Source organism: Astatotilapia calliptera, chromosome 16, assembly GCF_900246225.1.
Source record: "Astatotilapia calliptera chromosome 16, fAstCal1.2, whole genome shotgun sequence".
NCBI classification, from domain to species: Eukaryota; Metazoa; Chordata; class Actinopteri; order Cichliformes; family Cichlidae; genus Astatotilapia; species Astatotilapia calliptera.
In genome coordinates this window covers 16063452-16191444 of record NC_039317.1, presented here as the reverse complement: position 1 = coordinate 16191444, position 127993 = coordinate 16063452, and the positions used below count along the sequence as shown (strand labels likewise).

Here is a 127993-nt window from a genome sequence, read left to right as displayed (position 1 = left end):
TTCAGCTAAGAACAGAAAACTGAGGCTACAGTTTACACAGGCTTATCAAAAATGGACTGGAAAAACACATCTGCCCTGACGTCTCAAGTTCTGCTGCTGTGTTCGGACTGTAGGGTTAAAAAATTTTGTGAACAACTTAAAAGCGTGGATCCCTCCTGCGTTGTATCAACAGTTCAGGTTGTTGGTGGTGTAAAGTTTTCAGGGATATTTTCTTTGCGAACTGGTTTTTTGAACATGACAATGAAGTCACTGTAGCTAATTGGCCTCCGCAGTCACCAGATGTGTAATGCTGTCATGTCAATCAAGTCTCCAGCACTTCAGCCTGTGCCACAAAGAATTAGGTCAACTCTGAAGAACAAACCATGACCAGCCTGATACTTTCACAACATATCTGTTAAAGTGTTTAGTGAGTGTCTTTTTGTGTATATTACAAAACCAGCATGGCAAAACTCATATGATCATATAGATTCACACAGATTTATGTTTACATATTAAGAGTCTGAAACCTTGCTAATGGTTCAATGATGCACTGGCTTAAAATAAATGTGTTTGAAAAAAGAATATCTTTATTACAACATGATGCACAGAGATAACAGAAGCATCAACAGTGAATCACAAAGTCTATAGTAAATAAAAGTAAACAAATGTGGAGGTATTCTGTGCCAGGTAAATCCAAGGATTTCAGTTAGAGTGCCAGTTTCAAGTTCAACCCAAACCCATTAAAAGTTGCCCTTTAATGATGATCTGAAGGCAATAGCTGAAAATCGCTTTGGATGTTCTTAGTTCTTGAAAGAAAAATAGTAAAAAACTGTGTCCTTTTGCTTAATCTGAATCAAATGGAACAACTGCCGGGTACTGTACACAGAAATCTTGAAGAACAAAACTCTCAACTCTCAAAGTCACATAATGAAAAAAGTTCTCCTTAGTGCAAAGAGAAGACTCGAGTCTGCCATCACAAATTAAGGTGGACAAAGAACTGACAAAATAAAAAGTTCCTCCCTTGGGGCGTGTTTATTTAATCCATTAGATCAAAAGTGATCAACAAAACTTCAGGACAGTCCAGATGTTTGCAGTGCAGATCAGCCTCACAGAGAATCTGTTTTTCTGTGTGTGGCCAGAGGGGGGCAGTGTTTGTCTTTATATGCCATCAGAAACGCTCATGTCAAGCATTTTTCATTCATCACGGTTTACAATAAATGAACATTAAGGCACCAAAAGCACAAAACTAGACCAACAACAAAATTCTACATTTAAAAAGCAGCTTTTTCGGAGTCACAACACTGACAACACTCGTTCACTCCCTCTCACTTATATATTTTTGTCCTGTCAATATTTAAGACAATTCAATTCCATTCAATTTTATTTATATAATCACAACAAAAATCGCCTCGAGGCACTTTATATTGTACAGTAGATCGCACAATAATAGATACGGAGAAAAACCCAACAATCATATGACCCCCTATGAGCAAGCACTTTGGCGACAGTGGGAAGGAAAAACTCCCTTTTAACAGGAAGAAACCTCCGGCAGAACCAGGCTCAGGGAGGGCCGGCCATCTGCTGCGACCGGTTGGGGTGAGACAGGAAGACAGGATAAAATATGATTCGATGCAGAGAGGTCTGTTAACCAGAGATGGGCAGTTACTATAATCTGATTACTTTTTTCAAGTAATGAGTAAAGTAAGGGATTACTATTGCAAAATCGGTAATTAGATTACCGTTACTTTCCCGTAGGAACGCTGCGTTACTGCGTTACTAAAACCGTGATTTTTTGCGAGAATGTCTCACGACAGTGACGTAAGCGAGTGCGCCGTTAGTGACAACAGCTGTGTGCAGATCAACAATGGATCACATATCGACTGCGGGAGAGAGTATGAGCGTGCAGCGTTTAAAGCGTGGAAGTACTGACCTTACTTTGAGTTTGATTCCATAAAAAGTGACAAAAATATTAGCGTCCATCGTGCGTGGGAAGAAAACTTTTTACAGCGAAAAAAACCCCCTAAACTTCCAAGCAAGCACCGAGTGCGCTATGACGTAATGGGAAACTCACAGAGAAACTCGCGGATTCTTCAACTGACCGCGGCACACCTGCACCAGGGTAAACCTCCGCCTACCCCCAGTCCTGCTTTACAGGTGAAAATAGAGCAACAGGACCGCTGAGTCTTTGACTTTATTTATTTTCTGCTGTGTTTTACTTGCATCTATTTGAAAGAGTGAGTGTAAAAACAAAAAATATTTTATTTTATGTGCTGGAATGTGCAGATAATAGGTTTAAATGTTAAACTAATTTATTCAAATCAGAGAATGTTGCATATAATTAAATCTTTGCTTGATGCATAAAGTTAAAAGATTAAAACTGATAAAACAAGTTAAAAAAAAGAGACTTTTCCATTTGATTACATTTTGTATGATGGATTATGTAGAAAAAGTAGAATTGGGCTGAAAGATCTATCGCTTTATCACCTACTCAGGTTGTAAATCGTGTTTTTAAAAAGTAACTAAGTAATTAATTACTTTTGAAAATAAGTAATCAGTAAAGTAACGGGATTACTTTTTTGGGGAAGTAATCAGTAATTAGTTACTGATTACTTTTTTCAAGTAACTTGACCAACACTGCTGTTAACACATAGTGAGTGAGAAAGGTGACTGGAAAGGAAAAACTCAATGCATCATGGGAATCCCCCGGCAGCCTACGTCTATTGCAGCATAATTAAGGGAGGATTCAGGGTCACCTGGTCCAGCCCTAACTATATGCTTTAGCAAAAAGGAAAGTTTTAAGCCTAATCTTAAAAGTAGAGATAGTGTCTGTCTCCCGAGTCCAGTCTTCACTCTTTCGACACATGTAAAATAACAATAGGATACTTTCATTTAAGCGTCCCCATTAACAGTGCTTGTGCTGCTCATGTACAGCACACTCTTCATAAGTCATTACAGGAGCCTTTACTGACCATCTCCATTATGAGAGGACTGATGGTGTCAGGCTGGATGTCCTGGATCTGTAGAATCTGTTTGCTGTATTCCTCAGTCATTGTTCTCATCTCTGTAAAGCAGGCTATCACTTTGGGATACAGCAGGCTGAAATACAATAGAAAAGTCAATAACTGCAGTATGTAAAAACATTTCACACTGACTGGAAAGGGGCGAGAATTTGACATTTCACTCACTGTTTCTCTGGACCTGTTCTCCTGCAGTCAATCCAGGTTTTTAGCGTCAGCGCCAAGTTTTCATGAACTTTGTCAATCAAGCTGTGCTGCTGCACGCCTGGACGGTCTGGCAAATCAAGTAAAAAACAAATTTCTTTTAATTTGAAGCCACTTCGCCCTGAGGAAAATCTGAGAATGCATTTTTATTTTGGGCTGGGTACAAATGCACACTGTTTGTAGGGTTTAAATATTTACAGGGTTGGTTAATTATTGATTTGGTCCTAGCAAGGACTGGGATGAACTGCTGAAGAACGACCATCACCTGGAGAAAACAGAGACATGGCTTGCATGAGAACGTATTCTTCCTCCTGTAGGCCCAGTGTGCGCAGGGTGTGGTGAAATCTGAACAGAGGCTCCAGCAGACATGGCTGAAATCCCGCTGGAAAACACAGGAAAACGGGTCAGGAGCAGGACAGATACGGAAGGACAGTCTGAGGGCCACTGAGGTCTGATCTGTTCCCACTTTTCTCCACACTCCAAGAAACGGATTCAAATGGATATGTTTAGTTCCCACTTTCGAGTGAGCTACCATCAAGGTGATTCTGGCAGGGATTTATGTGTGAAAATGTGCAACACATGTACAGGCAAACCACAATCTAAAAGCTCATTCATGCAGAATTATCCACAATTAGGAAGGAAAAAAAAATCAGGGAGAACGATGAGCTCAAAACTACCAGCTACACAGTAAATATTCACCAAATACACAAAACACGTATGCCAGTCAGATATGCGCTCCAAGAACATGCTGCAGGATTTTCCAGACATTCTTGCAAAACTATTTTTGCACAAGTTCTAAAAAAAGCAGGGGTGGTGATTTGCCACAACTTCCCTACAGTTTTTCCAACACACAAGGCTTATAAATGTAACTGACATGCTGTTAGCCTAGGAGCACTGAAACGGTGAAAGGAATTTGCACCAATAAAGACAACTAAAAGCCAGCGGAATAGTCGGGATATCCTTGGTGTGTTGACTGGAATCAGTCAGACATCATTTTATACTGATTTCTGTTGTTGTGGATGAAATAAAGGTACAGTTATTCCACTTGGCTTTGCCAGACAGATTGCACCAGTCCCAAAAAAATAATATCTAACAGATTATAAACAAAATACAAAGTATTTATAAAAGCATTTATACCAAAGACCCCTGTAGTTCAAATGTCATTTATGGTTTATGTGTATTTTCATTCCTTTAAAAAAAAAAAAACAAGGAAGTGCTATTTTTAGTGTTTGTTCTCTGTGTGACCTACTTATAGGTCAGTCTGAGCAGTTAACTCGCAAGTAAAGTAGCATGAAGAGCAAACACCTTTGTGATGGATATTTGTAGCTGCACACCTTATCCAGTGTGAAAACTGCAGGTCAGCACCTTGAAAATTAAACAGAGCTATATTCCCTGTAATCTCAACTTTCACCTAGTGCTCAGTGTGAATTCCTTATTCCTAAGAGCTGTTTGTCTAATAGTAAAAGGAAACCTTCAAACAGCGCGTTTGTGAAGCACTTTGGATCGAAAGAAGTAAAAACCAGTTTGACAGCATTGCAGTGAGTGTTTCTTAAGGAGTCATATTACACCACCGTGTGAGAACATGTGACAAGAGTGATAACAGACTGGACATGTTACTGACTGACTGTTGTCTGACTGCTTCAAAAATAAAAGTGCAACATGTGCATGCATGTGCATGCATGTTAGGAGCGTCAAATTTCTCTTTGTTCATTTTACTCCTGTTTAATAACAGTTTGCAACGTTACATATAGTTTAAAAGCAAAAAACTAGCGAGATCAGAGAATAACGACTCAACGTGTTCATCAAGTGAAAAAACATTTTGCGGGGGCAAAGGTCATTCAGTACACGTTACATGTTATTTAATCAGGTGTACAGAATTTGTGATCAGGGACGTTACTTTGAGTCCTCAGACAACACACACCTCAGAGTTACTCCAATTCAATCAACAACAGACCATAATTGTCTCCATTACTGAATGCATTTTGTATTTTTGTATATTGACTTGGTTATAAGCACTAAGTCCATCTTTATGAACAGTGAAACACAGTGAGAACTCAAAGAATTTGCACCTACATTTGCAGTTTCTCACACTCTTTGGAGTACGTCAGCATTTTAAACTGCACAGCCACTCATTGTCACACTTTTTTCAGCAAAAGCTTTCATACACCGCTGCAGTCTTTGCCAGCACCAAAAAGCACCTCGAGATTGCTAACACAGCAGATGATTAGGGAGCTAATTAGGCCTAATCCTCCACTATCCTCTGGTAAGCAGCGTCAAATGTAGAGACAAATGAAGAAAACAAGTGTCAAAAACTAAACTGCAGTTCCTCTAATGACCACTTGAGGCTTCATTCATTCATCATGCTTATCCAACTCAGGCTCACCCCGGGGCTGCAGCCTATTCCAGGTGCCAATGAAATAGTGGACGGTTACACCAAACATCGCAAGGCTAACAGACAGAGAGCAACAACCATTCACACCTATTTAGATTCAGCAATAAGCCTAACATTGGATTTTCCTGAGTGTGTAGAGTCAGTTGCTCATTTTAGGCCATATTGTATAAAACATGAAGTTCAACTTTTCTAATTTACATGTCAGAAAGGAGGATTATCCAGGACATGCTCTTCTCTTCTGGGATGGTTTGAAACACACAGCAAGCCATAATAATTGTCAGATAAACTATTAAAAATGCTCCAGATGATACAACATCACAATTAGCTACTGCAAGTAGTATCAAGCCTACCAGACACCTATCACTGCCAGGACAGGTATCAATCAACTCAACAAACTCAACTATTAAGGTGAGTGAGTGGTTAAAACCTCTCACCTCAGAACACATGAAGCAGGAAACTATCCACAGAAGCCAAAACTTTTTTTTTGTACCAGGTTGTAAACTTGCTAAACTGGTTGGCAGTTTTAACGTGGGAGTCTGGGAACTGACTTGCTTTTTGAGCCAGCCTCAAGTGGCACCTAGAGGAACTGCAGTTTTTGCCACTTGTGCATAGGTCTCATTTTTCAGGTCTGGAGGTCAAGTCCCACTGACTGACTTTGTTCAGAATTTTTTTTTAAATCTCTCTTTAAATGATGCTTTGTCACAAGTGTTCAGGAAAGTGGCCACTCTAAGTGACAGTCTGACTTCACCTAATCTAATCTAATCTAATCTAATCTAATCCATCCAACTGTAAGAAGTCTTACCTCGTACAGCGTCATCTATGCAGTATGTAATATGGCCACATTCCCATGTGCTCGTTTTTGAGTTGAACACCATGTTGAAGCGGATCTGCATTATTTCAAACGTGGCTCCCTTCAGCAGAGATATTTGGTCTCCCATGGTAAGAGACCTGTAAGACACCAGTTTGACATCAAGTGTCGAAAACGTGCCGACTGAATATAAATATCCGTTGATGTACACATTTACCGGAAGTCTTGGAGACTTTTGGAAAAGCTAATGACGTTCTGGATCATGTAAGTCGTGAGGTCGGCCACATGCGGAAGAGCAGTGAAAACACATCTGTTTTCGACGTCATTCCGTATGTGGTGTTCTTGTTTTTTAATGGAACTGTGGAAACAGGAGGAGGATGAAGAGCATGAGGTGGCAGATGGCGATGATGTGGGCTCGGTGGTAGATTTACTCGCAGTGCTGCAGCCGTTTCTAGGGCACTCGGTCAGAGGGTTAAAGAGCTTGCTTGCCGTCTGCTTGTGCGTATTCACAGGAAGGATGTTTCGGTCCATAGGCTGAAAAAAATCAAAGATCAATTACACAAGTTAAAACAAAGATGATGATTGGGCGTACCCCCACCCAGGATGGGTGGGGGTACGCTTCAGAGTTTGGTAGGAGACTATATCTCTGGTCTGCTGCCTGCTCTCGAGTTCGCGTTTAAAGTTGCCTCGAGCCTGGTACACCACTGAAGACTAGGGTAGGAAAAGTAAGGGTTTTGTTGTTTTTAGTGTTTTAGGCTGGGAGTTGCACATAGTAAATCAGTGGCACCAAACTTGGTAGGAGGTTTGAGACCATTCTTGATTATGGTCTGTAGCTGAGGCAGGTAGGCTGTTTTTAAGTTGGCATTGTGTGCACACCCTGTGTGTGCATATGTCAGAGTGGATGGATGCTAATGAGATCCTTGTGAGGTGAGTGTTTTGTGCTGTGACCTTTAGTGTTGTGGGGAATATGGCTATTTTGTTGGATCACTTGTGAGTGTTGTTGGCCAGGTGATGGCAATAACACTGTGGGGTGCTGAGCCACCCTTGATGTGATCATTGTGTGGCCATAGCTCTCCAGTTTGTGGTTGGTCACTAGTACGCTTGATTTACTGAACTTTTTGGATTAAAGTAACTTGTTGTGGTATAGGGCCACTTGTATGTGACTGTTTGTGTGGTGGAGACAACAGATCACTTAGTTGTGATTATTTGTTGCTACTTTTGGTTTTGTGTTGTAGCAGATCAGGTAATCATTTTGGGTTTGTGACTGTTGTGCTCCTTTGTGTTGGTCACATGTTACTTTTTGTCTGTTCAGTGTGGCAACTTCAAATCCTCATGCCCATCCATGCTTAGAGATGCCAACTATAACGTGAACACTGTGCTTCTGTTAGCTTTAACTTTTATTTATTTAATTATAAGGAACTGAAGGCTTCAGAGGGGCTTTTAATAAATTTAAGGGTCCTAGAGGAACCCTTTTAAGGGAGGAGGTGTTACGTCCCTCTGCAGCTTCTAATCGTCTCAGTGTTTTCAGCTGGTGCTAATTGGCCACACCTAGTCAGGTGTGGATAAAAGCATACCTGAGGCAAGCTTTCCGGCAGTGCACTAGTCTTTGCCTTGGTGGCACCAGCCATTTTAGCCAACCTGGTTTTCCATTTTAGGATGAAACCTCTTCTCACCCACACTCTGTTATTCGTCTCCTTTTTTTATGTTGCGGCTTTTGAGCCGGGTCGTAACAATGATGAAGAGCTGAAACTGCATGCATTCACTCACACACCCTGAAGCTGCTGAAGCGGGAAAATGCTGAGTCGAATGTGCTGCGGTGACCAAAGAGCAGTTCCTGAATACGTTTTTCTTGTTGGAATGAAAGCTCCACTGGGGAGTTAAGCATCTTATTCTTCTTGATTTGGACCCTCCTCTCCTGCACCTTTTCATCAGACATGACCACTGAACAAGCACAAAAATACAAGCATTTACTATGTCAAGCATGTCAGCATAAAACAACCTGATCTGATTCATAATTTCTTCTCAAGGCATGAAAATTATGTGTATCAATTTATTGTATGACATGATGTAAGCATGCAAAATGATAACAAGCATTCTAGAAACTGATGGGTGCACCTTTTATAATACCACACACTTCCTACAGTGACTTAAACATTAAGTATAAAAGCCTTTAGATGTTACTTACTGTCTTTGCACATGCCAATGGCCTGACATTTGCGCATGCGGCAGGCTTGACAAGACCGGCGGCTGTTTTTCGTTATAACACATTTATTCAGGAATGGACAACGGAGCTGGTTTGACCTCTTTATGTTACGTCTGAAATGAAAAACATCCACTCACAAAATAACAGCTTCATGCCTTAGGTTTAACTGCTTGTTAATGCAAATATCTAATGAGTCACAATTTGCACAAGTTTACTGAAATTGCACAACAAATGTGCAGTCTCAAGTTCTGCCGCAACATTTGTTTGATAGGGTCAGAATTTGGTGTAAACAACATGAATGCATGGATCTCCACTCCATTTAGGCTGGTAGTGGTGGTGTAATGGGGTGGAAGATATATTCTTGGTACACTTTGGGGCCCTTAGTACCAACTGAGCATCATTTAAACATGACAGCCTACCTGAGTAATGTGCCTGACCATGTCCACAGTGCACCCATCTTCTGATGGCTGCTTCCAACAGGACAATGCACCATATCATAAAACTCAAATCATCTCAACCTGGTTTCCTAAACATGACAACAAGTTCCCTGTAATCAAATGCCCTCAATAAAAAGCTCTCAGTAAAATAGAGCACCTTTGGGATGAGGTGGTCTGGGAGATCATGGATGTGCAGTAACTGTGTGATGCTATCATGTCAAAATTGACCAAAATCTCTGGGGAATGTTTCCGGCACCTTGTTAAATCTATACCACCAAGAAATAAATCAGTTCTGAAGGCAAAAGGAGACCACCCTGGTACTAGCAACCTGTACCTAATGAACTGTCTGTACTGTGTGCACTGTGTGGATTTAATTTGTGAAGGTGTTGAAATTAGAGAAGGTCAAATTAAGAACCAAAGTAGATGAGAATATCACACTGACACCACCTTTTATGCCAGAAATTGAATGTTATCTGACCACTCAGCTCACCGACAGCAGCCCATCTGAATAACAGGGACAGAGAGAGCTTTGGTGGCAGCAAAGTGAGGTTTATATAAAGAATACTTTGGCCTAAAGAAGTCAAATAATAAACAAAACTGAGCACACTTCTAAATGAGACAGTTCAGAGAGCATATATGGTGAACAGTATAATAATGTTCAATTAAAAATCAAAATAAAAGCCATTAAAATAAATGGTTAACTTCAATACTACAAAACTCTAGTATTTGGGCTCCCAGTGATTGATGATGATGATAACACATTGATGACACACAGCTTCCTATCTGACAGACATCTTGAGCTTCTCGTTGTATAAACTCTTTAAACAAAAGGTCAGATAATTTTAAACGTTTTACAGCTGAATGTGAGGAAAACTGAAAATGTGATTAGTGTTAAAGTTAATATATCTGTTACGTAGTTACAACACATTTCAAACATAACAAGCTTCTGACTCAGAGTAAATCATGTTTTCATTTATCACGAGCAGACTAGACCACTGTCATTTCCTGTTTGTGAGCCGTCCTAGTAAAAGAGTTCAACTTATTCAGAACACAACTACACCAGTCCTAACTAGGTCAACAAGTCACAATCTAGTCTTCTGAAACCTGCATGTGCCACAGAAAGAATACAATTCAACATCCTACAACCTCCTACAACTTCATGGTTACTCAGGTCACAGTGAACTGAGGTGGCCTTCAGATTGCAGAGCAGACGGTGTCGAGCTTATTTCACATTTTGAGCCTATGAAAGCAAGCTAGTCACTGTATCTATGTATATATCTATGTATATAGATACTATGCAAGATGCAAGTATATGTATAAATGTAGTATAGAGAATGTGCTTGTGTGTATGTGTGTATATCCGGTCCTCACGATCGCGTGTCTGTTTATTTGGTTGACAGGGTGCTAAAAGTACAGAGGTGCTGAATTCAGGTGAACTGAATTCAAATTAACTTATAAATACTACTTAAAAAGTACTTTTTGGGCATGAAAAAAAAAGATCCGAAATGTGGTTTCACTTTATATGATATTAAAAATTTACAATATAAGCAGCCAATTAAATGCCATGAACATCCCCCACCCCACCAAAAAAAAAAAAAGTATTAATGACTGCCTGTACTCTTTATTACATTACAGTGTGTTTGGCATCACTGTGTTGAAAAATGAAGCGGATGCCAATCAGATGCTTTCCAGATGGTAAAAGCAATCTGATGGTATTTTTCTGTGTTCATAATTATATTAATTTTGACAAGATTCCCAACACCACTGGATGTTTTACTAATGACTGTGGTATGAAGCTAAATATGTTGCACTTGCTGTGTACCTCTCTCCTGACCTATTAACAGAGATTTGAGCCACAAATTTCAAGACCAGTTGCCACTGATGTTTAGTCCAGTTCTTGTGTAATTTGGAATACCTCCACCTTTTCTGCATGTTTTCTTCCCTTAAGAGCAGATGGATGAACTGAAGGGCCAGATGCATCTCTCTGTGTCTCTCTGTGTCAGGTCTTTGCTGGATTTTTTCCTCTTTCTCAAGGACATGACTTTTAGAAACTGTTCATCTGCTGGAGATGATGGAGTTTTTCTAACCCTGCCACTTCTTCTTTTGTCTTCTACTTCTACTGAAAATTCTTAAGGACACACTGCTGAGATATGCCAAATTTTCATCTAATATTTCTTATTAGATGAACTAAGTTATTAGTTATGTATGGACAAAACACTGGTTTGAGTTCAACCAGGAGCCTTTTATGCTCATCAGGTACAAAAACTGAGTGAGTGAAAATGACTGAGAAAGCAGCAAATGTCAAAAGAAAATTTTTGGAAGACCTTCTGGAAGACTGGAGAACTATTGCTCAAGACCACTTTAAAAGATTACAAGAAAGTCTGGCTCCTCGGAAGGAAGATCACTAATTTGTCATTTCACATTCACAAGGGATTCTTTTCATGACAAAAATTTTTTCTAAATATAATTAAAAACATGAGAGAAACTCTAGATACAGCAAACATAAAAGCTGGACTATTTGTTTTCTAAAAGCCCTTAAACAGCCATTTATTGCTTGATTCATGATGTTATTAAATGTTGAAGAGCTTTACCTGAAGAAGCCCTTGCAGCCTTCACAGGTCAAGGCATTGAAGTGGTAACCATTAGCCAGATCTCCACAGACACCACACACTCTGGACTCCTCATCATCTGTCAGCTTCTCCTCCTCATCCTCTTTATTCAGCCTTGCGAGCACTTCACTGATGATCTGCACTCCAGCGGCCTTCTCGCTCATTCTCACCCGAGAGATAATCAGATTAGTCTGGCGTCACTGCCTTCACATCTGTTCTGGGCAAGATTGATTCAGTAAGAAATGGAAAGGTTCCCTGTGAGATCAGGCTTAGGTTTAACTACTATCAGCACTACTACGTCACAGTTAATGTACAGGATACACACTGTATATCCTACGTTATTGTGCTATGATACTCTTAAATGAAAGGATATGACCATAATACTGTGGCTGAACCATTTGCTTCCAGCAGTGACGCATACCTGGATATGACTAAAGGCTCCTTGTGGAGTCATTTACGTCTATTACAACCCCCCTATTCATTGTGGCTAAATGGTCACAGTAGGAGATCACCTTGATTTTCATCAAAGAGCAAGAGCAATTTTCTGAAGTGCACAGAACAGCTCACAATGTTCAAGTGCAAAGAACAATGTGGACTCTTCAATTTTTTTTTTTTTTTTTAATACTTTCCAGTGGAAAAACGGTAAGTTGCACAAAAAACAAGCACAGGCTACTGTTGATTAATGATTTAGCAACATACATTTCAGGTATTTTCTGCCAGTAAACAATGCTTAATGCAACCTTTTTAATTTTAACACTCAAATCCCTCCGAATTACTGACACACTGAAATCACAACTTTAACGTAAGTCGTTGTGTTTCTTTAAAGCATACACAACTCCACACACTCCACTGAAGCAGCGTGTAAAACATGCTTGTTTGGGAGTGCTCCTACTTTACTCCCACCCTGCAGGCAGGCAGGTTTGTAACTGAAGCCTGACCTGTCTAACAGGTGTGCACAGGTCCACACAGGTTGTCATAAAGTAAACTCTTTTCCTTCCTTTACCTGGTTAAATGTCTGGCTTAGGTCATTCAAATCACTCACCTGATGATTCCAGATGTCAAAACAGCTGTACGTGGTCCACAGGTGCCCGCCTCACTTCGCTTAATCAGGGGGAATTTTGAGCATGACCAACAGGGGAGAGAATCGTTAACAGGTCGTCGTGCAAGCTTTCGACCAGCTTAATGTTTAATACTGGCAGTTTGCCACAACTACAACCGGCTGCAGCCGAAGAAACTGTGTAAAATCCAGCACCGCCTACTGATGTCGTACTTCGTAGACGCGGATCACGGACGCAGGGGCGTTTCCAGGATGGAGCGACACAGGACGAATCCAAATATTTAATCGGAAATGGAATCAGCACAGAAAAAAAGGACACGATTTTCTTGCAAAAGTGATGAAACATAATTTTTCGTTGAATAATTGTGGAAACGTGAAAAAAAAAGAACTTTTAATGTAAGTTATAATCCTGTTTAAGAGTCTTCATGCTGCACGTTGTAAAATCAAAATATATAATAAGTACCAAAAGTCATTATGGAAAATGGCACCATTTAATGTTGAGCTGCGATTATTTTAATTGCTTGTGTGTTGCTGGGTATCTGTAATAATCCAATCAATCAAAAACAAACAAAAAACAAACACTGGATTATCACGTTTGAATTAGTTTTTGAGGCTTCATCATCATCAGAGTGATTTTCCCCTCAAAAACTGAAATAAATTGCACAATGCATTTTAAAGAAATACATAGCTAAATATAAATAAATTTAAAAAACAGATGTAGCAAATATGACATAAATTAAAACACCTACAATAATAAAGATTTTTTCTAAATTCATCACAAGGTTCAATAATCCCCTTTTTCAAAATAAATAAATAAAATATATAATTTCTGGCAATTAATTCATGCCTATGCTTCAAAGGGTTCAAATACATCATCTACCGCATAAAACACAACATTTGTTCCCAAAACGTGGTGGAGTAAAAGCAGAAAGACTTCTTCAAACATTTCATGTCAAATTAAATTAAATTAATTACTGCTTAGAGTAAAAAAAAAACAACAACCCAGAATGATTATTAAACCATCACTTTAATAATATCACAACAACTTTTAGACATTATAGATTGCAATGCAGAACACTTTTAATATTCTAGTCCTCTCTTTTACTCAGTTTGAGCATCGTGCTGCTCTGCTTCCTTCCCCTGCAGCGGCTGGCTCATTGTCTCTTCCAGGACTTGACAGGACGCTTTTATACCAGGACAGGTAAATTTTGACGCTTCCAGAGTACTGTTCAGGAGCTCAGGAGCATTTGAAGTCCCTTGAATGATGTTCCGAGCTGCCTGTAAGTGTCTATGCTGCTTCTGGTGCACTGAAAATGCAAGGTCAGAAAAAATTAGGAAAGGATTTACCTTTAACTTAATCACTCCATCAACACTCCAATAAGTCATTTTAATTTCTATTTTAAAAACAAGGGGCATTTATCTTTTACTAGTAAGTCATTTAATGCATTTTCGTGTGTTTCTAATTCTTGCTACAAACCTCTTTCCCTGACACCGATCTTCTTTACCTCCGGGATAAGGAAGCTGTACACCAGCTCAGACACAATCTCCTCCGACTGAAGATTATCCCGGCTACTCGCACACAAAAGTGATGTTTGTTAGTGTTACAATTCCTTAACACCAAGCAGCGACAGATATTCGAAGGTGCTTGTTACCTTTCCTCAATGGCATATGCGATGTCGTTGACCTCCTTTGCTCTCTTGTGGATCTCCTCCCGCGCCTGCTGGTCGGCTATGTGCTCAATGGTCCCCAAGATGATGTCTTCTAAATACATGTCCACAGTCTCCTGATGTACCTGTACCACCTGTGACAAGAAGTGAAGGGAACCCACAAACTCACACACCTTAAAATGGTAATAATAAGTACAATAATTGACAAAAAAAATAGAAAAATAAGTACGTTTTAATAAGCGATTTAGAGCTCAGTGACTCAGCTTGTTCCAAAGAGTTGGTGCTCTGACTGCAAATGCTTTGTTACCTCATTGTTACTGATCTCTGTTACCCTTTTACAACAGAACAATGACATGTGCACATACTTCTCTGAAGATCTCGTCTTCCTCTTTGCGTCTTCGCTCCTCTACCTGCCTCCTTCCGCTCTCCTCGGCCTCTTGCATCCGACGGTCTCTCTCAGCCAGCAGTGTAAAGGCGTGGATCCTTCGCTCATCCTGGAGACGAATCAGCTCCTTGGACAATGTGTCAAACACTTGTTCTAGTTCCGCTCCTACTACTCCGGCTTGATGCGCTTCCTGTTGAAAAATCTGAAAAGATGGAGAGAACGGGTATAAAGGTTGTTTGGATTTAGTACATTTTTGTCCACGTGGTCAGGTCCGTGTGTTTCACCTCAAGTCTGCGTTTGTCTCTTTGTTTATTCAGCATCATGACGTGCTCTTTGTCTGCCTTCTGTAGCTCCTGCTCTTCCCTCTTCAGGGCATGGACAGTCCTCAGTTCCTGGATGAGATCCTGATGTTTCTCCTTGCCCTTAAACATCTTTAGAACAGCAGAGATAAAAGTAAAAAGATAAGTGCTCAAAAACTGAGCAAGACTGAAACATTTATGTAGGAATGAAACACAGGTGGACCTCATACTGGATCCTTCGTCCTCGCAATAGTTTCTGCAAGAAGATTACAGCAAGTTCTTTCTCTTCTTCCCCCTAAAAAATAGAGAAATATTAATACAATAAATGTAATATTTACAAAGGAAGTCTCAGTAACAGTCAGAATAATTAACTGACCTCAGGTGGTGTTTCCACTGTGGGAGTGACAGGATGAGGAACAGGCGTCTCCTTTCTGAGAAGAAAACGTAAAGTCCTCAAAGATGCGTGGTCATCCTGCTTCTGCTTCAGATTCTGTGGAGCCAGAAGTGCCAGTATGTATGTATCTAAAACTTCAAAGATATACTTCAAGTGGATCTTGCATCAAACAAAATGGCTAAAATGTCAAATAATGACGTTGCTGTATATACATGAGCCAAAAGCTCAGGCTTCAGATTCCTGCCTGGTCTCTCACAATTTCTTCTGCTCTTGGCTCTGCCTGATGTTAATGAGAGCAGAGATCTTTACTGTGGTCATAACAGGTGCACAGAAGTACCATTGACCTGCAGTTCAAACCTTGTGTCTCCATGAGATAGCCAATCAGAAGTGTTGACTTCAGCTTGTTTCAGTGGGTGAATCGCCAGAGCCCAGCTTATGATAAGTAAGAGTTATTTTAAACTGTCAATTATTCAAAACTACTCCAGTAGTAATAAATATTGCATTGGACCTGAGCAACGTAGATCCACTTTAATGAACATCTATATTTTCTGTTCTGCCTTACCTTGTATTTCTTCAGCAACTGCACAGCTCTGCTCTCAGGAGGCTTCATCACATCCTCGGAGACTTTGGGTTTTGTTCTTTCTCTCTTTGACTTCAGTACTGAAGCACTGAGTTGCGCCTCTAGTTCTTCTAAACCTAACAAAGAATTAAAAATGATCTTAACAATGAATTTATGAAATTATCTGTGTGTGTTATACTGGAAATTACATACAAAATTTTTACTTCTGCAACAGCATTCAGATTCAAACCTTCATATGTGTCTAAGTAGCGTCTTGTTGACAGCATGCTGTTGATGTTCCTGTTGGGAAAAATGCCAATGCGGATCCTGGGGACATACGTCTGAGAGGCTATGACGCACCGTTCTAGCTTCCCCTCCACATTTTTCCTCTTAGCTTCTAATTTTCTCAGTGCTGCAGACAAAAATAAGAAAAGAAAAACAGAGGCAGTTGCCAAGGAGTGAGACTAGATATTAAATAATATACTTAACATTAGAGGGCTGGACGTCTTACACCTGTTGTAGTCAGCGTGTATTTTGTTTAGCTTGGTCTCCCTGTCTTCCTGGTGCTTAGAATATATCTGGTTCAGTCTGTCATTTGTGACATCTTTCTGAGCCTCATCTCTCTGCCTCAGAAGGTCCTTTAGCACCTCTAAACGAGCCTCTTGCAACCTAGCAGAGAAAATGTACGATAAAAACACAAAACACAACTGCTCCTTATCAGAGTGACAGGAGTGAACTGAAACAATGAAGGTGTGAAGCAATCAATACATGATGAAGTTTAAATCTGTGCCAAACAGTGCATCACCATCACTTTAAGCAGTAGGTTGCATCCCTATTAGTGTGTTTTCCAGTTAGATTAGCATTTCAGGTGCACTATCACTCACTTCTTGATTTCGCCTTCTCTGAAAGCCCACTCTTTGGCCTCCATCTCTTCCATTAAACGCCTCCTCTTGTCGAGCTGGCTCAGGTCACTCAGTGGAGGAAGACTGGCCTCCCAAGCTCGCTTGGCACGGGCACGCTGTATCATTTCCACTTCTGCAAGGCCTGCAGGCAGACCGTGACCTGAGGAATTTTCATTCAGAAAAAAAACTAATTACCGTATGCAACCCTGTCACAAAAAAGCAACACAGCTTAAAATGTAAATATATACAGATTGCAATCATAGCCCATATTTGCCTAAAAATAAACTTGACGCAAAAGTAAGGAAAATTTGCATTTTTTGTAACAAAGAAGAATCTTCTCCAAGCATGACATCCCAGTGAACTGCAAACCCAGACACACCCTCAGACAAAAACTGGTTCATCCCAAGGACAAAACTCGTAAACACAAGCTAAGCAATAAAGTGTATGCTGTGCAATGCAGTGAGGAACAGGTGGACCTCTAGTCTCCTGAGACCCACCCTATTCATTTATGTTCTCTGTCACGACATTTGTTTGTGGTCTGTGTCTTTTGACTAATTTGGGGCGATCGTGGCTCAAGAGTTGGGAGTTCGCCTTGTAATCGGAAGGTTGCCGGTTCGAGCCCCAGCTTGGACAGCCTCGGTCGTTGTGTCCTTGGGCAAGACACTTCACCCGTTGCCTACTGGTGGTGGTCAGAGGGCCTGGTGGCGCCAGTGTCCGGCAGCCTCGCCTCTGTCAGTGCGCCCCAGGGTGGCTGTGGCTACAATGTAGCTTACCATCACCAGTGTGTGAATGTGTGCGTGAATGGGTGGATGACTGGATATGTAAAGCGCTTTGGGGTCCTTAGGGACTAGAAAAGCGCTATATAAATACAGGCCATTTACCATTTAATTTGAGCTACCCTACGAAGTCCTCATGTGCTCAGTAGAGGACATCCTGGTCTTTCCAATGATATCTCATGATATCTCATGTGTTTGGGCGGCTTCTTCTAGTGCCAAAGATGCAGGAAATGACAAAAAAAAGTTAAAGCTGTTCTTAGGAAGCTACTCAATAAATAAAAGCAAGAAACAACATAGAAGAGCCACCTCGAAAGGACAACACTGGGCTGTACATCTGCACCTAAAAGGTAAAGGTCACTCTTTCAAGGATGCCAATATTAACATTTTGGACTGAGAACATAGATTGTTTGAAAGAGGAGTAAAAGAGGCCATCTACTGTGAACAACCATCATTGAACAGAGGGAGTGGCTTCCCAGACGCCTCAACCCCCACTCATATATTGCGTCAGCTGACCTCAATAGGTCACATGATAGGGTGAGACAAGTTCTTACGGTGTTTTCATCAGAAACCTCTGGGGGTAACATCACATGCCTTTTATCACACCTCGGGCTCATGTGATGACACACATTATGCTCTTAAGGGACAATCCCCACTAGGCTTTCAGTACCTGTGACCAGGGGCACCTCAAGAATTTTTTCATAAGGGTGGCCATACGGGGGCCATTAAAAACAGAACAGTGCAGGGGTGCAGCGAAGGGGAGGGGGTAATGATGGGAAATTGTGAGGAACGTACAAAGTGACACAATACGAAACCTTTTAGTTTTAGAATTGAAGAAGCCTCTTGGATGAGAGGTGAAACGTCTTCATGAAAGATGTCTAGTCGCTTTCCTTTCAAGCTCCTTGGAGTACCATGACCTGAGAGCCCACACAGACACATTTTCTCATGTGCTACTGAGTCAGTAGCAGAATAAGCTGCTCGCCATAGGCAGAGTCAATTTGGAAAGTTTTTCAAGCGAGCAACCCACATAGTCAAATCTGCTACTTAACCTAGAAATCCATTTTCCTTACAAACGTGGCAACATTTAAGGGAAATAAACAGGCTTTAACTGTGTAAGAGGTATTGCCATGAAGCACTGCCACAACTAAGAAATAATCAACCAAACTACTTGTACTATTTGTGCTAAGTGTAGTAAAAGATAAAATATCAAGCATTGACACTGAGACACTTCATACTTAAAAAAGTATCTTACTTTATAACTTGATACTAGAAAAACATTTTAAAATAGCTGGGACAACTAACACACTTAAAAAAGATTTAAATTATTTAAAAAATCCCTTTAGTACCATCACACAACTGAGCTAATCAGTAACGTGACAGGTTATATAAACAGTCCGAGCAACAATTTAAGAATAAGAGGAGTCAGAGAGTGCAACGTCCCCAACATGGCAAGGGCTATACCAGGGGTCAGCAACCTTTTACACCCAAAGACCTACTTGGACCCGGTTTCCACGCAAAAGAAAACACTGGGAGCCGCAAATACTTTTTGAAATCTAAAATGAAGATAACACTGTATATATTGCTCCCTCTTTACCGTCGTGGTGAAGAGGGAGCTGAGTGTAAAAGCGAAGCTCTCAATTTACCGGTCGATCTACGTCCCTACCCTCACCTATGGCCACGAGCTGTGGGTAGTGACCGAAAGAACGAGATCGCGGATACAAGCGGCAGAAATGAGCTTCCTCCGAAGGGTGGCTGGCCTCTCCCTTAGAGATAGGGTGAGAAGTTCGGCCATCCGGGAGGGGCTCAGAGTAGAGCAGCTGCTGCTCCACATCGAAAGGAGCCAGCTGAGGTGGTTCGGGCATCTGACAAGGATGCCCCCTGGGCGCCTCCTGGGTGAGGTGTTCCAGGCATGTCCCACCGGGAGGAGGCCCCGGGGCAGACCCAGGACACGCTGGAGAGATTATATCTCTCGGCTGGCCTGGGAACGCCTTGGTATTCCCCCGGATAAGCTGGAGGAGGTGGCTGGGGAGAGGGAGGTCTGGGCCTCTTTGCTTAGGCTGCTGCCCCCGCGACCCGGCCTTGGATAAAGCGGATGAAGATGGATGGATGGATGGATGGATATTGTTTTTTTTACCTTTATGCTTTGTGTGAACAACTAAAGTAAGTAAGTAAAGTTTATTTATTAAGCGCTTTTCACAGACAGGCAGTCACAAAGTGCTGTACACAAATATTAAAATAAACAATACAATCAATAGACATTATACACAATGTAAAAGATCAAATGTAAAGAATGTAAAGAATATAAAATACGTAGATCAACAAAAGGCTTGTTTGAACAGAAAAGTTTTTAACTGCTTTTTAAAAGAATCCACAGAACAACTAAGGTGTGTTGCTTATGAAATCCATGAAGTGCTACAGAGAAAATTACATTTTATTTATGTAATTAACACATTTTGAACTCTTAAAGAAATATAACAAAAGGAAAAACACCCAACTGAACTAAAATGATCCATGTAGCAAACAAAAACTGTTGTGATCCGCCACCCTTATATCACCTTTGGGCTTTTGAAGCCTTGGCCTGACTTTTAAAAAGTAATTGGAAAAAAAGCACTATGCTGCTAAAAAAAAAAAAAAAAGATATTTGCAAAATTCTGCCTAAATATGTATTTTATCAGGTTAATGCGTGTGGCGGGGCGTGGTGCGCAGCGCACCTGCAGGGGAGTCGGACACACCTGAGCGGCACCCGCAATCACGCCTCGCCGCCTTAACGTCTGTGCTCTCTCTGCTGTTGTGTTGTCGGGCTGTGAGCTGAAAAGCTACAGCCGGCTGTATGCGTACAGCAACCGTGTGTGAAAAGTGGTCAATAAAGAGATGCTGAAAAGCGTGTTCATGGAAACATCGTCGGGTCTGCCGTGATATGTTTACAATAAGACTTATGGTCCCGAACCTCTGCGCACAGCGTCTGCAAATCGGGGCTTTCATCTTTACGCAGGACTGTAAGCTTTCATCTGTGAGGCGTGAGCGGTGTTTGTTTTTAACATAGTTCACGGTGGAGAACAGCTGCCGACATAATGTGGATCCGAAGATCCATAATTGGCCTACCTGGGTTTGAAAGTCTCGATAAATGCACGGCGTTTCGGCGGGTATACCGGCTTCCGCGAGTGTGACGCTTATTTTGAGCGATGAAAAAATAATAAGATATAATTTTATTTTCATATTTCAAAATCACAATAATCTTCCAATTTAGAACTACAAGTTAAAAAAAGAACTAAACACAAATAAAATGCACTTCAGCTAAATACTTCTAATTTATTTTCCCAAACCACCCGGAGCCGCAGTATAAGGACAAAAGAGCCGCATGCGGCTCCGGAGCCACAGGTTGCCGACCCCTGGGCTATACTAACACTGATACTTTATGCTGATGTCAATATTGTTAATATGGAAATCTAGTGTAGGACGTTCATCTTTTTGTGACATTGGGAAGTCATATAATGTAATGAAAAAATAATGTTTTAAAGAGCATGTTTATGACCCAATTTATGTGACCCTGACCTTTGACCTTGAAGCATTATATGCAAAACTTGTGTATTTTATTATCTTTACCCATATGATTGTAGCAGAAATGTCTTAAGATTTAAGATATATTCATGCAGTGTGAGATCTTGTGAAACTAGTTGTGATGTCGTAGGCCATCGTATTGAAAAATGAAGAAGTGCATTGTACAGTTCTCTCCAAACCCTTTTACATGATATATTACTAGATACGGCTTCTTTAATTTTTTTCCAAGCTCAGCTTTGACCTTGGGCACTAGCAGTGATGAACTGTGGATGCTTGATAACAAACATTTACAGCAGACAGACAAACAAACTGCACCAATTACATTTGTCGGGGGAATTTGTGGGGATAAGGCACTCTGGACCCAAGGCACAAACTTGAGAACTGAGACAATAAAAATTTCTCAGTTTAAAAATATGATATAGTCACTTATAGGCATATTGATCAATTGTGCAGTGACAAATGTTAGCAGTGTTATGGTAAAGCAGACAGACTGCAAAAGGTTCCACGAATATGTTTAAGGCATGGTTCTATCTTGTGAAGCAAAGCTCAACTTTATTTATGCATTTGCCTTATGATAGGGGTGTCAAATATAAGGCCCGGGGGCCGATATTGGCCTGGCAAAGATCCAATCCAGCCCGCTTTGGAAAATATGAAGGCGTGCATCAATTTTGGGACTTTTAAGGGTATTTTCATTCATGTACACCTAAGTAATCAAGTAACCAAGTAATCTATCAAATTAACAATTAAATGACAGAAATGTTTCTTTTTTTACTGTCCACTATATAAATTTTAGTTTAAAAATAGATTTTAATCAATGAACAAAATCTTTATCTTGTTTTATAAATACAGGGCAGTGTGGGAAGTGAGCTTCCAGAATTTTTCTTTCTGTAATTTCCACATTTATCATTTAGAAAAACTGAGACATGCTGTTGAAATTGAACTTCTTCATCTTATATTAAGATATTTCAGTGATCTAATGTGCAGTTAAACGTCTTTACACTAATAGAAAGTGGAGTTTCAGTTATCCCTCCCACTCAAGATCAGCGTGGGTTGTATGTATTTTACTTGTACTTTCTTCCTACTAACTGTGACTTGTGGATGATGAACCTGTTGATGTTAACTATTTGTTTTTGCAACAATTTGTTTCTCAGTGAGTTTCTTATGCACAGGTTAGCCAGCACAGATGCATTATAAATTATGTTTAGTAAGTAAAAAAAAAAAAAAAAAAAATAGGATGGAGAGAAGAGAGCAAGATAATTATACTGCCAAGATCTAATAAAGTTGCTTATGAGTGTACCATCACGGTTCATATAACAGATAAAGAACACAATAAACATGCCTATACCCCAAGTCAAAGCTGCCATCTGCAGGAGCTCTGAGGGAGTAGTCCCGGGCTGAATCACATACTCGGGGCTGTATGGGTCTGTCTGTGTTTCACTTTCCCTGTAGTCTGTCTGGACCCCAACAGTGAAGTGGGTGGGTTTTTGCTCAGCATCAGACGTTATAAAGTCTTCTCTAAGGTGACACAAAAAACAGACATACTTCCAGAAAAAATAGCACAGCAGAAACAGCTGCACAACAAAGTAATGCAAAGAACCTCACCTCGGCAAAGCATAAATCACACTAGGAGGTATCTGCTGCCCAAAGGGAATGAGAGGGCTAAAGGGAACAAAGTGAAATACTATGTCATAGACTATACTGACATCTACATAAGTGGGGCAGTATGGCAGTTATCTTTAGTTTGTTGTGTTAGGAAAAACAGAACAAACAATCAGATTCTCAACTGGCTAGTCAAACCGTTTAAAGTATTTGCAGAAATCTGCTCCGGTTACACGGCACTCCTTGGTTTTCAGCCATGTTTGAGTGTTTGGAGAAATCCTGTCAAGAAGATAATCAAGATGTAATATATACATATTTTATCATTTATAATATATAATAGAGACATTAAAACATTACTTTATTTATTTTATTTATTTTGTCTGTAATGAGAGAAAGACTACATCTTAAAATGAAGCAATTTAGTAACTAAGGCTTCATGTGCATGTTGTGTTACCCAGCCAGCTGCTGCAGGGCCTCTTTGCGCTGTTCTGTGTGGCCTCGCCACTGAAGATCAGTAAAGGCCGGCTGCGGGACTGCAGGGTCTACTTTAACAGTATAGCGTGGGTTGTCACTAAACATGGATGCAAACTCTGGTATTCTCCTCTGAGCGAAGAAGACGGAAACAATGTTAAAGAGTGCATTTCACATTTAATTTTTAGTTAAACAAAAGAGACAAAAAAAGCCCCTCTATATTATATTCAAAAGGTGGAAGAAAATATACATTATTACAATACAAGATAAATGCTCTGTATACTACAGGTTTAAATTAAAATAAAAATAAACTATAATATAATATAATAATGACAGCATTTTAAATCAACTTATCTTTTATTTAAAATGTAATAAATTTGAAATAAAGTATAGATACGACTTACTATTCGAGACCTGGACGCAAAGGCCTTGAAACTGGCCTTGGTGTGGTCTGCCTCCGATGACACTGTGTGAACCGGATCTGTGGAGGAACAGTTCAGGTGATGGCAACCGAAGCAGCTAAGTTCAGCTATTAGCCGTGCTCATTGGTGTGTTCGTTAGCTGTGCTAGTTAGTTCAAAGCTTACTCACCGTACAAGTAGTCATAAGCCCGTTCATGCAAAACAGCTGTACCAGCATCATTCTGCTTGGTAAACGTGTTAGTCACAGATGCGCACATTTTCTGTATTTAGTAAAACAATTGAGTATTTTTACAGCTAATTTTACATGCGGACGGCCCCTTCAACGACGTCGTTTTGACACTGTAGTCATGGAGACAATAAACTGACCGTCCGGAAGTGGGAGGATTAATCTCGAGCTTTCTGTTTACTCTCACCGGGTGAAAGTTGGAAGTAATTCTTGGACAGCATACTTTGGGTTTTTATCAAAATTTGTTAGTGTAATATTAATTTAACTCCACATGTCATCATTTAAGATTTAAAGGACGTTTCTTCCTTCGTGATTTCATCTAGGAGAGGATTCAGGGTCTACTTTTCCACCGGTGATCGTTTTTTTATGTCTCTTCTTTTTCATCCCTAGTAATAATAAATAATGAAGGGTTATATTATTAATTTTAATTAGCAGGATAGTTGAATAACTTTCAAAATTGCTACAATGAATTTTTGTACTTTTTACCAGCCTACAGTACCACAAACGTCACAACCTACATATAAACTACCTACATACAAAATCTGCTGTATCTGCTAAAAATGATTATGCCTTAGGCCGTGGGCACATCGAAGAAGTTAAACTCCTTAAGTAGGTCAGGATTTTTTTTCCTAGTATCAGTTCATATAAGACAGCAAAGACTTTAAGACTTTAAGAATCAACTTTATCAACAAATTCAAGTAAGTGTGCACATTAATAATTGTATTTTATTTTTTTAAAAAGAAAGAAACAAAGTAAAAAAAATGCTACAAAATGCAGTAATATAATCAAAATATACAATAAAGCAAAAATACATATACACAAACAGTACATCAATATACAAACAATGCAGGATATAAAAGGTTACGAATGTGACCTCTTTTTATTAAAAAAAAAAAAAACCTAAGTAAGACAGCAACAACTGTAAAATTTAGGACAGCAGTCTTTAAGAATTAGTAGAAGGAAGGAGTGAAAACGTAGTTCCTAAAAATGTAACTACCACAAAAGCCTAGTAATCTAATCAAAATATATCTACGATATAGAGAAAAATATATATGTATGGCGCCAGAGTTACATCAATGTGAAAGGAATATAGAATATAACTGGTCATGAAATGTAACTGGTTTTATTCCATAACGGCAAAAATGCAAGAATTCAAAAGTAACGTGTCAGCTTGTTACTTAGGACATTTTAACATCTACATGCACAAACGACCTCACGTATGAGTCAGAGATGATAAAAGTTTCCATTTAGACTAGGGTGGAGTTGTCTGACAGTGTGAAGACTGAAAAAGGTGACCCTACAAGAAGTGGAAATAATATAGCTAAAATAAACCCAAAGAAAAACACCCTCTATGTTCTGTCAGATAAACAACATAGTTAATACTTAGCTGATTTAATAGCTGTGTTTGTAGCAAGAAGTAGTAGCACACAAGAAAATGAAAAACAAGAGTGATCTGATCCCCATCTACATATACCGGATGACCAGAAAATTATTTCCATGCTGATGAAAATTCTCTGTATGACTACACAGTCACAGCAAATCGAAAAAGCTCTATGATACCACATGTACTGTATCAGCGATCAAGAGGATTCACTTCATGTAAAAAGAAGAAAAAAACAATTAAAAAATGCTGGAATTTGAAGCATGTTGCCTTTCTTTTTAAATATGAACGAGGCACTGGCACACTGACCTTCACCCAGGATTTTACTGGACCATTCAGTGAACACAGAGGTATCAGCAGCATGCCGTACTCTTCTATTAAATTTAATGTTTCAAATCTCTTTACTTTGTGTCATACTGAACTGAAAAATGTAATAAAAGCAACCAGCAGCTTTTCAGCTGACCAAACTAAAGGCAGGGGGACTTCACAACAAGCAAGTGGCACATGTTACTGCACTAAGGTTTCGTTATTAGGGTAGATACAAGGCTTCAGGCTCTCAGGGATGACACAGCATGGCATTGTATATAAAATTATTTTTTTCTGAACCCCTAAACTTTCCAGGCAATTTTGCTAATACTGACGTAAACTTCTTAAACTGAAAACTCAGAAAAATAACTGAAGAAGAAGAAAAAAACAAAACAAAAAGAATTACGTGGAGCAGACCAAAATTGTCTGACAACTTCTGTTTTTTTTTCTTACCCTCCGAGTTATATTTTTGGGTAGCCAAAAAGCATGATTTTGACATCAACAGGAAGTCACTTATCAAAGGGAAGCAGTGTATGCACGCATGCATAGACACATGCACAGTCTGTGCTTCTTATCGTTAAAGCCCAAAACATAAGCTCTTGTTGTTTTTTTCGCTCCTTTTTTGGGATATGTGTGCAATACTGCTGACTGAAGCAACAATAGTTCACAGATGAAGAAATTGCTATTTTTTGGAAGAACTAGTTCCTTGTCCCATGTGAGCCAACTCATAGTCAGCTGAATTTCTGTCTATACATGAAATAAACATGGTCTAATATTAGATCCAAGAAAAAGGAGAACGGCAGTTATTCATTTAAATACCCCTCTTTTTTCAAGGTCCCAGCCCAAGACGAAATTAGGAAAGGATGAATCAAACTCTGGCTGGTTAAGGTATGTGATGTATGAGTTTATACTAGGACATTTTTTTCACCGTTTTTGCCTTTTGTTTCAGCTTTCACAGTTGGTCACACTTAGAATACCCACAAGAGAAGGATAAGCCGAGCTATCGTTGCTCATCTGCCCTATCTGAACTTATATGGGACAGCTAATATCAAGATTTCTCATTGCAAGATGTATTTGTGAACCACAAACTCTGCATACGGCTTGGAGACCTTAACCGAATACAAGCAGAATGATTGCACCATTTGTTTTCAGTTAATGTGTGCAATGTGCAAACTGGAGATGGAGTCAGTAATAACACCTGCACCCACATTAATGCTGCATGTAGGCAAGCATGCATAGCACGAGTCTTATACAGCAAAATGTTCTTACACCAGCAAATATGAGACCACAGCAAGACTAACATTTGTCCTACTCAGCAGAAATCATTTCTCTCATCAAATCTTTCGAAATACTGATTAAACTAAGCTGAACTAAGCAGAAATACATAGAATGCTTCATTTATGTCACAAGAAAGGATAAATGTGAGTGTACCATACAAAGTACCAGTAAGCTCGTGATGAATCATCACCTGTGATTACGAACGTGGAGACGAACGTTGAAAGAATTTCATAACGTTGCTCTATTTTTTATGTGTGTGTTCACGCACACTGCTTTACTACATACTACTTTAGAGAGCACAGCTATGTGTCTGGCAAGTGAGGAAATGGGTGTCTTGACTTATCAAACGTCATCCTGTGTGGGAGAAAAAGGCAAGATGTCTCAGTGGAAAGCGGTTTGGAGAGCGGGGATGAGAAAGAAGAAGGGAGGGATTTGTTAGTCACACGATGTATATATTACTGTGTCACAAAAGACTTCAGGTTTGTCTGAAGTCTTTGTTGGAGGACATGCTTCACTTAAATCCAGAGCTTGTTGGGAATAGTAAGGAAATGAAATGGCAAGATAACGGAGGAGAAAGAAAATGCATCTTGGTTTGATGTTACTTTAGAGAGTCTAGCACTGACGGTTTATGTCAGGCCATACTTGAGGTTTTACGGTGTGAGCAGCAAGTTTACAGAGGAGCACTCGAAGACACGCAACGATGAGAGAGACTATGTGGATTTATGTCGTGATCCTGTTCTTGTCTGAAACACAGAGCGTGGAATCAGGTTTGACATGTTCACTCATTTTTCTTGCATTTGTTTTTCAGCTTTCACTACTTACATTTTCTTAAGAGTGAGCAACCTTCACAAACGTAATACATAATGACAAACTCCATGCGGATTCATGTGGTTTACGACACAAGTGAGACATTTTTAAACCTTGAAAATGTTTTTTTTTTTTACCTTTTTTGTGTCATTATACTCTGCGAATGTATTTTAGTGTCAAATATGTGTAGCATGCATAATAACAGAGGTAATTAGTGTTAGATTTGTGGCTCATTTCTATGAAGTGGGTGAGTTGTAAACTGTAAGTGGTTGTGGGCCTCCTGAGATTTCAGTGAAATGGTTGTATTCTGATTCACAGCGTAGACAGTGTGTGGAAAGACTATGCATGACAGTGGGCCAGAGCAGAAACTGGCAGGGGGAAAAGGTGTTCCATAACAGAAGTCAGCCCCGTCTTTTCTGAATGATCAAACTGCCTGGTACTACCCTGGAAATCTTGATTTCACATCTGGGTAAAACTATGATGCAGCTCTTTCTGCATTGTAAGGGGGTCTCTGTTTTAGAGTTGTGGTTTTGTTCACTCACTTTCTGCGTGGTCTTGGTTTTACACCTGTCAGATGTAAACAACTCACTGAACACATCCACCTTGAATTTTCCGTTTCACTTATATGAAATACCGACTGTGTCTCTGGCTTCTGGGTAACGTGGAAGATTGTGATTAACCTTTGTCGGCTTTATAAGGAGCTGAACTTTAACTGTGACATTTTATCGCCCCACATTCGGTGACTGTCATGTTTGTTTGTTTTTTTCAAAAGCTTAAAAAAGTGCAGTTTGTCTCACAGCTCTTTGTTGTTTAACTCTCCTGCATGGCCATTCAATTCATGTTACATCTTAACCGATTAAACTTCAACTAACAGACGACCATCGCTGCTGCTCTGCTGACTGAGCACTTCAAAATGAATATTTTGTTGCTACTTTAATTACTGAAACATTCTACTAACTTTTTCCTTAATTCACCTTCGTCTCTCTCAGGAACTACTGAAAGGGCCCCTGTGAACACCACTTTTCCTCCTATCACTGGTAACAGTCTTTCCCCGTGTTTCTATACTGCTACTGTTCACTATGAGTAAAATATGAAGTGAGAAAGTGTGACTAGCAAAATGTGAAAATGTCAGTACATTATGTTTAATTCCTTTTCTACTGCTTATTGTGTTTCAACCATTGCACAACCTTCTTTACTTAAAATGTATTAAAGCGAAAGAAAAAGTGCTTTAAAGCACTTCAATACTTGTTGAATAAGAAAGGTGCTATTTATTAGTCTTTGTCTGATTCATTACCGCTTTTCGTTCTTTTTCCCCTCTTCCTTTTTTATTTTCCTTTTTAAAAAAAAAATTTTTTTGTAATATATAAAACATTTTTTTGTAGTGCTAATTAGACAAATCTTAAAAATTATTACAAAAAAATAAACAATGTTATGATTTATTTTCTATCTGTGTTTGATGCTGCAGCTTTATTCTTTAAGTAAATATATTTAACATATGCATAACATAAACAAATACTTTCTATTTTTTCTTTGCTTGTCTGCCTTTTTTGTATATACTAGCAAATCTATTATTCACACTTCCTTTTTTTTTCCAGAACGCAGAAATGAACTTTTCAGTAATGGGAGTGATGCTAATCTGACATGCACCGATAAGATGTGGAATGAGACATTTTATGTTATCTGGAAAATTAAATTGATTAACAAAACCCGTTGTGAGATCAACTTTGACAGTCATGGTCGAAACTCAGACACCTGCAATGATGGAAAGTCACTCCGAAACACATCCAATTCTCAGCCATATCTACACATCCCAAAGTTCTCAGAAGATGATGTGGGAATCTACACGTGTGAGTTTGCTTACAGAGGAGGAGCTACCAATTGTGAAATCCACGTGAATATCACAGGTAGGACTTCTGTTATAACATTAGTCACACACCTTGGTACCTCTATTGATATATAAGAATACAGATAGTTGAAATATCAGCCTTCTACCATTCAGCTTATACCTCATAAAGGAGTAAAATGGATATGCATTTATGTTGCTCTGCAAAGTCTTTTCGGTGGCACATTTTTAAAAAGTGATCTTCAGTTTGCCTTTTTTGGACACAAACACATTGTCCTCTAGAGCTGGGATGTGGAACTCATTTAACATCGCGGGCCACATGCAGCACTTTGATCTGAAGTCCTCTGAATCAGGAAAATGCCTCTCTCTGTGAGCGTAAAGAATTTTAACTGCACATTTAATCTAAGAAACAGAAGTGCGGTTTCAGCAGCATGTCATGAAACATTCAAATGCTGCTGCAGCAGATAAAAGACATCTGAAATTTATATAATAGATCGTGAAAAACAGGCTTTTCCTCCAATTTAATTGTTATTGTTTACCTGTTACTTAATTATGTTGGTGTAGTATGAAATACAATAGGGGAGGTCCCTTATCACTTGGAAAAAATCTAAACCTTGAATGAATATACACTTATTTTCATTCAATTATCCAATGGGAGCGATTGGCCAATTCTGGCTCCCGGGCCTCATTTTTGACAACTCTGCTCTCAATGGATCACTGACTTCATTGTTAACATTCTTCATTTAGCACATTTAGATATTTGATCTGAAAATGAAAAACAAAGAAAAATGAAAATAGAGCACACCATGCCATGCAAATCCTATTTTGTGGTGTGGTTAAACTTCTAATATAGGAAGCTTAAACGATTTGTTTTTGTCGTTGTTTCTTTTTTTTGTCTGTTTTGATTTAGTGACTCCTGAAATAAAAGCCTGGATAGAGTACAAAAACAACACAATGGTAGCAGTATGTAGAGCTGAAAATGGAAATCCTGCAGCCAACATCAGCTGGAATCATGCACGAAATTCTTCTGTGCAACAACTGCCTGGGATAAATGGACTTTTTACAGTAGAAAGTCGTTTGGAGCTTCCTGAAGGCATAGATCCAGAAAACCTGAGCTGCACCATCAGTCACCAGAACCTGAACAAGATTGTATTTTTGGAATATCAAAAAGTTAAAGGTCAGGCTTCTACAAACGGAGGCACAAAAGTTACACAACCATGTGCATTTAAGGTATTAACAAACATTTCATTTGTCTCCCTACAGTTTATTCTCTCTGGCTGTATGCACTCATAGCTGGGATAATAATTGCATTTTTAGCGGGACTCTTATTTTTTTTGGTCATGAAGCTGAGGTAACAGGTTTAATTTAACAGAAATTGAATCAAAATAATAACTTGTGTTCTGAGAGTGTCCAGGTTACTGAACATGTTTGTGTAACTTTTGCCAGGCAACACCAACAGTCAGATACCTCCTCCTCCAAATCCCCACCGGTAGGTAAAACTGCCTGTATTTTATAGTTCTGGTTGTTGACTGCACTTTGTCATGTTTTGTTAAAGACACCTCCCTCTGTTCTATCTCTTTTGTCTTCTCTTTTTTTTTCTTTTTTTTGTAGATAGAGGATGTGGAGGAAGTGGAGCCCTATGCTAGCTATGTTCAACGTGTGAACTCTATCTATAACTGATCTGCAGATATGTTCACAATGACAAAAGAAAAAGAAAAAAGAGCGTGCACATGCATCACAGCCTAAATGCAACAAGTCTTTGTGAGAAACTGAGGGCTGTGAAACTGAGAAAGGGTGAAATAGTAAAGAGAGGGAAGGATCAAAGATTTTCTCTGAAAGAGGAAAGTTTCTCGCTTTAAATGTATCCTAATAAACACTTAACTAATGGAACGGGGGATGTACCTGATGTCTGCCCACCACTTTGTGTGGGTCTCAAGGAGAACATTAACTAAAAAATGCACTGAACTGCTGAAATGAGGAGGCTCTTGAGCCACATGCAGCATGTAAGACTACAGAACTACAGACTTTTGATAATGCTGATGAAATATATTAGCTACAATTATGTACAAATACACTTATTTAAACATTAACAGTTAAATAGATGATCATTTCTTACATAGAATCATGCTGGAGTGGCTACAGTAAAAGCACCAAGCAACGAAAACATGCATTTTAATCACATAGCTGTCTCAAGGTAATGTGGACAATGCCATGTGAAGTATTTATGTTATGTATGAATGTGAGATGATATGATTCTTTGTATTAAAGTGCATGTATAAATGCTGACTTCATTTTAGCTACATTCTTCAGACTTAGGAACAACATTAGTAACGCTGCATCAGAGCAACTCAGCAAGATACACCAAAAAGAGTCAAAACAGTTGTTCTCAACATTTTAACAGTGATATCTGCCAAGGTGACTTTTTCATTGTTTGAGGGCATGCACTAAAAATACAATCAATACTAATTGTCACTTTTTTCATAGTGAATGTGTAAAGACTCACCTCAGTACAGTAACAGTGACTAATGCAGTTCCGAGAAAAGAAACTAGAAAAAGGAACTATTCTGCCCTCTACTGGTGAATAATAGAATTTATGTTGCTACAGGATTAAATGATGCAAGGCGTCTGAATAATTTCACTGATAGAAGTCAATCTATTCCTCCGAGTTTGAAAGCCATTATTTGGTCTTTGGGAATAGTTCTCCGGACTTCTTGAAGGACATTGAAAGCCCTTATTTGGATGTTGGCTGCCTGTTCTCTTTCAAGATGATCCCACACTGTATCAATATTGTTGAGGTCCAGGCTCTGGCGAGGCCAAGCCACGACTGTTTTCCATTGGCAGTGTGTTTGGGATCATTGTCATTCTGAAAAATGAAGCTGTTCCAGCTTCAGCTTCATTCCAAATGCTTTTGCATGGCGGTTGAAAAGCTGATGGCACATTTCTGCATTCATTCATCAATTCTGACATGATCACCAACACTATACTCATTAACAATGATCTAAACCAAAAGTCAAAGTTTCTCTCTCTCCATATACATAAATATATATATACACACATGTATGTCAGTGGCTTCACACTTGTTCTTTTCAGTAGCTTTAGTAAGTGATAGAGGGTAGATCAGAGGCAAGAGCTGCAGTGACTATAATTGTATTTCCATTATAATGAGAGAACTAAAAATTTGCCTCACAAATATATCCCTATTTTCACAGCCTGACTATTTGAACTCTTACAGTGACTTAGCACATTAACATGATTTCCTCTTAAAAGCAGAAGCAAATAGCAAAACTGGTTTTCGTTTTAAATTGAAAAGATTTTTTTCTTCTTCTTTCAGTTTTTCAGACATGCAGTTTATTCATACAGCAGAATAAGAACAGATGGGGTAAATAACAGTACTCTGCCATGAAGTTAAATGTATAAATAATTCTGTTGATTAGACAGATTCAAACTAAAAGGCACAAAAAACCATCTCTCAAAGAAAAAACAAACAAACAACTTCTCAACCTTTCAGTGTGTTTGTAGTATATTGGGGCCTGTGGAGTGCTTCTTACATGCTGTGAAATGCTTCTGACTATGTGTGGTCTGGACTATCGTTTTATAATGTGGCAATAGATCAAATTACACAAACTGTTTTCGTATTTGGTTGCACATTTGGATTGCATTTTAGGTTTGGGCAGTATTAAGTTTGAAAACGCTTTCTGAGGGAACTCAATATGGGGCGTTGTGAAACTGATTAATGGTGGAGCAAAGAGTTGGCATTGTTTCAGCACCAACCACCAGCAACAGACTCTAGATAATGATCAAACCTTCCTGAGCAGCACCTTACAGCAGATGCATTCATATCAACAAATTTGTCTCTCAAAAACCCCCAAACAGTTCTGCCATTATTGTTGCACATGCACGCTATGAAACCACAAAATACCAGTTCTAGACTTTCCTATGCAAACAAAATGTTAGGTATGTCTGAGAATGTGGTGGACATTCTCAGACTTTCAGTTGTGGTGTGGCAACAGTCTCAAAAAGGTCAAACAGGTCAAAAAGTCTGAGTTTCTTCAGGGAAACTTCTCTTTAAAGAGGAGCAAGTTTTGAATTTGTGCTGTGATGTTTTAGGAACTTGGGGCCAAAACATAAATCACATAACCTAACCTAAAGCTAAAGAAACACAACAAAATATAACTTCTATTTCAAACATTTTCAAATTCACATTAAAATGTCACACATGGTGGCTTTAAGACTTCATCGATTCACTTGTAAGTAGTAATTGCATGCCACAAACTTCTGTATTTCCTGATTTGGATGCATTGCCCTTCTCAGAGAGGTCCAGAATTGATGAAAGCTTGTTGGCTTTCTTCTGATTTTTCAAATCTTTTAGTAAAGTCCCGATGTCTCGAGAATCGTGTCATCTCTCGCAGGTTCGTCTGCAATGCGAGTTAGTCTTCTTGAGGAAGAAACACCACCACCATGTTCTGGTTAAAACGTTTCTTCAATTGTGGAGAGAAACTTCTTTCTGGTTACTGTACATACTTCCGCAATCAGCTGCTGTTGGCTGTTAATCTTCTCATTTTGGCAGTTTCTTTGATAATCAAGATCTGCTCTTGATTAAGCTAAGAATATAAAAAATAAAGTGACAATTCAAGTGCAAACAAGTTCTTGCATGCCTTTACCTGGCATCAGATATTTTCTGCAACTCACTTGACCGAACAAATGCTTCCACTTCCGTTTGTTTACCCCATAAGTACATAATCATCTGGACATTCGTCTTTAGATGAGCACTCAGATTCAGACTGAGGCTGAAGTGCTGCAGGAATATTAACTGTAGCATAGTCGCAGTCGTCGTCGGTGATCTGGTTTGTCGGTGGTCTGTTATGTCTTGCTCCTTTGGCTTTGTCGTGGTTAATAGAAGCATACGTTACATCTTCGTTGGGTTGCTGGAAGAGAGAGAGTGAGATGGGTGATCATCTACCCGTATTGTGCCCATCAAATAATTTATTCTACTTTTTACACTGTGTTTCTGCAGCTGGCATATTTTGAAATGTGTCTACATGCCGCGGGTTCCTGTGTAGTTTGTTTTACGGCAGAAGCCTCATGTTAATCTTCTCCAAGTATGTAAATCCAAAGTGGAACACACCCATGTCTTATGAAAATCATGAGCTGATAACGGTGAAGATTTATGGTCAACAGAAATAGAACCAAAATTAATGCGGGGATGTCTACCTTGTCATTCGCGGTCTTATCATCTGGTTCAGAATCCCCTGAAAGAGGAAATATGGAAAAATCATAAAATTATAATAGTTTTTTCTTTTGTTTATGATATTTATCACATTTATACTGGGGAAAGTAACACAAAAGCAATAAGAAATTAGTAATACAAAATAGCTTTTACCTTTCTCTTTCTTCTTTCTGAAAATAAAGCAAATTGAAACGATAAGCTACCAAGGACCACAATGTTAGCACACACAGAAGAATAACGCCTTTGGATAATACTGCTTATTGAGTCATATGTCTTTCACCTCAATAAATCATATAAAATATTATCTGTGGCAGCAGGTGTGGGCTTTAGCCTACAGCAGTGTTTCCTTGACAGCTTTAACAATTAAGCGCTTGTGCTGCAACAGGAAACACTTTACATAGACCTACAATCAACACCTGTTTATAACCAACTGAATATGGCAGTGAATAACCAACGAGGGCATCACGCTTTGCATATTTCTAGACTTGCCATTTTAGACGGTAATATATTGAATATGTAACGCAACAGCAAAATATGTTCTTTGTATTTGACTTAGTTCTTGTAAGAAGACAACCAGAACCCAGGGCTATTTTTATCTCGTAACCACGGTTTCCTTGCTAGAGGAAATGTAGAAACTTCTTGTAAAAAACTGCACAATCATTTCATTTAAACTTTTTTTTTTTTTATAAATATTTTCGCTGTAGTTAATTCACAAATACCTTAAATATATTTTCTGCATTTACAGCAGTTAAAGGAGTGTTTTAGAATACATCACATTCTGATGAATAACTTTGTAATATATGAAAGTCCCCACTTATAGGAATGTGTGAATGAATGTATGAGCGTGTATGATGACTTACCCTGAAGCACAGTTTCCCATGACGATCCCACAGAGTGCCTGGTTGCTGGAGAAGGGCCCCTCGGCCTGACGCTGTAGTAGATATGAGCTGATCGCTTCCTTGCATCAAACTGCATATAGGCCACAGTAGTGAGGAAGTGGTAGAAAAGAGAGGCAGAGTGAGAATGAGGGAGAGAGAGAGAGAGAGAGCAAGTGAGAGAGAGAGAAGCAAATGTGCTATCACACCAATAGGAAAATAACAGTACTGATGTAGAGGAAAACGGTCAGTACTAACAAACAGCATACAAAATATAATGTGACACATTGATATTAATACGGAAATGCTGTAACACTTTGCTGACACAAAATACTAAATTTTTTGAGCGCTCTATTCATATAAAATTGTGTATATCTATATGGATGTACTTGTATGTATGTGGATATATTGGTTTGTTGGGGGTTTTTTTTATGTCAGAAATAAAAGGTCATCATCATCGTCACCTACTGTATTTGCTGTAGTTTAAAATATTTGCCATTGAGCAAACATGAAATATCTGCATCGTGAGATAACACAGAAGTGAGTAGTTACTGTAATGTATTTTGTTGTCAGTGTATGGTGTCATTTGCATGTCTGTGTAAATATTTTTGATGTGCAACAACAGGAAGTCAGTGATCTTTGCTACATGGAAAGTCCAGGTTTGGTTCACAAACTATTTATTGTCAGCAGGAAAAAGAACCACACCTTCATATTCATTCAGAGAAATGTCTGGATATGCACCACCTAGTAACACTCTGTACAGGAAAGGCTCAAAGAATGAGCTCAGAGTGGACAAACTGAAGACTTATCACATCATTTTCTTTTCTCTAATGATGAAATAAATTATCAGATAATCACACCAGATAATCATCTTTACTGATATGTTTTCAAATATAATAAAAACATTGCAAATTTTGTGTTTGATTGACTTTACTTTTGCTCGAAATATATTTAGTGACAGTACGATAGTTAGAACTGTTGTTATACACTGAAAAGATCCTGGGTTTGAATCCAGTCTGGGGCCTGGATGATGTTTGCATGTTCTGTCTGTGCCTGCATGGATCCACTGCTTCAGCTTTTTCCCACAGTTCAAATATATTTATGGGTTTATCAGGGGTGTCAAACTCAAATACACAGTGGGCCAAAATTCAAAATGGAACAAAGTCGCAGGCTAACATTAATATTTATTGAAAAAAAAATCTTCCTCCAGATATAAGAATGAATCTTTTCTTATGGACTCAAACAAGTTTAGCTAAAAAACTGAATATGGAACAACAAAGCTTAATACTAAACAATATATATATTAGCTGTATAATACCAGTAGGCCAGCTCTAATAGTAATTTGGTATGGCTTCGCGGGCCAAATGTAACTAGGCTGCGGGCCAAATCTGGCCCGCGGGCCAGAGTTTGACACCTATGGTTTAGATTAATTGATTATTCTAAACTGACTTTAACTGTGAATCTGAGTGTGAATGCTCTATGTGTCAGCCTTATAATACACTGGCAACCAGTCCAGGCTGTACCCTTTTGCCCTGTGACAGCTGGAACAGGCTCTAGCCCCCCTCCGTAGATTGTAAACAAGGATAAGAAATCCTTCTTCGTGGCTCAAGAGTTGGGAGTTCACCTTATAATCCGAAGGTTTCTGGTTCGAGTCCTGGCTTGGACAGTCTTGGTTGTTGTGTCCTTGAGCAAGACCCAGTTGCCTACTGGTGGTGGCCAGAGGGCCTGGTGGTGCCAGTGTCAGTGCGCCCCAGGGTGGCTGTGGCTACAATTTAGCTTGCCATCACCAGTGTGTGAATGGGTGGATGACTGGATGTGTAAAGCGCTTTGGGGTCCTTAGGGACTAGTAAAGCGCTGTACAAATACAGGCCATTTACCATGCTTATATTAAGAAAATCTCTGGTATACTGACGCATCAATATGTTCTTTTTAGGAACAAATCCTATAGTGAGTATTCTTTATCTTTTGTGGTATGATAATGTATTCAGAATTATTATTGAATTACACAATACTGTTTGCTTAAAAGGGGTCATATACCTTATCCATGGGTCGCACTGAACACTAGTTTCCATCAGGTGTGAGGTGGTTTCTCCCTGAACAGACACAGAGAGAGACAGACAACCATTCACATCCACACCTAAAACCAATTTAGCAGAAACAGTGAACCTAACATGTCGTTGGGATGAAGCAGGAGTAGCCGGACAGAATCCATACTGATGGGTTTGAACATTAACTTCTTAGTTTGCAACAACGGTACACTTCACAATGCCAGCCTTATGAACGTTTGTGTATTTAACAAAATACAAGCTAGCTAGCTATAGTTAGCGAGATAGCTAGCTTGATAGCTAGCCAACTACATAGATAGGCAAGGTCAAGACACCCTGTTGAATTTCAAACTAACATCAGACTGAGGAAGATGGTGATTTAAACAACTTTGAACGTGGCCTGAGCATTTTAAAAACTGTCTGCCTCCCCCATATTCATCTCCAGGGTTTGCTGAGAATGAACCGAAAAAGGGAAAACAGCCAGTGAGCAGCAGTTCTCTGGTTGAAAATGTCTTGCTAATTCCAGAAGTCAGAAGAGAATGTTCAGTCTTCTTATGATAATAGTAAAAAAACAAATAGTTCAAAAAACCAATTGTTTGCACGAGTGTATGCTGAAGAGCATCTCTGAATGCACAACACATTGAACCTTGAAGCAGATGGGCTACAGCAACAGAAGAGCACACTGGGTGCCACTCCTGTCATCTCGGAACAAAAAACAGAATCTACAGTTCACATTAGGACACTGGAAAATGTTTCCCGGTCTCAACTTCTGCTGCAAGATTCAAATGGCAAATTCAGAATACAGTGTAAACAAAATAAAAGCAAGGCTCCATCCTACTTTGTATCAGTGATTCACACTACTTCTGTCCGTTGAATGGTGTAGGATATATTTTCATGGCACACTTTGGGTCCTTTAGTAGCATATTTTAAATATCACAGCCTACCTGAATTATGTTGCTGACCATGTCCATCCCATTATGATGACATTTTGAAGGCCATTTTGAACACGATAAGAAAATGTTACAAATCTAAAAAGGATCTGCAGCCAGTTTTTGACCATGACAGTGAGTTTGCTGTACTCAAATGGCCTCCACAGCAGATCTCAACCCAGTAGAGGAGCTTTAGGATGTGGTGGAACATGAGATTTGTATCATGGGTAGTGATGGGCAGATGAAGCTTCAAGAAGCACTGAAGCTTTTCATCCAATTGGTTCACCCCAGTGCAAAGCATCTTGAAGCTTCATTTGCTCTAGTAGGACATCTACTGGACGTAAAAATATTAGTTGGCATGAATTTGAAGAATGTGGCCTTTTGCACACAGCCTGTAAATGTCAACAACAAAAGGAGTGTGTAAAACATGTATATTGTAGTGATGGCAGTATACTGTGTATATTTATACTGGCAGTATGGAAAATGATTATTTGGAAATGCTTAAAATGGAAATGATCATTTACTGTGAGGTGAGGTGTGGTTGGGGTATGGACAGTGGTTGTGCTTTTTTAACGTTGAGGTATGGACAGCTACAGACTGAGGCCTCAGTCCTGCCTGTTCACATTTTATTCAGTAAAAACTAAATTTTCACTGCTTTTATGGCCTTTTTAGTGGGGAGAACATAGGATTTAATGATTTAACAAATCTTTTAAATCCTTTATCCTCCACAATGGCTGGGAGTCAATCACTATGCTAACCAGGTCTTCATCTATTTGAGATTGTTCTCCTGAGGAAAGACAATAAAGACAAAGCACAAATATAAATATCACACACGTAACTTATTGCAGTTGTATAATATTGTTATATCATTTAGTAACATTACAGCAGTGCCTAGATGAGGTGTTGTTGTTATATCCCAGCCCCCTGGCACATAGCAAACACTTCACCTTGTACAAAAGTAAAGACAGCTTAACATAAATTGTATTGCACCATCAGTATTATGAAAATACATCTTCTGTAGAAATTAACATACCTTGTTGGGAGGAATAAGATCAAATTATTATTTTTTTTTAGTTTATAATAGGGTTTATTCGCTCGGTCAGCAGGTGGCGGTATCCTCGTACACTGGGGAGTACACTGCCATTAAACGAACAGAAGAAGAAGAAAACATCTGCACATGCGGGTAGACCCGGCTGCAGCTTTTTTTTTTTTAATTTTTATTATTAACAATTGAAACAATACAGTCACAAACAACATAACACATTCATTACACATTATAGTGCAAATGAACTGGAATAAGATCAAAATGTTCCCACACAGGGGAGGACATCCTCCTCTTCTTAGCTGGCTCCATTCTCTCCTGACTTTCTCTCCTCACTCTCATAAACCTCCAAACGGTCTCCAAACTCTCACTAACCGCAACTCTCCATCAAACACCCACATTTTGAATAAAGTCTGAGGGGTTTATATCGCTGTCATAGCTCGCGGCGAAGTTCAAACCACTTCCTGAACCAGTCACGTGGTACAGCCGGTCAGCGAGGCTTCGGATGTCATCATTTTCAGCTCCTCCCATAAATGAAGCACGCCTCGTTACGCGCATCGCGGAAACGCCACCTCCATTACTCGAAGCCTCGATACAGAACGTCACATCACTAATCATGGGTGTGCAACTGACATATCTGGAAGCTGTGTGATACTCTCATGTCACTGTGGTCCAAAATGTTTATCTATAGATAACTACCAAAAGCTAAAAGAGAAATAAATGATTATATTAATTTTGTACAGAGACACACATAATGGCATATCCACATGAAGTAACACACAATTTTCCACCAGATGATGCTGTTGGAAAAGTATGCTCTGATTCACATGACCCTGAAAAGCATTGTCTACAAACTACATAGAAAGGTGAATGTGAACTTACACCACCTGCTGGCTGCACAGACAGAGCAAAAAAGAGTAAAAACAAAAGTCATTCTTGCTGTATACTTCAGATTTCTAACGCACATGTATGTACACAGGTTGCAGCATAATGAAGGCTGAAGCATGATCGGTATTATAAGTTGTTCATATAAGTATACTGGTAACCCGAGTGTGAAGAAAAGATTATTTTTTTGTGTAATAATTGATCCAATTTTCCTGTTTAAGTCTGAAGAAAACTATCAGAAATTCTTCATTTTCTGGGGCAAAGCTAAAGTGTTCTTTTTTAGATAGTGAATTTGTGCATGTTAACACTTTGACCCTCAGTTAATAAAACAAAATAAAACAAAATAACAGCATGTTTAAGTTTTGTTTAAAAAAACCCTGCTGCATCTTCATTTAAAAAAAAAAAATGCAATGCTCTAGGACTGTATTGTGGAATGTTCTTACAAATTTAATACTACTTTTTAGATCTTTTGGTTTGTTTTTACATACCCATAAAGGAAAACAAATTTTAACATAACTTATTTTCCAAACTGACAAATGACAAAACTACCAAACAAGAAATTAATTAGCAAACAAAAAAAGAATTACACAGAAGTGCTGCTTGCCACGAGGCGTAACAGGCCGCAGGCAAGTGGAGTGCCCTGTGGGCTGAAAAACGTTGAAACTCTTAATCAATGCTTAAAACTTACCATAATAGTAGAAGACACCTGACCTCCCTAAGGGGGCCCAGCCTTCCTCCTCTAACTCCTGTTTAAACAAAGCTATGGACAACAATGAAAGCTACTTCATGAATATAAAAAGGAGCTATTCTCACATTAAATATAATTCACAGTTAATATAATCTTAACTGTGGAGGAGAGACGCCTAATACAAGTATACCAGTCAGACAAGCAGTTGTTTGACTGGTTCCAGATTAATTATGAGATAATGGTGAAGAACGCTGGTTAGAGGGGCCCCGTTGAATTTCTGCACAGGGCCCTAACAGTCTCTACTCTGCACTGGAAAGCTAGCTTTAGTTAAGTGTACAATTTCAAGCAGGTCCAATAGCCACCTTTAGAAACTCAGGGTCCATATAAAGGTGAATGAAACAACTTCTGTAAAATAACTAAACAACTGTGGATAATGCTTCCAGCACTAAGGATCACGATGGGGGTTTTAAAAATAGGGGTTTAATTATAGTTGAGAAGCAATGACAAAACATTTCCTAGTCCCCTAAAGCCCCGCTGATAAATCTCCAGTCATAAACCAAACAAATTCAAATTCAAATTCAAATTTTATTTGTCACACACACACAACCATACACAGTATGACATGGGGGTGAAATGCTTGTAGCTGTACAATGCCCGACCATTAAATGACAGAAGAAAAGTTTTACAATATTTACAATTTACTACAAAAATTTACAAATTAACTTAGGAGAGCATCCAGCACGGCAGCCGACCTCACCAAGCCAAAAAGTTAATGGAACTACTTGAGTCGAAGTACCGAACTACCAGCGAGATACTGGAAAAGTACTTCTTTGATTACATAAAGTCCACTCCTCCTTAACATTGCTGGAAACTTTGTTAAGTAACAGCATACTGAATTACACAAAATGTGCCGAATGGTCGTGGCATGCGTGTGGGATGTCAGGAAGTGGTGAGCCTGTCACATGTGAAAAAAAGCCCCTGACGTACCTACAGTCAACTATTTGAAAACTTTCAGGCTGTGAGCATGTTGAGCCTAAAGGATAAACTGAATTATCTGATAATATTTTGCTGCTGTGTGTTTGTCTCTGTCCATGGAAGCGGCAAAGGTAAACATAGATATTATTTTATTGATGGACTAGCTGTTATAGATGTGCCATGGTTGTTTGAGGGTAGGAACACTTTAGAGCACACTGCTAGAACATAGACTAGAGAGATATAGAGTAATCATTACTGAGGAACAAAGATAGAAGTTTAAAACTATTTATTTAATATTTAACATAATGAGTGTGAAAAAAACACGACAGAGATTAAAATGCTTAATTCAACTTTCTTTAAAGTTGTACCAAAAACAAACAATGTAGCACACTTTATTGTTATTGTTGTATACATGGCGTTGTTGCTGGACTAAATAAAAAGAGTATGTACAGCCATTTAACAATACATACATTTTATAATAGTGACGTACTTCTGGGGCACGCTATGGAGTTTAAAAAAAATAGAGAGATGATATTTTATGTAACGTCAAATCATAAAGGCACACCTAATTAACCAAATAATCAGATGTTGTTCTTGGAAAAATGTGCTGATATGAATTATTTGAACATGGCATGACAAATTTGGGCATATTTATGTGTTACAGCCACTATGATGGAAATTACATGTCAATATTATAGATGATGAGGGAAAATCGTAGAAAATATGTGAATATTTTTATTACCTTTTATTACCAGGGCATATGGGCACTACCTCGAAGTATTATTGGCTTCTTGTCTATCTGTAGATTTGTTACACCTCTCATCATTAATATTAGGTTTCTGAGGTGTCTATTATTTGACTCAGCACTGAATTATGTGTGAGTAAGACTAAAGGGCTTTTGCTTCAGATCAGGAGGTGCATTCTCTCAGTGTAAACCAGAGTAAAGGTAAAATCTGCAACTACATTTCCCTCTGTGGCATGCAGCCTCACGGCACTAAATCTCAACCATGCCACACAAAAGCCACACAATACAATACAGTTCCTTTATACAATGCATATTATCATAAAGTTTATTGTAAAAACATTAATTAAACATTAATTAAATCATGTAAACATTACATCTGTAGCAGATAAGATAAAACTTAAAACAAATCTTTACAAACATGAATCTTAATCTTATCTTGCGCAAGTAAATGGCCAGTAAGTCCTCCAGTTACTGAGGAAACAATACTGATAGAATGAAATACAAACTGTATAAAATAAATTGTCTTATGTATAAATATACATGTGAATATGAAACATGTTGTTTTTAAATACACAGCATCTAATTACCATTATGTCTATATTCTCTCTGTCTTTGAAATGTTAGCACTCCAGAGAGCTCTGGGACATAATTAGACTAATAAAATGACAGATAGATAAATAATTAAGATGGACGACATGTGTGGGATGGGACAATTTATATAGTATTAAGATAAAAAATGTATTTCATTGTTGTGATCACAAAAGAAGAAAATATGCTTTACGTAAACAGGCGTTAATTCTTTTCTGGTAAGAATTACGCATTAATTTAAAAAAAAATAATTGCAGGTCTACATGCTTCGTGTGATGTTGCGATTATGGTCCGAAGAAACAGCACTTGGAAGACTCCTCCACGACAAAGTCTGACAGTCAGCTGTCCGGTTATACACTGTGGAGAAACGCTGGAGGTCACCTGGTGTAAACTCTTTGACTCAGTCAACTGTGAACGGATTCATGAAACAAAAAATGTGAAGATAACACAGAATCCTGATAAGGATAAGCTGATCTCATATTTAAATTTCAAGGAGATTTCCATTCATGACGATGGCATGTACAGATGTGGTTTACTAGGATATAATGGCAGCGTAATCAGCCATTCCATCATCATCTCAGTATCAGGTATGCTTTCAGATATATTTTATTCTTCATCAGCATTAAAATATAAAATAATAAAATATGAAGTGTTAATTCTGTCTACTATGTATCATTCCCTGAAGACATGTACCAGGGAGTTGAAACCCCCGATAATAATGATAAAAATGCAGGTGAGAAGCTTTATTTGTCAGAAAATCACTGCCAACATTTTCGTGGATGCAGTTTAGCACGACTGATCTGGTGATTCTGCTTTTGTAGGAACAACACTGAGCCCTGATCACAATGAAAACTGGAGACCATACTTCTACATTTGTTTTGGCATAGTGCTTCTTATTCTCATACTGACTGCCCTCATCTTCTTGAGTTCTTGTGACTGGAAACGTAAGAGCACTAATTTTTATTTTGGATGGTTGAAACTGATTTCATTGAATTTACCATCTAAAAATGGGTAATTTATTTATTGGCTTTTCTACAGGAGTGCTGACCTTAAACTACGTAAAGGGAGAGGTAATGTTGGTCATATCAAAATATATTTTTGGGATATTTGGGGGGACAAAAAGTATTATTTATGCACTGTTATTTTGTTGTGAAGCACTTTGTTATCCTTGTCTTGAAAGGTGCTATATAAGTAAAATTTTACTTACTCACTTTTGGAGCCAGCGTCTAATGGCACCTTGAAGTAGTATAATTTTTGACTTTTTTTTCAGGGTACTTTTGGTCTAACAACAGGCTTGAAAATAGGAGAACCCGTAGTTTCACTCACTGATGAACAATTTCTTTCTTTTTGTTTCAGTTTGAATGTTTTTATAGGCCATAAAATAAACAAGTAATACAGTATATAACATTTTGTGAGCCTCTGACAACCTGGCAGGCTGATTTTACTTGTTTTCTAAGCTAATTATCTTCCACCTTGCTTAAGATTTATTGTCATGGGAGTGTCGAGAATTTTTTTTTACTAATATATTCTAATATATGTTTAATATATTCTCATTTTGGTGTTTTGTGCCATAGGAAATGCCGACTCTTATGATACCAGACCTCCCTAAATGGAGCCCTCCTTCCACTCCTGTCCCACTGACCAACTTGTCTGTTTTAAATGACATCTATTCATCATACACTCCAGAAAGATCAGTATCACCAGCTTCCCAGCCCGGTTCGAACCAGATTTCAGCTTCAAATCCAGCACTTAAATATCAAGACTGTGAAGTATATGGTATCATCAAACATAGACACGCTACCAAACAGGGTGGAAAATATCACACCATGACTAACCAAGTTAAAAACCCAGAGTCTTCTTTCACTGCTGAAAGACCAGGATCACCAGCTCACGAGCCGCATGAGTACCAGATTTCAGCTTCAAATCCAGCAGTCAGAAATGAAGACTATGCAACGTATGCTGTCATCAACCACGGCAAACCTGCTGGAAAACGGCACACCGAGACTAACCAAGTTAAAAACCCAGAGTATGCTGTCATCAAATTTTCCTGAGTGTTGTTGATTTTAAATGGACACTTGCAGATGAAAAAACTGAAAAATGTTTTGCAAAATGTGGTGGAGTCATGTGATGAAACGTACAGCTGTACAGCCATACTGCAGAACAGATGAATGGAGGAAGCTTGTGGTTCTCTAAGTGAACTGCATGTCTTCTAGAGTTATCGTGACTAAACCGGAAGCAGCAGTGACTTCATTCTCTAGCCCTCAGGTTTGTTCCCAGCAGCAGCACTTCTTTTTCAACTAATAATTTATTGTACTTTGTATTGTGCTTCTGATGTCATCTGATTCCAGTCCTTGTATTGACTTGACTGCAGTAACTGTCGTACTTTCATAAAAAGGTCATAAACAGATTTCTTCTTGACAGACAAATAACACTTAAATGCAGTTTTCTGACTGATTTGTTATAGAAAGATGGCAGTCATTAAAAAAAGACATGTTAATCAGCACTAGAGAGATTTAAGAGATATGAACAGTTTCTCATACCTGTGCCTCATACAGCGCATGTTGTTTTTGTCACCACTACTGTCAGAGACAACACCTTGCCTATTGACCACAGAAGTGTGGTTTAGTTCAAATGTGCAGGAAGTTAAAGATGGAAACATTTCTGACAATGACATTTTGTGAACAGGGGACGCTCAGCTTCAACCACATGTACGCATTGTTAATATTGCACTTTGGGCAATGGCCTTATTATTGGTCCTGTTTTTCACAATAGACTACAGACTCTATAGGTATGATTTTTTTTTAATGTTGCATTCAGTATAAGTTCAAACCATTGATTCTGCCCATATGTTTTTACTGAGGCATATATGGTGGGGGGACCAGGGAAAGTTTTTTCATATCTATACGACCAAACATTTTTTCTTTTTGAAATCACAGAAGTTGCCCCTCGTTCTTAGAAAGAATTCAGATTTAAGGTACTTGTGAACTGCCTTCGCTTTTAATAATTTCGAGCTGTGGCCATCTTTTACTGTATGTGCAGTGTGTGATATCAGCTAACAGGTCAATAAAGCAGTAATGCATGATCATAATTTTCTTGTCAAGTCTCAAAAACAGAAATTGACAGAAAATAACACTCATTTACTACATTATGCTTGTGGAAAGGTTTGCTGTGATTTATAAGCTGGTGAGCAGTGTGCCCAGGCTCATACCATGGAATAATGAGTGCTTTTAATATGTTTATTATTTAATATTTCAAGTTTTTTTTTAACCTTCATTACTTCTGAAATACAATAGCCACATGAAATCTTAAACACAGAAAAACACATTTAAGCTCTTATAAAAACGGCCAATCAAATCTAATTTTCACCTACTCCAGCCAAGATTCTTTCTTTATTTACAATATGCTTTTTTCCCATAACTTTGAGCATCAATATAATGGGATATACATGTCTTTTAGATAGCTATATGCTGCCTATCTGTGTCTGTTACGACTGTGATCGTAATCATGTGTGAATTTGAGTGTCCAGGTGCTCCTCCGGGATTGGTGGATGGCTCACACCAGTTGGCTGAGGACTGCGAGACAGCGGATAAGAAGAGACCGCCTGGGACTGCCAATTCATTCATCCTCGGCCCAACCCAACCGGCAGACCGTTCACTGTGTCACTATATTATGTTAATGTAAGAGCATGTAGGGGTGGACCGCCTTTTTGTTTGATCAGTTTTCTCCTGTTTTTGTTAGGCAGGGAGGAAAGTGATTGCCGTTTGGTTTAGTTCTTTTGAGTAGGTAAGTTGTGTTTATTCCTGAGATAGGTTACTTTTTGTTTGTTGTTTTGGCCTTGGGTTCACCCTGAAGTTATGATATGCTCCCTTCCTTCGTTTAACTGCACTTATTGTAAATAAATCACTGTCACAAAATATTAAGTGACGTGCTGCTTGGGGTTGGACGGGGATGGATCACCCTTTATGTTGTGGTCTGGCCGCGCCTAGACGGGCCATAACAGTGTCTATGGAGGTTTTCAGAGGTAAGAAGAGGTGTATTATGTCTGTTTCTTGGGCCTCTTGAATAGACCTGAAACAACCTGGTGCTAGGGTCCCTGGGTCGTCGACCCAGTGTTTTGTGTTTTTGGTTCTTTGATTTTGTTATTTCATTATATTCTAGCTTTGCTTTATGGGTTTTAGGATTATTCTTAGTTTAGGTTCTCTGGGTGGGGTTTGGTTAAAGTTTTAGTGTTCTGGTTTTCTGTCTGTGTTCCATGTTGCTGTCTCCCCTGTCTGCTGTATCCCTCACGTCCAGTCAGTGTCTGTGTCTGCCCTGGTCCCACGTCTCTGTTCCCTTTGTTATAGTGCCTGCCTGTGAGTCTGTGTAACGTTTCATGTTTTACTTTGAAAGTCCATGTCTGATGTTAATGTGTCTGGTTTTGCTTCCCCTTGTCTCGTTAGGCCTGATTTGCCCCAGCTGTGTTTCCCTCCTGTTACCCATTCCCTGATTGCTCCCTCTGTGTATTTAAGCCCTGTGTTTCTTTGTGTCTGTGTTCTGATCTACTCTCATTTAGGCTGTGTGTTCTGTCTGCCTGGTCATGGAAGTTTATTTGGATTTTTGTTACGTTTTGCCATCCAGCAATAAAAGCTGAGTTTTGAGTTATTTTCCGCCTCCGAGTGTCTGCACTTTGGGTCCTTCTACTTCCACTTCTGCCTGCACACAGCCTTAACCTGACACCTGGCTCCTTTCAGTTTGAAAGAGTGACTCTGCTGTGAGCCCATTTCATGTTCCTCACCATATCTCTAAGGGAGAAATCAGACAACCTTTGGATCAAGCACATTTCCAACACCTGCTTGTCTAATTTCAGTCTTTCAGACATTCTCTGCAGATGCTGCACAGCTCCATGTGTCAGTTTCTTGCTTAGTATGTCCCTCAAGCATGAGCAAAGGGCAGCAGCTCATCCCCAACCTGAAATGGGTACTTTTAACTTTTGCGACTGAGAATCATGGTCATAGACTTGGTGCTAATTGTTGTCCACAGTTGTTTCACACTTGGCCAGTACAACCTGGAGATTATCACTCTGATCACCTTAAACTTACACTACATTATGTAAAAAAAAATCAGAAATGAGATGGTAAGGCCCACAAATCAACTGATTTTGACCTTACACCACCCACCCATCCATAAAAGTTCTGAACAGAAGCTCAGTACTGGTGGAGTCCAGTCCACTTACAATGTGAACCAATCTCTTTCTATAGTTTTACTGGGACTAAATGGCCTGTAACCTTTGGCCATTTAGTCCCAAAATGGCCAAATATTCCTGAGGCAAACCTCCAAAGGACACATCAAGGAAAGCAATGAATGACTCCTTTGTGACTACAGAACATGCTGATTTGTAGGACAGGACAAAAACTATATAGAGCTGGGACAAAGCTTCCCAGAGAGTCCCCTTTTCAAAAACTTACTGAGGACTTTCACCCCAGTTTGCCAATTCAAAATTACTGTTCACTTCCACATGATATTGCAGGTCAACCAAGAAAACCCAGAAGTATCCAGACTTGGAGCAATTCCCATGCCCAAGTGGCCTGGCCATTGGAGAGCATAATTTAAGCTGTTCTAAAAGAGAAGGTTGTGTGAGATTGGACAAAAACTCACACAATCTTTATTATTCTTGAGGCAATAAAGAGTTGATCCACCTGAACCACAACTAGAATGAAAGCTACACTGTTCCTCTTCAATCTGAGGTTTGACTAAAGGGTGGACTGATGACACTAACCTTCCCAGAGAGCTCCCTTGTTAAAGAGGGAAAACACTATCCCAGTTTAATGAAGACAGCCCTACAACAATAAAGACATGGGGAATTTTCATCCACCTCCCAAGGGTGGAACTTTTTTAACCCTGTGACCTCAGCTACAGTAGTGGATGAATTGTCCTACTTCTTCCCTGATGCTGCTCTTTTATTTATTTGTTTTTATAGACAGATTTATGGCATTTTACCTTTATTAGATAGTGGAGCAGTAAAGACAGACAGGAAAGTGGAATATGCTCCACGTGGACTCAGTGTCCACAGTGAAGATATCCCAGACAGGGCCCTCCACCAGACATTCCAGCCCAACCTCACTACATGTGGTGATCTATTAACGGTTCAACATCTCTGTTCACCCGAGTGTCCAAGACATAGAGCCATAGGTCTGATGGCCTTATTAGAAAATCAATCCTAGACTTGGCACTTAAGGAGTCCTGGCGCCTAGTGCGCTCATGAACACCCCTATATTTGAACTAGGTGTCCGTTACATAAGCCTTTCAGAGTTCACTGTCATTGTTCACATGTTGCCCAGCAGGAAGAATGGAGTCTCTGAATAGGGCACTATCTAGCATCCCAGCATGGACTCCACGAAGGACAGGGACTCTCACTCTGGAGCAAGTCTACTGGTTCATTCATGGTTTAAAGGTAAATTTTCCAATACCTTATTAATAATGTTAAGTTGTCTTTACTAATGTGTAAAGTGAAAACCGAAAGGAAAATAAACCCAGCTGAACAAAATGAAGATGAAGACAGACAGGAAATAAAAGCAGAGGCATGACACAAGAGAGACATGACAGTAAAACAAAGTAAAACAAGAAATCACAAAAACAGAGATAAGACCCTAACACTATATAACCTAACACAGAGGCACACAGGTAAAGGCTAAGGAAAATAACACAAGGAACTAAACTCTTCAAACCCTAACCAGACTGCTAATGGAAATAAAAAGGAAGTGGAAATAGCTGCAAAAGGCCCTTGATGCTAAGAAGGAATATAAAAATCAAATATAAACAACAAACAAACCGAGGAGGAAATGGAGTAACTTCATTCTTCCTTAATACTGAAACTAAAAAACTTTATCATGTTACAACATGAAATGCACATGTGTGTGCAGCACACATGCAGGGAGTAAGGAAGTGGTGAGTTTTTCACAAGTACAAGAAGCCTCTGCAGTACCTTCAACAGATTATTTGAAAATTTAAGGTCGTGAGTATGATGAGCCTGATGGACAGATTTAACTCTCTGATGATTTTTTGCTGCTTTGTGTTTGTCTCTGTAGATGGAAGCGGTAAAGGTAAACCTTTATTAATGCTTTTTCTGAAAGCTCTTCTATTAATGATAAGTTATTTAATATAAACTAATTGTAAAAATGGAAGGATGGATGGAAGAACAACTTAAACAAATGAGATATTTGTTTGCTGAGACTGAAAAGTAAAGACTGAGAGCACAAGACTGGAATGTAGAACATAAGAGACATAGATATAATAATTGGGTACACTGAAACATGACACCGTGTCATGATAGTAAAAGTATTGCAATATATTTTAAAAAGCGAAAGCTCTTAAGTAATTTGATTCTTAAGTTTAATCTTTGTATTCCTTCCAAGGAGTGCACAAAATGAGCACTGCCATAGAATGAGTGCTTTCCCATTCCATTTTGGTTCCTATATCTTGTTTTGATCTTTATTTTTTCTTTTATTCTATTGTTTTTTCATGTGTGTTGCTGAATCCTGAACTTAAACATAGCATGTAGAATTGATACAAATTTGATGTGTGATACTGATATTAAATCACAAAATGATATTTTAACCACATAAATTAAGATTTAATCTTCAACATACAAAAGTTGACAATTTTAGTATGAAAATGACAATTTGTGTAATTCCAAAAAAGTTGGGATGCTTAGTAAAATGTAAATGAAAACACAATGCAAGAAATCTGCATATATTATAAAATCATATTTTATTCGCAGTAGAACAAAGAAAACATGTAAAATGCTTGAAATTAGTAATATAATTTATAAATGGTATTAGCTTATTTTCAATTTGATGCCCATAATATATGTTTTGCTATTAGTAGTTACAGCAGTAGTGTAAGACAGGAATAACACTTTGATGCTTAAGCTTGTAAAACAAGCACCATAGTCAAGCTAAGAACTATGAGTAATGTCAAAAAATGCAATAGTTCCTACATACAGTGACTGTTTTAATCAACTCAATAATTTAATTATACAACAATCAGATATAAATAAGATAATGTTCAAAACAATTTAAAAAACAAAGAAAAACAGTTTTAAACTATTATCACCTCTAAATCTCTCTTCTTTACTTATTTTTAGGTTTACATGCATCGTGTGATGTTGCGATTATGGTCCGAAGAAACAGCACTTGGAAGACTCCTCCACGACAAAGTCTGACAGTCAGCTGTCCGGTTATACACTGTGGAGAAACGCTGGAGGTCACCTGGTGTAAACTCTTTGACTCAGTCAACTGTGAACGGATTCATGAAACAAAAAATGTGAAGATAACACAGAATCCTGATAAGGATAAGCTGATCTCATATTTAAATTTCAAGGAGATTTCCATTCATGATGATGGTCAGTACAGATGTGGTTTACTAGGATATAATGGCAGCGTAATCAGCCATTCCATCATCATCTCAGTATCAGGTATGCTTTCAGATATATTTTATTCTTCATCAGCATTAAAATATAAAATAATAAAATATGAAGTGTTAATTCTGTCTACTATGTATCATTCCCTGAAGACATGTACCAGGGGATTGAAACCCCCGATAATAATGATAAAAATGCAGGTGAGAAGCTTTATTTGTCAGAAAATCACTGCCAACATTTTCGTGGATGCAGTTTAGCACGACTGATCTGGTGATTCTGCTTTTGTAGGAACAACACCGAGCCCTGATCACAATGAGGATAAGAACTGGAGGCCATACTTCTACATTTATTTTGGCATAGTGCTTCTGATTCTCATACTGACTGCCCTCATCTTCCAGAGTTTTTATGACTGGAAACGTAAGAGCATTATTTATTTTTTGGGGGATAGTTGAAACTAAATTTATTGAATTTACCATCTAAAAATGGGTAATTTAATTATTGACTTTTTCTACAGGAGCACTGACCTCCCCAGCAGCCCAGCCCTGTTCAAACCAGATTTCAGCTTCAAATCCAGCACTTAAATATCAACAATGTGCACTATATGTTATCATCAAACATAGACACGCTACCAAACAGGGTGGAAAATATCACAACATGAGTAACCAAGTTAAAAACCCAGAGTCTTCTTTCACTGCTGAAAGACCAGAATCACCAACTTGTCAGCCCCATGAGCATCAGATTTCAGCTTCAAATCCAGCACTTAAATATCAACAATGTGCAGTATATGGTATCATCAACCACAGACATACTACTAAACAAGGTTTAGTAGAACAGCACACCATGGCACAATCAAGTTAAAAATCCAGAATATGCTGTCATCAGCATTCCCTCACTTTTTTTCATTTGAAATGGCTACTTGTGGATGAAATTGTGTAAAAGTGTAAATCAGTACAGTCATGTAAAGAAAAAAGTTTGACTATATAATTCTGTGAAAAACTAAGTAAATCTAAGTAGATCTTCACCAAGTTGGCTGATCTAAGATAAGATAAGATAACCTTTATTAGTCCCACGCGTGGGAAATTTGTTTTGTTACAGCAGTGGACAGTGCAAAGTTGCATAGAAAAATTAAAGAAAAACACTGGAATAAGATAACAATAAGATACAGTACACAATAGAATAGAATAAAATAAAATACTATATACAATTGAATAAAATAGAATAAAATAGAGTACAAATGCATACAATATGAGTATAATACAATGATGCCAGAGAGAGTATTGCACTTAGTGTTATTGCAATTTCAATCTAGAGCAACAATCTAGAGCAACAAAACACCATATATTCACTCCAAGGTCTGACAGTGCAATGCTCAGAGGCTAGATTAGGTTATATAGGCCTGTTAAAGTTTGTGACAGAACAATTAAAAAAACATTAGACATTATGGCTTGTTTGGAAGAGTTACCAGGACAAAGACTCCAGGAGAAAAAACCAACAAACAAAGTGTTCTACCATAGTTTAGGTTTGCAAAGTTGCATCTGAAAAAAAACAACAACAAAACTTCTGCAATAATATATTTTAGACAGATGAGATCAAAGTTGAAATGTTCGCAAAAACCAAACAAAGTGTATCAGCACAAACAGCTCAAACCAACTTTCAGTCAAGGTGGTGGAAGGGGGATGCTTTTTGGTTTGTGATGCAGCTGGGGACCTTACAATCATTGAGTCGACCACAAATTCCTCAGTATACCAAAGTATTCTCGAGGTAAAATGTGAGGCCATCTGTCCAATAGCTAAAACTTGGCCAAAACTGGGGCATGCAACACTACAATGATCCCAAGCACAGGTACAATAGCAAATGTATGACAGAATGGCTGAAAGAGAAAAGAATCAGGGTGTTTCCACAACCTAGTCGAAGTACAGACTTCAACCCAGATTTGATAAATGCTGAATCTCAAGACAGCTGTGCAAAAACAAAAGCTTCAAAACTCAAAGGACTGAAAAATTATTGCTACTAGATATGATTCCACAGTCTGATGAATTGATGGGTGTGTGTGAAAACTTTATCTTTCACATGACTGTATGAAGTGGCATAATGTGATGAGAAAGACTGCAAACGAGGTGAATGGAGGAAGCTTGTGGTTGTGTAGATGCACTGTGTGTCCTATTAAGCTATCATGAACAGACCAAAAGCAGCAGCAACTTTATTCTCTCACGCTCAGGTTTAATCCAGACAATGCTTTTATTTTATTTTGAATTTCTTTTTATTTTCTGATATGACTTTGTTCCCCCATTCAAATCCATGTAATTGAGTTGGAATTATAAAAAAATAAAATAAACATATTCAACTCTGATGGCCAAAACTTTGACAATGCCATAAAATTCATTAATGGAATAGATTTGTTCTGTACAGACTTACTGATATTTGTAATGCAGTCTTCTGATTTGTTACAGGATGCCAAACGTGACAGATTTTTATTTTTCTCTTAAATGAGCTCATTATTGTTCCTATATTAAGGAGATTAAACAGATAAAAAATGATCATGTCCACTCATGGCATGTTGCAAAATACAGTAACAACACCAGAGATGCTTGAAGATATGAACAAATATTTGTAAAAGCCCATGATTTCATCTCATACCTTTTTCTGTCCTACAAACAGGCCTCTGTTTTTTTGTCACCACTAGTGTCAGAAATACAACGCCTTGTCTGTTGACCACAGCAGTGGGGTTTAACTTAAATGTGCAGGAAATTAAAGATGGACAGATTTAAGGTTTCAATGAGATCATGTGGCAAGTGGTGCTCCACCTCAACCACATGTTTATATACTTAGTGTTGCAGTTTGGGTGATGACCTTACTGTTGGTGCCACTTTTCAAGTAAGGGTAGCAATGATTAGCTATTTAAAGGTACTAGAAACTACAAGCAAATGAGAATGGAAGAATTAGAGAACGCCAGCTTATGATACAAACAAATACCATTATTTGCCAGCGTAAACTCCATGTTTTATAACTGCTGGAGGTTGAAGTCCTTAACATCATGGACTTCTTTCCCTTGCATCTCAGATTTCTCTGAGTCATTGTATGTGTGGGTCTGAAACTGGAGGCATTCACAAACAAGCAAACAAAGCAAAACAAAGACATTATTTAACCCAATTTTCAGAACAGATACAAGTTTAATTTTTTTAATGGTGCCACATGAAACTTTAAGCAGTGAAAAACACATTTAAGTTCTGTAAACAATTGCAAACAATTGTGTGAAAGTGTCACCCACAGATTAGCCATAATTCAGAGTAGGAACACAGACTGACCAATATCCACCTGCTCTACCAAACAGATGCAGATGCCGCCACTAATCCATCAGCCGCTCTCCTGCTCCACCTTCCCTCACCTTTGAAGAAGAGTTTGAGATAGACAAAAGTATTGGGCCACACCTTTTAATTTTTGAATTCAGGTGTTTTTAGTTCCATTATAGGTCTACAAAATCAAGTACCAACAATGTAGCCTTTAAATAAACATTTATGAAAGAATGGGGCGCTCTAAAGAGCTCACTATAAGCGAAGTCTGTGAAATTTCTTCCCTCCTATTCTCCACAATCAGATATTCCACAGTATTAATGCAAAGTGAAAATGCTTAGAAGCCCCAGCAGTTCAGTCATGAAGTGATAGACCTACCTTTCTATACAGGCAGGAAGTCTGCCTGCATAGAAAGGCAGACAGGAAGTCTGCCTGTCTATACCCTCACTTGAAGTCAGCAGTGCCCCATCCCCAACATATATATTGTGGGCAGGGAAATGCTATCCTCGACTGAGTCTCATGAAAGCTGAACAGAATCCCCTTGAAGCTTCAGCCACAGCCAAAACTGCAATCTGTTTGGCCTGTTGGCCAGTGGTATATCACAAAAACATGATTAATTCCCTTTTCTAAAATACAGGGTGGGCCATTTATATGGATACACTGTAATAAAATGGGAATGGTTGGTGATATTAAAGTCCTGTTTGTGGCACATTAGTATATGCGAGGGGGCAAACTCCTCAAGATGGGTGGTGACCATGGTGGCCATTTAGAAGTCAGTCATCTTGGATACAACTTTTGTTTTTTCAATAGGAAGAGGGCCATGTGACACATCAAACTTATTGATAACTCCCAACTCTTGAGCCACGATCGCCCCAATGAAAACAATATGTTTAAAAATGGCATTTTTCTCAGTATTATACATGTTGTTGTACCTGGAAAACTTACAATGAGATGTAAAGGCTACTAAAAAACCGTACATCTGTTATGAAAGATTGTAAAATATCAGGGCACAGCACATAGTAAAGGAATCTACTGTTAGAAAATGCCTAATGTGAGGATGTGATTATGGTCTGGAGAGGCAAGTCATTGAAAACCACCCAGGCACTATTGAGAATCACTAGATGCCATCTGGTCTAAAATCTTCGACTCAAACAACTGTGAACAGATTAGTAAAACAGAAAATGTGGGTGTGCATTGTGGGTTATTTCAGGCACAAAACAAGGATTCTTAAATATCAAAGAACTCCAAAGCAAAAATTGCCTCTATTGTCACCTGATGCAACCATATTTGAAGGAGAGAGCTCTCAGCCAACATTGGCACTGGATACCAGCTTGGCAATGGCAATCTGTAATTCACTCTGATCATAAATGAGTTGCCAAGTTTTACTAGCAAAAACAAAGAGTATCTTCCCAAGATCACAAAGACACACACAAAAAATTAAATTAAATATTTTAAAATAATTAAGTGGAAAAGAAAAACCCCGGAACGTGCTTTTGTCTCAGAGGTAGAAGAAGCCAGAGAACAAAATCCCATTTGTTGTGTCTGGTTGTATTTATGTTGTAAATCTGGGTATTTTAACACAGGAGCCTGTAGCAGCCATTAAAGAAAGGGAAGCATTTTGCACTTCCATACTGGCTTTATTTTTAGTTGGGTAACAAATATCGTTTAGTATAGAAAAAAGAATTGGAAGGAACTGCATAATCACCAAAGCCACAAGCTTTCCTGCCCTGTGGTAACCAGCCTTCTGCTCCAAACTGAAAAAGAAAGAAACAAACAAAAAAAAAAATCAAGACTGCTGTGAATGACTTCATCAACCATCAAGACTGTAGTAAACCTCCTGGAAAACAGCAGGTTCATTAACCAAGTTAAAAACCCAGCATATGCTGTCAAAATACCATTTCCTAAATGTTTTTAATTTAAAACGCACAAGTTAAATGAAAAAAAGTGCACTGGCGTGTGGCTGTGTTGTGCTGTTGAGCAGATGATAAGCGATCAACCATGCTGCAGAAGAGGTGAACAGAGGAAGCTTGTGGTTGTGTAGGTGTGCTTTCGGACATCTGAAGTTATTCTGAGTAGACCAGAAGCAGCAACTCTCACGCTCAGATTCGTTCCAATGTTGCTTTTTATTATGTTTTAATATTACTTTCTTTATATTCTTCATTTGCAGTGAGCAATACGGAAAACAAACTAAAAACAATGATTTCGCAGAAAATCCAGTGCGTAAATAGATTTGTTCTGCACAGACTCAGTGAAAATGTGTTGTTCAGTCATTGGGTTGATTTGTCAAGGCTAGCAATCATGTGAAAAAGAGAAATCAGCTTTTCACTGTAATCACTGGCTCATCTGTGACTTTGGAACCATTATGTTGTTTGCAACATTAATCAATGCAGTGATTTTATTGCACGTTTTTGCATTCCTCTTACTTGAGCTTATCATTTGACTTACTTACCTGTCCATTCATTACTTGTTGTGAAACAGAACTACCAGACAGACATGGTGTGAGTGTGAAGAGAGATATGAGCAAGCACCTTTACCAGGTCATCTCACATCTGTCCCACACACAGGGCTCATTCTTTTTGTCACTGCCACCGTCAGAAACGGGGCACTTTGTCTGCCAACCGCATCAGTGCGGTTTAGTTTAAGTGTGCAGGAAGTCAAAGATAGAAAGATTTCTGACAATGACACCTCGTGGTAAGAGTTGCTCCACCTCAATATTACATTGTTTACGTAATACAGCAGTTTGGGCATTTGCCTTATAAATTGTGAAATAAAAGTTAGCTATTTAGAGCCTCAAAGAGTTCAAAAATTAGAGGAAACCAACTTAAGATTTAAAGAATGTCAATTATATGTAATAGTAGACTCATCTATTGTGACTCATCTCCTCTTGTTACAGGTTTGGCTTTTCTTAAGACATTAACCGGGAGTAATTCCACATAAGAGGGGTTTTGCCACTTGGGATCATTTTATGAGGGTGTGTGAGGTTGAAGCATTTTACTAAAAAAGGAAAATTCTTAAATAAACCCAAAAAACTATATATCAATTTTTACAGAAATATTTAAAAAAAAAAAAGCCTGCAATAAAATAGTTTCTTTTTTTCTTTCACAGAGGCCTTGCCTTCATATTTTTATTTTCTTAAGCCTGGTTTAGAAGTGTGATATATGAAGCTGTTTTCTTCTATAATTAAAACTTAGGCTATTAACGTGCTAATAAACAAGTCTGCTAAAATTGGTGACATGTGCGGAGACTTCTTCAAAACAAAAACCTACATTTTGGAACACTGATCAAAGTGTGTAACGACACTGTCATTGCTGTCACATTTTACATGGAAAAACAGGTTCTGACCAACAAATCAAGAAGAAAATCCCAATTTGTAGAGCAAGTTTCTCTAAGGTCACCACTTTTCAGTTGAAGGACTGGAAACAGGAAACTGCTTCCCCACCCTTTAAAGCGAATTCACTGCTGTTGCAAAGTGATAACTGTGAAACCTTAAATTACTGATCACTCATGATCTTGCTCAACACACACACATGTCACATGAGAAAAACTCCCAAATTTATGGATTATTATGTTCCTTCTGTTGTAAATCCTGATGCTCTAATCCACCGTTCACTAAAAAATCTCTATTGAAAAATGTGCCCCATTTTTCTTCCATTATTCTCAGTGGAATAACTTGGGGGAGGACCCAGAGAAGTTGAAATATAGCCTACATGTTCTATGCGACTCTTAATCAATATGTGAGATGAGTCAGGAAACTACTTTCTGTCTGTGAATGGAATTTTTCTCTTCTCACCATCGGTGTCTGGCTGTCACAGCCCACACAGGCGCTCTGTGCATGCTCTTTCTCTCTCTCCGTGTATATCTCTCTCTCTCTCTCACACACACACACACATTGGTAATTGTATTTTCCCTCAGTTAGACAAAGCCCTGATTCACGAAGCCCCTGCAAAATGACAGCGCACACGGAGGCAGTGCGAAGGCAGCGCTTGCAACAGGCCAGATTAGAAGGTGCCTCTGAGGTCACAAAGCGAGTTTGTGGACGCTTCTGCATCAAAGCAGCTTTTAAAAAAAACCTCCCACAATGTGTGCAGAAACGCAGAGTGTGTGTCATCTTCCTCCAAAGTGATGAGAGTAACATCTGTGACGTCCGAGCATAACATTTTCTAATACATAATGAATATTAGTGAAGTGAAGAAACACAAGAAGCTTTTACATTATGTTTAAACTTGGAAACTGATCTGGAAAAATGACAAGTGAGACGGGGATTTTCAATTTTAAAAAAAAAAAAAGTATTCTTGAGAGGAATATCACGGCCTTCCCGAGAGGGGGGAGGATACAATAAGTATTTGTTTAATTTTTTTTCAGCAGTATGTGCAGATTTATAATCCTAACCCACTCCATCACCCCACCGTACCACTTCACTACAGCACAACGCGCGTATCACATACTTTACACATACAAACATGCACCTAGACTGCTTAGATTTCACATAAACGAATGACCTGAGAAACACCTTATAAACATTCACATGCAGATTCAAACACATTCTCTCCCACCAAATGCAAATAGACAACTACAGGTTTAGAAACTGTGCGATTTTAATCATTGTCTGGCAGAAGTCTGCAGCTGTGCAACAAACCTTTTGACAGGGTAAAAAAAATGCTAAGAATTGCTAAGGCATGTGGTTTTGCTAAAAATACAGATGTCTCCAAGGGGATTATACGGGAGCAGGGATCAATTAGGAGTGCAAAACTATTACATTTGAATGATTTCACTCTGGTGTTTAAGCATTTTTATTCATTATAGCAAAAGAAATAACATAATCTTTTAGCTTGGTTCTATTTTGATATCTGCTTAATTAAAGCACTGTTTTAGTTACACTTCTCACATAAATCCAGATGCAGTCGGATCTGAATTTATGCTGTCTTTATACAGGTGCTGGGTTAAATACACAAACGTATATCTAACAGAAAGCATAAATAGTAAATGTTATCTTTCAGTTGACATGGCTAGCAGACTCCCTGAGTAAAAGTGTGCACAATATGTGTGTGATTATTTCCTCGGCAATGTCCACCACAACTTGGCTTGGGATTAAAAAAAAAAGCATCTGGCCACCAGGTTTGGCACAGCTGAAAGGAATGTGATGCTTTTCTAAAAATAGTCGGAAATGCACAAAGTTGAGATAAAAGGCTGAAAGGATGACAGTGAGAGTCTGAATGCATTTTTAAACACTTTTATTATTCTGTTTGTTGCATTTATTACATTAACTTTACATATGTAAATAGTCATTCGTGCATCCTTTGATTTTTTTTTCCTGTTGGACGCTACCTTGCATGCCTATTAAAAAAATCTGAACCCACTTTCAGAATTATGATGTGTTTCTGATCACTGTGTATGCTCAAACTCCACATACAGGTAAGTACTACTTAAATGCTTTTGTAGCTTTTGAATGAAGTGCTGATCTTAAACTCTAATAACTTTCATGCTGCTCGTCTGTTTACAAAGAAAATGACTGACAGATGCAAGTCATATGCTTTGAAATGAAATATTATTTCAACAGAGAAATAACATTTTAAAAGCACCGCTTTGCACATACAAACACAGTAATACTCAGAAGCGCCATTGTAATTCATTGCTGATCATATAAGCACGCAGGTACCACTTTGATCCAGAGCAAAAATATTTAGAGGAGTGGAGTCTCTCTTTGGGTGTTTAACGTGAAGTTCTCAAGCAAATTTTTCAAACCACTAACCATGACTGTAGGATGGAGGCATCGAACAAGACACGCATTCCTTTCTGGGGCACCAAAAAAGGTTTTACTGTTGCTCCCTCAGGCAATTGATTCAAGCCATCTGACCGTGGAGTTCAACCTCTAACGAACACACATGGACACACACACACATGCACACACACATCAAACACAAACAGACTTTGAAACGTGTAGAAAAGTTTGTAATAGATATTACATAAACAAGGAATCAGTATGCAGCCCTTTTAGTTCATCTAATACTACCGATGGCCCCACCCAACTATCACAATACACTGAAGCGACAGGGTCTTCAGCTGAGGTACCAGAGGAAGAATAAGTATCAGCTCATAGTGACAGTTAGCTGGTTATTTAAAAGATAGGGATGGCATTTTCTTTCCTACTGTCCAAAAATCACCCAAAATGTTAGTACATCTCTGCAGTGCAGGCGTGGCTGAGCAGCGAAATCTTGGAATATTTAATATAATTTCACTGTTTTAAAATAAAATTATATATATACGTTTTTCAAAACATAAAGCGTTTACTGCCTTTAATTTCAGCATGGATACATACAAATACACATTTGGTTTCTGCTAATGCTGAATATGAAAAATATAAAATAGCAGTGCACTCTTTCTTTAAAGACCAGGTAAAAGACTCAGAGTCTAAAAGAGGAAAGTGTTTTGAGGACAGGCGATGTGCTATCAAACAAGTACTTTAATTTGCCGCACAGAGACGCTGCTGTTGGTTCAGGAATGCATGGGCATCGATTCATTCAATTACAGAGTCACACAGAGAACGACAGCGAGATCTGCTTAAGAGTTTCTCACTGACACCATGTGAGGACAGTCTGGCAGATTATATCAGAAGCAGCAGAGCAGAGTTAAGTGTTGTCCATTTGGTGCTCATAAATAGGATTGTACTGAACATCCTACAGAGGTGTGTCAGAATATCTTCCCTTTGTACCGAGATGATGATGATGATGATGATGATGATGATGATGATGATGAAGACGAAGATAATGCAGGGAAATAATTCTGCAAGGCTGGCTCCCAGCATATCTTCTTGTCAGCCTCTGTTCTCATTTGTTTACGATCAATCAGCTGAAAACAAAAGTACAAGGAGAGAGTAAAGAATATCTAAAAATGCATTATAAAGTATAAAAATAAAGGTTTTTCTAATATTTAACATTTACATTTCAGAAAAAAGTCTGAAACAGTTTAACTGTGGAAAGGTACTACATGCTAAAAAACACAGAGGCACAAAGTCAAAAGACAAAACATGAAATGACTATCACACTGATTTTTTACAGTATATGTAATAATATCTGGATTACAAATTATTAAATTAAATAATATAGTTTTATTGCAATCAGAGTTTTTAAAATCAAGTTCCAGGAAAATTCGTTACCATAAATCATTCCTGTCATAATAAGATGAGGTAAGTGGGAAAACTGCAGAACCTAGTCTCTGTCCAACTCTTCACTTTGTTTAGTGTATGAACTGGTTCCATCAGATCTTTCTTTGTAAAAGTCTTGTCTGTAAAGTTTTCTTTGACTTCTTTGGCTTTGGCTGATTTCCTTATTCAGTCAGAACTGACTGACTTCCTTCTTGCACAGATGGAAAACAGCTCTTAAATTTGTCAGTAAAGTGCAGATGGAGTGCAGGTACAGGACAATGAAGCAGGAATATCATACCATCGATGTTCAGTCCTAACTGTAAATATTAACTAAACTTGGAGGATGTTATGAAACCCATTTCCAGATGGAATCAATATAGAAACTTATAAAAAGTGAAATAATACAAAAAACTGAGAGAACCAGAGACTTTTAGAAGTTTCTCGTCTTGAAATTAAAAAAGTCTTTCACTCTCAGTCTTTATAGTGCATGTCATTCATTTTTGTCTACACTCTCATACTCTTTTGTTGGTTTTGTGCTTTGTGCTGCTCCTTTCACTCTTTTTGCCTCTCCACTGATCGACTGAGGCAGATACCTTCTTCTCTCTGAGCCTGGTCCTGCCAGAAGGCACTTCCAGCTACAGGGGAGTTTTTCCTCTCCACCATCACAAAGTGAATCTGCAGTTACCCCTAGGCCATGCGGTTAATGATAATATTAAATACAACTGGAATCTCAAATACTGAGTGCAGCAGCTTCAGCACCCATTTTCCCATTCATATATTCAATATTGTAAATGTAGCATTTATGTCACAAGTTGACTAAAGACAAGTGAGATACTGTTTAGAAGCAAAAGCTAGTTTCAGAGTTTACAGATTAAAAACTAACTGACAAGACAGATCAGGTAATTTTATAGATATGAATAAAACCAGTTTACAACAACATATAATATAAATTCCTGCTCCTCCAGGCTTCTAAATATTAATGTAAGTTGGTGATAACTGAGAGCCTATCGATGGGGATGTTATTATAATTAAAATGCACATGTTTACAACGCATTACAACCTATGGGTGCATAATAAGATTTGCAAAATGTGCAAGAGAATATCGTAAAAAGTCACTTTGACTTGTGAATGTGTGCAGTAATGTGGAGCTGTGTGCGTAGTAATTTTGCAAATGTGTACACATATCTCCAAATCTGTATTCAGACTGAAAGAGATGATTTTTTTTTATTTTCAAAACATTTACTAATATAATTATACACACAGAAACTCAATACATATTTGCAGATTATAACACACTGACAAATCTTATTGGAATCTCACAATTAAGGTAATTACACAACTCTGGGCACAAATTTGGAACTAAATCAGTAAATATACTTGACAGTGTATGCCACAATATGGACGTGAGTGGATACTGGGAGTCATTTCACAATATCTGACCTGTGGGAAATGACTTTCTGACCATTATTTCAATATTATAACACTATTGTTGAAGAACACCACACCTGGCAACTGCTTCTTCATTGTTTTTGAAGCACCCAGGCAGTTTGCCTAAACCCACAATAAGAGAAGGAGCCCCAAATATTAGATTTCCTTGACCTTCAAATGATCTCTTGGCTTTAAGAGAATTACGATGGAGTGAGTGGAGAAAGTGTAATAACTTTAAAGCAATTCAAGCCAAGAGACTGTCAGTATCAAGAGCACAGTATATTAGTGCACAAGCAGTTCTTTAACATTGAAATAAAAAATACTGTTTTACTTCCAATATTAATTTAGTTTGTTCACTGTTTCAGTCACATGTTTACAAAGGGCGGGAACCATGTGTAGCTCTGCATGTTTGATTTGGCAGACACGGAGCCCAGTTCTGACAAAGGCATTTATGTCTCCTCCCAGAATCAGAAATCAGGGCAAATGTTTTGACAAAAAGTATTTTGAAGCTTTCATTTCTTAATGATACTGCATGTTTTGTAGCATTTATGAACATAAAGCAATCTAGTTAACTTGAGGTGACCAGCTCACACCACTAGTTACATAAAACCTGTGGACAGGTGGCTAAAACGACAGGAGTGTGGACATCAACACAAGATTTTTCATATGTATTCCTGATACAACCCTCAAATAATGACAGTGAGACATTTTTGGAGTTATACAGTGGGCATACTCACCTTCTTTACGCAAAAAACACTTCCAAAGGCAGAAGCAGAGAGACAGAACTAACAGAGCTGCTACTGTAGTGACTGAGATCAGGATGGTGAGCGCCGTCCCGACTGGAAGGGAAAAATACAGAAATCTGATCAGCTGTTTTAATATCTCTATAAATAGATAAACATATAATTCTTCAATTTAATTTTGCTGTTAGTATTTCTGTAACTGTTTGTACCGAAGGGCTGTGCTAAACTGAAAAGTGCCTCTCTGCAGCTATAGACCTGCCCTGATTAAATCTCAGATTTAATTTAGTTACTGTCTGATTCCACTCTTGACCCATTAAACCAAGATAAACCACAGGTCATCAGAAAATGAAATACCTGACAATAGCACACAGTTTACATATGCCAAAGCTTCCAGACCATTAAAAAACACAACAGAGATTTTTTAACCATACTGGTGAAGAATGGGAAAACACTAATTCACTCAGCAACTTTGCTGATTCACTTAAACTGGTGATCACTCCCACTCTCATCCTTATCAGTTAACATGAGGTGCTGAGTAAACTAAGAGGCTCCCTTGACAGCCTGTTAGCTTAGCATAAACACTTGAATAAGGGAGAGTTGCATTGCTGGCATCAACAAATCATCTATGAGCATCTGTAACTTTCTATTTAAGATGCTCTGTCTTCAGTCTGCATGAAAACAGACATGTAGGTAGAGCAAATTATCATTTTATAGGTTGCTTGTGCAATATTGTCTTTAAAAAAAGGCAAAAATCATACCTTAATCCAGCACTTGAAACAGATGGCATGCATTGTGGAGTTTTTGGGGGGTTTGGGGGCTTATACAGCCATTGTTCTACAGTACCCCTGCTCATCATATCTGAGCTTTCACTTCCAAATTTCTTCCTTTGATTGAGACTTTTAAATAGAGAGACAGTAAGGCCATTATGATAATTCTGAACATTTAGTGAATCCTAGATAGGAAGTAAGTTACTGTTTAATGTTATGTATATTTAAATATTTATAGTATCATAATTCAGGCTTCTCTGGAGAAAAATCTATCTCATACTTTACCTCCTTATTTTATGCTTTTCCCTAAATTTAAACCCCCCAACACAGCAGAAGAGATTCAGTAGTCACTGCAAATTTGCACATGGTCAGAACAGGGTGAACAATCCAACCACAGTCCTGGAGGGCTAACAGCACTCCACAATGAGCTATATTTGAATGCATTTTTAATTTTTATGGGCACCTCATATTCATGGCTCTGCTTTAATGAGTTGCAAGGCATCGTGCAGAGACTCCTGTGGTTACTGGAAGCCATGAGAAGGGGGCGGTGCTGGCTAGTGGATCAGGAAGCAGGCCAGCTGTGTTATCAATCGTGGTCAAGCGAGAAAGGGCAGTGGTCTTTATGACTATCTACTAACAAGTTCCACCGCATCAGCCAAGGACACTGCCTCTGTGCTCAGCAGAGCATAATATTAATACACAGGGTCCATGGGTTGAAAATTGAAACACTGCTCAGAAGATCCATGAGGAAGCTTAAAAAAACAATTTTGATTTGACCCTTGAGGTTTCATATTTTAATGCAGTATTGAATTCTTGGATTTTGTGCTAAAGTATGGTATCCAGCTGACTGTAGTTTCATTTTCATGAAGGTAAGAGTGGTATTGAAATGTTCATTTCACCATGTTATGAAGTGAAGATTGCCTTTATGCAAAAAATTGAAAAGGCTAGACAGACCTACATAAGATGAGGATGGGTCTGCAAGTATGGGAACTAGTGCAATGCAGTTTATGGGTGTCTTTTAGAGAACATTTAAAAACTATATCTATCTTTTTCATCCTGGGTTGTAGTATTGCCTGCGGAAAGACATTTTAAGTTTGTAACATAACGTAGCTCAGGGCAAAAAAAGCTCAGCCGCTGAGATCTTCAAAGAAGAAGGATTAGTAACACTAACTTACTCTTAGTGTTCATTGATACAGCAATTGGTGACTCAAGCCCTTTGTGGTGCACCAAGCATTTGACCGACACGTCTTTAAGCAACCCAGACTGGACAGTCAGCGTACTGATCACTAGAGTGGTCCCATCATCTTGCGGTAGCTGCTTTGTCACAGGTGGGTGCATGGTGCGGTTGTCTCTCTCCACATTCCACACAATCTCTGCCGGCGGCCTTGAAACAGAGGTGCAGTTTGCCTCGATCACCCCTGGAGAAGTGGTTTTGTAGCTCACCTGAGGTTTTGGCAGCACTGCGAATAATAAATTTACACAAATCCAAGTTTATTGCAATAAACCTTTCTGTTGCTTCAATAAAAATAAAAGCAGTCAGTGAAATATGAAAAGCATGCTGTGGTAAATCAATCATGTGTCAGATTACTTTAATCTATAAATTGGTCCATTGTTTTAGTTTCCATCATCTAAGTGTGCTAATTTAAATTTCTAAAATCATATCTAATAAAACCATTAAAGCCTTTCGGTTCGTTCAGCTAAGATATGCGAATTCCTGCACTCCTTAGATCCATAAGTAAATATCTGGCTGTTTTCAATTCTCTGTTCTCTGGGCTGAGAAAGGAATGTGATACACTGGAACTCAGAACATTTCTGTTGGCAAGAAAACATTTAGCCACAGATATCTGGCATTCAGAGTTTCAGCAATTTCTGCAAATTCTACGTGATAAACTTCACCCATCAACAGCCTTAGAGGGTGGTTCAAATCTGAGATCAATCTGACAACAATCCAAACCATAATAATGCCTTCGTGTTGCATAGCTTGGAATGACTGTGGCTTTTATTTAAAATGTAATGCTCGTGTGTCCTAAACAGCAAATGTATTACGAGGAAGTACATTTTTGTCCCCGTTCATTACTATGTAGTTACCTATTACAATGGCACAAATATATATACGTAAAAACAATCAAAGTATTGTAATTGCTTTTTCCCTCATGGTGGCGATTACTTTTGAGATTTGTAGTAAGTTAAGAGATTTATATATTACCTAATGTATACTGTGTACAAGCCTGGTGTTACAACTTAAATAAACCACAAACTGTGACATATAAAAGCTGAAAATGTATAATTTCATGCAGAAATTTAATGCAGCCGTGAAGATGTGAACTCAGTGACCGCTTCACTTGTAGTATGAAAAATCTTCTTTAGAGCTTTTAAATCACGTTACACATTTCTCCATTCCATGTTTTTCACACTCTAGTTTAACTAACCCTGCTGGTCTGCTTTCAGGAGGATAACGCACAAAGATTAAATCATTTTTTTTAACATGGCAGTGAGTTCGCTGTACTAAAAAGGCCTCCACAGTCACCAGATTTCAATCCAAAAAAGCAGCACTGAGATTTGGTGGAACAGGAGATTCACATCATGGATGTTCAAATGACGAATCTGCAGCAACTGTGTGATACCGCCATGTCAATATGGACCTTAATCTTAGAGAAATGATTACAGCACCTTGTTAAATATATACCAGGAAGAATTACCATGAAGTCAGATCTAAAGGCAAAGGGAGTCTGGCCTAGTACCATGTTTTTTATTAATGTAATTAAGAATACTTGTAATAGCAAAGATAATGTAAATGTGTCTGCATGGGCTATAATTGCTGTTGAACAGTATTTCTGAAAGTGGGAGAAAAGAAGGCCATATTATGTCACACCCAAAGTGGAATGAAGTTAGAAGCCTGTTGGCAACAATAAGCATTAAGAATAAAACATTAATGCTAATCATGCTTCAGCACCCAGAACGCCTACTGTCCTGTACAGTTCAGTTTCAGACAAAAGCACGTGTGTTTCTTGAGATAATTGTGAGAGCAAGGGAATGGGAGAAAAGTGGAAAAGCAAATGAGCATAAAGAGAGAGAGAGAAACAAAGCACAGAGGGAATCACTGTCTGCCGCAAACACTGACAGAGTCATGCATCAGGACCTCGTTCCCTGCCTCCATCGTTCTTCCGAATGGTCCATTCTTTGCACGGACACACTCCTGTTCTGTTCTGAGTTTGTGTGTTAACAACAGTCTACTCTTGTGATATCATAAAATTGTGCATAGGGCAAAATCTGGGAGAAAAGATGTACATTCCTATCTGAATCCCAGGGGGTACCTGTCTATCCTGCCAAAAATGTCCAAGTTAAATCGTCTCCTAGTTGCACTAAAGCCTGCCTGCTTTATTTTTCTCTCGGCTTTTAGCTCCAACTATTTTCTTCGTTCCATGCGAAAGTGACACTATTTTACAAAAACACAGCCTCAAAAAACTGAAGACTTTTGAAGTATCAGCCGCACTAACAACAAATAAAATCATAGCTCTGTGGGAGGTAGGGAACCTTGATTAGGTCTGCTGGCCCAGAGCAAACTATGTCAATTTGATGTACTGCTTTGGAAATTTGGCGTGAAATTCTGGGCGTAATTTGGTTCAGCGTGCCTCGATTAAGACTCCTAATGACTTTATTGGTCGCCTGACATTTCAACTAGTGCCACCAACAAGCCAAATCTTCCACTTGTCCAGGGCTTAATTTAATCTCAGAACAGCTCAATCACTTCCAGTTAAATTCTAGGGCCAAAGGGTAGGTTTAAGCATTTTACAAAGCAAATATGAGACTGTAATAGTCTGAATTAACTAAATCAAGTGAGTATCTTACCAATCACAGTCGATTTGGTACAGTCTGTTTCCTTGCTGAGTTCGCAGGGGAGGGATCTGCTGACAAGTGGACTTGTCAGGACAAAACACCAGCAGTAAAACTGCACGATTACCACAAAGCAATTTATTATTGCTATGTTAAAGCCTCAGTTTGACTTTGGCCAAACAAGAATTTCGCTTTTTATACTAACATAATTAATGTGAACAGTAAAATGTCATGGGAATACTTTATAACAGTACCCAAACAATTTACCAGATATGGGATAAACTACACTATACTACTTCAAGACAAATATCTTACATTGCACTGTCTGGCATTGTCCATCGACAATGCCAGACAGTGACATAGACTGCCCAGTGTTAACAGCAACAGTTATTCAATTTAAGCGTAGTTATAAGATTTTACTGCTAAGGACAACTGTTCATTGTTACTACTATGACCTCAAAGAAGGTCAAAGAAGGAAGAAGTGCCTCAAACTGTGAACACAGCTTCCAGAAATGCTGATTAGTTTAGCCCCAAAGACACTTATAAATGTTTATTATAACAAAATTAGGTTTGCAGAGTTACATCCAAACAAGCCACAACACTGCTGGATAGATTGACGCTTGGTTAAATGATACTTTAGCGGAGCTGTGATGTACAGTGCCGTGCCTGGAGAGAACCAAACACAGCAAAACAGCACAGACGCCTAATGTAACTGCAGAGCACGGTGGTGCAGGGGTGATGATTTGGGCTGAGCACCTTGTAGTCATTAAGTTGACCACAAACTACTCTGTATGCCAAAGTAATCTTCAATCAAATGTGAGACCATCTGTCTAAAAACTAACGCTTGGTAAGGCTGGACAATGATGTGAGAATCTGATAAATTCATATTATTGCTCGTAAAGATGGCGCTACGAGTTCTTATCAATTAGTTTTGCACAGAATCATGTGAAAATTTTCTTTTTTGCATGACAAAACAATAATGCAAATTCACCAGCAGTGTTTATTACCTTTGTGCAGAAACAGGCTAGATGTTTCTGTTTACATTTTATCTGGTGAGCTAGCTACAAAATTAGCATTTAACTAATTTTGTAAGATAACTTTGCAAATATTACACAGACTTGCTTATTTTTTGCATATTGTTAAAAAATTATGTTTTCAACAGTACAGAGACTGTTCTTTTACTCCCTCTGATTTGTGCTAACTAGGCACTTGGTGTGAGCAGATTACACAATTAATGACTATAGCAATTAGCAATTTTATTTTATTTTCAAAACTTTATTTTAAGAAACTTTTAAACTGTGCTTCATTTCTGATTTATGGTAAGTTTATTGTACATAAGATGTCTCAGGGTTTGTACAAATACTGAGTTCTTGTGTGGATTATCCTTTTACAATACTGAACCACAACAGCATCACCAGTAATAGCCCACTGTGAAAACAGGTGTTTACCGTAGGTGGAGAGACAAACTGTGGAGGTCTTCGGCCCATCAGAACGTGTTTCATAGATGCAAGTGTAACAGCCTTCGTCCTGGATGGCAACAGGCTGGATGGTAAGCTGACTGTCAGACAGGGAGGAAGTGAGCCAGACTCTCCCCTGGTAGGGTGGCTCGATCATGGGGTCGCTCCGTTTTGCAAAGGAGGCTACATCCGTGGATTCTCCTTGAGCAGAAATGTGCCTCCACATTATCTGTTGAACTTTTTCTGGCAAACCATAGGAGCATAAAAGGGAAACCTTTTTGCCGCTAACTGCTGTTTTGTTACCATCAACGGTGACTTGAGCTGGAGATTTAAAAAGAGAAAAAAACACTAGTCAGTGAAAGAATGATGGATGAGAAGATAAGATAAAGAAAAGAAAAAGGCAGATAAAGGGTGCAAACAGGACAATGTTAATATTCAGAAATATGAGACGCCCAAACAGAAACCAGTCACTGGAATCCACACCAGCTGTTTTTGGTTAGAGCCCTCCTCCCACTGCTCCACGGCTCTTTATTAACATGACTGGCTGAGTTTCAACATACTCATCAACTCTTGTTCAGAGGTGAGCAGTGGTTAGGGACATCAGTATTCACATATTTTCAGTGTTAACGGTCGGGTGCAAAGGGCAGGCATCCAAAATCAGTTAAGAAATGGTGCACCACTGAGGACAGAAATGATGGAAACTCCATTCAGCTGACTGGCTTTTATGATTCTCGTGTGGCGTCTCAATTTCAATCTTTGTTATTTCTCAAATATACCAGCAGCTATTGTAGCACATCTCACATTTTCTCATTCAAAAACAGACGACACTGATGATACTAATGGTGTATCAACCAGTTGACAGGCCATTTTACTTCCGCTTCAGAACAATTGAGCTCTTCAGTTTGACCCTGTGAATGACATCTGCCTCCTTCCTTGTGTCAAGGGGATCATTACTCAAACTGGCTTCCAGAGCAGGTCTTCCCAGCTAGTTCGCAGCCATTCTTACTATGCCATAGAAGATTTTCACTGTGGTTTAAATACAAGAGACCTGCATGTTTAGTGTGCTTTTGTTTGAAAAAAAAAAAGACATTTTGAACTTTCACCCATGCAAAGCCTGTAGGTCAGCTTGCATTACAATTCATTCATTTTTTGTTCAGTTATGGCTGTGCAGACTGATACTCACTTTACATTCAGTGCAATAACAGCATCATATAAACTTTTATTTTTAGCCATTTTATGGAGCAGAAGACATTACGTTGATTACAGGAATCTGAGAAGAATGCACTGAAGTCCACCAGAGGTCTCTGAACTGAGCCAGAAACACTGCTGTAAAGGATCAGTACCTTAATCCATACAGGCAAGCTACTCATTCTGTCCTGTAACAGATTGGTACAGCTTCAGAAATGTGTACAAGCACACAGGATTTACCTAAACTATAACATACTGCTGTTGCACCAAGATCATTAATGTTAATCTGTTATCATTAATGGGCTTACTCACAAGTCACTGTGAGACACGTCGATCCCTGCTTTGAACCAGTAGGGTGCAGGTCAAATATGCAAGTGTAGCAGCCTTCATCACGGAAGCCCACCCTGCGAATGATGATAGACGAGGTGTCCTTTGCAGACGACGGGGCGAGTTCCACATGCTGCTGTCCGCTCACACTCTCCCTGTTGCCAGGCTGGTAGGTCAGCAGGGTCTTGTTCTGGACATCTAGCCAACGCACCTGTCTCAGGGATTCACCTCGCTCCTTTGAAAGACTGCAGGTCAGAGTGAAAGGCTTCTCCACCGGTGCTTCCAGATGCTGGGTTGCTGTTACTCTAGCTGGAACAACCACCAGAGAAAATCATAAGCTGATGTACAGAACATCCTCACTTTAGCTTTTTCCTTATGCTATAAGCGTGGTTTGGCACACTCACCTTGTAGGCGTCCTGCCATAAGCAAGAGTGAACACAGCTGCAGACAGGAGGCCTGGATCATCATCTTCTTCACTGCTCATTCAACAGAGAGAAAACGAGAGTTACTGAGATTTAACAAATGATTATAGTCTGCTCCTGTGTGAATATACCCTCTCTTATAATTAAAAAAAAAAGAAGATGATCCAGTGATGCAGAATGAAGGCTGAAAAGGCAAACTCACTTTATCTTACTCAGAAAGCCAGTTAAACTGCTGTATTCAACAATGTACATTTTTTTACAGAGATTTTACTCCATAAAGCATTTAGTGCAGTTCAAAATATTTCTATACATCTATAAATTAAGTGCGCAAAGACTTTCAGATGATACCCTGAGTAAGTCGCAAAGTTATCACAGTAGAGATGATTAAACCGATTCAGGGTTGGATTTAAGCCTAACGGCTCAAACTCCAAATTAAATACAACTGTAGATAATTGCACGTCAAAGAAATTAGTGATTATAAGTGTTGTACTACTTTGCTGAAATCAGATCACCTGTTGTTAACCAAGTGAATGAAACAAAATTCCTTTAAAAGATTAATAAATCAAAAGCCCTATCATATACAAATTATAGACCCATGAGACTAAATCACTCACCTTTGTATGCCAAAAAGCCAAGCAGTTTAAAATCTTCTACCTCTGCAACATCTCGCTCATCCTTATGATTTGTCAGTCTCGGGAAACTTCACTCTAGAAAAGGATAGAGACCGTTTTTACTCATCCAACTCTTTTCCACTGTGCGCACATCAAACTCCGCCGTGAACACCAGCCGGCCAACAACGGACTGCGGTGAGGCGCCCACAACAGGCTGAACCACATAGCTCATGTTTTGCGCTCACAACGCCCTCTGGAGGGACTTTGTGTGCATTTCTGGTTTCACAAAGCCTGCAATCAACCATGGACTGCAGGACGCAGCTGACAAGTGTTTCATTTTGATGTCAAGTACACATTATAATAAATTAGAAGTTTGAGTAAAACATATTAATTTAAGGCTTTCATTGGAACTTTGGGTAAAACCTCATAGGATGACATCAGAAAACATAACAATTTTTCAAACTACTCCAAGGCTGAGACGAGTGAATGTAATACAAATACTAAATACATAAATCTTATTCATTAAACTGCTTCCTTTAGGGGCCTCCAGTGTCCTCCATCTCACCCTATCCCGAAGATCCTCCTGTGTCGCATCCCTCTGCATGTCCTCCTTCAAAACTTCTATTGACTTCGCTGAGATCTTCTTCTTCGTCTCCTGCCTGTCAACTCCATCTACAGTTAGCATACTTTTCCCAGTATTTCCACTATCCCTCCACTGCACACGTCCAACCCAAAACCATCCCAGTCTTGCCTCTCTAAATTTGTCCCCAGGTATTAAAAAGTGAATGAATGATTAAATAAATGATATTTATAAATAATTCGCAATTTATTTAAAAACAATGAAAACAATTTAACGCTATGGTTGAATACATTTTTTATTAACTTTATTGAAGTAAAGAAAAGTAAGAAGTGCGTTTTTGTTGCGCTTATTTTTTTACGTCTACGTTTTTACATATGGAAAAAACAACAATTGTAAAATAAATTACATTTCTGATAAATGTAAATAATATAGCCACGTTCACGGTTTGCTACAAAATGAAAACCATACTTTCTGGCGAAATTTATTTTTTGTTTTTGACGTCATAACTGTGAGACGGAAGTGTATTTGCAGGAGTCATCTCGGTGACGTCCCTTCGCGGGCAGTTGCTTTAAGATAACAGTTTAATAACAGTTGCTCCAAATATGCGCTTCTTAACGACATAACGAATAATTTGCATTCAGATCGGAGAGTTTCTATCATGTCAGCGTGAACGGAAGCTGTGCTCGACCCAGTTACACATGCTCAGTTAGTTTTCGACGCACTAAACTGTCATCATGTCGTTTCTAGTGGACTCAGTCATTATGTTCACCTCACAGGTAATGCTGAGCTGGAAGAGTCGACTGGTAGTAACTCGTGTTTAACTTCGTACACCCGGACATGCAGTGACAGGTCTAAGCTTTGACTCTCAAGTGTATCCTCCCAATATCACACCGAAAACGCATTTTGAAGACTGTTAGCTTGGTGCTAGTTTACAGATGTTACAGACCTTGCTAAATATCGAGTTGTGGTTGTAAATAACTTCATTTAACAGAAGAATAACAACAACTTACAAGTTGTTGTCTTACCTAAGCAAAAGCGCCTTTACTAAAATGTAAGCTTTGAGAGTACAATTTGAGAGAATGTTTACATCCCTTGAGTACTTTAATGTGTACTTTAATACATGGTGATTTTAACAAAAGAACATTCAGGCTGTTTCCTAGTGAATTGCGAGGATAGAAATACAGTAGGTTTGCTGTGCAGGAGAACTTGTGGATTATGTAGTTTCACACTCTACAAGTAGGTTTAGCTGAGTTTCGTCAGCTTCACACTTGTGAATGTTGGATTTGCTTGTTGCAGAATGAATGCTTGTTTTGTAAGGTGGGTGGAAATCCATGACCGATGTTGTGCCAAAAACTGATTTCCAATGTTTCCATGTGTTTTTTAAGTGTAATGTCTTTACTTATATTTGTAAATTGACTTTAGTGAACAGGATTTGTAAAGGGTTTATATAGAAACTTTAAAAATTACCAGTTTTTCAAGTATCTTCATAACTCTGTGTTATTGTACCTACATTATAACCAAGCCAGTCCCTTTTGGACACTTGAAATATGTTTCCTGAACTATTGTTATATATGTTGTAATTTCTGCTGTCCTCTTGGTCAGATTACTCTTTTTTTTAAGTGTTTTTTTTTTCTTACTTGATAAATAAAGGATTTATAAAAGTCACTGCCAAAACCTGATTTTGGCTTGTGACAGGAATGTTGAGGCTCAGGATGACTTGGCATATAAAAACAGTTTTTGGCAGACGATCACTTTTTGGCACAACACCTGATTGCAAATAGGTGATAAGCATTTTTGGTGTAGGGCTGCAAATTGGGAAAGAGAACTTGAACTGCCATTGATCCCAGTGATCCTACAGCTTACTGGACATTTTCATAGCCAGTAAGCTGTGATAATGTGAGAATTAGCTAGTGAACGGGCACCTATACCAGAAACCTGAAGCTGAAGACATGCTTTCGTATTTAACTTAAGCACATATTTATTCGAACAAATCCATCAAACTGTCTCTAGCTCTGATAAGCTGAAATTTGATGGTATGCACATACCTCCCACTTTATTCCACACAGGTTCTGTTCTTTGGTTTCGGCTGGTTGTTCTTTATGCGGCAGCTGTTCAAAGACTATGAGGTACAGTGTCTTTACTTACAAATTATCACCAGGATGGATAATAATAAATCTAATAAGAAAAATGTAAGCGTTTAGGTTGCGTTGTAATTAATTAAATGTTTTTGTTTGTATGCAGGTGCGGCACTATGTTGTCCAGGTGGTTTTCTCTGTCACCTTTGCTTTTTCATGCACGATGTTTGAGCTCATTATCTTTGAGATTCTGGGTGCCTTAAGCAGCAGGTTGGTGTATTTTCTGTGAGATTTTAGTGTGTTTTGTTGCTTACAGTCAATGAAAGACGTGAGCCTTTATGTGTTTGCAACAGTTCCAGGTATTTCCACTGGAAGCTGAATCTCTACGTGATTCTGCTGGTTCTAATCTTTGTGGTGCCTTTCTACATTGGTTATTTTGTTGTCAGCAACATCCGCCTATGTAAGTTCGCCACTTTTGCCCACTAAAAAAAATCAGATTTTATCACTTAAAGTTTTTTAAACTGTTTGACATCTCTCGGAGCAGTGCAGAGACAGCGGCTTCTTTTTGCCTGTATGGTGTGGTTTACCTTCATGTATTTCTTCTGGAAGTTGGGAGATCCATTCCCCATCTTGAGCCCGAAACATGGTGAGTGCACATAGCTCACTTTATTAACCACCAGTCACTTTTATGTTCTCACACTGCATAGAGTATTTCAAACATTATAATTTTTTTTTTAAAATACAGAGGTCCCATCTCTAATATTGTACTTTGGAAAGAGTGTTGAAGGGCAAGCGAAGAGTTGTGATGCTTCAGTCTGATGCTTTGTGGGGGGGGTTGTGTTAGGGATTTTATCCATTGAGCAGCTAATCAGTCGTGTTGGTGTGATCGGAGTCACTCTCATGGCTCTGCTGTCTGGGTTTGGTGCCGTCAACTGTCCCTACACCTACATGTCCTACTTCCTCAGGTAAGCTCCACTGTGAGTGTATTCGGACAACACTTTCAGCTATGCTATGTGAAACAGAAAGTATATTTTTAGCAGGGCTTAAAATGAGGTAAATACAACTTCTGTTAAACAACAGCATATGATGCATTACACAGTGTCATGATTTATTTAACAAAGATGGATGAATCCAGAAGCAGCGTTTGAAAAACTAAGCCCACCCTTACTTCTTCCATAGGAATTAAGAGGGAAAGTAACAGCCAGGTGCTGATAATCAAATGCATTTGATTAAGCGATCATTAGCAGATCAGTTTGCCGGTCTGGAGCATTCGGGTGTGTATTAAAACAGTGCCAAGGAGGAAAGATATCTGCAGTGATCTTACAGTAACAATGGTCACTGCCTGTCAATCTGGGAAGGCTTATATAGCTGTCATTTACAGCAAGAAACATTACTCATAAACGGAAGACATTTAAGACAGCTGCCAATCGTTCCAGAAGTAAACATCCCAACAAAGTCACCTCAAGGTCAGACTGTGCGACGCTCAGAGAAACTAAAAACACCAAGAGCTATATCTCAGATTCTACTGAAGAATTGTGGTTGGTTTGGAGGGTTTTCAGAAAGCCACTTTGCTCTAAAAGGAACGTGGCAGCATGAGTTTGGTTTGTATGTGAAGAAACCACAAGACATCTTTGGAGTGGAGATGTTTGGTCATTGAACAGTGTCATGTGTAGCAGAAACTAAACAGAGCATATTAGCACAAACGCCTCATACTCATACTTAGCATAGGAGACCCACTCCCCGTCTATCAGTCTCACAAACGTGTGGGATTGATAAACTGGGAAACGGTTAACTGAGGTTATTGCTGTTAAAATGGTTTCACAAGCTGTTGCATCATGGTGTATACTTAGTTTTTCACACTGCTTCTATGTTTTTGTCTTAGTTTTGTGAAATAGTGACACAGTGTAACATGTCACATCATGGTTTGTTCTTAAATAATTTTAGAGCCTGCTAGCCAGACGGCTTTATTATTATAATATCCTGATAATTGAAATAGGCTGTACATTCTTTTTACCATGACTGTAATCATGCATTATATTAATCTGAGTCTCACTGATTATCATACTGACTTTTATCTTTTTTTCATGGCAGAACTCAAACAAAGGATGACACTGCCTTTATGCTTTGTGCTTTTGTTGCGTTCATAGAAATGTAACAGACAGTGACATCCTTGCTCTGGAGAGACGGCTGCTTCAGACTATGGACATGATTGTCAGCAAAAAGAAACGGTAAGAAAAGACTTTTTGTTTTTTCTTAAACTACAAAAACATATTTGTGTCGCATTTCATAGATTATTATTTTTTTTTTTTAAACTATTTTTAAAGAATTGCTATGACCCGGAGGCAGATGTACCAGCGTGGGGAAGACCAGAACAAACAGACAGGATTCTGGGGCATGATCAAGAGTGTCACCTCGACACAAACGGGCAGTGAAAGTATCCTTTATGCCTATAATGAATAAAACTTGACACACGGGGTTGCCACAGCAGTTTTACGTGGTGCAACATGACGGGATTTGTAACTTATTTGAAGCCTAATTTCTGTGATTTTTCAGCTGTTACTGAATATCTCCATTTTAAGTGGGCTTAAATATTTGTAGTCATCCTTGACTTCTTTCTCCAGACCTCTCTCTGGTCCAGCAGGAGGTTGACGCTCTTGAGGAGTTGAGTCGGCAGCTTTTTCTTGAGACCGTAGACCTCCAAGCCACTAAGGTAACAAGTGTGCATGTGTGATCACACGCACACTTTGCTGTGGACTTTGGAGACCTTCTCTAATTTATTTTATATATTTTTAAAATTCCTCATCTATAACAAGTTGAACATCCCATCTCAGTTGTGATTTCTGTTCTTTTGATTAGAACCCAACCGATTTATCAGTGGGCCACTAGTATGATCTGATACTAGCTATTTGCTGGTGTATCTGTATTGGCACATGCAACAGCTGATTGACTGACTATACAAGAGAGGAGAAACACCCTTCAATCTTGCTACAACTGTTGATGCTGCATAGTTTGCCCACCAGAGGGCACTCTCCAACCACTCTGGTGGGAGCATGCATATTGGGAACTGATCTGGGCAGAGTTGGGCAAAACTTGAGCAAGTAAATTAATAACTACCCATAACAAATGGAGTCAGTGAGTCTGCCAATGTATTGGAATATCTTATTTTTTACATCAGCAAATATCTGTCTGAAATATTAGCTGGACTCTTGCTGAAACCAGGTCCAGTATTCAGGTCCCTTTTCACTCTTGCTTATTCTTCAGTAAGTATCAAGTAAAGAATTCAGGTCATGTTATGACTTAATAGCTGTTCAGCTTTCATCATCATTACTCTGTTAAGCTTAGTTATTGATCTGTAACATATCAGGGTCCTTACAACATATGCACTAGCATGAGTCCCTAGCATGATGTGAACCATTTACATTGCCTGTCCACCATATAGAGGATTACACCACTACTCCTTGTAAAATGCTGATTCTAAAATGTTAATAACGTGGCAAGTGTGGTTGTTATTTTTGTGATTTAAGCAGGTAAGGTTTAGTCTGAAGCACAAAGCGACATGCATGCCTGTGTTTTCCATAGAAACCATTGTTTAATTGAATGTTTTGATTAAATCCAAGAGGACTCTGACACCATAACAGCACATCCTGCCTTTATAGACACATTTATTTATACACACTACGCCCTTTTCTTGTATGTAGGGTAAATGATTTGCAAATTTTTTTTCCTTTATCTGCAGGAGCGAATTGAGTACTCAAAGACATTCCAGGGAAAATACTTTAACTTCCTTGGCTACTTCTTTTCCATCTACTGTGTGTGGAAAATCTTCATGGTGAGAATATTCACATAATGTACTCTGGCTTTGTTTTTGTTTTTTTCCATTCATAATGACATACATAGTTTTGGTTACATAGTAAGTGTCACTGTGTATCTTTATTGCACTAGATGTAATAAAATGTTATTCTTCTTGTAATCATAGGCCACTATAAACATAGTGTTTGATAGAGTGGGAAAGACGGATCCAGTGACGAGGGGCATTGAAATTACGGTGAACTACCTGGGCATTCAGTTTGATGTGAGACACACACCCATGCACTCACAAACACAAAGCTGTGTTTCGATTAGTTCATAAGACTCGACCCAAACATAAACAATACTTGTCTTACCTTAATGTTTAAAAATGAATTTTTTTTACTGAAATTTCATGTTATGGGGCCTTTTTTTGTTCTCCAGACACGTCTCCATAATTTAGCTGTGTAAATATGTCCCCATAACATGAGTAATACACAAGACCTGCAGCAATGTCATATGTCATGTAGACTTGTTTTCTGCAAGAACTCTGATCATGCTCATTATTTTTTTGAGTTCTCACAGTTCACAATTAAAGATCCTTGGAGTCACTTTTGAATTTAAATGAATAAATGGCTACAAAATAAAATCTTTTATTGGTTTTTGCCTGCACTATTTCTCACGCCACTGTTTTTCTTATTGATTTTTTGTCTTTCTCACTTTTCAGGTCAAGTTTTGGTCCCAACACATTTCTTTCATCTTGGTGGGAATAATCATCGTCACGTCGATACGTGGCTTACTCATCACCCTCACCAAGGTAAAGCTGTCACTTCATAAGGTCTTTTTAGGCAGTTCATCTTGATCCTCATGATCAGTTTAATGAAACATTTTCTGCTGCTTATTTTTAGTTTTTCTACGCAATATCAAGCAGCAAGTCTTCCAATGTCATTGTGCTTGTCCTCGCTCAGATCATGGTGAGTGTGTCTGCCTTACGCCTATGTTTTTAAGAAAACCTGCAGCCTACAAATGACCGTGAATCTGAATCTTTGTTGTCATCGTAGCAATGAAACTGAGGCGCAATTCTCTCTGTGCAAAAAAGAAAAAAATCCACACAGTTCCTCAATAAAATGTAAAAATTAAATTAAAAATATATAGAAAAATATGTCTATAAACATCAAACACAATTGTTTCCATGTTGCACTAGCCTCCACTTGCCGGTGTTGATTTAAATACCAGCAATAACCTGTGGTTGTAAACATGAGACTGAGTTGTAAGATTGTAAACATTGCATAACAAGTTATACTGAATCAAATTGTCTGTAACTGTAATTTGGCAATCAGACGTTTCTGTGCATCTCAATCCAATAGGGGATGTATTTCGTGTCATCTGTGCTGCTGATGCGTATGAGCATGCCATTGGAGTATCGCTCCATTGTGACAGAGGTTCTGGGAGAGCTGCAGTTCAACTTCTATCACCGCTGGTTTGATGTCATCTTCCTGGTCAGCGCTTTGTCCAGCATCCTCTTCCTTTATCTGGCCCACAAGCAGGCACCAGAAAAACACATGGCACTCTGATCTCCTGAAGTACATCACCTCTCTTTGGACTCGTGATGCATGGGCTAACTTTTAAATTTGGAATTTAGAGATATCCAAAATTACATTATTTTATATGTATATGTTGGACATATTTACCTGGACTGCCTTTTCCTGAATCAGGAATGGTGGATTTTGAGGAATAAGTTTTGGGGACCTTTTGGGGCTAAGAGAACAACTTTGAACTTGGACCCTCTTGAAATTAAAGTATTTACAGAACATTATTATTAGGTTTTTTTGATTTTCTATTTGAAAATACAAACACTGTTTCATTTGTTTACTACATTCTTTTCTTTCTTCATTGTCATGATTGGAGCTGACCTGGGGCCTGTTCACCATATGTCAGTCAACGTTTCAGCTGGATGAAATTGTAAATGGTTTGGTTTAAGGCCACATTTTTCACCATCTTGGATTATTTGCCACAGCAGCATACTAAGACCACACCTACTCCTTTTACTTTATTGTAAATTACCATCCATCGATTATGCATATACCATATTCAGGGTCGCTGCAGGCTATGCCAGCTGTCTTAGGTGAGAGGCAGAGTACATGCTGGACAGGCGGCCAGTCTATCACAGGGCTAACGCATAGTGGCAAACAGCCATTTAGAACTATCAGTTAGCTGTCAGTACCTGGAGAAACCCACGCAACCAGGGAAATCATGCACACTCCACTCAGAAAGGCCTCGGCGACCTGGTGGATTTGACCTCGCTGTAAGGGAAAAGTGCTTACCGTTGCACCACCATGCTTTCTGTTAATTATAAATGACATAAAGATTAAATTTCAAACTGCACTGCACAACCCTGGCTGCATGGTACACTGATGATACCAGGAGCATTTAAAGTGGGGAGAATGATGCGTGATTGTCACGATCCTCGAGTGTACTGTGAGTCGTTGCTGTTAGGGAGATACCACTTTAGTTGGGAGGGAATAATAAATATAATGTATTACTACCACATATTTGCAAACCAAGGTGTGATTTCTTCTCCTTGCTTTTAAATAATTATGAAGAAAATATTTTTGAATATGCAATAACAAGAATATCCAGTGAGTTAACTTTACCTTTTAAAAATAAAAAACACTGATAGAACGTGCCAGTTTTTCAAAGAAGGAGAAGGCCACCTGCTATACTCTTGAAAATCAGCTGATAAATATTTTGGTGGACAGGCTGACTTTTCCAGCTGGGTTCAAGTCAGACCCAGCTGATCTTCTCTCGGTTGAATATATATATTTTATTAATTTCCCCCTTTTCACATTTGCTTTGAAAGTAGGTTAGCATTTACCCATTTGAATTTATTGTATTTTCCTTTTTTTGTTTCAGCTCCTTGGTGTGCAGCTTGCTTGATCAGAATATTTGAAAAGCTCATTAATCGGACAATGGACACATATATATTTGACATTTAAATATCTTTACCTTTTGGGTTTCTTTTTTCCTCATGTTTTAGTATGAAAGCATATTTGAAGGATTTTTTCATGACATATAATTTTAGATCCCTCACTTGTTTTTGCTGCTTTTATGCTCATCTACCAGAACCTCTTGCTCCACTGGGGTCAGACTTTGTGGTCTCTCACTCCTCTAAACAGAGTGTGCACAAATCATTTTCTTTTATCGGTATACATCCACATTTAATAACCATGCGAGGCCAAAAGCTTCTCGGATGACACAAGCTGCCTCCGTCCTTGGATCTTTCGTTTTTTTCTTCCAATGAAAAGATCAAAATGCCGCTTGTGATCCACATCCTGAAGTGGCTGTAAGTTTTGACAAATATGCTGTTTTTAGCTGCCAACAAAAAGATATTCATGAAGTTGATCTTTTTTCAGATCACACCTTTGTTTATTCGTGTTTCAAAAACTTTTCATTTATTTATAAATCAGACAGCAAATTAAATTTTAAATATTTCGAACATTTATTAAAAGCAGGAGAAAAAAAGAATACATTAAAGGTCGCAGTGTTTACTGGCAGTATTAATATTGTGTTCATTCTCGGTGCTGTGCTAGTCATAGTAGGAAGGATATTACTCATCTCCGCAAACACACTCATCAAAAGGCAGTTCAAAGGATCGTTGGGCAAACGTTCCTGAAATTTCTCGATATTCACAAAGATGTTTTTCTCAGCCATGTCATACAGTTGAAGCAGCTACTCTGCGATGATTCAGATTTTGACAGTAAGTTTGAAGTCTTCACTTCATGTCCTATTGTTTCTGTCAACTTAAAAAAATCTTTTGATATTAAGTCTTTGTGAGAAGCCAAGCTGACTGGTTAAAATAAACAGAAGAAAAAGAAACAGATCAACATCAAATTAGGCCAAATCAGGAGAGGGGTCCTTCAGGTCGCTCCTCACAATCTCTCATCAATGCTTTCTGTAGACGAAGATGATGACACGGATGAGTTCTAAATAAGAGAAAACACAGACGTTATTAAGGACAATGAGCTTTTTTCCTGTATGTTTTTAGTTCAGAGATGATTGAGAAAAGGTGATGAGAGGTATTTTATCAAGCAAATGAAAATACTATAACCAAGGCCAAAATTCTGCGGTTATAGTACAAGCAGATTTAATGTTTACTATGCTCCTGATCCTAGTTTGGTGTGTTAGCATGCAAACAGCAGCCACAGAGTACAGCTGACGATGATGGGAATGACGTTTTTTAAAGGCATTTGGTCATCATCAGTGTCAGATAAATGTTACAGTTCATTCTTTGTCTTGTCTTCCTTACAGCAGATGGCTGCCATTCTCCGAGCCTGGTTCTGCTAGATGTTTCTTCCTGTTAAAAGGAAGTTCTTTTTTCTTCACATCTTTGCCAAATGCTTGCTCATAGGGGTTTGTTTGATTGTTGGGCTTTTCTCTGCATTGTAGAGTCTTTACCTTACAGTGCCTCGAGGCAACTGTTGTTTAGTGCTATATAAATAAAACTGAATTGAATTCTGAGGAAAAGATGGATGTCTGAACAAGTTTCCTCTCATCCAGTCATCGAATTATTTACACCAAACCTTGTAAACCTCACCGTGGCACTAAAAGGAAACCCAGGGGCTACTCAGAGCCAGTATTTATTCTCTGGGGACTATGAATGTTTTCGAAACAATTAGAAACTACTTCTCACCCTCTGTCTTTCTGGTTCAGTCGGGGTTGTAGGTCTTGCTTCCTCTTCCTCCAGTCTCTCCTTCCTGCTGGCTTCTGGAGTTTTTGCACTGTGGACTTGAGCGTAAGATGTTTCCCCGAGGAGCTGGCGTGTGATAGGCACTCCTTGAGCTTTGAGCTTTTCATAGACGCTCTTTTTAGCCACCAACATTTCCAGATAATTCCCACTGCCTTGGATAATCTTCACCACGTCATCATGATGGCTCTGCTCTACATTCACCCCGTTCACCTCAACCACAATGTCATCATCCTCCATGCCTACCTTGTCAGCTACTCCACCCTTCACCACCTGGAACACAGTGTGTCTTATCACTTATCAGTTGTGCTTAAAGTGTCAATGGTCAAATTGTGGACATTATTTTAAGCCTTACATTTTGAAGGTAATGGCCGCACACTCCCTGGATGCTATTTAGATGAAAGCCAAAGCCATCTGAGGTCTTCTCCAGTTTACACAGTTTAGGCCTGAGTTCCTCTTTCCTCTCTGCAGCAGGCGTGCTTGATCTTGTAGGAATGGGTAAGTTAACAGCTTCTGTGTAACTGGGTGGTGAGTTGGAATCATTCATCTCCTCCAAGAAAAGCAGAGGAGGAACTTTCCCCTGTGAATGATACAACATGATATAATTTAGACCACCTACAGGGATTACTTAACAGACAAGATGTTGGCGCCCTGGCTCACCAGCTTATACACTTGGTCTGTGTCTTTGTCCACTACTAGGAGGCAACATTTGTTGCCACTCTGCTTGATCCTGTCTACCACCTCCTCATGGCGGCAGCTCTCCACATCTCTGCCATCCACAGCCACCAGCCTGTCCATTTCCTTCAGGCGCGCTTTTTCTGCTGAACTGCCTCTCTCTATGTCCCTGATGAAGTGTCCTGCATGGAGTCATGGAGCACATTATTAAAATGCAGCCTTCTTTGGACAGTATAATCTACAAAACATAGTCATTATAATCATGCCTGCTTGATTGGGCTCCTCTCTAAGGGTGAAGCCGTATCCATCAGATCCTTTGGTTATGTTGATGATGCGTGGTTCTTGAGGGAGGTACTTTGTTGTGGCTAACCACGAGCCAATCTTTGCATGAGTCTTCTGATAGAACTTGTCTGTTTCCTCGTCGACCAGTAGGAACATGATATGGCTGCCTGCCCGTTTAATTTTGTCCACTGCTCCTTCGTGTGTGATGTTTTCTACGTTTTCCCCGTTGATCTCCACCAGACGGTCACTGAGTTTGACCCCTGCCCTTTCAGCTGTGCCTCCTGGGGTCACTTCTGTCATGAAAAGTCCACGCTCACCTGGACATGATGATAAAAAAAGGAATTTTTTTTAAACATAATTGAACAGTTTTCTTGATAGCTCTCTACAGACTAAAAAGAAAAAAGTCATCCCTTTTGAAGTTTAACCAAAATCCTAATTTTAATTTGTGATAGTATTTTTTTTGTATCTATTACTACTGAAATACCTTTCAAAGATAAGTGCACAGAAAACACTGCAACAAGTTAGATATAAAGTCCAGGTCTGAAAAGTGAAATCGTTGCAAAGGTCTTTAAATCTTCATGTGGAAGGTGACTCCCAAAGAAAATCACATAAAAGTCTATAATGACTGAGCATGGTTGTCTAACTATTTCTGTGACTGGACTATAACAGACTGTTGTCCGTACCAGGGTGAATCCTCTTGCCTGAGGACAGCAAGGATAGGGTCATGCACAGCCTGAACTGGATAAGTGGAATAAAATAGATAGCTGGACAGAAGTCTGTAATGATACTTAAGCTCCCTTCAACACTATCATGATTAGTTCTGGTTTTAGCCACTGTTTTCAAGCCTTATTGACTACTATACATATGAGGCATTAGGAAATGCTCTATTAGCAAATAAATACGCTTTTAGATGGAACCACTGTAAGTGTCATATAAATGGGTACTTCCAAAGTTAAGTCATTTGAGTTTAGCAAATCTAAACTTCCACTGTCCAGCGTCAAATGGCTTTTATTACTATAAATTGTCCTCCTATGGCCTTTTTTATTCTAACACTTACTCAGAATTGGGAGTCCCTGCATCCTCTCCTTACCTTCAACTGAGCGAATAGAAAACCCAAAGCTTGAGCTGGACTTAACCAAGTAGCAGAGTTTGGGTTTTAGACGATGTTTTTCCACTCCATTGGCAACTGGCTTGCTTCCAGGGTTGGAAAGGTTTACTCCCTGGGCTTTTGCTTGCTTGTAGGAGGATTCATCGAGAATGTGAAATGTGACAGATGTTCCACTGTTTTTCACCAGGTCCACCACCTGTCCAGGAAAAAAAGATGCTTGTCACAGCAGAACTGGTCTAAGAGTTGTTATTGATTTGATTAATGCACTGCAGTATTTCTGCATCCTGCTCACTTCAGAATGCGAACATTCATCGACAAATGTTCCATTGACCCGGAGGATGCGGTCTCCGTCTTTGATGCCAGCCAGCTCAGCTGGACCTCCCATTTCCAAGCAGCGGATCAGGTGACCCTCCTCGCCATTTTCCACCCTCAGATAGAAGCCAAATGTCTGTTTTGGTTTCTTGGATAGGGTAAACACCCGTGGCTTGTACCCAGCCATGTCCTAACAAAAAAGGTGAAAAGCACACACATGACAATCACAGTGGTAAAGTCATGACATTAAATACACCTGTCACTACTAATGCTTGACTTACAGGCATATCTTCTTTTTTTAACACCTCCCGCCACCCTTTGTATTGTTACTGCCTCTGGTCTTTTAAATATATAAGTAGAGTAGAAACTATTACTGGACCTTAAGGACCAGTAGGAGGGTTGCTTCAGATCAATAATCTTACAGTTAACCTTTCATGCTGGGTTTGCAACAGAAGTTAATGGTTAATAGCAAACATAGCTGACAGTGGTGATGACTCTCTATAAAAAAGCAGCTTGGACTTTGAATGAACAATAAGAACTTCTGCTGCAATTCTTGCTGGATTGTTATTCCCATACAGGAAGGTCTGTGTGTGCACATGTACTGGCTTATTTATTCAGCCAATAATGTAGCTTAATAAACAAATAATGGCAAAAAAAAACAACGACTTTATTTAAGCAGGCAGGTTAAAATAATTTTTTTGTTTGTATTCCTTATACCTTTACATTTAGTTTTTACCTGTTCTAGATTTAAGTGTGTAGAATTTATGTTTGCACTGAATGCAATCTTAAAGTGTCATCTTAAAGATCACATTGTTTATAGATCCGGTATCTAATTAATAAGAGCCCTGAGATTACAAATTTATGTCTATAATCTCAGTAATATCTTGTGTCAGTTTACTATAACACAAGCAACACAGCTCACCCTCAAGAAACACTCATCAGACAACATTTTCCATTATTCTTAAAATGAATTTATAAGATAGCATAGATCTAGTTTTGAATGTGACATTGAAAAATTTTAACTAACTACACGATCTCTGAAAAATTACATACAGCGTAGTTGAGTGTTTATAATATACTCACCAGCCTGTCTCTCCTGGCGTCTGAATCTCAAAGGAGAGCTCACCTGTTACTGTTTAGCTGTTATCTATGTATCTTTAACCTGTCTACCTCCTCCTTCCTGCCCCTTTTCCTTCCCCCTTCAGGGACTTTGACAGGCCAAAGGTTAGCCTAAAGGCTGAGTTATTTAACAGTTTCTAGGCTCACAAATATCTGCAGATGCGTTACAAGGTGGGCAGTCAGCTGTTTAGTGGTCAAAGGTACAAAATGCAGGTGGCAAAAAAACAATGTACAATCATTGCAGCACACACAGTTATTACAGCATTGTGAAATTTTAGTTATAATCACTAACACAGTATTGTGAAATGACTACAAAAATGCATAATTTAATTTTTACTTGAAAGAAAAAAAAGGATGGGTTCTTATTAAAACTTGACAAAGAATTACCTAAATTGTGTTATAGCAAAAAGGTCAATAAATTTGCATGAAATAGTACTTAAAAAGCCATTTCATGTAATGTAAATATAATCACTAGAGATGAGGATCAAGAGCTGGTTCTTTTGGAGAACCTGTTCCCAGTTGTTCAGTTACTTTGAGTTTTGAGTTCGCCTGCCTATCGAGCCCACTTATCTGTTTCATTTGCACTTGTGCTAATAAGCTAATTTCAGTTTGTGTCCTGGAGGAGGAAATTTATTTTTACAGTTTCTACAATGTGGATATTAACATTTTGCTTATAGTTTGGACAAAAGGAGGAGAGCCCAGTGTTTAAGTGCAAACTGCATCCAGGACAGAACACAACTTCTGCTCTTTACAAGCACCTGCACAAACAGTATGCTAATGCTAAGTTAGCCAAGAATCCAGAGTGATGTTAAAGCTGAGTTGAGTAAATACCGGCCCCATTGCAGCAGCTTGACCTTGAAGTTCAACAGGTAACAAAGCCAGTGATGAGCAATCAGGCTGCAGCTTCCCTTGCTGTTCATGTTTCTAACATAGAATCACTATGATGATCGCTTTAAAGTCTTTTTGTTCGGATTTTGATCTTTGCTTTATGCTGTCAGCATTGTGTTCATACCTAAATAAAAGAGAAAGAGAAAGATCACACGTGTGTCCTTATTAGGATAGGTTAGTGTGTGGAAATGCAGCCTACAGGATTATTTTGTTAAATAGTATTTATGAAACAAGGAGTTTCAGGTCATTTTAATGAGTAACATGAAAGTTACTTAATAGTGTAACAAATTACTTTCCCCTGTGAGTAATTAAGTAGCGCACTGCATTACTTTTAATTATTGTGTTCTGTGTAATTTGTGCAATACATTACTTTTTATGAGTAATGCTCCCAGAACTGATCACAACAAATAGGGGAAATGCCTACAACAGGCACAAACACTTGTATGCAATTAATTTGCATAAATGTAATGTCTTTGATATGGTGCTTAGGGATGGCAGTGACTCTCAAAGTGGAGCCAATAAGAAGCCAATGAGAATCAATAAAAGACCTGATAAGGAACCGAATCTATAAATATGGACAATGAAATCGGAATCGCTAAGTTCTTATCAATACACGTCCCTGATAATTACCCATGTGGGTGTTTCTCTTACATTTACACAACTCAAAGCTGCAATGTTTGCATTATGGCACATTCAATCCAGTCTCATTCAACAAATGTGTCATAAACTCCACCCTCAAGGTCATAATGTTCAAATCTAATTCTAATGGTTTTATTGTGATGATATGGTGTCTCTTGAGACGTGCAGTACTACACAAATGTCTTGAGCAACACTTCCTTTTTTCTAGGAAAATGTAGACTATATCTAGTAATTTAATGAAATAAAAAAGAAAATGCAGTATATAATGCTAAACAGACAGGGTTTTTCTATCTAGGTATGCTTATACTGCAATGTTAGTGTGTTTGGGGTCATTGTCATACTGAAAAATGTGGCTTTTGTTATGCAAATGGTATTGCATGGTGAATCAAAATCTGAGCGTATTTTTCTGTGTTTGTAATTCCATCAATTTTGACAACATCCCCAACACTATGGGCCTCCAATGTGTTTTACAGATGCTGCAGTCACTCGCCTTTGTTCCTTTCTCCTGACCTCTTCTGTAAATACTGATGGTGATTGAAAAATCAAGAATTTAAAATTTGGAGTCATCACTCCATTAAACCTTATTCCACCTGTTTTTAGTTCATTTCCTATGTAATTTGGCGTACCTGAGCTTTTTCCTCAATAATTCCTTCTTGACAGCCACTGAGATAATTTATGGTGAAGCTTCACTGAACAGTATGTGGATCAACTGAAGGTCCAGAGTCATGTCTCAAGTCCTTTGTTAGGTCTTTGCTTTGATGGTTTTCTGTTTCATAGCCACATGACTTTCAAATATTGTTATCTGCTGCAGATAGTTTTTTAGCCCAGTGTCCAGTTTCCTCAATTTTTTTAAGGACACACTGCACACCATGCTGAAATATACCAAGTTTTTAGGTAATAGCTCTATGGAAATTACCTTGTTGGTGCAAAAATAGTATTTTATGCCTATCAAACAGCTTTCTTTTTCATAGATTCAACGAAAGAAATGGAAAGCAGCCTTCGTCCAAAGAAAAACTTGGACAACTGTTGATCAAGACACTTTAAAATCTTTTTAATACATCCGGCTCACTGGAAGCAAAATATTAAGAAATTGTGGGCCAAGACTGTTGCACAGTACCATAATGAAGAGACAGACCAACACCGGACTAGCTATCCATTCTGTCAACGGTACAGTTGGTCTAACTTAGATACTTGTATAAAGAAATGTGTCCAGGAAGTTTGCTCCCACTGGCATTCATTGGTTACTTAAAAGTCTAAGACCCAGAGGTTAATTGGTCTTGTTTTCCAAGAAACAGCTTCACAAATTCCACCTTAGTGTCACCACTGGTTAAGAATTCCCCTCTATACCGCTTTCCCACGTCAATACTTAAAATGGTAAGGATAAAATGTTGACTTGGCTAGTCTTCTAACAGGTGGATTAAAGGGGGTCATTTATTTTTTTTAGTAAAGATCTTTGTGGTGTAAAAAAATTCAAGATAGGGTTGGTCGCAGTTAAGTTTTAATGTTTGTTGTTAACCTGGTCGTAACTCTGGATGTAAAAAGCAGTTATACGATGGCACAAAGGTGACAACCAAGGCAAAATCTGCAAAAGAAAAGTTTTATTCATTACCGAACTGGTGTTGTTGTCAATATCTTTTTAAACGTTTTATTGTATGCTACTCAGAATTTGGTTCTGGTAGTGTCCTCTCTTTCTCAAGGCCTCTGGGGAGGCCACAAAGTAGATTTGAATTCCTCTCTGTGCCTTTGAACAGAAATTATTTCAGCACTGAGTAGACGGTCAAAATAAATATGAGTGCTGTGGACTGCCAATGATGAGCCTGCGTAATATAACAAAGGAACTTTTATAGCTGCGCTTTATGCAAATGATGTCCTGACATGTTCAGATTTTAAGTTATACTTAACAATATATTTATTTTATTTGACTTATTAACTATGTATAATTTTGTTTCTATTTTATTACTATGTGCATACACACTGAGAGTTACCTTGTGTATGTCATGCTGAAAGGAAATAATTACTTTAGAATCCCAAAATTACATTAATTTGTATGCACAGAACCAAACTGCCTCTGGCAAGTTCATCTTCTAAAAAAACCTCTAGATATATTTATTTAATTTGCATAAATGCAGAAAGAAATCCTGAGTCACACTTGGATGGTGATATTAAAACTTCCACGCATGTATAAGATCCAAATATCTCGCCAGGTAATATCCATAAAGGTGTGTATCCCTTAAAAAAAGAAAATACAAGGTCTCATTTCCAGCTTACATCTTTACTATAACATAACCTATGTATCCGACATCTAACAAGCACATCTGGTCGAAAACCCTTTTCGGCAATGCTTTGTACTGGCATCAGTCTCCCTCCCCCCAATATAATTTTCCTCCTTTTTTTGGCACACTGCTACCTGTAATAGCGCATTACCACCAACAACAGTAATGTATATTGACTGATGTGCAGACCTGCTGGTGGAAAGATGTATGGATATCCATTACCATCCTTCACAGTCCACAGAAATGTGAATCACATCACTCCACGCTTTTACTGTATGGATATAATTGTTGGTGCAATGCTAGAGCACTTACCTTTAACAATAAACTGAATTATGTGTATTCAATACCTTCCACCTCTTGTACAGTAAACGGTAACAAAGTAGACACTGCTGCTGTTTTGTTTTCATCTATTGTTGAAAGCTCATTTTACTGGGAATAAACTATTCCAAAGATTCCCCTCATGGCACTAACATTGTTTTAGCTGGTTTGGTCCTAACATCACTCGGGATCAATGTCTCACTGCACCCGTGAGAAGCAAATGAAGGATCATATTAGTGTCATATTAGTGAGGTTTGCATTACTGATCTAATGCTTCTCGTTTGTATGTCTACAATATTTGTGATTTAAGCAAGTTATTTTGAAGAAGCCTCGGTTACACGAGGTCATTGTCCCTGGGGGTTCCTGGAACCAATTTTGAGAGCCAGCACTTTAGTAAATACTATACTGATGTAAAAAGTATGACGAGGTCTGTTTGTGACAACCTGGTGCGACCGACAACAGGAAATGGCAGAATTTGTGCTGGAGACTTCAATCTTTCTGCCTGTGCACCTGAACACTCAGATACCCAGTAGGGGTGTACGTACCTCCTGACCAGGCACTTATTACTGCTGATGGGTTGGCACCGATTATAACTCTCTCTCTCTCTCTCTCTCTCTCTCTCTCTCTCTCTCTCTCTCTCTCTCTCTCTCTCTCTCTCTCTCTCTCTCTCACTCACACACACACACACACACACACACACACACACACACACACACACACACACACACACACACACACACTACCAGTTTGGAGTCATATTTGAACAATCGATCTCAAGGGTTTAGGAGCCACAACCTGAGGGGAGATGAGTGGAAAGAGACTGAAATCCATTTCAGCTTGGCTTAGTGCTGATGCGTTCATAATCCATTAGCTCTTGTCATCACCTTGAATTTGCCAGAAAAAAAAAACAAAAAACACACAAACTTTGTCTTTTTGTGATGATTGGATTTTCCAAAGAAGCTGTTATTATTGAATATGGAACATAATGGCATTTAAAATATAGCTATACAAGAATATACAAAATATGCATTTATTATTTAAACAAAAGTCATAGATATCAGCCTCAAAGTGCCACCCAAGAAGTGGTTGTCTCCAACCTGTCCTAATCAGCAGGGACGCGTCGGTAATCAACATGTCATGCGATTACGATGCCCAACGGGGAGCACTATTCTCTGTCTTCATTCTGATTGGCATCCTCACATGGCTTGTTTATCTGGGCTAAGTGGCTGTGCACATGACCTGCCCGAGCCAGCTAATTAGACCAGAAGAAAGATTGGAAATGAGCTGCTTGTAATAATATCCCCCTCCATTTTTTCTGGAAATCATTTGAGTGTTCAGGGCGCAAACAGTGGCTTCCCATTAATAACACCCTTCAGAGAACAGTGACATTTTAACTTAACAAATGTGCAAGTGGCACTGAAGACACAGTGTCTGTTACCTTTTAGGGAAAAAAGTAGACATGTAATGTGTCCAGATTCAAGGCAGATACTACTGTATATCCATATTTCATCCTTAGTTCAGGAAAATATAATGATGAAAGCGAAGAACTTGACTTAAAAATAGCATCTATGATGTATGAGACCCCAATAAAATGACAAGAAAGAGTTCCCTTAATCAGAGCTTTAATGCAGACTATAAAGGATTTGCTAGCACCAAAAACATTCTGTCATTTAACAATATTGTTATTTAAAGACACATGCGCTTTAGATTTTTTTTTTAAGCAAAGGTATGAATCTGCATACAAAAGAATAAAAGAAGAGAGCCAAAAAGAGACCAAAGTAGAATCAAAAGATGGTAAAAATAAGAATGAAAACCACGCACTCTCCCACTCTCCAGTTTGTTCTTTTCAGAAATGATGAAGAGCACTCGATACACGATGTTACTGCAGAAGTACAGCTAGGTATACAGTAGTAATGGGCACAAGCATTTTCAAGCCACGGGAGCTACAAGTACCTCATCAAAAAAAAAAAAAAAAAAGAGGGCAAGACCGCCATGTGACAGTGAATTCATGAGCCCAAAGTTCAGTTTTAGGTGTGACATTAGGTCGGTCTGCCAAAACCATTCTCCTGAAGCGTTAGGCAGCTTCCAGTGTGGGTAGGATGAGTGTACAGGCAATAAAAGAGGTAAAGGCCAAGACATTTAAGGCATTTAGTTTTTCCAGAATCCTCTAACGGCGGCAGAGTGTTATGGCGGTCAGCACTGTTGCCTCACAGCAAGAAGATTGTGGGTTCCGGGCCAATGCCTTTCTGTGTGGAGACTGTATGTTCTTCCTGTGTCTGCATGAGTTCTCCCCAGGTAATCTAGTTTCCTCCCACATGTTCATTCTTTCATAAAAGTGGTTATTTGTTACATAACATCTCAACACATGGAAAAATAACCACTCACAGGTGCCATTCAGTTTTACTTTCAGAGGATTAAACTCAGCCAGAGAAAGAATCTAAGTGATGGCGATTCTTGGTGGCAAAAAACTTCCAAAAGAAATGCACATTCATAACAAAAAGGAGTTCTTAAGAGAGCACAGGAAGCATCAACAGACAATGAAACAAATATGGGTGGAATAACACAAGCAGGAACCAGAACACGATCACCCAATACTGAAACAAGAAACCGACAGTGACAGAGATGGTGGGGGAAATGGTTAAAAAAAATAATGGCACAGCAAATTCAACAGAATAACCAGGATCAGGACCAAACAAAAGCCTTTGCTGAGATTTCAACTGTACTATCAGTTCTGCCAGAATAACCAGTGTGGGTGTTTTGTCACTTCTTTCCACAGATGACTGTTAACAGAATAGATCTCGAGTGTTTCTCAAATGTTCAAGTCAGACGAATAAAACTGCTTCTGCTGGGGGAAGGCTTGAAGCTGAAATGGTTAAAAGAAACTGCTGGTAGCAAATAAATCAAGTCACACACAGAGAGAGTTCTACATCAACCATAAATGCTGATGAGGAGCAATTAAGTGAGTAATCAAATGAGTGCAGATGAAAATATTACAACACACACAGCCAGAGGGCAGGCGGCATGGCAAAAAGTGCAAAATAAGTATGCAGAAAACCTATTAAGCATTTCTTAATAACGTAAGATTAGTCAGTTCAAGTGAAGAGGTTAAAGATGTAATGATGAGGATTTTGATAATCATGCACCAGATATTATACGGAGGAAGTCTATCACACAAGCGTTTAGAAACTGCACTGATATATTCCGCAGCTCAAACCTTTGTTAGTCAAGAGAGATTTGCAACAAGATGACCGAAAATCCGCTCAGACCTGCCACATGGGGGCGGTGGCGTGCATGTAAAAACCACAAAACCGCCTACAGTCCGTCAACACTTAAATAAGGTGAAAACGTCCTCGCTCTTAATTGAATTACCAGCAAGCACCTTCACACTATGGAACAAATAGCCAAATATAAGTGGAAGTGACGGCAGTAAAGTAATAATAATCAAAAACCTGAACACAATGTGTTTCTTTCTTCTCTTCTCTGTAATCACCAAGGTCTCATTCATTTGAATCTCCCCTGCTGCTTCCATATTAAATCCTTGACTATTTTGCAAAGTTCAAGAGGTCTTAAGCGTTTTAGGACTGTCACTATTTAGATATTGAAAGAGAACTGAGTGCTTTTCCCCAACACAATGTTTCAGTACTCATTGCTTCAGGCTCGTGGTGCTGCAAAAAATGATGAATGGTTTTCATTTTATGGCTCACCCCGACTTTTTTTTTTTCTTTTAATCGAGACAAACAATGCTGCCTCTTGAGAAGCTGTGAAGCTATTATAAATATGTTCGTGTATGAGTTACACACGTAAAAAACGAACCAGGCGTTTCTTATTCCCACTGCTCACACACAGACGCACACAAACCACACGCCCTTTATGACAGCAGTCCGCGACTCTGGCAGTTCATTTGGCAAAAGCGCAGGAGCGCACCGCGCTCACCTCTCCTGGTGCGCACCAGCCCTCGATTAACGCGCGACGCTCACTGAGACACATCTACAGTAACCGAGAAGGAGTAAAAAATAAATAAAAGAAAGGACATTAATCTAGTTTTTTTGTTTTTACGTTTTTATTTTCTTTTGCAAATTGGGAAAAAGACAACTTATACCTCATTCAGTCAGTGTGATGGACAGTGGATGCAGAGTAGTGTTATCTGACACTTTAAAGGTTCGAATTCCTTTGAATTTTTTCCTAATATTATACGGCATCAACTTACGCTGCGAAAATTAAATCAGAATCATGGCTGACTACGTGAGAAATGAGACATCCATCAACCCAGAGTGCGTTTTAGCGCAGGTCGACGCGCTGAAGAACGGAGCGGGTAACGGGAGCTTGGAGGCAACAAACATCGCCTGCGGCAACGCGTCCACACTCCTCATACCTGAGCGTGCGAGGCAGAGAGGTGAGCGCGCACACACATAGCTCATCTTTTAATGAAATGTGCCACCATAATGTCTCTTTATTTAATTTTAACGCGCTATTATCTGCACTGAAGCATTGCATACGTCCGCAGACTGTATGCAATGTCCAACTTAAGTTTAATTTGTAGTATTGACTTCATTGGGATGTGATGGGACTGATGAGCTCTGATTTCAGAGAAACTAAAACGGATTGTTTTTGTTTTTCAAGTCCTTAAAACTACAACAGATACAATCTGTGCTTTTAACAACTTAAGGTAAAAGCATTCTGTGCTTAACATTTTACCTGGAGGTGACAAACTTTCTGTCTGATACCATTTCAGTCTTTAGGACTTAGCAGATTATTGGAAGTATATGGAGGTGCGTTAATGCTCTTTTTTTTACAGTAAGGCTGGTTTTTTAGGTTCTATTTATTTTAAGCAAAAAAGTGTACAGAGCAGCAGTGAATTACAGATCAAAGAGGATGCACACAGACAGAGAGGCACATCTAACCCTGGCCACACAGGGGATTTATTCATAAAAAAAAAAAGTCACATCAGGGCTGTTCCTCACGGTCATCCCAGTCCTAAAGCATTTTAATGCACTTTATCCAAATTGTGATGAGAACAGAGCACCTGTTATGCATAGACTTCCCCCACCCCCCCATGTAAATCTATAAATTTTGGAGGGAAAAAAAGGACATTTGAGTGCATCATCACTGTACACTTGCAACTTCCTGTGTCCTGTTTCCAGCTGCTACATTACATTGTGGGGTCTTCGTAGGTATTGTTGTCACTGAGGAGAGTAGTGATCTGTGGTAATCCGTTGTGTTTAGGACAGTGCACCTTCCCTTATCAGCTGGTAATATAGTGATGTTGTGGTCTTTGCTCAGGGAAGCGACGGCCTTCTTTTCTTGTAATGTGAGATTAGATGGAGGGACTTTGGAACTGGAGAGGGTGGCTGACACTTTCATCCTGATTTGCTCTGCTTCTGTCTGTGATAATTTGTTAATCACTCACATCCTGGGCCATTTGACCTCAGGAAATCACATGATAGGGTGGAGCCAGGTTTCACAATGAGCTCACCCGAAACTCTGGCTGATTGGGACCCACACCCGCTTTCACACTTTGGCTCATGTGATTAGGTAGAGGATCATCCTTTGTCCCTCTTTGGGGGGAAACTCCCACTTGGTTTAAATCTGGGACTCTCCGCCATTTGACCTTAGAACTGAAGAAGCTTCTCGGATGAGAGGTGAAATGTCTTCAAGCAACTCAAAGAAGTCCAGACGCTTTTCTTTCCAAGCTCCTTAGACTACGATGACCTGGATGACTGAGAACCTTCACAGACATTATCAATCTTCACTCCTCAGAATTTGTCAGTGTTTCTGTGTTTGGATGAGGTGGTTTTGCCACATGTGCCTACGCTTGTGTGTGTGTGTGTTTGTGTGTGTGTTTGTGAGCAGCATAGTGTCAGTATACTTTTATATAAATGACAGATACCTGTACCCCTTTTATAAGACTTAAAACTGTAGTGCATTGTAGGCGATGATGATTGATTTGCCTCTCCCTCAATCATTCCCATAATTACACACGATCTTTTACACCTCCCAGTGGTAAGTAATTTCAAACTGAGGCTGAATTAGAACACTTCAAATTACAAGCCCACTGAGGGCACATCTAACAAGTACAGATCAATGTAAGGTGGCTTGTGTCTCCCGAGCCTGGCAGCAGATGTGTTTCATATATTATATGCAGCAAACTAAGATATTTTCTTTCCCCCACAACATGTCAATCACTCCTTCAAATCAGGCCGTTCTTTCTCTCTGGTTAATATTCTCACTGTATCTCATAACTGCACTTCATACTGATCTCAGATGATCATATAAATAGATCAAATTAAAGTGTCGGACCCAGTGCAGCTGCTGTCACCGTCATTTCTCACTCCATCACTCCCAAATTGATTGCTTCTCCACCTCTGTCAATCATTCTTCTCATCTCCTCTTTCTGCCCTTCTGTGTTTATCAGGCAGATTGAGTTGCATCACTGTCAGACTTTGAAAGAGTTACGTATGTTTTATGCAGATTGGTGACCTCAAGGAGCGTGCCGTGGACCACATGTAGTCTGCAGGGATTTAGTAAATTTATCCTTCCTCAATGGATGACATTTATTTTGATCAGTGAGATATCTCCAGTCCAGGCTCCGCCTGTTTGCCAAAGAGTGTTTTTTTGTATAAATCATTTGATATGTGTATAAGAGGAGAGGGTACACTAAAAGCCAAGCTATGATACTGCATGATTTACAGTAAGTTGTGAATGAAAGTTGCCATAAAAATGGAAAACACAAAGGGAAAGTGCTGTAAGTATTAAATTTGAGAATTTAATGCACATTTTCTGAAGACAGAAATATGACACAAAATTGTTGGAATAACCTGGTAACAAAAAAAGGGTTGCTCTGCAAAATGTCTATGTACATCCGCTGCTTTGTGAGCATTTCACCATGGATACTGGCATTCACCCCTGAGCGAGGCACAAAGTGGGAGCGAGTGCATGTCAAAGTAAGGCCAAACCTCTGCAAGCTCCAGGTGGAAACATGTTGCTCGACTGCAGACACCTTTCAAAATGGTTTCACACTCAACACAGTGCAGGTGTTGTTTCAGGTTTGAAAAAGAAAAAGAACAAAACAAAAAGCGAGAAAAAAAAGGTAAAAAAAAAAAAAAAAAAAAAAGACACCTACGTATTCTCTAAGGGCTTCAAGGCACATGGATTTACATCATCGCTGTAGACTTCAGTTACTGTGGCTTCACAGGAAGCTTGTCACACGTTGCTTCGTTTTCATTAATAGAATCAATAAAAATCCTTATACTTTATCTAGGATACTGGAAATCTGGCGCATAATTTGTCACTCGAGCAGCAGGAGGCAATTTCTGGAGGGGATGATGAAAAATAATGAAAGAGGGGTCTGTTGTCAGTGCCAGGAGCAAACCACCATTTCAAATCTGTTTTCAGAAAGCAGTTTATGCAAAACAAAAGGTGTCTAGTAAACAAAAAAACCCCAAAGTAAAATGTACAAAAATGTAACCATTTTCCCTTTCATTTCTTCTTTTTCTCCCACCACTTCTCTCAGCGCTCCATCTACTGTCGCTCACACCCTCGCTTCTCACTCTGCCTGTGAGAGCTGAGGTGTTTAATACATGCCTGCGCTGTTCGACAAGCAGCAAACCTAATGTTCTGCATGCTGACCGCTGTGATGGGAGACTCTGTGGATTGCATGCTGTAGTCTGTCAGTCAGCAGTAAATGGGTTTGCTCGTTGCCGCGATCAACTGTTCGGTTGGGGGGTGGGGGTGGGTTGGGGGGGGTGTTGACTTAGTGACAAGGCTTAGGTGGCATTTACCCTGCTGGATTAGCCACTAGCTGTGACATTTACCAATACCTAGGTCTAACAGGAGACGAGCCAGCTTTCCTCTCACAGGCGCAGCGACACGAGGGTATACTGGGATTTAAAACGATGGGTGTTGCATATGTTTAAGAGACTGGTGAAATGCAGGGTTAGTAAATTATCTATAATATCCTGTGTAGCTACTGGTTGCAAGAAACATACGAAACCTTTAATATTCATTAATGAAATACAAACTCTTATACTTTTGTTCATAATTGAACATATTAAATAACAGGCTTACTTTACTTGTCAGTTGAATTGTTACAGATGATTTGTTAGCATCTGCTCTGCAGTGTTTAAACAGCACTTTAATGGCTGGTAAGTTGTTATTAATGACATGTTAGATATGCTGTCGCACATTATTTGCAAATTTGTTCTGCATGAAAAAAAAGCGTAACAATCAATGGTGTCCAATACGACCCACATCTTGCATCTCTGTGTGATCTGCCCAAATTCAGAGACGTATCTCTCTATTACATAGTGAAACAACATGTGCTGGCAATGGAGCCGAACAAGAAATAAATGACACATGATCTAAAGCAGCATATCTGGCCTCTTTCGGATAATTGCAAGTAGAAAACCCCCAGCAGTTAAAACAAAGTGATTTTTCCTGCAGTCTGTAAACAGAGAGCAGACTGTGTGTCAGCGTCAGTGGCCAGACGTGGATGTGCTACAGGCTTCCCTTCTGTCATTTGGCTCTTTAAACTGAAAAGACTTTTGGTTTAGCTGGGTACAAACAAAGCCTTGCCAAATGGTCAGTGTTGGTTTCAGTAATAACTTCCTATCTATAGAGTAATTTCCTGCAACATTAACCATTACATGATATTTCTCTGCCTCACTGGCAGCTCTGGCCTCTGTGTTATGTTTGTGTCTGTCCGTATGTGTCTGATTTGATTTTTTTGTCCCCTATCTGGCCCATTCTGCTGTATAACAAGAAAACCAGACGTAAATTTTCAGGCCAGATTTTCAGGCCAGAATTCAAATATGCTGATAATTACAAACATTCAGACTAATATGTAACTTCCTGAGGTCTAAGTTGTCATTTCTCATTTTATAAAATTGTTTTCTCAAATCTCCCAAGGGAAAAAAGAAAACAATCATTCTAAGAAAAAAAAATTCCACCCCCAATCACCCTATATTTTGCCTTTCTCTACAATATAGCGTAATGGCATGGTAATGTTAGCTTGGCTCAAAGCTCAGTATACAGTGGTGAAGTGATGACATTTTATAGTGTGAAGAAGTATTTGCCCCTTCCTGATTTCTTTCTCTTTTTTGTTTGCATATTTTTCACACTTAGATTTAGATGGTCAAACAAATGCAGTTTTTAATGCATGATTTCATGTATTACGGGAAAAAGCTGTTCATACTTACCTGGCGGGTATGAAGTAAACTAGAAATTCCTGCCTTATTTTTAAGGGTATAGCAGATGTCTTGGTCATGATTGCTAACTTAATGTTATGGAGCAGCTAGTGTATCTAAACTAAAAAAAAAAAAGCGACCAATAAAAAGCAGCATATTATTCCATGATCACGAGAAACTCAAGAACAGCTAAGAAAAAAAACTGTTGACATCTATCTGTGTGGAAAGGATTACAGGGCCATTTCTAAGGCTTTGAAACTCCAGTCAAACACAGTGAGAGACATTGTCCACAAATGGAGAAAACATGGAACAATAGTGAACCTTCCCAGGAGTTTTCTAACAAACTACTCCAAAACTATATTGATGACTCATCCAGGAGATCACAAAAGAACCCAGAACAACAGGAAAGCTTGCCATGATTGATGTAACCAGGAATTTTACTCTCTACCAGAAAATCTCGTGTGACTGAATTAAAACAATTCGGGGGAAATAAAATGAGCAAAAATTCCTCCACATTGTCGTGAAAGACTCAGTGCCAGTTATTGCACTTTCTCCCAAGAGTGGCACAAGTTATCAAGTTTAGAAGGCAATTACTTTTTCACACAGGGCCAAACAGTTCTGGGTAAATCATCATTTAAACAATGCACTTTTAAATTCTTGTCTAAAGTCAAAATTTGATTGACAAATAAGTGATAAGTGCAATAAAGTAATGAATGAGGAAGCACTGTGTATCCGAAAAGACAGTGGACACATAACTGTAGATGTAAATTGCAACATTAAAGCTTTAGTGCTTTAATCTTTCTTAAGCACCAATTCTTTAGAAATTACTAATTTGTAGTAATTACTAATTCTAGTATAAAATTACATTAAGATGTTAGTTTCATTTTGGATCTGTTTTCTGAAAGAAACAGCGATGAGAAAGAAGGCAAAAGTAACCAGAAGGAAAAGAATGAATAAAATGTGCTTTGGGGGTTACCCTGCTCCCTCTCAACTACAATACAGTAGGTTAAAAAATTGTTTTTCAAAAGTCTGTGCAAAAACAGTTTCACCTTATCTTATCAACTACTATTTTGTTTCTTACCCTTATTTAAGATATTTTACCAACATCAATAACCCTATAGAGTAGATGTGCTAAATCAAGATGTGGGCCCATTTTCACAAGCGAAGATTTCACTGTATGAAAAATGCACAGACCGTACAGCCTGTTGTTGAAGTAAGCACTAGTCATCAAATTCTGAATCATCGTTCCACCCCCCCCCCCCCCCCCCTTTTTTTTTATTACAGTCATAAATCACATCTGGCCAAGTATAATATACCTATAGCACCTCTACAGGGAAGGTTTACTGACTTGAGGAGTTCATTATGTGATTTTTCTTTTGTTTTACAAAAGCTCAACAATGCTTATATTTTTTTGTCATTTACTTTCCCTTACATAGTAATCATTGCCAAATAAATAAATGGCAAATAAGTAGCTTTGGTTCAGCATAACATAGCACCACTGAAGGAACGATGGGCTGGGAGGTCAGTTCCCTGATCATTAATGATGATGGTCACAGAATTGATCATCATCAGTTGATGTGAGATCAGGAACTGACCTCCCAGCCCATCGTTCCTTCAGTGGTGCTAGTTTCAGTCATTGTGCAAATGCACTGTTTATAAAATTGAGGAAACCTGCAGTCAGCTGAGACTGAAGAAGTCACTTGGATGAGTGACGAAACGTTTCTCCCACTGAAAACGCTACGACCAGATGAACAGAGTCAACCCTTTGGGCTATATATGAGTCTGTTTTGCAATATGTTCACAACCTTAAAAATAAGTTATTATCAGAAGTTCAAGTAACAATAATATTAATTTTAGCATTTAAACAGACTCATTGAGTACCGCATTTTCATTTTGCGGCACTAATCAGCCCAGCGACGCTGTGAAACAGAAGACTGCAGTATTAGGGTGCTCCCTTTGCAGACATGTTTTGGCCCGTGTGAGAGAAAGGTAAAATATTAAGAATGTCTCCATTCTACACTGATGAGCCAAGTAGCAGCTATTGCGAAGACTGTCCTGAAGGAACTGGTAAATGTGCTCAGGGAGTTATCAGCGAGCACACAGGAAAGCTAATTGGCTTTGATTAAGCAGAAGCCAGTGTAACATATTTCATTAAGCAAGAGAGGGTGAAAGAGAGATAGACAGTAATGAAGAAGAGTGTTGCTTCCTCTTTCTTGCCAATCATGCGTCTCCGTATTTCCATTCTGCTTTTGCGCCCTCAATGCAAATGTAACAATTTCAGTGGCTGCAGTTTGCATGTCTGTTATTAGCACACCAACCATATTAGAGCTTAATGCTTTTTATTTGCATAGGAGGAGTTTGTGAGACAGATGGTGGAGGCACATGTCATTAGATGTGTGTGTGTGTGTGTGTGTGTGTGTGTGCGTGCGTGCGTGTGTGTGTGTGTGTGTGTGTGTGTGTGTGTGTGTGTGTGTGTGTGTGTGTGTGTGTGTGTGTGTGTGTGTGTGTGTGAAAGGGAGAGACAGAGAGAGAGAGACCATATGACTCACTGGCATACTGTCTTTTTGCTGACCAAGCTAAGTGATACAAGAACATTTGAGTGAATGGGTGGTTTCAAGAGCACCAAATCAATTTGGTAAGACATGATTCTATTTTTATCCATGAACTATAAATATGCTCATATGCATTAGGAGCACCGAAGCAATTCCAATAATGTACCTCTTTAACTTCATGTCCGCTCTTGGGTATCCATGTTCAGATTTTGCAGCACAACCTGAACATTACGTCGCCTTCTGTTAAGCAGGCAGATAAGTGGAGCTCGGATTATCCCAGCCAGCTGTGCACAATACACATGTTTACATCCCAGGTGGATTACTAAAAGTCAATAAGAGTTAGGTTTGGGATTACTTCAAATAAATGTGGTTCTGGGTGTTTTTTTTATGTTGCGTTGTTAATCCTACTTTTTATATTGGAAGTCACTGATGTGATCCTTAAGGAATGTCCTTAAAGCAACGGAAATGTTAATCAATGCTGGCATTAGCTCCTGATTCTTAAATAAAACACTCAGTGCTCAAAACACAAGCACTAGGCTACCTTTTTTTTCTCATGCACTTTGGCAAATTAGGTGGGAGCCACATTGTCGTGTGTCTGGATGCTGATTTTTTTATTTTTTACATTTTTTTAAACAGTAAAAGCTTTCTACTTTAACTGAGAGCAGAGGGGGAAAGAATCAATGGAGTATTAAAGCAGCAAAAGACTTCTGAAACTGAAACATTTAAAAGTCAAGTAGATTTAAATTAAAAACACAATGACCATAGCCTCACTAAAAAAGGGCACTGCAATGAGTGAAAAAAAGAATAATTAAAAACAAATTAAAACACAAAAAAAGAAGAAGACAGAAAGGGATATCAATAAATTTGGTGATTTCAAGGACACAGACACTCTTGATATATATTTGCAGACTTTAGTTAATCTAATTTACCGGTGCCTTTGAGGAACTGCGGTGGTATATTTTCAGGGGATTAAAGGCTTGAGTGTGTTTGACTGCACATGCCTCCACAACTGTGTCAGTGAAGTCCGGGCTTATGTGTGCGATGTGATTTGTGTCCTCAAGATTCAGCATACATGGGTACCTCCAATCCCCAGGATACAGACACAGTAGCTAACCTGTTTAAAAGAGTGTTGTGTCTAAGAAGGGAGGCGAGGTGAAGATAAGAGAGAATGCCGTTAACATGGACTTTACAGGATATGATCCAGTGAAGCTGCCAATGGCTGAGGGCACAGAGAGGCTTTAGGTAATCTTTTACATTTAACAGTATTTTTATGCAAGATTGAGACTGTAACTTTAGGATAGGAAAATAAAAAAACCTTCTAAATTTGTTAGAGGAACTTGGTTGAAATGGCACTGAAGGAATGAAAAGCAAATGATATTAACTGTTTCACACATAAATTGAATATTTTTCAGAGGTTGTTGCTGAGCTCCTGCAGCCTGGAGACTGCTATTCAATTTACAAAAATAATTTGAAAGGATGCGCTCGATAGTTTTAGTGTCGTTGTAATCCTGTAAGTATTATTTCATACTGACTTTTACCTGCTAACTTGAAAAAAAAAAGTAACTATCTGCCTGTCAGGGTTTATCATTTAAAAGGATGACATCATTTTAAGGTGTATGAACTTGCCTCGTATCATGGGTTTTATAACATGGGTTTTAGTGCTATCCAGATGTTCTCCAGATAAAGAGGGGAAGAGATTTGTTGGCTATTTGGGATGCAGCTGTTACAGGAAGTAATGAATCAGTGAACGTATTTTAAAAATCCACTTTGGGAATGTTTAAACCTGCCTATAGTAGGTGAGAGACCTGGAAAAACCTAGCGTGTGTTATCTGTTATGACTCTTTGTAGTTTTTTGTATTTGCATTATTTATTTTGTAGGGACCTGTCATTTCGTGGGATCTAAATCCCTCTTTTGGGAATACAAATCAAGTCCCATTCAAATAAACACAATCGAGATTTAAAACATGGTTTAAGTTCCTTGTTAGGATTCCAGCCTCCCCTACCACCACGCCTTGAACCCACTGCGCCACTCCTCTTCTGCAGTGGCACCGCTAACCACACCCCGCCACAATATCATCATCAAAATCGTGGATTAAAAAAAAAGAGGTTCCAATATAAAAGTTGTGTTACACCTCTGACTCCACAGATATTTGCCCCATACAGCCGTCAGGACAACCGGCAGCTGTAATCAAATTACAATAACATCTTCAGAGCTTATGATTTCACTTTCTCTTTTCTAAGCTCTTCCCTTTTTCTCTGTCTCTCTAAAAGCCAAGGTTAACACAGTCAGCTCCTCTCTACTTAAAAAGGGTCATTTATCTTGCCAGTGGTATCAGGAGAGAGTCCACTACCTTATGGGAGGATCCAGCTCACAGGATTTTTCATGAGGCAGCATGAAGTGAATTTTTACAGCAAAGTTTAAATATTTAAACTAATAAGAAGGTGCATCCAACTCTAGTCCCTTTTCCTAGCATAACTTTCTATAATTTTTATGCAGTTGCACCATTCTGACTTTTTCTCAGAATTCAGAAAAAGAAAAAAAAAAAAGACGTACCCACTTTTTCCCCCCCCAGTGGCCCTAATCCTCTTCTGTATTATCATCACCATCACTCTGTAGATACACAATTGTCTTCTATTGATTAAAACTTAAGGTTAAATCCATGTAACTTTTTGTTTCATTGCAATAATTTTTACAGTTATGCCAAAAGTGGGCCAAAAGAAACTAGGGAAGACAAGCTAAACAAAACCTAACCTTTGATTAGGTCAGAGTCCACAGTCCACAAAACAAAATGAGCAAAATTCACAAACTCTAGGAACAACAGGAAGCACACAAATGAGGCCAATAAGGCACACTGACAAAGGTAGAACAGGAGCTATACGCTGAGGGCAAATTGGGAAAATGTGAACAAGAGGGGAACAGAAAACAGAAGAACATAACCAAGGCAATAAACAGACACAAAGTAAATCTCAAAACAAAATACAAGAGATGCTGACGAATAGTGTCTCTTATATTTTGTGATCAATGATATGATCAATATTTTACGATTTTTAAGAGACCACTACTGGATGTAAAAACAAGGTCCCCTCTGTTGTTGCTGATGCTCTTGGACCACAACAATTTTTGGCCAACACAGTGTTTATAGACAGGAAACAGAGCAGTGCCACTCTGCAAATTTTCAGCTGGGGATAAATTGAACTGTCAGGACACTTTTCACACCATAACAGTTTGGACACAGTCACCGACACTGTAATGTCCTTCATTGTGGCCATGGCATATTGTCACTTAATAGCATCTAACATTTTATAAACAAACCAGCGCAGTTTAAAGGTAATAAAAACTGTGCAAAGCATTACAATATAATAATAATATTTTAACAGTAACAACTCCCAATTGTACTGCTGTTGGCTGCACAATCAGACGTTCCACCTTTAAGAGACAAATCCTAGCAGATAAGACCCTGCTCACTCATTGACTTTTACAACTTAATAAACACAGCGAGAATTAGACAGCTTTATGAAGCTAAAAAGTGAAGAGTACACCACTGAATGAAAACAGACTAACACTTTAGCACGCTAATATTCCCTGTGTTCTTCTTCTTTTTGTTACCAGATGAAGACCACACACTTCGGATCCTGCTCTATTCGCTGATCTTCTTCCTGAGTGTATTCGGAAACCTGCTGATCATTGTTGTTCTAACGGTCAACAAGCGCATGCGCACCGTGACCAACACCTTCTTGCTGTCTCTTGCCGTCAGTGACCTGATGATGGCCATCTTCTGCATGCCCTTCAACCTCATCCCCAGCATCCTTAAGGACTTTATCTTTGGAGCTGCCATGTGCAAGATAGTCACCTACCTCATGGGTGAGAGAAAGGGGGTGTAGTGATTTCAGATATTTGGAAGCTACCTTTTTACATTTTAGGAACATTTTAGTTTCTTAAATTTTCTTAGCTAAGCTTATTGGAGAGATACAATTTATTTCATTTTAATCTATCTGTACCATAAATTTTAGGTTTCCCTATGGTAAAGACATATATAGACATACATTGTAAATATAGCTGTGTTTTACAGAACGATAATGTACGTACAAATGTCCTTGGTACAATGTTGGTGATAATCTTTTTAGCTGATACAGAAGAACTGCTATGAAGTGCTGTATAAATCTGATTCAGTTGAATTTTAAGCAGCACAGTCGCACATCGGTGGTTTGCAATAAGATGAGAGGTCAGACACCTTCTGATGGAGGTTAAAAGTATCTCTACCAATGGGAATTTCTTCAGGGAGCCTGTATGGGCTTTTCTGTGAACAGTGTTAAAGTTCAAGCTTGTGGTGAGGATAGCAAATCATCAAAAGCCATTTTAATGCCATGAAACTAAAGAATGTGAAGCAACTTTCAGTAACTTTGCTCCAAATTTCTGCAAATATCTGCAAATTTAGAGTTCACTCCAGACTAATGGGAGTCACTTTCCATCTCATATTTACAAGAACAACATTTAAAATCAGTATTAATGATATATGAATTATATAAATGAATACACAATATATATATTAATAATGTATGAAATCTAAATCAGCGACAGTAGGTTACAGATAATTACAAAGCTAAAGATGCTGTCATTTGTTAGCAAGCAGTGTGTAAATATTACATTTTAGTTCAATTCAAATCTATGTTTATGGCACCAAATCACAATACAGTCACCTCAAGGCATTTAATAATGTAAGGTAAAGACCTTATAATAATGAAAAATGAAAAGGAAAACCCCCAAGAATGATGACAGTGGGAAGGAAAAACTCCCTTTTAACAGGAAGAATACTGGAGCAGAACCAGGCTCAAGGAGGGGCGGCTAAAGGATGAGGATGAATAAAAGAACATCATTTTCTCCAATTATGGCATTTACTATAGGCAACATTCATGCTTGCCTGGACACTTTTCTTAATTCTTTCCTCATCAGACATTTGTCTGCAGATTATAAAGAGATACATTTTTCAGTTCACTACGGAATTACTTTTCTGGCTTTTGGTAAATTAGTTGGGCTCTGAGGGGAGTTGTTAATGGTGATCGAGTTATCTGTAAAGGATATTGGGTCAGTCATCATTTACAGTTAAGGGCCCACAGATTTGGAATACTTTGCAACCAGAAATAGAAAAAACAAAAACAAACAAATTAACTGTATTTAAAAAGTTTAACGCAAAGGCAAAAATAATGGCTTAAACAAAAGAAAATCTATAATCATGTATCATGTAATCATTGATTATGTATCATTTTTCAAAAGCAAAAATCTTTTTGTCTGATGCAAGCTGATTTGGCATCATTTGCTATTTTAAATCTAAGCAATTACATTTCGAGTTTGACTGCAAAGCTAAGTCAATTTTACCTGGAAAACAATTAACTTGGCTTATTAGAAAATGGTGGCACGGTGGTTAGCACTGTTGCCGCACAGCAAGAAGGTCCTGAGTTCAATTCCAACATCAGGCCGGGGTCTTTCTGTGTGGAGTTTGCATGTTCTCCCCGTGTTTGCATGGGTTCCCTCCGGGTACTCCGGCTTCCTCCCACCGTCCAAAGACATGCAGCTTGAGGGGATAGGTTAATTGGAAAATCCAAATTGCCATTGTGTGAATGGTGTGAATGTGCGAGTGAATGTGAGTGCGAATGGTTGTCTGTCCCTGTGTGTTGGCCCTGCGACAGACTGGCGACCTGTCCAGGGTGTACCCCGCCTCTCGCCCTATGACAGCTGGGATAGGCTCCCGCGACCCTGAAAAGGATAAGCGGAAGCGAATGGATGGATGGATATTAGAAAATGAAACAATCATCAGTGGCAGCTGGTGGTTTCATACTAAATGAAGACACCATTCAGATGCACTGACTATAGTGTTCCTGTTGCTTTCTAATCCTGTACTTCACTTAACCTTAATAAAATCTGTGAAAACAATGGGGAGCAATAGCAGACAGAGGGTTAGGATCTCTCACCTTTTGACCTTCAGCTTATACAAGTGGCACGTATTCTCACTTTTTTTGACATTCCCACCTATGCACCATCCCTCACTTCATAAACAGCTCAACAGCTGTGAGGCTAGAGCTTTCTACAGACAAGAGACACTTGAGAGCTTCTTTAAAAATTCAAAAAACAAGTCTTCATAAACCCAGACTGAAAAAAAAAAAAAAACCTGGAGCACAAACGCGCAATTTTACATCTTTAAAGATAAAATGTGATGATGAAATATCAAGATTAGACTGGGGCTACTGACCCTGAATTCTCAACTGTGTCTCCACCAAATTGGTTGCTACATAGAGTAAATGAAGCACAATTTAATGAGTGAATGTGCCGCCCTTGGCAACCATTGAAAAATTGCGTTTGCACAAATAGCAGAAACATATTTGTCCACGGAGTGGAAAGAGTTAAGCATAATGTTTAAGTATATATTTTCTACAGAATGGCCTCTTAAAATAATTTGAAGGGGGAATGAGATGGAGGTAAGCTTTAGTCTTTAATTCAGTGTGTAATATGGTTGCTTATTTCATATAAGTAGTTAATTAATGTACTGTAACGCAGATACCTGGAAAAGGAGAGGACATAACATTTTTATGTTAACAACATAAGAAATTCCAATGCAATTATTGATATTCAAATATGTCAAAAAAAATAAAGCAAACAAGAACAGGAGGGCTTTTGTGCCCAGAATTATTTGAGAACTGAAGAGAAAAGAAGGCTCATGTAAAGCTTATGAAGGCAGCCATCATTAAGGTGCACTGAAGAAAAGGACCCTACGGGGAGACTATTGGTGGATTGTCTCCTGCTTCCTTGGGGGATGCTCTAAAGCTTCCTTCGTATATAACCATAGTGCACCTAAGGGTCTCTTGCTCCCTCTCTCTGACACACACACACACACACACACACACACACACACACACACACACACACACACACACACACACACACACACACACACACACACACACACACACTCAGTCTGTATTGTGTATTCTTGCTGAAGACCTGGATAAGAGAGGTGAAGAGTAATTTCCCGTCTTGCCCTGTCACTACAGGGATGGCAGATCAAATCTGTGGCTCAGGCCAGCATGATTTCCTCCACCACATGATTCAGATAACTGTCTCCACCTCACACTATATTCATTTGCAAACACGTCTCCACCGACTGCAGCTTTTTGTTATGATTGCAGATAATAGCCTACTTGCTTTGTGTTATTTTTTTATTATGGGTCCAAACTCTTTTTTGGCACTGAGCAGTAATAAAGGTTTATACAGTACAATAAAAGATGTCATTAGATACAAGATAGCAAGAACACAGTATTTTACCTGCTTACTTTTTTGTTTGTTTTCCAACAGGCATATCCGTGAGCATCTCCACTTTTAGCCTGGTTGCCATAGCAATTGAGCGCTATAGCGCCATCTGTAACCCCCTGAAGTCACGGGTATGGCAGACCCGTTCGCACGCCTATCGGGTGATTGCTGCCACGTGGGTGCTGGCCTTGATCATTATGATCCCCTATCCGATCATCAGTCACCTGGAGTCGTTTCCGCGCCGTGACAACACTACAGCACACCGGTGTCGCCACAAGTGGCCTGTCGCAACTGCGGAGCAGACCTGGTGCGTGTCTTGGTTCACTTTGGTAACATAAATCATGAGTGCTATGTTCAAAATAATACTCTTCACCCATCACCAGGGTCAAGGGTGTAATTTCCAGGGGCATTAGGGGCTTATGACCCCCCCCCCCCCCCCAATAGTCAGACCCAACCAATATAACCCCCTCAATAAAATTATGAATAATCTTGCATAAATAGGCTGTTGATTTTCTTTACTCGTTTCAGGTATCACCAGCAAAATAGTTGCATGTTTACTCATCTGGGAATTTACCCAGATTTATTTATTTATTTAGACAGAGATCATGACCCCCCCCCCCCCCCCCCCCCCCCCCCCCCAATGTTCAGCACAAAGTTACGCCGATGACCAGGGTTATTATAGTTTGCGTTGCAACTTGCCTGGTTAGGCATTGATTGATGTGTTACAACACTGTGAGTCTGTATTTATTAAAATACCTGTACTAATTTTTGCAAATCTTAACACAGAGGCATGTACACTATGCAATACAAAATAGCTAAAATATAATTAAAAAGACTAAAACTAGCACTGGCACTATTAAAAACTAAGCTACAACTAAACATTTTCAAACTAAATGAAGTTACAATGAATTAAAAATAGATTATTAGATACATTACACAAAATAAACAGTTCTCGGAATAATTTGTTTTCTTATTCTAAAATTATGAGAAAAAAAATTGGCAGAAATTTCCTTTAATGGCCCGTAATCTGTAACATGCAATGCCAGTGCAAAGTGAATGAGATCTGAGATAAAGTGCTCTGAACTTCCAGGTAAGCAAATGAGAGAATAAGATCTGATTGACATATGACCTGATCGTAAATACATTAGAGGGGTTACCTAGGCAACAGGAACCTGGAAGCAACCACCTTTAAGCTTCAAAGTGAAACATGACGAATGAATCGCTTCCACTGTGGATGCAGCTTACCCCTTACCCTCAACCCTTATCAACTTGGTAAACTCAGTAAAGAAAGTTTTTCACACAAATCTTCAGTTCTATGAAAAACTTAGCACACACCTTGAAAAACGAGTTTTAATATCAAAAACTTCGTTTCTGCACTTATATTACTTTCGGATAACTCTGTAATGTGACGTAAAAAGCTTCTCTCCCCCCCAGACAGGCTGTTATAGATTTGCTGGTGAGCTTGGGATCACGGTCATGTTGCATGACCCAATTTCAACCAAGCTTTAGCTGTCAGACAGATGGCCTCACATTTGATTCTAGAATACTTTAGTATTCAGAGCAGTTCATGGTCAATTCAATGACCGCAAGATACCCAGTTCCCGTGGCTGTGCAGCATGACACTGAGATGTTTGTGCTGATATGTTGCATTTGGTTTTTGCCAAATGTAGCAAAAATCTTCACGTTAGTCTTGTCTGTGCAAAGGGCATTGCTCCGGAAGTCCATGCCACAATATTCTTGATTGTTCTACAGCACGGGTCCCCAACTCCAGGCCTCGAGGGCCGGTGTCCTGCAGTATTTAGATGTGTCCTTGATCCAACACAGCTCATTCAAATGGCTAAATTACCTCCTCAACATGTCTTGCAGTTCTCCAGAGGTCTGGTAATGAATTAATCATTTGATTCAGGTGTATAGACCCAGGGTGAGATCCAAAACCTGCAGGACACCGGCCCTCGAGGCCTGGAGTTGGGGCCCCTGTTCTACAGTCTAACCTTAGGGGTGGTGGTTTGCTGGGAAGTCCATTGTGGCATTGTGTTAGCACACGTCTGAATGCTCCAGAACAGCAAACTGGCAAATGTTCTGTTTTGTCAGTTTGCAACATTTTTTTTCTGCTGGCGACTTATTTATTTTTCCTCATAACAATAAAGCCTTTGTATCCATGTGTATATATGTGTGTATATGAGCTATGTATCAAGTGCCCATAGTATCCACACATTCTCTTGCCAAGTTTGATTCCAGCTGGAGATACAAATCCCCTTTGGGATTGTGACAGGAGGGACATAAAACTCTGCCAAATCAATTATGTGAAGCAACACCTTGTAATAAGTGAATTACATACCACACCAAGTACACCTGCAGCACCAAGACCCATCATTGCAGTGTTTTATGAAAAGTTCTGATTTACTGATTAATACAAGATTTTATTTGCTATGGCTAGGGTAATTGTAGAAGTTGATGTCTTCTTTTACTACTGTGACATTTGTTTTAAGTTGTATTTATAACAAATTCTAATTCTTACCTAATGAGCTAGTGCGGGAGAAAAATAAGAAGAGACTACAAAGAGATCAAAATCAGTGTCTCTTGTGTAGACCATTTTATTTGTTATACTTTTCATTTCTTTAACATTATGGTGAGGTAATATATTTATTGTATGCATATTTGATAAAAAATATAAGAAAAACAACAACAAAACATATCTGAAAAGTCATTAATGCTCTGAAATTTAGAGAAGGATGTCTCCTGGATTAACGAACATAGACACCATGAGTGGACATGGTACGCAGTCACACAGTGGAAGTTGTTTTAACTCAGGATGGTCTAATATACCATGAAATTTCAGTCATGCTACATAGCCTTAATTTAGTCAGGCATTAAATTAACTCCATGCAACAATATTTTTGGCAACTATAAGACTGAAGATTAAAAGTTCCTATTTCTTCATAGGAAATATGTTTGAACATTTTACTCGTATTATAAACACACATTTCCAGCTATATTTTTACTTCATCATCAAGCCCGCTGTCGGACCATCCTTCCTTCTTTACTTTCACAACACTTGCAATCACAAAGTGATTTTTAATGTAATAAACTTTAGATGAACTGTGTGTGTTTATGAGTGGTGTGTGTGTCTCTGTGTCCTTTCAGTAAGCCACTCTGTGTTGAAATATCTCATTCACTTCCATGTTTGGACCTGGAGCCTGTTTTAACTATGTCTGTTCAATGTTTATGTGGAACCATTAGGACAGGTGAAGACAACAGAGCGTGCTTCAGTGTGTTTTTGTTATGAATTATGATAAAACAGGCTTTGGATGTAATTTCAGGCGACCATGTGATTATCTTTGTGTGCTCATTATTTTTGTTTTTGTATTTGTGTCTGATTTGTCACGTTTGTATTTCATTTTCTCTTCTGGGTATAAATTCTGCTCCCACTGTCTCTGATGTATTATCATAACATTTGACCCACAGAGCGAAGCAGCTGCAGCAGCAGAGCTGGTATTGTTTTCACCTTGTGAATCTTTCACTGAGCGCTAGATCCCATTTCATTTGATTTTCAATTTATGTAGCAAATGGCCTCAAAACATCCAGTCCACATAAAAAGATTATACTTTTTAAAGCGTATCTATGTCTTTTCTGTGTGTCTCAATGAAAACTATAATCCTGTCTCACTGTGTGTGTCTACAATGGTGAACGTATTTGTATAAACCTCTGGAATATTAATGTGCAGTCGTCCCTCGGTGGTATGTGTTTCTTCATGAAATGGCTGATTAGATGAGTACCTTGGGAATTGTTAAAAATGGAAAGGTCATTGGTCTAATCTCCACTTGAGACATTATCTCATCAGTCTCCCTGCAAGACTTTTATTATTATTATTATTATTTTATTTAGACACACAATACTGTGTCTCAAGCCTGATTTCTTTATATTTTGCTGGGGAAATGAGAAATAGCTGCAGTGATTGATTGAAACATGACCAAACATACATGGGAATACAGCACATAAGGAAAAAACAGAGTTTGCACAATTCTAATGAGCTTAGAAACAAACATTTTACTTTCTTTTCATTTCTATAAGTAGTCTTCAGTCTCCAGGCTTTGTGAGGGACATTCCAAAACTGCGCAAGTTTTCAACTAATATCTTTGGCAATCACCTTGTTGGTGCCAAACTTCTAATTTATGCCTGTCAAACTGTGCTAACGTTGGCATTTTTCATACATTCAACCAAATAAATGGGAACAAATTATATGCTTTTGCAACACGGCTGCTTGTAACAAAGGCCTAAAGATATAATTTAAAATGGGGTTTTTTTTGCTCATGGTCTGTTATGTGTAGCCACAACATTCGTTCATTCTTTGAGTTACATTCCTTTTCATAGGCAGGTATTTGCTGGCTTAACAAAAAGAAAGAAGAGAAGAAAGAAAGAGATTCATTAAGTACCAAAGACAAACTCTGAAAGACCTTCAGAAAGCCTGGAGAACTAATCCTCAAGAGACCACTTAAAAAAATCCTTGGAAAGAAGGATTTTTTTCCATCAGTGTTCAGATTTTGCCAACAGGAAAACATCCCTGTTTTGTTAAATTCACTCACTGTAACATTTGCAGGTGTGTAATTGAGAGCCGCCTTCAACCTGAGTGTGGCGCGACCCATTAGCAGACACCGCTCATGTAATAATGCTGTATATGTACAACTGCTATGAATTTTGTTCCAGAACTACTGTCTTTACTTGTTTCCATTTTTATCCAAGTTGTGTTTTTATTTCTGGTCCAGGCAACAAGCTTGTTGGATGTTAAAATGCTCAAATGCAATGCTTTGCTGTGACCCAACAAACCAACAGGCAAACATACAAAGCACGTGATGAATGCGTTACTCATAAGATATATACAGACTGCAACTCAGTACACGGAGTTCACGTGTTATTGGTTTTTTTTGTCCACTGTGGTTGGATTTTTAAACTTCTCGTCTCTCTTTTAGGTACATTCTGCTGTTGCTTGTACTGTTCGCCATTCCAGGCGTGATGATGATCGTGGCCTACGGTTTGATCTCGAGAGAACTTTATCGAGGCATCCAGTTTGAAATGGGCCATAAAAAAGATTCTTCAGGTGAGGCCATTTACACTACAGTACTTATAGAAAACATAAAAGAAAACATAAAGAAAATAGTAAGTTTGAATTAATGTTCCAGAAAGCCATGTGGTTCCAAGAAAACAACAATAAAAAACAGAGAAAACTACAACATTTAAATCGGAATCAGAAACAGAGAAGGTTTATTAATCTCAGTTGTCATAACAGCATGCACACGACATACGGCATAGCTATCATATAAAATGAGGCAAATGTGTATAAATGTAAATACATAAATATAAAAAGGACACGCATATTAACACTTATGTTTTGGAGAAAAAGAGCAGTAATTCAATACATGGACAGGTGAATCAATGTGCCATAACAATAATTTTACTTGTATTCATACTTTTTACACTTTTAAACTGAATCGCAAAAATATTCATCGAAATGATTTGTTAAAGGAAGTAAAAAACGTCTTCATATTAAATGTTTATATAGAACTTTTGTTGGTCCTGTATTTCAGTTCATCTGTGTGTGTAGCTCCAGTATACAGAGAGTATACTTAGTATTTTCACTAAACAGTTAAAAGCACAAAATAGTCGAATAGACGATGGACTCCGAAAACAAACACAAAGTAGATGTTTTTTTTAGTACATTGACATTTTATGAGTAATTCAATTGAGTTTTTTATATGATATAAATTCAATTCAATTCAATTTTATTTATATAGCGCCAAATCACAACAAAAGTCGCCTCAAGGCGCTTCATAGATACAGAGAAAAACCCAACAATCATATGACCCCCTATGAGCAAGCACTTTGGCGACAGCGGGAAGGAAAAACTCCCTTTTAACAAGAAGAAATCTCCGGCAGAACCAGGCTCAGGGAGGGGCGACCATCTGCTGCGACCGGTTGGGGTGAGAGAAGGAAGACAGGATAAAAGACATGCTGTGGAAGAGAGACAGAGGTTAATAACAGATATGATTCAGTGCAGAGAGGTCTGTTAATACATAGTGAGTGAGAAAGGTGACTGGAAAGGAAAAACTCAATGCATCATGGGAATCCCCCGGCAGCCTAAGTCTATTGCAGCATAACTAAGGGAGGATTCAGGATCACCTGGTCCAGCCCTAACTATATGCTTTAGCAAAAAGGAAAGTTTTAAGCCTAATCTTAAAAGTAGAGATAGTGTCTGTCTCCTGAATCCAAACTGGAAGCTGGTTCCACAGAAGAGGGGCCTGAAAACTGAAGGCTCTGCCTCCCATTCTACTTTTAAATACTCTAGGAACAACAAGTAGGCCTGCAGAGCGAGAGCGAAGTGCTCTAATAGGGTGATATGGTACTACAAGGTCATTAAGATAAGATGGGGCCTGATTATTTAAGACCTTGTATGTGAGGAGCAGGATTTTGAATTCAATTCTGGATTTAACAGGAAGCCAATGAAGGGAAGCCAAAACAGGAGAAATATGCTCTCTCTTTCTAGTCCCTGTCAGGACTCTTGCTGCGGCATTTTGGATTAGTTGAAGGCTTGATGAGTCAGATCAGTCAGTGCTCTCTAATTGACTTTACTCTTGTTTTGATTTCACTGTTGAATGAAACTCTCTGTTACTGAATGCCACAATTCTTATCAGCTCATACCAAACAAGTTCGAACCTTACATTTTTTTTCTACAGGGTTTGTGTGAATTATGAGGATTTTTACAAGAATTTCATTAGTGCTACAATTGATATAGTGTGCGCAGGCTAAGTGAAACATAACCTTTTATCGGAATACAAACTCGTGTCTGGGGTGATAGCAGCACCGACTGTCCTTGCTGATGCTCCATTAGAGGATGGATTGGCTGGCAGCTGCAGGCATGGACATTACCATCTGTTTGCTCTCAGAGAGAAAGAGATTGTACAAATATAAAAAGAGTTTTTGGAGGAAAACAATATGGATTAAAAACAAACAGGGGAGGAGAAGAGATTGAAAAATTGCATCTTACCTCACAGACTGCAAAACTGCCTCTATGAAATGTGTTTAATAATCCAGCAGGTGCTTTACAATACCAGATCTTGTTTGTATGTGGTACCTTGAGGCTTTTTAATTCTGAATCCTCTTTTATTATTTCTTTATAGAGGAAAAGCAAGGTTTTCAAATTGCTTTATTGAATTGTAATACCCCCATAGGCTAGTAAGAATTACTTGCTAATATTCCATCTATGAAGGCAAGAAGTTGCTCTTTAAATGACTCCAAAATAACCTTACACAGGAGTCAGTCAGCTGGCTGCAGGATAAAAGATGATTTCCCAGAATAAACTATTCTTAATGCGATGGCAGAATCACTCTGATATCAAGACCCTTTATGTTTAACAACGCTGACTTGTAGAAAATGTATTCCTTCACAATTAAATTGATTTTCAAATTTTAGTTTTAATGCAGTCGGTGATTGGAATCATTTGGACACACAAAGCCATGGGTTTGTATTCAGAAAAAAACTGTTTGGTTGAGGTTATTAAATGATTTTTTAAAAAATGTAAACAAGCACTTTTTATTTCAGGTATTTGCAAACTCGTTCTTCTCTAAATGGAAACAACATTTTTCCCTAACATTAATCAAGTGCTGTAAATGTCTGAAAGTTTAATAATGCCGAAGGCATCACAAGTGGATACAGCACTCCATTATAGGATGTTTGTGACTTTATTGCTTTTTTCATTATGTTGATGTAATTTCCTTCCAACGACGTGGCAATTTAGTTGCATAGGATAAAACATTATAAGGTGCAGAGGTGTCGTTAAATGATTTAAAGCATGCCAGAAGAAGGCCCCGACATGAAGTACAGACAGATGGATTCTTAAAGTAATACACAGTTTTATGTCTATATTTTCATTGCTACTGAGTGTGCAATCATTTGGAATAATACCTATATCCAGTATTTTTATTGTTTTAATTATGTTCTGTATTTTTGTTTTGTTCCAGTGGTTTGGCATCAGTTCACTTAAACCTTCAAGTAGTGTCTGTCCTTTATGTCTTTGTGTTTTGAATTTTAATTTGCCTCTGATATAATCCAGACCCATCCCCAAAGGGCACAAAAGGCATAAAGTATCACAAAGCAGGAGCACCGCTCAAACATTAGAGGATGAGGTTTTAAAGAACTTGGCTGAGAATTTGTTTTTATTGCATTTAATTAACACCAAAATACTCTCTCTTTCACCCTGTTTGTCATTTCAGACGTAAATGGCCTGACCTCTACTGTGTCTGCTGGCAGCGATGATGGAGACGGTTGCTATGTGACTGCAGTCCAGCGGCCGCACACGATGGAGATGTCTGCAATGGCTGCATCAGGCAGGGCGATCAAGGCAGAGAGGCCACGCAGCAACACATCAGAAGCCAAGCTAGAGGCCAAAAAACGAGTCATTCGCATGTTGGTGGTGATTGTTGTCCTGTTCTTTGTCTGTTGGATGCCACTGTACTGTGTCAACACCTGGCGGGCTTTTGATGAAAGCTCTGCCACACAGACGCTCTCAGGGGCCCCCATCGCTTTTATCCATTTGTTGTGCTACACCTCCGCCTGCGTCAACCCGATTATTTACTGCTTCATGAACACACGCTTCCGCAAAGCTCTGCTCGCCACGTTCTCATGTTGCATCGCGCCTTGCCATCGGCGTCGTCATCGTGGGCTTCGGGACAATGAGGAGGACGCTATGGCAACAGGTGCGTCCATGTCCAAGTTTAGTTACACTACTGTCAGCACTATGGGAACCTGTTGAGGGAAATGGATTCACAACAATTCAAAAAAGACAGCTACAGAGGCAACACGAGACCCAACATCCCCCCAGCTTTTTGTTTTTAACACGTGCTCATAGGGACATTCATGTGAAGTGAAAAAATATGCCATGTGATGTAGCAGCATAGAAGCTTCATTTATGACTGTGAATAAAATTATATATCGATTATCTTAAGAAACCCAGTCTTAAGTGTGAATACCTCCATGGTTGGCTACATGATATGTGAGACAGTCTTTATAACTAAATAGTAATTATGTAGCTATAACAACAAACCCATGATTTGCTATGTAACTTTAAAACTGTGTTTGATGTTTTGCAGTCAGTTGCTGGTTGTCTGTGTTAATGCTGATAATACATTTGCCTTGTGGACAAAGTGCCTGCTTCTAAACTGAATGGCCTTCATTGTCATTGTAAATATATACAAGGAAACTGAGATGTTACTCTGTGGTGCAACGTAAAAAAAACCCCTAAAATACAGGATTATAACTAAGACGTACAATAAAATCTAGGATAAATAAAGGTCTAAAAACCTGTATAAAATATACAAATCTGTATGTACATTAATAAATGAAGTGCGGGTGCAGAGGAGCCAGATGGGTGGCACACTTTTATTATTTTTTCTCATTTGATTTTTATTGCATGAGAGAAGAAACTGAGCTAAAAGCCTGCGTGAGTGAAGTCCTTGATGATGTTGGCAACTCTGCTCAGGTAGCATGAATGGGCAATGTCCTCCAGACGGGAGAGGGGGCACCCAGTGATTTTCTCTGGAGTACTTTCATATCTGCAGCCTGCATACCACGCCGACATGCAGTATGTTACCAGCCTCTCATTTGTTGCCCAGTAGGCCACCATCAGCATCCTGTCCTTACATTTTACGGTCCTCAGATATGAAGACCTCCAGAAACTTGAATGTTTGTGCCCTTTCCACATGAAGAGAGTTTTATAGTTTGCTGACTAGAATGTCTCTAATTATGATATCAAATGCAGAGCTATAGTCACATAGCTCCCTCGGTGTTCTGGGTGGTTTATTGCTTTGTGGATTGCTATGGCAATTGCCTCTTCTGAGGATCTCTTAGCTTTGTAAGCATGTGGATCAGGTGTGGGAGAGGGGCGGCTTTTAATGTGATGCTTGGCAAGCTTCTTGAAGCATTTCATAATCACAGCCATACAGTAAGTGTAATGGATCTATAATCATTCAAGTCCACAGAGACTGGCTTTTTGGGAAAAGGAATTATAGTGCCTGACTTGACTTTTTCTAATACCCCAGTGAGCTGGTTAGCACATGCTTGGAGTACTCTCCTTAGCACATGTCTGACCTTAGCAAATATCCCACATCCTGTTCCTGCAGTGAGTCTGTTGTGGCCTCAAACTGGATGAAGAAACCATTTAGCACCTCCACAGTGATTCACATTGATTCACATTCACGGTGATTTTATGCTGTAACCCTTGCCAAACCCTCCAGGAGCCGTTATGTATCAGGTGGTCCTCAGTCCTGCTCTTGAAGGCCCTTTTCATCATCTTTATTCCACTCTTTTAGATTGGCTCTTGCTCTGCTGTAACAGGCTTTGTCACATGTTCTGAAGAAAGTGTTGTGGTTTTTGAAGAGTGTTTGGACATTGCTTGTCATCCACAGTTTGTGATATAAAAAAGCATTCCTCCAGCTTGGTTGAATAAATCCCAGGTTGTGTGATCAAAGCAGTCCTGTAGCTGTGATTGAGCCTCTTCGGGCTGTGATCGTCTTCATTCCTGACTTTGACTACTTCTAGCAGCAAATGTTGCAAATGTCACATGCTGATAGAAGTTGGGGAGTACTGTTTTAAGACACCAGTGGTTAAAGTTGCCCACATGCGGGTGACTGAATGGATGCGCTGCTGTTTGATAATGATGGCATTAGCACCAGGTGGGATGAAGACAACAAAGACTATCACCACTGAAAACTAAATATTATATTTACCAAATATTATTTTTCCTCTGACTATTGAAGTTAGAAGTGTAGTTTAAAAGTTCTGGAATGCTCTTAAGCTGCAAATATTCACCAGATGTTATAAATTGCTACATGGCAGCTGATAAATGTGTGGGTTGTTATGTGATATTCATGTCATGACATAAAAAAAAATCAAACGAAAAAAAATTATGTAAGCCCAAGCACATAAAAGATGTTTCTTTTAGAGATGGTGTCAGTGGCTATTGAAGGGACTGGACTTTTTGGAACGTCTGCAATGGGTTAATTTTATAGCCCTGGAGTTTGCTGCTTGATGTAAATATGGTTTATCAATATCATTGCAACTAATGCTTAAAATGACATTGTAGCTATAGCACCAGATATTGCTCCTATTGCTGAACTGCATTTGTAAACCAGTCTGTTAAGTGCAAGGTACAGGCACTTCCCAGAACCCTCATTATCTATCTATCTATCTATCTATCTATCTATCTATCTATCTATCTATCTATCTATCTATCTATCTATCTATCTATCTATCTATCTATCTATCTATCTATCTATCTATCTATCTATCTATCTATCTATCTATCTATCTATCTATCTATCTATCTATCTATCTATCTATCGAGAGATACAGGGAGAGCGAGAGAGAGCAACAGCACACTTCCTTTTATGTATGTCCTACAGTGGGAGAGCTACTTTAGGGCACATAATTTTATCAGCTGAAATCTCAGCATGTATAATGGAAAATATAGCAAATGACAATATTGTTGACACACCCAGACTAGCCTAGTAAATCTTACTGAGACAACTCTGATCTCACATGGACAAACTGACAAACAGAACATTACAGAGATCCTCCATGTGTCACTGTGCACGCTCAGGCCCCATCATCATTGAAATTCAAGAGGCAGACATTCATCTACCCCTCTGACAGTGTTTGAGCTTTACTGATTTCCACAGGGACATTTAGCTTTTGTATGTATATCTCTGATCTAAAGTATGCACATGAAAGTGATGTCACGGAAAAAGGAATTATGTTTTTCAGTCTGATCTGACAAACTCATTGTTAAATCTTTGTAAAGCAGACATTCCTCCCTTGTGAACACAGATCTGCCGCTGCACTGAGCAGCAGACGGGAGATATTTATGCATCTGCTGGTGGTGTTTCCCACATTAGAGGAGCACTTTTGTCCTGGAGAATTATAACAGACTTATTTCCCTGCAGTGTCAAAGAGGTTGTTATGCCTCACTCCCCAGCCCACTGCATCTCATCCATCAGCTACAAACACACACTCCAGCTCAATTATGAATTTGCTCGCAACCAATTACGGACAGATGTCAATAAATACTGCTTTCTCCCTTCACAGCAATTAAAACTGGCCATGAAAATGAATCTCATTCTAAAAATAACTGTGATAACGAATAGTTTGTGCTTGGACCGCTCATTAGTAAATTTCACTTACACACAGTCTAAATGTCAGTGTGAAGAAGAGTAAGTGTGAACAATGTGTTTTTTATGGCCTGTTCATCCAGCCTCAGCACTGTTCATACAGTAGAAATGTTGTTCTTGTTTTATGCACTACCACAGACTTGTATTAGATTGAGTAATCAATCATGTTCAGTCAATGGGTTGGCCTTTATAATGTGACACATTCTTTAATTATCATGCCAGCTACACATCCCCCTCTTCTCCATAAAGGCTATACAAACCTGTAAGTGGTTGCATTGATTGACTTCTCTACCATCCTCGCCTCCTCTTGCTTCAGCTTCTTATTAACATGCATGACGATGGCACATACCCTGCTCCATGCATGACAATAGCTTTTTCTTCAGCCTTACTCACTACATGTCTCTGCAATACATGACATTGGGTAATTCTCCAATGAACTCTAGCTGCTACTTGCATTTTAGAGTGGTTCCCTTATATAAAGGTGTAGCCATTTGTTACAATAAATGTTGGGGTATTGACACTAGTGTAGCTGACGCATGGTGCAGTTGTGCTCAGGGGAAATGCTGCTGAAGAATGATAAGAATACTGTCCACAGGTGTTGCACAGGGACTCTCTGGTGCACGTGGTTGACAGTTTGAACAGTGCTGTAATTGTTTAGTGCAAGCAAAGCTGCCTGAGAAGTAAATTTGCCTGAGTGGGCAGCGGAGGCAGGGGCATTCATGGAAAATCTGCTCTCCAGCCGTAAAATGCTGATAAGAAAATAAATGTCAAAATTCAATCTCGGTTATCTGAATGTTAAATAAACGTCTGTCCAGATTCCCAACTGATATGTAAATCTTGGCTTTCCTATGATTAATATCACATTCAGCATTAAGATAACTAATTATTTTAAAAATAATAATAATAATGACACAATAAGGCATTTTAACATAGTTTTTGTTTCTATTTTAAATAGCTCAATACATATAAATGACCAGCAGCAGCAGCCATAGTCAGTGATAAATGAATATTTGGATGAATTGAAAATTGGAATTATTGAAATACAAAGTTTCAGTTATAAATTATTTGGCAATTAGACTCAGGTGAAGTTACATAGCAAAGCTGCGTCTGATGATGGATGATGGGAGGAGGTAGAACTCCTTCAGTCTTGGCGCTGGTGGTGGTAGCAAAGATGAAGCAGGTGGGGACTTGGACAAGAAACTCTATCTTGGCAGGATGAGGTGTAGAATGACAGCAGAGCTGTGAGATTTAAGGATAGCGAAATACTGATATTTTGCATACATGTATCTAAGCATGTTTTGTCTGAAGTAACTATAAATGAACTATATTTTCATCATGAAACCAGACAAGCATCTGTCCCCTAACCCTTTCTTAAGTGTCTTGTGCATTGTCTTTACAAAGTTTAGCAAGGTTAAAGTCATTGTGAGGAAATAGAGGTACAATTGAACTACTAGTGTTAAATGAGATTTTAATCATTCATTCAAATAAATGTTTTAACAACAAGCCAGAGAAAATCATTCTTCAAAGGATTTCTTTGAAATTATAATGAGGGTTTGAAATTTACTTCATTTGTGTGTTTGTGTGTAAAGATTATTTATACATTCAATTTTGCCCGAGAAAAATAAGAAATAAAAACAGCAAACTAATGTTGTCGCCCTAATCATGAAGGACATTCCCTGACTAGTTATATTTGATTGTAAATCATAATCAGTTGAATTACAGAATTTATACTGTAAATTTGGGGCCGTTTGGTGCCTCAGAAGGTCTGGAGCGCCAGGAAACATTATCATCTTTGCCAGACTGCAAAACCAGATTTGCCATTTTAATTGCATTATCTTATAAAGCAAGGAGCTCATTTATGACATAACAAACAGTTTAAGATCTTTAAAGGAAAAAAGGAAAAAAGTTGAAACAAAAATAACCACAGAAAAACACACTGCTGCCCTTTTTAAAGCTGTCACAAGCATCTTTGTTGTGGAAAACATCAACATGAACAGACAGTCATCACGTGCACAGCAAGCTGCAAAATGAGTTATGTTTTAATATAGTCTTCACTGTTACAGTGTATTAAATATGTATTAGTGATTTTTGCTATCAGTATGATTTATGTGGAGCACAGAAATCAAGCTGTACAATATGATTAAAGGTTGTGCTGTCTGAAAGTTAAGTATTCTGGGAATAGTTTCATTAGTGTTGATGTTTACTGTCTTGGGGGCAGATTTTGAATTAGTGCAGCTATTTTGACGTGAATGTCAGCGGCAACATGTGAAGGCATAAAAAAAACCCTTTTAGCGTCACGCAAATACAAGCGCAATTAGCAGAGTTAGCTTGTACACTATTCTATGTTGTCAAGTGTTTACATATAACAATGAACTGTTCTTTGTTTTGTGATGTTTTTGTAAGGGAAACTGCTGACCGTGTCTCTTGGTGATAAATAGTCGTGTCCCATGCTTCTCAGCAACTCGTTCAGGCTGTAGGCGTCTATGGGGTGAACAGAGATGAAGGGTTAGAGATGCATACGAAGATGCATTTAGATTTACTTGAATAGTCACAGTTGCCAGGCCACCATTGCCTTAAGAGCATTTGGAGAATACAGTAGCTGTGTGTGTGCGCGCGTGCGTGCGTGTGTGTGTATGCGAATGAGTAATTCATACATTTGCTGTGTGTACATGTGAGTCACTATTGTTTGAGGCAAGATGAGAGCTGAAGATGAAAGCATTTGGCAGTGTTGGAAAATAATATGGATAATGGTGAATGTTGTTTATACGGAGAAATGTAGGTGTTGGCTAGAAATCCTTTTCTGTTTGTGGTAAATGGTGATGAAAGATAACTTTTTGTGACTCTTTGTTGCATCAGTGACAACTTTGTGGAAACAGTTATGACGAATATTTAATTTGGGTTTCTTGGCTACTGTTTGTGATGCTGTCTTAACAAATATGTGCTGCTGTGACACTGCAGTTTGCAAATGCGTAATTTTTTCGTTCGTGCTTTTGCTCTAGATGGAGGAGGTTCCCTTGGTACCTCCCTTATGACAGTGCAGAGTCTCTGATTGTCATTGCAGCTGCGGTTCATTGTTTTTGACTTGTCAGACACAACAGATGTTCTCTCTCGGCATGAGGATCATCTGATCGGCATTAGTATATTTTAAATATGTTGAATATGTTTTCAGGCTGCTGCAGCGGCTCAGTAAACTTGTGATCCTCATGTCTGGCAGATCCAAAATACAGCCCTTTTCAGACATGTAATATTACTGCCTTCATTAATCTGCTAAGGTGAGGGCATGCCATCATTCCTCCAATTCAAACATAACATATGACAGCTGGGATAGGCTCCAGCGTCCCCCGCAACCCTGAAAAGGATAAGCGGAAGCGAATGGATGGATGTATTGTACTTTGCTCTGTCCCTAGCTCTGATATTGTTGCCCTAACTTAATGGAAAAAGTAGTTGGGATTCTCATTCACACTTAGATCCTGGCAGGTAAAAAGGAGTGCATGTTTGAAAGGGGTTTTTATCTCTCCTGGTTTGTCTCTACAGGGAGTGCAGAATTATTAGGCAAGTTGTATTTTTGAGGAATAATGTTATTATTGAACAACAACCATGTTCTCAATGAGCCCAAAAAACTCATTAATATCAAAGCTGAATGTTTTTGGAAGTAGTTTTTAGTTTGTTTTTAGTTTTAGCTATTTTAGGGGGATGTCTGTGTGTGCAGGTGACTATTACTGTGCATAATTATTAGGCAACTTAACAAAAAACAAATATATACCCATTTCAATTATTGATTTTTACCAGTGAAACCAATATAACATCTCCACATTCACAAATATACATTTCTGACATTCAAAAACAAAACAAAAACAAATCAGCGACCAATATAGCCACCTTTCTTTGCAAGGACACTCAAAAGCCTGCCATCCATGGATTCTGTCAGTGTTTTGATCTGTTCACCATCAACATTGCGTGCAGCAGCAACCACAGCCTCCCAGACACTGTTCAGAGAGGTGTACTGTTTTCCCTCCCTGTAAATCTCACATTTGATGATGGACCACAGGTTCTCAATGGGGTTCAGATCAGGTGAACAAGGAGGCCATGTCATTAGTTTTTCTTCTTTTATACCCTTTCTTGCCAGCCACGCTGTGGAGTACTTGGACGCGTGTGATGGAGCATTGTCCTGCATGAAAATCATGTTTTTCTTGAAGGATGCAGACTTCTTCCTGTACCACTGCTTGAAGAAGGTGTCTTCCAGAAACTGGCAGTAGGACTGGGAGTTGAGCTTGACTCCATCCTCAACCCGAAAAGGCCCCACAAGCTCATCTTTGATGATACCAGCCCAAACCAGTACTCCACCTCCACCTTGCTGGCGTCTGAGTCGGACTGGAGCTCTCTGCCCTTTACCAATCCAGCCACGGGCCCATCCATCTGGCCCATCAAGACTCACTCTCATTTCATCAGTCCATAAAACCTTAGAAAAACCAGTCTTGAGATATTTCTTGGCCCAGTCTTGACATTTCAGCTTGTGTGTCTTGTTCAGTGGTGGTCGTCTTTCAGCCTTTCTTACCTTGGCCATGTCTCTGAGTATTGCACACCTTGTGCTTTTGGGCACTCCAGTGATGTTGCAGCTCTGAAATATGGCCAAACTGGTGGCAAGTGGCATCTTGGCAGCTGCACGCTTGACTTTTCTCAGTTGATGGGCAGTTATTTTGCGCCTTGGTTTTTCCACACGCTTCTTGCGACCCTGTTGACTATTTTGAATGAAACGCTTGATTGT

At 38.8% G+C, this 127993-nt stretch overlaps 9 protein-coding genes across 14 annotated transcripts; 5 read left to right on the top strand and 4 right to left on the bottom strand.

Annotated features, from left to right (window-relative positions):
• Nucleotides 1-2774: 2774 nt before the first annotated feature.
• Nucleotides 2775-12898, bottom strand: nr1i2 (nuclear receptor subfamily 1, group I, member 2). Of its 2 annotated transcripts, none has more exons than XM_026145768.1 (9): nucleotides 12692-12898; nucleotides 11632-11866; nucleotides 8586-8716; nucleotides 8172-8341; nucleotides 6618-6934; nucleotides 6395-6540; nucleotides 3466-3582; nucleotides 3165-3270; nucleotides 2775-3075 (listed from the first exon to the last, which is right to left on the bottom strand). In XM_026145768.1, the coding sequence occupies exons 2-9, from the start codon at nucleotides 11811-11813 to the stop codon at nucleotides 2919-2921; spliced, it is 1326 nt and encodes a 441-aa protein (XP_026001553.1). In that variant the 5' UTR covers nucleotides 11814-11866; nucleotides 12692-12898; the 3' UTR covers nucleotides 2775-2918. The 2 variants fall into 2 exon arrangements, with proteins under 2 accessions (XP_026001553.1, XP_026001552.1); XM_026145767.1 differs by having other exon boundaries at nucleotides 11632-11861.
• An 865-nt stretch (nucleotides 12899-13763) lies between these two features.
• On the bottom strand, nucleotides 13764-24077 carry cfap91 (cilia and flagella associated protein 91). Its single transcript, XM_026145681.1, has 17 exons — nucleotides 23904-24077; nucleotides 23718-23794; nucleotides 23297-23445; nucleotides 23041-23121; nucleotides 22846-22902; nucleotides 22589-22758; nucleotides 16895-17072; nucleotides 16522-16679; nucleotides 16261-16422; nucleotides 16014-16147; nucleotides 15434-15547; nucleotides 15281-15352; nucleotides 15043-15189; nucleotides 14739-14960; nucleotides 14359-14507; nucleotides 14184-14275; nucleotides 13764-14013 (listed from the first exon to the last, which is right to left on the bottom strand). Exons 1-17 carry the CDS (start codon nucleotides 23989-23991, stop codon nucleotides 13808-13810), a joined length of 2256 nt encoding a protein of 751 aa, XP_026001466.1. The 5' UTR covers nucleotides 23992-24077; the 3' UTR covers nucleotides 13764-13807.
• Nucleotides 24078-27309: 3232 nt separating this feature from the next.
• si:ch211-214p13.9 (cell surface glycoprotein CD200 receptor 1) lies at nucleotides 27310-31861 on the top strand. 2 transcript variants are annotated; one of them, XM_026145682.1, is made up of 7 exons: nucleotides 27310-27692; nucleotides 28722-28769; nucleotides 29328-29636; nucleotides 30486-30752; nucleotides 30839-30926; nucleotides 31022-31064; nucleotides 31187-31861. In XM_026145682.1, the coding sequence occupies exons 1-7, from the start codon at nucleotides 27626-27628 to the stop codon at nucleotides 31253-31255; spliced, it is 891 nt and encodes a 296-aa protein (XP_026001467.1). In that variant the 5' UTR covers nucleotides 27310-27625; the 3' UTR covers nucleotides 31256-31861. The 2 variants fall into 2 exon arrangements, with proteins under 2 accessions (XP_026001467.1, XP_026001469.1); XM_026145684.1 differs by lacking the exon at nucleotides 28722-28769 and having other exon boundaries at nucleotides 27311-27692.
• Nucleotides 31862-42288: 10427 nt separating this feature from the next.
• LOC113008099 (B- and T-lymphocyte attenuator-like) lies at nucleotides 42289-46625 on the top strand. 2 transcript variants are annotated; one of them, XM_026145258.1, is made up of 6 exons: nucleotides 42289-42372; nucleotides 43832-44161; nucleotides 44260-44307; nucleotides 44396-44518; nucleotides 44613-44644; nucleotides 45149-46625. In XM_026145258.1, exons 1-6 carry the CDS (start codon nucleotides 42291-42293, stop codon nucleotides 45623-45625), a joined length of 1092 nt encoding a protein of 363 aa, XP_026001043.1. In that variant the 5' UTR covers nucleotides 42289-42290; the 3' UTR covers nucleotides 45626-46625. The 2 variants fall into 2 exon arrangements, with proteins under 2 accessions (XP_026001043.1, XP_026001044.1); XM_026145259.1 differs by lacking the exon at nucleotides 42289-42372 and having other exon boundaries at nucleotides 43759-44161.
• Nucleotides 46626-51724: 5099 nt separating this feature from the next.
• LOC113007381 (B- and T-lymphocyte attenuator-like) lies at nucleotides 51725-52830 on the top strand. The gene is given in 4 exon segments (XM_026143875.1): nucleotides 51725-52026; nucleotides 52125-52172; nucleotides 52261-52458; nucleotides 52490-52830. Coding segments are annotated over 4 exon segments (888 nt in total). The 5' UTR covers nucleotide 51725.
• Nucleotides 52831-60483: 7653 nt separating this feature from the next.
• Nucleotides 60484-73891, bottom strand: LOC113008434 (OX-2 membrane glycoprotein). Of its 2 annotated transcripts, XM_026145837.1 has the most exons (8): nucleotides 73746-73891; nucleotides 73184-73276; nucleotides 72552-72623; nucleotides 72133-72456; nucleotides 70624-70953; nucleotides 66517-66801; nucleotides 64569-64670; nucleotides 60484-62108 (listed from the first exon to the last, which is right to left on the bottom strand). In XM_026145837.1, the coding sequence occupies exons 3-8, from the start codon at nucleotides 72613-72615 to the stop codon at nucleotides 62101-62103; spliced, it is 1113 nt and encodes a 370-aa protein (XP_026001622.1). In that variant the 5' UTR covers nucleotides 72616-72623; nucleotides 73184-73276; nucleotides 73746-73891; the 3' UTR covers nucleotides 60484-62100. The 2 variants fall into 2 exon arrangements, with proteins under 2 accessions (XP_026001622.1, XP_026001621.1); XM_026145836.1 differs by lacking the exon at nucleotides 73746-73891 and having other exon boundaries at nucleotides 73184-73361.
• Nucleotides 73892-74274: 383 nt separating this feature from the next.
• Nucleotides 74275-81437, top strand: si:ch73-390b10.2 (Golgi pH regulator). Its single transcript, XM_026144898.1, has 14 exons — nucleotides 74275-74536; nucleotides 75827-75886; nucleotides 76002-76105; nucleotides 76189-76295; nucleotides 76380-76481; nucleotides 76680-76800; nucleotides 77983-78063; nucleotides 78160-78269; nucleotides 78457-78545; nucleotides 79572-79664; nucleotides 79812-79907; nucleotides 80349-80438; nucleotides 80530-80595; nucleotides 80989-81437. Exons 1-14 carry the CDS (start codon nucleotides 74495-74497, stop codon nucleotides 81193-81195), a joined length of 1368 nt encoding a protein of 455 aa, XP_026000683.1. The 5' UTR covers nucleotides 74275-74494; the 3' UTR covers nucleotides 81196-81437.
• Nucleotides 81438-81512: 75 nt separating this feature from the next.
• Nucleotides 81513-90208, bottom strand: pdzk1 (PDZ domain containing 1). Of its 2 annotated transcripts, none has more exons than XM_026144897.1 (8): nucleotides 87826-90208; nucleotides 86723-86932; nucleotides 86413-86626; nucleotides 85307-85639; nucleotides 85026-85222; nucleotides 84721-84945; nucleotides 84312-84638; nucleotides 81513-83604 (listed from the first exon to the last, which is right to left on the bottom strand). In XM_026144897.1, exons 2-8 carry the CDS (start codon nucleotides 86927-86929, stop codon nucleotides 83551-83553), a joined length of 1557 nt encoding a protein of 518 aa, XP_026000682.1. In that variant the 5' UTR covers nucleotides 86930-86932; nucleotides 87826-90208; the 3' UTR covers nucleotides 81513-83550. The 2 variants fall into 2 exon arrangements, with proteins under 2 accessions (XP_026000682.1, XP_026000681.1); XM_026144896.1 differs by lacking the exon at nucleotides 87826-90208 and adding an exon at nucleotides 87024-87039.
• A 5658-nt stretch (nucleotides 90209-95866) lies between these two features.
• Nucleotides 95867-122280, top strand: cckbrb (cholecystokinin B receptor b). Its single transcript, XM_026145732.1, has 5 exons — nucleotides 95867-96372; nucleotides 107324-107575; nucleotides 111059-111320; nucleotides 115981-116108; nucleotides 119278-122280. The coding sequence occupies exons 1-5, from the start codon at nucleotides 96210-96212 to the stop codon at nucleotides 119814-119816; spliced, it is 1344 nt and encodes a 447-aa protein (XP_026001517.1). The 5' UTR covers nucleotides 95867-96209; the 3' UTR covers nucleotides 119817-122280.
• The last annotated feature ends 5713 nt before the right edge of the window (nucleotides 122281-127993 follow it).

Coding starts and splice junctions, on each gene's coding strand:
- si:ch211-214p13.9 (XM_026145682.1), top strand. CDS start 27,626: ATGAGAGAGACTATGTGGATTTATGTCGTGATCCTGTTCTTGTCTGAA. Junction 29,637..30,485: donor AATCCACGTGAATATCACAG/GTAGGACTTCTG, acceptor GTTTTGATTTAG/TGACTCCTGAAATAAAAGCC. Junction 31,065..31,186: donor CCTCCTCCAAATCCCCACCG/GTAGGTAAAACT, acceptor TTTTTTTTGTAG/ATAGAGGATGTGGAGGAAGT.
- cckbrb (XM_026145732.1), top strand. CDS start 96,210: ATGGCTGACTACGTGAGAAATGAGACATCCATCAACCCAGAGTGCGTT. Junction 107,576..111,058: donor GATAGTCACCTACCTCATGG/GTGAGAGAAAGG, acceptor GTTTTCCAACAG/GCATATCCGTGAGCATCTCC. Junction 111,321..115,980: donor GCAACTGCGGAGCAGACCTG/GTGCGTGTCTTG, acceptor TCTCTCTTTTAG/GTACATTCTGCTGTTGCTTG.
- nr1i2 (XM_026145768.1), bottom strand. CDS start 11,813: ATGAGCGAGAAGGCCGCTGGAGTGCAGATCATCAGTGAAGTGCTCGCA. Junction 6,935..8,171: donor CCCGCTTCAGCAGCTTCAGG/GTGTGTGAGTGA, acceptor GATTTTTTTCAG/CCTATGGACCGAAACATCCT. Junction 3,583..6,394: donor CATAGATGACGCTGTACGAG/GTAAGACTTCTT, acceptor TGTGTTTTCCAG/CGGGATTTCAGCCATGTCTG.
- LOC113008434 (XM_026145837.1), bottom strand. CDS start 72,615: ATGATGATCCAGGCCTCCTGTCTGCAGCTGTGTTCACTCTTGCTTATG. Junction 72,457..72,551: donor TATGGCAGGACGCCTACAAG/GTGAGTGTGCCA, acceptor TGGTTGTTCCAG/CTAGAGTAACAGCAACCCAG. Junction 66,802..70,623: donor AGTTTGTCTCTCCACCTACG/GTAAACACCTGT, acceptor TATTATTCGCAG/TGCTGCCAAAACCTCAGGTG.
- pdzk1 (XM_026144896.1), bottom strand. Junction 86,627..86,722: donor ATGAATGTTCGCATTCTGAA/GTGAGCAGGATG, acceptor TTTCCTGGACAG/GTGGTGGACCTGGTGAAAAA. Junction 85,640..86,412: donor TTCTATTCGCTCAGTTGAAG/GTAAGGAGAGGA, acceptor CATCATGTCCAG/GTGAGCGTGGACTTTTCATG.
- LOC113008099 (XM_026145258.1), top strand. CDS start 42,291: ATGTTGAGCCTAAAGGATAAACTGAATTATCTGATAATATTTTGCTGC. Junction 44,519..44,612: donor GAGTTCTTGTGACTGGAAAC/GTAAGAGCACTA, acceptor GCTTTTCTACAG/GAGTGCTGACCTTAAACTAC. Junction 44,645..45,148: donor TAAACTACGTAAAGGGAGAG/GTAATGTTGGTC, acceptor TTTGTGCCATAG/GAAATGCCGACTCTTATGAT.
- si:ch73-390b10.2 (XM_026144898.1), top strand. CDS start 74,495: ATGTCGTTTCTAGTGGACTCAGTCATTATGTTCACCTCACAG. Junction 78,064..78,159: donor ATTGTCAGCAAAAAGAAACG/GTAAGAAAAGAC, acceptor CTATTTTTAAAG/AATTGCTATGACCCGGAGGC. Junction 80,596..80,988: donor TTGTCCTCGCTCAGATCATG/GTGAGTGTGTCT, acceptor TCAATCCAATAG/GGGATGTATTTCGTGTCATC.
- cfap91 (XM_026145681.1), bottom strand. CDS start 23,991: ATGTGCGCATCTGTGACTAACACGTTTACCAAGCAGAATGATGCTGGT. Junction 23,122..23,296: donor GCCCTGCAGCAGCTGGCTGG/GTAACACAACAT, acceptor TCTTCTTGACAG/GATTTCTCCAAACACTCAAA. Junction 15,353..15,433: donor CAGTGGAAACACCACCTGAG/GTCAGTTAATTA, acceptor TCTATTTTTTAG/GGGGAAGAAGAGAAAGAACT.